Below are 135,338 nucleotides of genomic sequence, written 5' to 3' on the forward strand. Positions count from 1 at the left end.
GCCCACCCGGCCCAGGAGGCCGGCTCCCCTCTGCTCGTGCCCTGCCAGGCCCGCCTGTGTTCCCGCACCAGCCGTCTTCACTCTCCCCCACCTCGGCCAACGGGCCCCTCCTCCTCGACCCTGACTCTCCTCCTGAGCCCCCACAAGCACCTTGCTCTGACCCCCGTTGCGCCTGAGCCCCCACCCCCCCGTCCCCGCCCTGGTCAGCAGCGATGAGGTCCAACCCCATCCCTGACCACTGCCCACGACACCAGACGAGAGGTGACACTCGGAAAGCTGACAGACACCCGGCCCGGTTTGCAAAGCGAAGCTGGAAAGTTCACCCTGACCCTGGAGCCCGCGCCTCCCTGCGCTGTCCGTCCCCTGCCGCAGGGCCTCGAGCAAACTGGGGAGGAGACGGGCGGGGCCCCAACACAGTGCCTGAGCTCTGGGCACCTGAACGCCAGAGGATACCGGGTTGAAGGCCAACCCGTGACACTGGCCCTGCTACAACCACCGTCCCTTGCCCTCTAGCCCCTCCACACCGGCCTCCCACCTCAGGGCCTTTGCACATGCCCCTCTGCTCTAGTGTCACTTCTTCCAGGAAGCCTCCCTGAATCCCCCTCCCGCAGCTTGCCTTTCCTCTGTCGCCCTTATCTGTGCTTTAATCATCTGCTTTTCCATTGAGTTGGTTCAATCTGTTTCGCTGCCGGTGAGCCAGACCGGGTCAGGGACTTTCCCACACTTGACCCAGCCCCAGGTTCATCGCACCCCAAAGCCGAGACCGGCATATGCAATGGGTGCTCAGCGTGGGAGCGTGTGGGCCAGGCGTTTCCGACCGCCACCCGCCCCGGGCCCAACCCTTCTCGGCCCGAAGGCCCCGCTTCTCGGCCGCCCCCGTCCCCCCATGGCAAGGCCTCACGAGGCCTGGCAGCCTTCGGGCAGCCCCGCGGCAGGAGGGGAGCCGGCCTGGGCTCCCACCCACCGAGGCGCGGGGCCCACTCACTCACCCTCCTCCTCGAGGGCCGCGGGGTCCAGCTCCAGGTCATAGAGGCGGAGGCTGGGCCGGGCCGAGCGCCCCACGCCCCCGAGCTGGGGCCGGCTGACCCTGTGCCGAAGCCGCACCGTGCGGTTGTAGTACTGGGAGATGATGGCCCCGCGGCTGCGGCCTGCAGGGGGGCGGCAGGTCAGGGGGCCGCGCCGCTGTGCCTCCCCGCCCCTCACCTCTCCCGGGACCCAGGCACCACCGGCTGGCTTCCCAAGAGCCCATCTTTTAGCCTCTCTTTATCCGTGCGCTCGTTTCTGCGACCCAGCGAGGCCGCACGGGGCTCCGGGCGTGGCCGGGAGGGGGCGGGGCGGGTACTCACGGCGCCACCCGCAGCCCCGGCCGCCCAGGGTCCCACTCACCGATGGTGCGACTAGGCATGCTGGCCAGGATGCGGAGCGTGGCCGTGCTGTGGGCAGCAGCATCCTCGGGCCCCAGGGGGGCCTGGCGGCCACTGCCTGTACACAGAAAAGACTCGTCCGGAGGTCCCGGCCGGCCAGCGGCCTCCGCCACCCGGTCCCCACCTCGGGCCCGCACGCAGCCGGGAGGGGTGTCCTGAGAGGCCGGGAAGGCTCAGCGCCCGGCCCACAGCAGCAGCCGGGCGCCTGGGCCAGGACGGCTCACCCGAGGTCCCCGGGGCTCCGGCCCCCAGCCCCCTCTGCCGTAGCTCCAGTCCCTCCTCAGCCACGCACTGGCTCTGCTCCCGGATGAGCTGGTGGAAGGAGTCATGGACTTCACTCTCGTCGTACGGGCTGGGCTCCCGGCTGCGGGGGCAAGAAGGGGGCAGGCGTCCAGGGCTCAGCTGCCCCGGTCCCGCCCCAGCGGCCGCCCCTTCCCCGGGCCCTGGTCCAGATGGCCTCTCCCTGGCAGGGAGTTTGGGGACGTCCCTGCCCTCCAGCCCGCCGCCCAGCCCCCACCCCCGCCGGGCCCAGACCACTTACTCATGGTCCTCCGGGATCTCAGGGACACTGAGGACAAAGGGCAGCGGCTGGGCCATGTCTAGGGCCCACACCCAGCCAGTCTGCAGCCCTAGGGCAGCTCAGAGCCTGGGTGCAGCCCCCGAAGCCTCCCGCTGCCCATCTGATGAGACAGAATATTGCACCAAGGTCAGCCTTCCATGCCCGGTGGTGCCCGGCCGAACCACCCACTCCCTGGGGACCGCGGGAGGTGGCACTCACAGCCTGGGCCGCCCGAGCCCCTGCCCGCCCCCCATCCACAGCCCAATACGTGGTCAGGCTAGTGACCCCGAATAAAACTCGTGCCAGAAGGGGGCGAGGGGGATCCCGTTCCACTGCCTGAGGGAGAGAGGAAGGAAGGGAGGGGGGTCTGGGCAGTCCCCGTCGGTTTCCTCTATGGCGCCAGTCCCGGAAAGGGAAGGGTGGGTGTCTGTGCACACGGCTGGCCTTCCCGAGGGCTCTGCCCCGGGCACACCCCCACTCTCTTGGTGAAAAGGGTCAGGGCGACTCGGAGCCCTCCTTCCTGGGCCTGCCCATAACCCCAGAGCACTTCCTCTCCCAGGAAACCCCTCCCACAGCTAGCCCCCACCCCCCACCAACATTGCTCTCCCCACTGGGCCAGGCTGGGGCGCTGCAAGGTCACCAGACCTACTCCCCTACATTCATCACCCCAGGGGCCGGCCAGGGCAGCTGCCTGGGAGAAGGGGGGCTGGGCGTTAAACAGACTGCCTTTGTCCAGCCTGTGTCCAGGCAGAGGGCTCTGCGGTCGGCTGGGGCCAACTGGAACCAGCGTGACCTTGTGTGGGCTCTTCACTCTGTGCCCTGCGTCCGCTCGGTGCCCGGTCCTCCCTACACTCACCCCCAGGGAACGCGGCGCTTAGAAAAAGTTGGCTCAACTCAACGGGACTTCTTTGGGCGAGGCCAGGGTGCCCAGACAGTGTCCTCACTTAGGGGCCTCAAGGACTTCCGTTTCTCAGCCCAGGCCCCCCCCCTCCCCACACACACACAGTCCAAGCCCCTTCCCCTCCCTCCAGCAGGAGCTCAGCTGGGAACCAGCAGAGCTGGAGGTGGGGCCAACCATGTGCCCCCCAATCCTGTCCCTAGAGCTAGAATCCCCTCCTCCACAGACAGACCCCTTGCAGGCTCAGACCCACAGGCCTCGCCCACACACCCCTTCTCCCCGGGAGGAGGGGAAGTTGGGGGGAGGGGGTTGGGGAGGGAGTGGGAGGTGCTCAGAGGCCTGGAACCCGGAGGCCTGCCTGGGGTAGAGGCTCACCTGGGCTCCCCGTCACTGCCTAGGACTTCTGCCAGCGACACCCAGCCCCCCGGCACTCCGCCCCAGGCCCAGGCAGGTCCGGCAGAGTTTCCGGGGCACCCCATTCCTGAGCCCTGAGCCAGGTGAGGAGGGGCAGGGGTGGGGCCGGTTTCCAGGAGCCCCACCCCAGCCGGCCGCGAGTCCCCTGGGAGCAGCAGCAGCCCAGCCTGGAGCCCAGGGACAGCAGCAACTCCGGGAACCCCTCGACGCGCCACCACCACCCCCCCCCCCCCCCCCCCCCCCCCCCCCCCGCCCCGCCAGTCTCCCAGCTCCCGCTCCCCCCTCCCCCGCCGCCTGGGGCCAGTGATACCTGCCTGCGCGACCCGGCGCCCTCCCCGCCCCTCCGCTCCCAGTCGCGGGCCACCAACACTGCCCTCTCCCCCGGTGCGGCCCGCGGGTGGGGGTGGGGGGCTGGGGGGCGGGGGGGGGGGGGGGAAGCAACCGGCGTGGAACCCCCTGCCCGGGGACCCCGGGGGCCCCAAGGGACTGGGAGCGGGTCCGCGGCGGGGGAAAGCAGCCGGGCGGGGAGGACCCGGACGCCGCCCCCAAGCCCTGGACCTGCCCCCGGGTCCCCGCCGCTCACCTGGGACGCGCGGGGTGGGGGAGGAGGGGCCCTGCGCGCGCGCCGCTCACCTGTCCCCTGAAAGCGCCGCCGGGAGCTGCTGTCGGGGCTCCGCCAACGGGGGGAGGGAGGGGCACCGCGGGGTCAGGGGGAGGGAGTGACCGCGGGCCCGGGGGGACGACCCGGGGCCGTCGCAGGACCCGCGGGGCCCGAGGGAGCTGCGCCGCCCAGCCCGGCCCACGTGGTGGCGGGCCTCCGGCGTCACGTGACCCGGCCCGCCCGCCGGCGCGCCCCGCGCCCTGCGGCGACCGTGCCCTCGCCCGGCCACCTTCCAACCCCGCCCCCGCCCCACCGCCGGGCCTGAGCAGGGTGCGGGCGGCCGAGCGCCCAGGTCTACTCCGACCTCAGCCTAGGTCCACAGCGTCAGTGGGACTCAGTTTCCCCGAGTTTCGAACAATCGGGGCAGTAATTCCCAGCCGCCCCTTTCCCCCCCGGGCAGTTATCCAACCAGCACGATGCTGCAAAGCCCCACCGAGGCAGCGCCTTTCGACACCAGATTGGGTAACCTTGCCCTCCAGCGCGACCTCCTGCTGACAAACGACTTTCCGAAGCTGGCGTGTGGGGAACCCGGGTTGTCACCCCCCTCTGGTCTGGGCGTGGTTTCTGCCTCGTTTGTCAGCCCACAGTTCTGGGTCACTTCCTGTGTGCTAGGTGGGGAGGAGGGGGTGAGACCCAGGGAAGACGGCCAGGCCACTGTGACTGTCCCCGTCGCTCTTCCCCATAAGCCAGGGAGGTGGGCACCCATGTGCCTTCTTCACAGATGAGGAAACTGAGGCTCAGGGGTTCATCAGTCCCCCCTCCCCCCCATACCATCTGCCAGGGCGCAAGTCTAGTCCACCCCAGAGCCCCACTGAGAAACCTGACTTTGAGAAAGCCTGGCAGGTCAGAGGGCAGGCTCCCAAGGATTGGAGGGAGGATGGGCGGGATTTGGAGAGTGGTGGGGGGACATTCCTGGTCCGGAGAAGCCTTGAGAGTCAGGGAGGGTGGGAGGCAGAAAGGAAGGAGAGGGGAGGGGGGAGAACGGGTGGGCCAAGCCAGGATTCCCGGATGAAAAGTTGCAGTGCAACAGGCAAAGGGGCCCGCAGGCCTGAAGTTGGACAAAGAGGGAGGGGCCAGCGTTGGGGCTTTTTTGCAGCTGCCAGTGTGGACCTCTGGTGGATTACTGCCGGCGGGCTCTTGGCACAAGGCAGGTGGCCATGAAGACCCAGGCCTGCCCAGGCCCCTGCCTCTCCTCCCACTACTACCCACCCCCCACGCACACCCACGCTCCAGCCCCATGTTACTTGCATGACCCTGGCCCAACTTGGAAGTCACCTCTTCAGGGAAGCCTTCCTGGATTGAACCCCTGTTGGAGCACTTGTCACTTCCTGTTGACATGATCTTTTGCCGGTCTGTCACCCCTGCCCCCGCCCTCTGAGCCCACTGCGCCCTGGGAGCCAGCACCCAGCTTGGAGCCTGGCATAGCAGAGGGGCTCAGAAATTGAAGGCGTCTAGGCAGGGGTGCAGAAAAGCCACCAGAGCTCAGCTATGAGATGGACTGGGCCCTAAGGGAGGTGGAGAGGGAGCAAGGAGGAAGGGCATGACCCCAGGGGATCCCGGGAGAGAGAAATGGCCGAGAAGGCTCTTAGACGATTTGCTCGCAGAAGATTCAGCCGCCCCAAAGGTGCCAATTCCTGAGCCTTCACTATAGGCCAGGCTCTAGGTCCCTGCCTTGTCCTCATTGCCGGGAACGCCAAGGGCTTCTGGAAACTGAGCAGCCCTAAGTGATGGGGCCCACCCGTTAGGCCACTATCGCGCTCTCCCGAGAGGACAAACTGGGACCCGCAGATAAGAAGCCACCCGCCCCGCGGGACTGGGCTTGGGCTCTCCCCCCCACCTCCCCGGGTGTAAAGGGAGCGGGTCCGGGCGAGCACCCAGGAGCGCCCTCGCTTCGGGGCAGGGGGCAGGAGGCGAGGAAGGCGGCAACCGCAGGAGTCGCGGGGAGGGGAGGGCGCGACCCCCACCCAGGGCGCAGCCGAGCAGCCCACCCGGAGGCTGCCCCGCTACGCCTCCCACCTGCTTGCCCGCCCCCCCCCTCCCCGCGCCCCGCAGGAAGTGGCGGCCCCAGCGAAAGCGGAGGAAACTGCCGAGGTGGGGGCGAGGAGTGGAGGGGGGAGGAGACGGCGGGAGAGCTGGGGTTCCTGTCATGTGACCCCTCTCCCCTCGGCTCCCTCACAGTCCCGCCTGGCTTGGCGGGACCCGGTCGAAGGAGGGGGCTCCTCCGGGGAGGTGGTCCCTTGTCCCCAGGTGAGCTGGGCCCACACTGGGGGGAAGGAGGCAGAGCGTGAGGGGCTGAAAGAGAAAACCGAGGTCGAGGGCTGCTGAAGGGGTGGGGGTCAGAGCCTGCTTATTAGGGTCTGGTTCCCAAGTCTGAGACCATAGCCACGCCCCCTCGTCTGGGGTCCCTGGGGGCACCCGCAGACTGAGTCCCAGCACATCCCAATCGGTGCTGCCACAGGATGCCGGATCCTTGGACCTGTCAGGGTTGGGGGCCCGTTCCCGATGGGAGAATTAGCGCCCCGAGAACAGGAATGGTCTTGCCAAAGGGTGACCCCACGGGCAGCAGGTGGAACTGGGGTACAGCAGGCCCTGGGCCCCCTCGCACTTATCTGTGGCCACACCTGGCTTTGTCTGTGTCTGTGACAGTCCCATCTTTCTGTGCCCTTTGGACCTTTCTCCCCCATGGCCAGACAGGGAAACGGAGGCCTCTGGCTGCGTGTCGCTTTGAGATGTGGATGGGGACTGAGTCCAGACCTGCTCCGGCTGAGTGCTTTCTCTTCATCTCTGGCGATGCCAGGGCCACGACCCTGAAGCCCGCCCGACAGGCAGCCCCCAGCCCTTCTGGGAGGAGGGGCGGGGCGGCCCGGCGCCCCCAGCCGCGACCCCACCGCGGAGATGCTGCGGAGGCCGGCAGCGCGGTCCGGCCAGGACCCCGGGGAGCCAGCGCCTGAGCCAGGGGTGGAGGAGCTGGGGGAGCAAGAGATTGGGCGGCTGTGGTCCTCCCAGGCACAAGTCCGGGGGCTGCCGTATGCCATGGTGGACAAGCGCTTCATCCGGTGGGTACACGCGGACCCACACGGCTGGAGATCAGACGGTGGGGGAGGGGGAGCCCCGAGAGGAAGCACCTGTTGAACGGGGGAGGGTACGAGTCGCCGGCAGTGGGAAAACTCCTCCGCCCCGTGGCCCTGCTCTGCCTGGCCCGGTGGGCACAGCGGGTGACTCAAGGGCGCCCCCATCGCCACCCCGTCCCAGGCAGCTGCGGGAGCCCCGGGGGGTGAAGACCTCTCGCTGGCAGCGATGGCGGCGCAGGGGGCAGACAGCGGGCCGGCGCCTGGGGGAGGCAGCGCGGAGGCTGGTCCGGGGCTTCGGCCTCTGGGAAGACGCCCTCTACGAGATCGGGGGTAGGACCCGCGCCCTCACCCCCACCTCCCCTCTCTGGAGTCTCCGTGTCCAGTTTAGAAGCCCAAGGAGGGCACCAGCCCGCTTGCCGTGACCCCCTCCCTCCCCCCTCACCGACACCCCCCCCCCCAACAACAACCATCGCCCCCCATCCCATCATCCGCATCAGTTCGGCCCCAAGCGGGGCGCAAAACTTGATAGATGGCAGCACCCCCTGGTGGCCATCAGAGGTACTGCTAGGGCAGCCTCCAGGGCCCTAAACCGAGGTCCCCGCGAGGCTGGCCACCCACAGCCCTCGGATTCTCAGGGGGGCCCCTGGCTCGGTGCGGCCCTGAAGGACCCCCTCCTCTCCTCATAGGCCTCTTTGGCACCGGAATCCAGTCCTACTTCACCTTCCTTCGCTTCCTGCTGCTGCTCAACTTGCTGACCCTGCTCCTGACCGCAGGCTTCGTGCTGCTGCCCCTGGTCTGGCTCCGCCCCCCTGACACAGGCCCCTCCCTTAACTTCAGTGAGTGCCCTACCCGCCGAGGGAATAGTGTCCTGGAGCCCACAGGCACCCCCGGGGACGCTGAGGGGCTGGTCCCGGGCTCAGGGTGTTGGGACAGCCCTACCCTCTGTGTCCCGGTCCCAGGCATCCTCCTGCTTGAGTCCAGCCCTGGGACCCTCCCTGCCGGGCCGTGTTCATGACATACCTCCCGACATATCCTCAGGGCCCTGCTCGGGCCTCCCCAGGACTGGGGGCTATGGAGTAGATATGCCTTGGGGACCCTTCCCTATTGGTTTCCTCTCCCTCCCGACAGCCCTCCAGTGCCCTGGTGGCCTCCAGCCCCAGACTGGTGTTCCCAGATTCCACAATCAACTTTGGAATGTTTTAACCGGCAGGGTGAGTGGATTCTGCCTTCACTATGGGCCAGGGGGGCTGGGGGACCTGGAGAACTGGCCCCAGGGGACCGCAGTCTAAGAGGACCCCAGTCCCTCCAAAGGCATTTTGGCTTCTAGGGAAATGGTTCTACACAAACAGGCTGGCGGGGACAGTGACGGGGTCAGAGAGAGGCTGAGGCCAGGATACACAGCCCAGGCCCCTGGACACTTGCCCATGGCCCTCAGAGCCCAGCTGGGGGAGCGTCCAGGCCTGTGGACTAAGCACCACCCCACCGTCACCCCTGGGTGCCACTGAGGAGTTACCGTATAGACTCCCATGTGCCAATGTCTCTTCCTCGAAGCTGTGTGGCCTTGGGCAAGTTGCCTAACTGCTCTGAGACTGTAACATAGGGAGGCTCTCACTCCCTACTTGATGAGGGTACTGTGAGTGTTAAAGAGCCAAGACCTGGAAAACACTTAGCACACACCTGCACGACCCGACGCGGTCCTTGTCATCTGCGTCCCCAGGCCTTCAACACCACCTACCTCTTCTATGGCGCATACCGGGCAGGCCCGGAGAGCAGCTCGGCCTACAGCATCCGCCTGGCCTACCTCCTGAGCCCGCTGGCCTGCCTGTTCCTCTGCTTCTGTGGGACTCTGCGGCGGTGAGAGCGGAGCCCCGGCCTCTACCTCCTTCCGGGGGGGGGGGGGGGTCTTCCCTGATCGCCCCTCCCCTGGCGTGGCACCCCCAAGTTAGCAGGAGGGCCCCGGCCCCTGTTCCCTAAGGCTCATCTATGGCTCCAGGGCCTGAACTCCGTGTCCCCAGCTGCAGAGCTCAGGGGCAGGGGACACCGCCCCTGTCTCCCCACCCGCAACGATAGCTGAGGCCACAGGCTGCCCCCAGGACTGTCAGGGGCTTCCCACCCCAGACCTGAGCCAGGGCAGAGGCCCCTCCCCCATGAGCCCTGGCCTCCGGCCCCCTCCAGGATGGTAAAGGAGCTGCCACAGAGGCTGTTTCTGGGCCAAGACTACAGGTCACCTGTCAGTGTCAAAGTCTTCTCCTCCTGGGACTTCTGTATCCGGGGACAGGAAGCAGCCACCATCAAGAAGCACGAGATCAGCAACGAGTTCAAGGTGTGTGCAAGCGTGTGGTGCGTGTACGACTGGGTATGTGAGTGGCCGAGGTTTGGAAGTGTGTGTCGGGGGTGGGTGCACACGCGCGCGTGCATAGGGCGTTCCAGCTGGAGGTGGGGCTGTGCCGCTGTTTGGACGTGAGCAGACGGTGCGAGGTGGGGCGGTCGAGATAAGACCGGCCACCAGCCCTCAGCCTGCCCCCGCCCCAGGGTCGCCCCAACCTTGCCTGGATGCTGGCGGCCTGTCTCCCGACCAACAGGGACCTGGGCCTGCGCTGTTTGAGGGCACCCGCCCCTTCCACGCACGCAGCACCCAGCCCCCACCTGTCTGTGTCCCCGCCCCCATGACAGGTGGAGCTGGAGGAAGGGCGTCGATTCCTGCTGATGCAGCAGCAGACCCGGACCCAGAGGGCCTGCCACCTGCTCACCTACCTGTGGGTCAATGTCCTCATCGGGCTCCTGGTGGTCGGGGCCATCAGCGCCATCTTCTGGGCCACCAAGTACTCACAGGACAACAAAGAGGTGCCTGGCAACTGACGTGCATGCATTTAATCCCGGCCAGAATTTGGCGGGGAGACGGGGCGGTCCCACTTTGCAGATGAGCAAGCTGAGGCTCAGAGAGGTTGAAAACAATCCGCCTGAGGTCACCATCAGGCCAGGGCGCCTCTCCCCGCGATATCCTCCAGCCGCGAATAGCCCGCGGGCTTCCAGACGCCAGGCCCACACCAGTTACACCTGAGGGGGTTGTAGGGCCCAAGGGAGCCGCTGGGGACCCCCCCCAGCGCATGCGTACCCCCTTACCTGCTTTTCCCCGCAGGAGTCTCTGTTCGTGCTGCTACAGTACCTGCCCCCGGGGGTCATCGCCCTGGTCAACTTTGTGGGTCCCCTGCTCTTTGTTTTCCTCATCCAGCTGGAGAACTACCCTCCCAACACTGAGGTCAACCTCACCCTTATCTGGTGAGTGCCACCCTTGGGGGTGACAGGGGGGACAGCGTGTGGAGGGGAAGGAACGGAGGGCCCGGGGGCACTTGAGGATGCCGCGTCCTGCTGCCCGTGTTGGTTACCGCCTGGCACCAGTGGTCCCGAGCAAGGGAAGGTATGCAGAAGCTTCCAGAAACGTGATCTCAAGAGCCCCCGTCTAAAGCTTTCCAGTCCCTTCCTTCCAAAGTAAGCCAGCTGCCTGGACCAAGCACCAGCCATTCGGAGGGGCCAGTGACAAAACAGCCAGGAGGGGTTGGGAACCAGCCTCTCGCCCGGGAAAACCAGGAAGGTGGGAGGCGCACAGCACCCACATGCCCCGAGGGTTTCCACCCCTCACCTTGACAACCTTCACCTGTGAAGTCGGGACCATCCTCATTCCCATTTGACAGATGAGGAAACTGAGGCTCGCACGGGTCAAGTGCCTCAGCCAAAGGCAAGCTCACCATGTCTGTTGGGTGCAGGTTCAAATGCAAGCCCCCCCCCCCCGACCCCCATGCTCTGTCTCCCCGCTCAGGACGAGGATCTCGCCTTGGACCCCAAGCCCCTCCTTGAGCCCCCGCAGAGCTCCAGCTCAGCATTTCCGTCTCCCCCTCCACCCCCCTGCTTGGCTCTGCCGGCTTTCTCTCCTGCTTCCCCTGTGCAGAAGCTGTCTGGAGCCCATTCAGCTTTCCTCCAAGGCTGACTGTGGCTTGAAACTTTATTTTTGGAATAGGTAATACCACACGCACGTGGAAAAAAAAAAAAAACAAAAAACTTCAAAATGCTGAGAAAAAGCAAAGATAAAAAATAAGCCCCCACCCGCCCTGCCTCCCAGCCTCCCTCAACAGAACCACTGTTCCCAGCCAAACTCGTGTCACATGTCAGCTGAGAGTCCACACTTAGCTCTAATGCGCATGAGACGGTTTGGGGTTAAGAGCCATCCTGCCTGTGTGATCCAGTCATGCAACATTCAGGAGGGCCCGTGGGCATGTTTGTGCTACATGAGACCATGTAAGCGGGCTAGGGTAGAAACAGAGCTCTCACCTGCTGCGAGAATATTAAACTCTAAACCAAGTGTGGCAGCGGGGGAGGGGGAGGGCAGCTGGGCTACACAGCGTTTCCCACGCTGATTTAAAAACAGAACCCTTGCCTCATGAATCATCTGGAGGCCACGATTCTGGGGAACACAACCTTGGGCAACGTTGCCACCGGACAGAGTAGGCTGGAAGTCGGCCGGGCTCTGGAATCAGAGGGCGCCGGACCCCGGAGAGACATGATCTCCAACGGAGCTCAACCGCACACGTAACCTGGGTGGCTTGTGCCCAGGTACCCGAGCCCCTTCCCCTGACTCGGTCCCAATCCCCCGCCCCCCCCCCCCCCAGGTGCGTGGTGCTGAAGCTGGCCAGCCTGGGAATGTTCTCCTTCTCTCTGGGCCAGACTGTGCTGTGCCTTGGCAGAAACAAGACCAGCTGTGAGTCCTTCGGCTACAACGCCTGTGATTACCAGGTGGCTGGTGGCTCCATCCAGGCCTGTCCCTCCTGTCCTCGTCCCTCTCCAGTCTCACCTTTGGGAGAGAGAGCGCTGCACTCCTCCAGGGGGCACTGTTCACAGCACGCTGGGCAGGGCGGCAGCCCTAGCTGGAGGGGCAGGGGGGGCGGAGGGGGGTCCCTGCTCAGCTCTTCCCCTGGAGGCCCCCGTTCTAACTTAGCAATCCTATCGGGCTCCAGGCAGGGCTCTTGCCTCCAACACAGAGGCCCCCAGTGGGTGGGCGAGGGGCGGCCGGGGACCCTGGGTGACACGTGCCCCTCTGCTCCAGTGCTGGGAGAACGCGGTCGGGGAAGAGCTGTACAAGCTGAGCATCTTCAACTTCCTCCTCACGGTGGCCTTTGCCTTCTTTGTCAGCCTGCCTAGGAGGTGAGCCCCGGGGACACCATGGGGAGACCCGGGGGCGGTGGGGGTGACCCGGGCGTGTCTGGGGGATGGCCGGTGGCCACAGCCAAGGGTGAGCAGTTCTTCCCACCACACGCTCGGCGCGACTGAGTGTGTGACGGTCAGCGGTCACGACTGCTGTGGGTATCTGGACGCTCCCCTCCCCCAGGCTGCTGGTGGAGCGGTTCTCAGGCTCTTTCTGGGTCTGGCTGGACCGGGAAGAGTTCCTGGTGCCCAAGAATGTCCTGGACATTGTGGCCGGCCAGACGATCACCTGGATGGGCCTCTTCTACTGTCCCCTGCTGCCTCTGCTCAACAGTGTCTTCATCTTCCTCACCTTCTACATCAAGAAGGTGAGGGCTCGTGGGCTGGGAGGGGGCCGGAGGGGCACTGCGTGGGCGCCCGAGCCAGCGGCAGCGGAGCCCGGCTCCCGTCCCGCTTCCGCGCAGCCCCCCAGTGGCACTGCCCTGGGCCTCGGGCTCCCCCGGCTCACAGCCTCCCCACCTGCTGCCGCCTCCCCCAGTACACCCTGATGAGGAACTCCAAGGCCTCTCCCCGAAGATTCCGCGCCTCCAGCTCCACCTTCTTCTTCCAGCTGGTGCTCATCCTGGGCCTGCTCCTGGCCGTCGTGCCTCTGGGCTATGTGGTCAGCAGGTGAGGGCAGCAGAGGTGCCCGAGGCTGGGGGGCAGGCAGCCCCTCCTCGCCCGGGGCCCTGACGCCAGCCCCACCCTGGCTGTCTCTCCCCAGCATCCACTCCTCCTGGGACTGCGGCCTCTTCGCCAACTACGCGGCCCCCTGGCAGGTGGTCCCAGAGCTGATGGCCCTCCGGCTCCCGCCCTCTGGCCAGCGCGTCCTCCGCTACCTGGGCTCCCACGCTTTCAGCTTCCCCGTCCTCATCCTGCTCAGGTGCCTCTCAGAGCAGCAGGGGCCAAGAGGGGGCACACCTGGGAGGGCGTCCGCCCTTCGATGAGCACCCCCAGACAGTCTCATGGGATCTGGGAGCAAGACAAGGAGAGGCGGGGAGGCAGGGTCCCAGAGGACAGAGCTTGGGCCCAAAGGCAGGTAGCCCTGGGCAGCCCCCTCGAGCAGGTACCTTGTGTGACCCACGGGGACACACGATCCCTCCTGCAGGCACACTAAAAACCTGCAGTTGAGGTATTCTTGCGGCCCTTTAGAATAGGGAGAGAGGCTGCCAGGGGGAGGAAGGACAGGAGAGAGAAAGGTGTCTGCAGACAGAAGAACCCGGGGAGGCATTAAGACACTGGGGTGGGGAGAGAGGAAGTAGGGGAGGCACCTGCCCTCCAGGGATAGCTGACCTTGGATTCCTGTCTGTCCAAAGCCTTGTCCTGACCGTCTGCGTCTCCCAGTCCCAGGCCAATTCGAGGGCCATCCAGCGGATCCGGAAGCAACTGGTGTGGGTGAGTGTCCGCTGGGCTGGGGAGGGGTCACACCTCGCCCCGGAGCGTGGCCTCAGGCCGGGAGCCAGATGACAGGCCTATGGCCTTAGGCTTGGGAACGCGGGGTTGAGAATGTGGCTCTGGGTTGAGGGAGGGGCGGGGCCCTGGTGGGGGCGTGGCTTCTTTCTGGAGGCGGTACTGTTGGGGCGTGGTCTCTGGCTTCACGGAGGCGTGGGGCGTGGCCTCTGGGTGGGGCGAGGCTTAGGCGGGGCGGGGCAGGGGCGGGGCAGGGGCGGGGCAGGGGCGGGGCAGGGGACCCGGCACGGCGGATTTCGTAGGTGCAGCTGCGGGGCCGGCTACTCTTCCCGGCCGGCTCCGGGGTGAAGGCGCCGCTCGTAACCGGCCGCTCGCTCTCCCCCAACCCCCGCAGCAAGTCCAGGAAAAGTGGCACCTGGTGGAGGACCTGTCGCGGCTGCTGCCAGAACCGGGCTCGAGCGACTCTGTGGGGCCCGAGGCCCTTCACTCCCGAGCTTCGCGCCCGCGATCCTTCTGCCCTGGATTCCCGTGCCCCGGCTCCCCGGGCCCCAGGACCCCCAGGCCCGGACCTTGCCTCGAGGATCCCGCTGGGCTCTTCGGTGACCCGGGCCCCCGCGCGTAGATTCCGCCTTCCCAGCGGCTCAGAGCTGTAGCATCGACCCCTGCCTCGGGCCCGGGGCTCGACCCACCTCCCCCACCAGAGTCCCCCTGGCCCCAAGCTCCTGCCCCCTCCCCGTGCCGGACACCACCGCCCCTCTCAGTGGGCCCTCCAGCAGGACGCAGGAGAGCCCCCGGGCAGCAGGAAGAAAATATGGTGACTTGTATTTCTATTTTTAGCCCGGTCCTGTAAAGTTTCTATTTTTGTTGGATGGTTTATAACGTACATAATAGCATAGTAACCCACGAATGCGATATATAAATACACACCCACCGGAAGTGCTCAGAAAGTGTTTCCTGTGGGGAGCGCCGCTGACATCTACGCGAAGGGCAAGACCCGGCCGCCGCTGAGCACACCTGCACTAGGGGCTTGCTGTGCTCTGAGTGCACATTGCTGCCCCCCGCGCCCCCCACCCCCAACCAGCCTCCTGCTATCCCTTCTCCACCTATGAGAGCACTGAGACCCACAAGTGATGCTGGAGTCACCAAGCAGCAGAGCTGGCCGCAGAGCCACACTACACCAGCATGGTGCATTCCTGCCCCCTGACCGGGGTGGAGGGGCGGGGGGGGGGGGGGGGTGCTTCCAGACCTTACCCGAGTCTGAGTAACAGATGGTCCACGGCCAGCCTCTCCCTGGCAGGATTCCTCATGGTCTTCTATTCTGACCCAGGGCCCCACATCAACGAAGTGGGCCTCCTCAGGAACCCGGAACAAAGGTCCCTTGGCCCTAGCTTCTACAGAACCTGTTCTCTAACTCTCCTCCATGCCCCCCAAGACCCCCGCCCTCACGTTCAGTTGACCTCGAGGAGTGGCGGGGCTGGTGGCGGGGAGGCGCCCCACAAGAGCTGTGAGACAAGCGTAGACCTGCATTGTTGGACACACCCAAGAGTCAGCCTGGGGAGGGGGTGGAGCCAGTGGGCCACGGAGCAGGGATGCAGCCCAGGGCCTCCACCCCCACCCCTGCAGTGACTCTCAGCCTTAGAGAACTGGCCCTGTGCCAGGACTGCTGATGTGCTCGGAGCAGGTGCAGACAGCGGCCAGGCATCGGGACTTTCTAAAGCCGCCGGATGACTCTCCCCCGCAGCCAGGGCTGAGAATGCTGGCCCAAAGAACTTTCGGGAGGGAGGGTCAGGAGAAACCCCATGACGTGCTTGGAAACCCTCTACTTCCTCCGGCAGCCTGGCACCCGGCAGGATTCCCAGGCTGGAGGCGGCTCTGGCCCACTGCCCTCGGGCCCAGGCCCTCACGTGGGCATTGGAGACTGGACCGGTTCACCTCCTCCTGTCGCTGTCCTCTCTCACCCACCCGGTGCCACATGACCCGTCAGTCTGTCAACAACTGCAGGGCCCTGTTCCGGGGAAACACGTGGTGCTGTGTGCTCGGTCAGGGGAGGGCCATTGGCCTGTCTCGGGTGAAAGTGACACATGTTATTAACAAGACAGAGCGTGGCCCTGACCTGCAGCGACAGTATCCCGTGGGAGCTTGGTAGAAATGCATCTTCTCAGGCTCCACGGATCTGGAACAGAAACTCAGGGTGGAGCCCAGCGCCGTCTGGTGATGAGCCTCCGGGGGTGATGCTCTTCTGGCCCAGAGTGGTAGAAGGCTGCACTGAAACACCAGGGGCCTTTCCTTATCACTTTCTCATGCTTCAGCAAACATTTGCTGAGAATCGGGCAAGTGCAACACCAGGGAGAAGACAGTCAAAGTCTGGGCCCGTTTGCTCGGCCGCAACGTGGGGCTCACGGCACCCTCCTCTGAGGGTTAAATGAGCAATTACTTATCAAGTGTCCTGATGTGTGCTTTGAGTAACTGAGGTTGTATTATAGCCCCAGCTCCACACAGTCTAGGTGACCTGGGTCCTGATGAGTCCCGTCCTACATGCAGCCTGTGGAGAGAAGAGACAGAAGAGCTCAGAGGACCAGCCTCCTCTGAAAACACCGACACAGGTGATTGCTGGAGAGGGCTCCTGGCTGGGGCAGGAGAGATGCCCTACCCATCAAAGCCCTGGGGGGAATGTTCCTCGGGCCGCCCACCACCTCTCCTCCGACCTGGATGGAAGGAGGAGGCTTCTCATGAATTGCCTGAGCTCAGACCCCATCCCCGGAGCACAACATGGAGGAAAAGACGCGAGCTTCGGGGCCTCCCCGGGAGACAGGTGGACAGCAACCTAGACCATCCTTCTGTCCTTCTGCAATCATTAATTCCTTCGATTCCTTCCCCCAACCATGTCAGCAGAGTGAGGACAGACTTTGTGAAAGGGAATTTGGCTAGGAAACTGTGTGGGGGGGTACCCTTGCTCCCCAAATGCAGGGAGGTAGGTGAGCCCACGGGGCACATCCTCGGGGAACGAGCCACGATCTGGGGGGCAAGTGACAGATGCTGGTTCTCACCTGCTGGGGAGAAGGGGAGCCACCAAGGCGCTGACCCATCTAGTCCCCAGGGGAGCTCCAAGCCATCTGCCCCCTGGGCTCTGGCTACGGGCCCCTCATCCTTCCTGCTGCTCACAGGTGGCAGGGTCATCTGTTAGACCAGCTTCCCAACGTGCCCAGACCTCACAGGCCCCAGTGGCTTTCCCTGAGCAGGGCCAGGGGTACCCAGAGGCAGCTGTCCCTGCCTTCCTTGGGTCAGGTGCTCACCCCTGGGCTGTATGGGGCATGGGCATGTGGTCAGCCTGTGAAGCTTGGTAGGAGAGAACAGCTCCCACCGGAAGCAAATGGTCCGCTGGGGGCGGGACATCTTCCCTGAGGAAGGCTGTCACAATGGGGCACCCTAATTGAACACCCTAATTGAACGTGGCTATAAAGAGGTCCCGCCGGCCCAGCAGCCCCAGGTTTGGCTCAGGAGGAGCCCGGCTGCCACACCTTACCTGCTCCCTCACTCCAGGCAGCCCTGAACCCCCTGCCCTGAGCACCCCCAGCCCTGGTCTGGCCTTAGTGTTCTCTGTTTTCCTGGCTCACTCCCACCCTTCTCCCCAGGCCCGGTGAGCTCTGTTTCGGACTGCTAAAAAGGCCATGCATGCCACCCGTACATGATGTAGTTTGGCCTCCTTTTAGACTGGCTGGCATCAGTCCTGGGGAATGACCACTGTCCGCAGGTGTGAGAAAGGGCCCCCATGCCACTCTGAGTTCAAGGGCAGTCCTGGAGCACTGTGCCTGCCACACTGCATCACCGTCCAGGGGTGACTAGGGGCCTCATCCAGTCTGAGCTCTAATTTGGGGGCTGAGCCCAGTGTCAGCCACCTAGCAGGTGCCCGACAGGGGGTCACTAACGAACTGGTGTGATGTGAGCAGAGATGGCCTCTCCTGCCTGTGTCTCCAGCGGGTCCATCCCACCAGATACCCTGCGCGTAAGTCAGACTCCCCTGGGGCGGCGGGGGGGGGGGGGGGGGGGTTGGGGAAAGAATAACAGCCCGTCCCCATAATCCAGAATAATGACCCCATCTCAAATCAGAAGATTAGCAACCTCGGGGCACCTGGGTGGCTCAGTCAGTTAAGTATCAGACTCTTGATTTTGGCTCAGGTCATGATCATGCAGTTTGTGGGTTCTGGCCCCGCGTCTTGGGATTCTCTCTCCCTCCCTCTCTCTCTGCCTCTGTCTCTCTCTCTCTCCCAAAATAAATAAATACACTTAAAAATATATACTAACAACCTTAATACCCCTCTGCCAGTAACATACATATTCCAGGGTTTATGACGCCGACATCTACCTACCAAACAGGCCCAGGCCCCTACAGCCCAGCAGTGGCAGCTGAGTGTAAGCCCTGGTTTAGTTCCAAGGCCCAGGGGCCTACTAATTCCCCGGGGGGGGGGGGGGGGGGGGAGCGGTGCGGGGGCCTAGCTGTTCTGGGCCCAGCCCTGGTTGCTGAGCCCATGGGGTGCTGTGGCCCTCCGGGTTATCTCCTTGTTGCAGGAACCCACCCTGGGAGCCTCCTAGGGACCCCAGAGTGGAGGTGACCCTGTTGAGGGAGCTCTTGTGAGCCTGAGCAGAGGGCCCTCTGCCAGCAGAGGCATGAGGCTCCTTCAGCTGCTCTGCTTGGCCCTGCTGGGTGAGCCACTGGGGACATCGCGCGGGGGGTGGGCAGGAGGGAGCCCTGCCAGGGCCTCGGGGAAGCAGGCTCGTGCAGGGGTGCCAGTGAGCACAGGAGGGGGACCTGGAGGCGCAGGAGAGGGGGAGAGACGTGGGCCTGGGTCTCAGACCAGCCCCTTGTGGCCCCGTTACCGATCGCAGCATCATTCTGGGCCCGCTATTTACTCATCCACAAAATGACTGATGACACCAAATGTTGAGGCCTTGAAAGAGCTTTTGTGAGTGAAGACGCTTGCTGAGTCCTAGGCTTCCCTTCTGGCCTCGGCAGGAGGCCCTCCGGGCGGCCTCTGCGTCCTGGGCTCTCTGCTTACTCCCCTATCACCCTTGCCTCTGGAAGCCACCAGCAGCTTCTCTGCGGAGCGGGAGGAGGGCGAGTGGCCCGCGTGAAGGAGATGGCTGGTGGAGGTTGCTGATAGAGAGGGGGTGTTTGTTGGCAGACAGCTGGACGATTCTGGAACTTGGCCTCAACTCCTGCGGGGTCTCGGGGGGGGGGGGTGCGGAGAGGAGCGGGGTGAGCAGGCCCCTGTGGGACCTCCAGGGGCCATGGGGCCAGGAGAGTGCTGGCTTCCACCTGGGCTGTGGTGGGGGAGGGAGAGGGAGCAGCGCGCATGTCCCTGGGCAGGCGTGTCCAGTCTTTTTACCCCAGGGGCCCCATCTGGAACAGGAGCCCTTCCTGGAGCCCCCCAGCTCTGCCCGGTGGGAGTGGCCCCAGAGAGGGCTGGGGGCATTCCAGTGGGGCGTCTCTGCCCCGAGGAAGAGGAAGTCGAGGCTTCCTCAGAGGTCCGGCTGAGGGAGCCTGACTTACTCTCAGAGGCAGCGGGAGGGTGGCAGGGTCCCCGCTCTCCACCAGGGGGTGGTACAGAACCAGGGGGAGGGGATGCTCCTGGGCCCGCCTCCACGCCTGCCTCCCGCCCTGCTCTGCCTCCGCCCCCATTTCTAGCCCTTAAGGTCAAGGTGGTGGGTCACCTCCTCCTCTCCACCAGGCTGGGGGCTGGCGCACCTCCCTGACTTGTCTCAACCGTTACCTTCCCTGGGTCACTGGGTCACAGAATTGGCACCTGCCCCTATTCCACTGAAGGGTGGGCCTCGCGCGAAGGCGGCAGAGGCAGAACTATCATTTCCTCATTCGCTTTAAAAACAAACGCGTCAGTTGTGGTGTTTCTGCTAAAAAGAGACAGCAGCTTGAGGCGGCAGACATTCCTGTCCCCGACCCCTACCTGTCCCCACCACCCCCCCTCCCCCTCCCCCCCCCCCCCCCCCCCGTCTGCCCCCCGCCCCGCCCCGCCCCTGCCTTCTGCTCAGAGTCTTACCCAACAACCCTCGCTAACCCAACTCCTGAGAGACCAGCTGCTAAATCATTCATTCATTCAGCACAGCCTGTTGGAGCGCCTACCTGTTCGGTGCCAGGCACTGTTCTAGGCCCCAAGATGGATACACAGGTGCAGAAACAAAACAGAGGTCTCCTGTCCTCACAAAGCTTACTTTCCAGTGGGGCTGGGAGGGGGGGGACACAGACGACAGTGAAAATAAGCGATTTGCACAGTGTGCTGGGATGTGGTAAGTTCTAGAGAAAAGCAAGCAGGTAAGAGTAGAAGGGAATACGGGGTGGGGCGGGGCGGGGGCAGCAGCATTTACTGGGAGATTGTCACTGAGAAGGAGACACCCAAGCTGGAGCAGGAAATGGCCGGCGAGGCCTGAGCGCAGGAAGCAGTAGGGAGGGGAGAGCTTGATGGGGAGGAGGGTTGAGCAGTTACAGGGGCAGGGTTTGCCCCGAAGACCTGGGCCGCTTACCCCTTCACGGGTTCTGTGTTGAGAAGAGACGGGATGGGAACCGCGTCCCAGGGGCCTTCGGGCTGGTCCCGGGGGGGGGGGGGGGGGGGGGAGGAGAAGTGATCAAGACATTCTGGAGGTCAGGCCAGTGGCACGTGCTGAGGATCCAAGGTGATGCGGTGGGAAAGAGCCGCGGGAGATGATCCCGAGGTTTTTGGCCCGAGCGACTCAGAGGACTGGCTAAGTGAAGCGCAGTCTTGACATAGGATATTGTCCAGCCAAACGCCTCAGTGGGAGCAAGAAGCTGGACATGAGAGATTGGACGTGAAGGAACCGAAGAACCAAGATACTGGAAAGATTATCTCTGTGTGTTTTGAAATCCCCAAGAGGGGGGTGGGAGGGAGGGGAGGGTGGGTGATGGGCATGGAGGAGGGCACCTTTTGGGATGAGCACTGGGTGTTGTATGGAAACCAGTTTGACCATAAACTTCATATACTGAAAAAAAAAAAAAATGAAATCCACAAGAATTAGGGCAAGTACCGTGGGAACCGGGGGCAAGAATCTTCAGGGAGTGATGGGCGTTTCTAGGTTATGGTAGCCCAGGGGAGCAGGGCAGAATACGTCTGAAGATACGAGGTTTCAGGATGGTGTTTAGGGAGGAAGGAGGGAGACTAGTCCGGAAGTGTCGAGGGGAAGCCCACCCCTGTCCTCCCAGGTCAGTGCTGGGGAGGCTGTGGGGGACCCCCAGCACCAGGGACAACAGCTAGGGTAGGCGGAGCTGGGGGTCTGGGGGTCCCCGTGGGGCCGCCATGAACACATGACAATGTTCTCATTCAGCAGGTGGGGGGAGGGGGATCTGGTTGAAGCATGGATCCAAGCTAGATCGTACTCCCTCCCCGAGCGAGAGCAAAGGAACCTCGGATTGTCCCCCATTCATTCCTAAAACCTGTTTGGAATTTTTGAGTGACGTTCTAGACCACTTCATAAGAGCCGCATTGGAGGGGGTGCTGTATTAATTCCTTGCGGCTGCAGCCAATTACCCCCCGGGGGTGGGGGCAGGGTAGGGCTGGAAGGTGTCTTTTGGGAAGACACAATTCAACCCTCAAAGGTGGGCTGGCTGTTCGGCATCAGATCCCTGGGCCCCACCTTAGGTCTAAGAAATTGGATCTTTGGGTTTGAGACTCAAATCTCCAAGCCTCCGGTTATCACACACACACACACACAAGTCTGGAGAGCGGCCTAGCCACGGGGGCGGCGGCAGCTCCGCTCTCCCCGCTTAGGCCCCAAGGGGCTTCCTTCTTCCCTTAGCAACAGAAGGAGGCTCTGCGCGGCCACCCACTCAGCCCAGCGCAGCCTGGCTCCGCTTCGGGTCTGAGCGTGGGCTTGTCTCCACTCCACCGCATCATTCCAGGGCTCTGACGCGGTGATGAATTTTTAAGTGCGTGCCGGAGCACTCACTACCCGTGGGTTAAATGCATCAACTAAACAATCAAAAGACGAAGACCACGCCCGTCCTGAAAAGTGACCCCCCCCCCCCACCCCCCTTACAGAGCTCACGGGACTCTGGTCTGTGAACTTATGTAAATCAAGCTTCTATTAATGGCCATCGAAATGGAAACAAAGGCGGCCAGCTTTTCCTTTGAACTTTTATAGGTCCTCCTTCCGTTGAAGGGAGCAAAAAAAAAAAAAAAAAAAAAAAAAAAATGTCTCCAGACACAAAGGTCCCCTGGAAGCAAGGCCACCTCTGGTGGAGAACCTCTGATCTAGAAAGAACTATGCTTAGGGGTCAGAAACTTCGGGACTCCTGGGAAATGTCTCTGGAGGAAGCACATTCTGGTTGGTTCCAGTTCTCTGCTCCGTGAGCAGTTTTCTGATGGCGGTGTGATTTTCAGAGCCAGTGTGCCCAGCAGGGCAAGGGTAGTGCACAAGGTATATATTTCGATTTGGTAAACTCTTTTCTCTACGCCCCCAAGCACTGCCCCCGCACACTATTTTTTTAATGTTTATTATTTATTTTGAGAGAGAGAGAGTCATATGTCTTCCAGTTTGCTTCTTCCTCCTTTTTACATGCTTATTTTTGAGAGACAGACAGACAGAGCATGAGCGGGGGAGGGGCAGAGAGAGAGGGAGACCCAGAATCCCAAGCAGGCTCCAGGCTCTGAGCTGTCAGCACAGAGCCCAACGGGGGGCTCGAACTCACGAGCCGTGAGGTCATGACCTGAGCCGAAGTCATACACTCAACCGACTGAGCCCCCCAGGCGCCCTTCCCGCCCCCCCCCCCCCCCACTATTCTTCAACAGGCACCATTAACATGAACAATCCGGCCCTCCCCGCGAACCCCCATTCCGAAAGCAGCTCTGTTTCCTCCTGGCCTCTCTGCCTTGGAGAATTCACTATTGGCAGCGAGAGGGCCAGTAGGAAGCTCTTAGAAATGTCTTCTGCATCAGGTCGACTCCAGGATCTGCCTGCCAAACAAAGAAGTTACTTCCAAGTTCCGCGTCTTGATGGACGAGCGCCTTCGGGGCGTGGCCGGGCAATGGGTCTGGTCCTGGGTTTTCCAGGGGCTGGGAGCGTCCCGTCTCCTTCCGGAATCCTGCTTTCCCAAGTGGCATCTTTCTCTCTGGCTCAGCTGGTCCCTGTGGATCTGGGTCATACCCTCTACCCTCGCCTTCCGACGGTCCCTTTAAACCAGACATTGACCCCTCTGGGAGCAGGGGCCGGGCATCCCAGGCACTCTGGTGGGTCTGGCAGAGGAGGCCTCTGATACCAGGGGGCAGACAGGCCTTCCCGGTCTCAGCTCCCCCTCTCCCCCTCCCCCGTCCAGCATCAGGTCCGAGCTCGGGGCCAGCTGATCGGGTGGCTGGTCGACTTGGCACCTAACTTGTCTCTATCTCGGTGAGGAAATCCCCAGCTCGCGCACTTTATCGCATTAGGAGATGCCTGGACCGCGCATGCGCTCCCGGCTGGACATGCGCATTAGGAGCTGCTGTCTCCTGTAGCGGGTGGTTCGGCCAACCAACCCGAGATGGGTGGTGTCACCACGAGGCACACCAACGCCTGTCCTGCGAGTTCCTGTCGACAGACTTGTTGAACCTAGAAGTTGAATCCAGCGTCCGCTCTCCCGACCTCTGTTCAAACCTCTCCGTGCTTCCTACTCACATCCTAGTTTCATTTTGTCTTTGTAGTAAAATATTCTGGACAAAAAGAGTCTAAGTCCCAGAGGTAGACTTTTATCCAGTAGGGTTTCCTTCCTTCCTTCCTTCCTTCCTTCCTTCCTTCCTTCCTTCCTTCCTTCCTTCCTCCTTTCTTCTTCTTTTTCTCTCTTCCTCATTCCCTCTCTCTATCTTTTCCCTCCCCCCTCCCCTCCCCTACTTTCTCCTTTCTAAATTGAGGTGAGGTGAATTTCACTTAGCACAAAATTAACCATTTTAAAGTGACGATTCACAGCATCTGATGCATTCACAATGTTGTGCAACCACACCTCTATCTAGTTCCAGAACATTTCCATCACCCCGAAAGGAAAGCCCCTACACAACTAGCCATCACTTCCCATTTCCCCCTCCGCCGGCCCCTGCCCACTACCAGTCTGCTTTCTGTCTCAGGATTTTCCTATTCTGGACATTTCCCACGAGCGGAATAGAACAGATGTTGCCTTTTGTGTCTGACTTCTTTCTCCGGGCATAATGTTTTTAAGGTTCGTCTGTGCCATAGCATGGATCGGAACGTCACTCCCTTTTTTTTTTTATGTTTTTATTTTTTTAATTTTTATTTTATTTTTGAGAGAGAGAGTGCGAGCAGAGGAGGGGCACAGAGAGAGGGAGACACAGAATCCGAAGCAGGCTCCAGGCTCCGAGCTGTCAGCACAGACCCTGACGCGGGGCTCGAACTCACAAACCGTGAGATCATGACCTGAGCCGAAGTCGGACGCCCAACCGACTAAGCCACCGAGGAGCCCCTAGAATCCAGATTCTTCTAAGTGACAGTTCTTGTTCTGAAGGAACATGTATTCCAGTAAAAGGGTCAATACTGAAAAAATATAAATAGAGGCTGCCAGATAGATTTTGCACAGGACATATTCATACCGAAAAATTATTCATTATTTACCTGAAACTCAAATTTCACTGGGCATCCTGTGTTTTTATTTGGTAAGTCTGGCAACCCAGAATGTACCATAAGAACAAAACCAAATGTGAAATTGTGTGGTACACACTACAAGTAGGGTTGAAACCCAGACATAAGACAGAAGGAGGGGCGCCTGGGTGGCTCAGTCGGTTAAGCGTCCGACTTCAGCTCAGGTCGTGATCTCACAGTCTGTGAGTTCGAGCCCCATGTCGGGCTCTGTGGTGACAGCTCGGAGCCTGGAGCCTGCTTCGGATTCTGTGTCTCCCTCTCTCTCCGCCCCTCCCCTGCACACACTCTGTCTCTCTCTGTCTCAAAAATATAAATAATTAATTAATTAATTAATTTAAAAAAAGACAGATGGAGTAATCCAGAAGGCTGCCTGGAGGAGGCAGCAATGACAGGCCTCCAAGCCCAGTAGACACTTTGAAACGAGGGAATTTGCTGGGGAGAGGGTGTTAAAGTCACGCAGACATGCCTTGCTAACCTCTTCCACCCTATCGGAGCCCATGTCTCAGCTACAGGCTAACTCCACCTTGCTGGATGGAGACACAGGCCCCAGGGTGGAGGTTTCCTGCCAGGTGCCCTCAGGCAGCCCACCCATCGCCTCTAGCCTTGTCGGGAAGGACCCACAGGTCTACGTGCAGAGGGGACCAAACTACGGGCAGTCTGCCAACTTCTTCCCACTTACCCCGATGTCAGCCTGGCATTGGAGCCAGGCTGAAAACGACTTCAGTGGCCACCCCAGCCCGTTCAAGCTGGTGTCCCCAGGTGAGAGGCCCCCTTGGCTTCCAGAGGGGCGGTTGGCACTTCTGGGTGGGTCAGCGGGAGGTAGGAGAGCCCCGCCCTGGCCCTGCCTAAGGGAGGCCAGCTCAGCCACCCCCGCCTCCCTCCCGGGGCAGCTGCCCCTGGTACCCACCTCTGTGCTGGCTGGTTGGTAGCCTCCTCCATTGCCGCTGTTGCCTCTGGGTTGCTGGGCCAAGCTCGCGGATCGCGTAGGGAATGGGTGCAGATGTGGGGGACAGCGAGAAGGAGGCCGGGTAGCGGGTTTGGAGGACAGGGCTGCCTCCAGGGCAAACGAAGGGCCATGTGGCTCATGCATCACCTGCAAGAGTTTATGAAGGGCCTACTGTGTGCCACGTATCTACTGAGGGCTTGCACTTCCGTGGCTTTATCTGACCCCGACCAACACTCCCCTGTGATGGAGTCAGTTGGCCTCCGGGTGGGGCATTCGCCTGTATTCCTGGTGGGTCTGGGGAGGGACACGAGGAGCGGGGTTGAAGCCTCCTGGGGACCAGGCTGGATCAGGGGCTTCTGTTCTCCGTGGGAACCACATAGGTCGGTGCTTCCCAGCTGGTGACAAGAGGCAGGGGCTGGACCTCCTGGGGTCCCCTGTCTAAGGTTCTCAGTTCACTGACTTGTAAAGCGACCGGGCCTTTGTGGTGTCTGTCCCCAAGCCCCACAGGCCTCTGCGTGTTGCACCTGTCTGGCCTTTGGCAGCAACAACCTCTGCCCCGTGAACTTCTCACCTGCCTTGGTCTCTAGACACGGCCATCTCCTGGTTGTCTTCCTCCCTCCCTGGCCAAGCTTTTCAGTGGCCGCTGTCCGGGAGTCTATCCTTGGCACTCTCCTCGTCTCACATCTGTGTCCCTTCCTCCCGTCTCTGTCCTTTCCAGAGGCCAGACTCCTGGGAGAGCCGCATCACCTCTCTGAGCCTCGGTTTTCCCTTTTATAAAGGGGATACAGAGGGGCACCTGGGTGACTCAGTCGGTTGAGCGACCGACTTCGGCTCAGGTCATGATCTCGCAGTCCATGAGTTCAAGCCCCGCGTCGGGCTCTGTGCTGACAGCTTGGAGCCTGGAGCCTGCTTGGGATTCTCTCTGCCCCTCCCCTGCTCATGCTCTGTGTCTCTCTGTCTCTCAATAATAAATAAACGTTAAAAAAATTTTTTTTAATATATAAATGGGATACGGAGACCGGGCTCTCCCTCACCACGTGACCAGGAGCCGACGCTTGCCCTCTTGGTGATTCAGTGCCCCCCTTCATTTAGTGGCATGACTAAGCCTTATACCCCTTCTCCTGCCCAGGGCACTGATGCGCTTGGCCCCATAAAATTCCTGGAGGCCTTGGGAGGGGTGGCTGAAAGGTGTGCTTGCCTAACCTGGAATCTTAACTCCTTTATCATCAAGGCTGTGGCCAGACGATGCCGGCTCGGTAGAGTCCCCTCAGGAGGGCCCCTGCTGTCTGTCCCCTACAGAAGGACTCGCCATTTGAATGAAGGAAATCCCTGCTGGCCCTGATTCTTGAAGGCTGGTGTTCCTCCACGAACACACATGGTGTTAGTGTGACAATTTCAGGACGGGGATGGAATGAAATAGAAGGGCCTGTGATGGCAGGGGAGGTCCACAGGAAGTGGGGGGACCTCTGTGTGGCCCCTGTCCTCACCGTCCCTGCAGGTCTGGGGAGAGGGTGGGGTAGACTGTGAAAAGGCCCAGCTGCAACAACCCACTCAGCGTCCCCTCCTCCTCCCCCACCCCTGCTCCCCTCTTCCCTGGTGTGGCACCCCATCTCCTGGTGGCCTAGTCGCCTGTCGCTGTGCGGCTCACCTGGGAGGATTCTGAGCACCGCCCTCCCCCCCCCCCCCCCCCCACCAGCACCCACTCATTAATCCTTACCCGCAACTAGCAAAAACTGTCTGGAATTTTTCCCTTCCGGTCAGTCCGTGGCCCCTAGGGAGCGCACCCCCACCCCACCCCACCCCATCAGCCTTCTCTGTTCAGATGCTCTAAAGATGTTGGGGTGGGGGAGGGCTGGGTTAAACTCTGCCCTCTGCCTGTCACCCTGGAAACTTTGTTTCTGTCTGCCTACCATCTTGGGCATAGAAGTCTGAAGTCACACAGCCCTGGGGCCTGGCTCAGCCCCGGAAAATTTGCGGAGAGGGTCCTCGGCACCACCCCCAGGCTTAGCTCCAGACGGGAGCAAAGAGCGACAGGCCAGCCGAGGAGGGCGTCCAGGCTGTGGGCTGGGGTTTGGGATGGAATGGGGAGAAAAGAGGGGGTGCTTCTGAGCCTGGGTCCTGGGCGGGTGAGGCCCAGACAGGCATCTTTCTGGTGGGCTTCCTGGAGAAGGCGGGAGGGCAGGGGGCAAAGTGTGGGTGGGGCAGAGGGGCGGGCCCTCCTGGCGTCCCTCTCTTCCTGGGGACTCTCTGGCCCCTTGCTGGGGGCAGGGGGACGCGGCCCCCGCCACGACGTGGGCTGGACGTTTGTCGGCCGCCAGAACGTAGGCAGGCCCAGCCGTCGGAGCGTCCGGGCCGCTCTGCTCGCCGCTGGCTGCGGACCGTATTTTGCCCTCGGTCCCTGGGGCCGCGCTGGCCACGCCCCTGGGGGCGGGGCCGAGCCGGGGCGGGGCGGGGTGGTGGCAGGGTCCTAGGCTGGCGGCGGCGGCTACGGCGGCGGCGGCGGCGGAGGCGACATGGAGAGCGGGGCCTACGGCGCGGCCAAGGCAGGCGGCTCCTTCGACCTGTGGCGCTTCCTGACGCAGCCGCAGGTGGTGGCGCGCGCCGTGTGCCTGGTGAGCGGGTGGGGAGCCGGGCGGGGGTACCGGACTCCGCCGCCGGGGACCGGGCGGGGGAGGGGGTGCCGCGAGCCTGCGAGCGCGACAGGTGGCGGCAGCCGAGGCCCGGGGGAGGGGTGCGGGTGGCGCGCGTGGGGCCGGCGAGGGGGCCCGGGCCCCGCCGCCCTCCATCCTCCGGGCCCCGCCGGCCGCCACTCGCGCGCCGCAGCTTTCCCCGGCTTCCCCTGGTCCCCACTGCCCCCCACCGGCCGGGCCCGGGCGCGGGGTGGCCCGGAGGCGCCGCGGGGGAGCAGGCCTGTCGCCCTGCTGGCGGTGGGAGGAGCTTGGGGCAGCTCCAGGACAGGTGGCCGCCGAGCTGGGACTCTCTGCTGGGGGAATTCATGCGGAAGGGGCTTTCCCAAGCCACGTTAGGTAATGGGGTCTCCCCTCCACTCGGGGAGCAAGTCACGTGTCTGCCTCCCCACCCAAGATCAGGTGACCCCAGGATGTACCCTTCCCAGGAGGGTAGGGGATCCCTCCAGCACCAGATTACTGGGGGTACGGGGGTTGGGGGGGGGGGCGGGGCACAGGATTTTGGACAACCAGCGCCTGGAGCTGGACAAGGTGTTAGTGTGGGCAGGCAGAGGACTAGGACTAAGTGCCCTCACCATGCCTGCCTGGAACTGGAGCCTTCCGAGGTGCCCTGGTGGCACCCATGCCCCCTCCCTGCCTGACCGTGGGGTCTGATCCAAGGAGCAGATGCCCCGTGTGTCGGGACAGCTGTGCCAGGAGTCGGGGCTGGCACACTGCTCCCAGCATCGGGGAGTTCCGGCTTCATCCCCAGCTGGGGGTGGGGCTTGTGACTGCCAGCTCCAGAGTCTATTCAGAGGGCCTTGTCCGGGCAGGGCAAGGGAGAGGCCTGTGCCTGTCCTAGTGGGAGCCAGGTGTCCAGACCGTCCCACATCTGCTGACATGGGGTGGGGATGGGTGGTGGCCTTGACGTCTGGGGGGGCGAGGAGGCCACATGAGGCTGTTGCCGAGGGCCTAGAGCCCCTCCCAGAGTTCTGGCTGGTGAACCCCCTTCCACCCCGGCCCAGGACCTCCAGGGTTCTGAGTGCAGAACTGTATCCACAGGCCTGCCAGTCAGACTAGCCTGGGGGGCCCTCAGAGGGGAGGGTCAGGATGTCAAAGGGGCCAGGAGTCCTTGTAGGAAGAAAGCTGGCCAAACTGGGGTGGGGGGTGGGGGGAGCAGCCTGGAGCAGGAAAGAGTGGGAGGGGGCTCCAAGAAGTGGGAGTCTGGGGGCACGGGTTCCAGCTCAGGGCACACTGGTGCAGCTTTCCTGAGAGGTGGGGGGGGGGTGTCTTTCATCACCAGGTTTTGGGGCAGAGGTTGGGCTCTGCAGAGGTGATTCAAGCAGAAGGTGATCTGGGGGTGACTCCAGGCCTGGGTTTCTGTGACTTTGTGGCCCATCTCCTACGGAACCACGATGGCCCTTCCCGGCAGGCAGCCGGGGTGGGGATCTCCCTCCCAGGAGATCCCCGTCCGTTCCCCACCAGCCCCTGGTCCAAGAGTCTCCCGCCGTGCCCCCGGTGATGGCGACTGTGCTGGCACCTGCAGGTGGCCCGGGAGCACGGAGAAGTGGGGACTGTGCACCAGCCAGAAGCAACTTGCTTATGAGCTCAGTCCCCAAGTTCAGAGGGGGCCCTGGTGCCTGCCGTCCCAAAGGGGAACAGCTGCAGTGGGGGAGCCCAGGGTCCCTCTCACGTGTGCCCGCCGTGGGGCTTGTCTGGCGACCGCTCAGCCCTTCCCCACCTGTCCCCTCAGGTCTTTGCGTTGATCGTGTTCTCGTGCATTTTCGGCGAGGGCTACAGCAATACCCACCAGTCCAAACAGAAATACTGCGTGTTCAACCACAACGAGGACGCGTGCGGCTACGGCAGCGCCATTGGGGTGCTAGCCTTCCTGGCCTCGGCCGCCTTCCTAGTGGTCGATGCCTATTTCCCCCAGATCAGCAACGCCACTGACCGCAAATACCTGGTCATCAGCGACCTGCTCTTCTCAGGTACCTTCCAGCGGGACCCCCAGTTGACTTGGAGGAGGTGAATAGGAGTGTTCCTAAGAGGGTTCTGGGATGGCAGGACCTCGGCAACCCCAGGGGGAACCGAGGGCAGCCCCTACCCAAGCAGACGGGCTTGCACACAGGGATTTCTGTGAGTCTGCTTAAGCCCACCGGCGTTGAGTGCCAATCACGGGACCTTTGAGCCAGGCACCCAGGTCGCCACCCTGGCTTCCGCATCAGTGCCCTTCACACTCCTGGAGGCTTCTGGGAGATCCCTGCCTCAGGGCCTTGCCATCGCCGCCCCCACAGGGGGCCCCTCCTGGGTCCCCAGACCGCCCCTGCCTCCGTGGAAGTGACCTTGCCCTTCCGGCCTCCTTCCCAGCTTTCTGGACCTTCCTGTGGTTCGTTGGTTTCTGCTTCCTCACCAACCAGTGGGTGGCCACCAAGGCGGAAGACGTGCTAGCGGGGGCCGACTCGGCCCGGGCAGCCATCACCTTCAGCTTCTTCTCCATCTTCTCCTGGGTAGGTGGGCCGGGCGGGCAGGGGTGCAGTGTCTTTGGGGAAGGGTGGCGGAAGGCTGAGGAACCCAAACCTCGGGGCTCCCTGCAGGGCGTGCTGGCCTCCCTGGCCTACCAGCGCTACAAGGCCGGCGTGGACGACTTCATCCAGAACTACGTGGACCCCACTCCAGACCCCGGCACCGCCTATGCCTCCTACCCCGGTGCGTCTGTGGACAACTACCAACAACCGCCCTTCACCCAGAACGCCGAGACCACGGAGGGCTACCAGCCGCCCCCTGTGTACTGAGCTGCGGCCGGAACGGTCAGGGGAGCAGAGAGGGCGCTCGGGGGCCTTCACTCTATGCTAGACTCCTCCCGTGAGCTTCGCCTCCTGGAGCTGCGGCCCCCTCACCCTGCCGGGTGCCCGTCGGAGCCGCGCACGGCCTGGAGAGCCCCCGCTTCCCCCGCCCTGGCTGCCGGGCTCCCTCTAGCAAGGGCTTCGCCCACCCACTCCTCAAGGGCATTTTTTAGAAAAGGGTTTTTAGCCAGATGTGTTTTGTCATTGCTTTTAATGATCCCCAACACGCTGTGTTGTGCCCGACACGCCGCTTTGACAAGTGCCTTAGCTTCTCCCCAGCCCAAAGGAGCCGGGCCCAGGTCCAGGACCTGGGCCCCGGTGGCCACAGTTACTCGGGGTTCTGTGCCAAAGAGGAGGCTGTGGGGCCAGGGCCCCCTTTCCTGCTCACTCAGGTTTGTTCCCCACCTCCTGGCGCTGCTGTGTCCCCAGCCCCCTGCCTGCCCCGGGAGCCAGCAGCCCCGTGCTCACTGCTGTAGCATCTGGTTGCTCCTGGATCTAGGGTCATTGCCCCATGCCAGTGCCTCCGGACTGCCTGCCTTTCTGCCTGCCAGCCGTGGCGCTGGATGCCCACCCCAGGAGGCACCGGGAGGCATTCCCTCCGCCTTGCTCCCAGCCTTTGGCAACCGGGAGGGGCTTTGCCTGCCGGAAAACACCCAGCTTTATGTAAATACTCTGCCACTGTGAGGTGTGGGGTGTACCCACAGCCCCTGGGCTGTTCTGAATGTATTAAATAGCCTTGGGGGTAAGATGCAGACCCTTGGTTCTGTTAGACTGATTTGAAGACGGAATAAATGTTTTTCTCGTTCATAATCTCCAGGGTCATCAGTTGGGCCTCAGCCCAGGGGTTGGAGAGAGATTCCACTCTGGGGTGCACCCTGGGAGGGGGGTGCTTTACGAGCCTGCATTTTGAAGTCACGGCAGTGTGCCCCTCCAGCACGCCCAGCGCGCGCACGCACTTGTCTGGGGTCTCATTCCTCACACTGCCGTCCAACGGCATCTTAAAATAGCAACTGTGCTCAGCTTGTAAACAAGACAGTCTTTCTGGACTGCCTTGCCAGGGCCCTGCTGTGCCCTTGCTGGAGTTGGGGTGGGGGCCCCTGGGAGCGGACCCTGCGCGGCAACCCTTTCCTTCCCAACCCTCTTAGCAGAGCGCGGAGCGATCCGGCAGGGCCCAGAGGCCTCCACTTCTAGCAGACCGGGGTCTGGAGCCCGTCCCGGGATGGCCCCCCCTGAGGGAGTGAGCCCATCTCTAGCAGGAAAGGCCAGGGCCCCTGAAGCACCTCACTTCCCTTTTGGAGCAGAGATAGTGAGAACTGTCAAAAGTGGGCCTGTTAGTTTCAAAATCGAGTCGACACTCATAGAGTTCTGCAAATGCCTCACTGTAATTCGGGACCGGTCACTAGCAAGCCGGAATAGAGCAAAGGGGAGAGGCAAGCCAGGGCGAGGAGGCCACCCCAGAACCCCCATCCCATCTCCACTGGTGGGTACACCCAACCCCAGAAGGTTGGCCCATGTTACAAGGTACAGCTGAGCTAGTCTTCTGGGCTCCCGAACTATCAAGTGTCTGTTTCACAAACAAAACCTGACCCCACAGCCCCAGCGGGCAGCCCCGAGTATAGCCTTGTCTTTCCATCCCGGGCCCCAGCCTCCTCTGTCCACCCATTTTGTCCTAAACCTGTCCAGACAGGAGAGCAAGCAAATGTGCCTCTCAGGACGCGCTTCGCGGCGCTTCTCAGTTAAAGTGTTGTGGCTAAGAGACCAGCAAGTAGTTCTAAAAAAGATCTGGAAAGAAATCCCCACCATGGTCCCATCAGAGCTGTCGACAGGGAGACCCAGGGCATCCCAGGCTGTTAAAGACACGTGTGCTCCCACCAACCAGTAAATTTTAATATTAGTTACTAATTTCACACACAACAGAATCAGAGACCCTGTCCCCAGCTACCTCTGCCCCTACCCACCCTACCCCCCCCCCCCCCCCTTTAAAAGATAAGCCCCTGGGATCTGGGCCCCACTAGGGTAAGTGTCCCTCATGTGAGAGAAGCTGTAATTCTGGAGAAAATGACCACCAGAGAGAGGGAAGAGCTTTTAGCCCGAAGGGAAGCCAGAAGGCACAAGTCCAGCCACCCTGAGGGACCAGGAGCCCTTTCCAGGCCAACAGAAATTTTTGCGTGGGATGACACTGTGCTGAGCCAGAGCAACTGGGGAACGGACTTCCCAGCGAGAACAGAAACTCAACAGTGAAAGCCACAAGGGGGAAGAAGCGGCCAGCGGTAGTGTCGCCAGTGTGTGGCTCGGCCCCTCACCCCACGGGAGGAGGGGGCGGGTGTCCGCGGTGGGTGGCCAGACCCTGAGCTCAGGAGTGGATCCGCAGCGGGGAAGGGAACCAAGAAAGCGCCGGCGGGCAGGAAAGGGGAAACGGGACGTGCAGACCACCAGCCCGGGGAAAGCGCACCGCCGCCGAAAGTTCCGTCCCCGCACCCCACCCCCCTCCACTTCCTCTTCTGGAAAGGCTGCGCCGCACGAGGGCGGGGGCAGTCCTGCAAGCGTCCGCCAGGGGGCGGCAGCGGGAAGGGAGCCGGCGCTCCCCAGGCGCCCACGCCTCAGTTGGCCGAGCTGCACTGCAGGACCTGATGCGGAGCAAACAGCTTGCGGGCCCCCGAGGCCTCTCCCGGCTTCCCCAGCAGCGGGCAGTTCTCCTTATTTTCCTTGCCGTCCGGCCCGGCGGGCAGACCCGAGGCCTTCTTGAAGTAGCACAGGCGGCACACGGAGTGGTATTTGTCTGCGCCCCCGATCACCTCGACCTGGCCGCGGGGATGCAAAGAGCCATGGGCTGAATGGGCTGAGGCGGGGCGGGGCGCCTCCGGGCCACCCCCCCCCCACCCCTACCACCCCCCCCCCCGCCAGAAGGCAGGTGGCGGCTACCTCCTTCTCTGCGCCCAGCCTCTTGGTATAGGCGGCTTCGCGGAAGCACTCCATGCACACCGCCGTCAGCTTCACAACACTCTCCGCCAGGGGCACCAGGTTCAGGATGGTCCCGAAGGCCTACGTTCCGGGGGAGAGACAGCCTCTGGGCGCACCCACCTCGCCAGGCGGGTCTTTCCCTGCAACCCCTTGACTCACAAGCACGGACACAGGGGCACTTTGCCTTGACCTTGCTTTCCCCAGAGTGCCGTCCCCTGCAACACCCCCAGCACCCAGACTGGGATGGACTCGCTCCCAGGCGAACCCCGGCGGGGCCTGGGTCCCGCTCACCTGAGTGCCCGGCTCAGCCTGAGCCGCTGAGAGTGTCCCCCAAGGGCTAAGCCCCGGTCATCCAGGTGGCACCGCGCTGAGAGCAAAGGCTAGCTGGGCTGTCCCTGCTCCTCCCCGGGCCCCCTTCTCCCTCCAGACCCCTTCCCAAGACCTGGATCAGATGACTCACCTTCCTCTGGAAGGTCCCATCCAGTGCAGCCACAATCACGGTCTTCCCGGCGTTGGCCATAGTCTCGCTGAACTCCACGATGTCTGGGAACTGGGAGGGGGCGGAGGGGTGACGGCAGTGGGTTTCCACCCCGAGCAGCTTGCAGCAGCCACGGAGAGACACTGCCACCGGTCAGCGTGGAGCATGAGAACAGGGCGACCCCAACGCTCCCGCCAGTGCCCCGACGAGGAGACCGGCGTTCCTGTGCTTGCCCCACTGCACACAGCCATGTGCACCCACAACCACCCAGGCCGCCTCACCGGCCACCAGCCTTCTGGGACAGAATAGGTCGGCTCCAGGCCCCAGCACAGCACCACGGACCTGTCACCGGGTGATGTGGCCCCACTGGAGGCGGTCTAAAACCGCGGTGGCCAAAAGCTCAGGCCAGAGGGCTGCCTGCCTTGAACCCTGCTCTGGTGGGACGCACGTGCTTGGTGACCTTGGCAAGGACTTCACGTTTCTGAACCTTAGAAATGGCAAGGACCGCCCTCGGTGTTGTTTAAGGATCGGAGGCACTCAAATAGGGAATAATGTGCCATCTGCTGCCTCGAGAAGGGGTCGGGGTTCCACTGGCCATTTACGGAGCAGGACGCCACAGCGGGCCCCGCGTGTACTTGGTAAATCGACTGTCATTTTAAGTGGCCCAGGGTGAGGTCACAACTTCTGCAGATGCTCGGGCGAGCTGTCCCTGGTCAATCCCACTGCCTTCGGCTGATTGTGTTAGTCTGTCTGGATTGGTCTTCGGGCTGTGAGAACGCGCACGTGCTTGTCTTTGGGCAGCAGGGTCTCTCTCCAAGCCATCAGGCCTGACCTGGCACATTTATCGAGGTGCGAGGTTACCGAGACCTGGACAGTTGGCAAGACAGGTCCCGTGAAGGTGGCTAGAAAAATCACGAGCAATTCAAGTATGATTCGGCCGAAGAAGCCAGACGTGGCTCCCCTCTGTGGGGCTGGCCAGTCCCGAGCTACAGAAACACCCACGACTCCTGCACCGTCATACACGTGTCCCCACTCCGTCACAGGTGACAGAAATGCAGCTCCCAGCCTGCAAGGAGCTCTCAGCCAGTAAACGCCTCCCTCCCTAAGTTGTGGCAAAGCAAACGGTCTCCATATATTTCCAAGGAGAGAGGCCGGGCACACCCTTCCCCTCAGGGCCCTGAGAGGGAAAGGAGCCTGCCCACACCCTGATGTCGGGTTTTCGGCCTCCAGAATTGGGAAAATCAATTCCTGCTGTTTCAGCTGCCTGGTCTGTGGTACCTGTTAGGGCAGCCCTAGGAAAATATTACAGGTTACACTTAAAGTAGAACCTCGGGGTGCCTGGGGAGCTCAGTCTATGGAGCATCCGACCCTTGGTTTGGCTCAGGTCATGATCTCCCCGTCTCGTGAGTTCGAGCCCCACATCATCGGGCTCCAAGCTGGAAAGGTGGAACATGCTTAGGATCCTCTCTCTCTCTCTGTTCCTCTCCCACCCGTGCTATCTCTCTCTCTCTCAAAATAAACAACCTCAAAAGAAAAATATTTTAAAACAGAACCTCAAAGTACTTAGTAAATTTCAGGTTTTCTTGGTAGACAAAAATAATCACGAGACCCACGTAGGAAAGTACCGGGAGGTTTCTTGCTGGGGACGAGTTTGCCCACCCGAGTCCAGCGGCCCGTTCTACACCTCCGGGCGACCTTCAATGAGCCACTTCCCGAACGAGTTCTCATGAAGGGGAAAGAACCCAAAGAAGAGATTAGGAAGCCTACGAGTGGATTTTCACCACTGCTGTCTTCCTGCCAAGAGCCGGCTGGCTCGAGATGTGCAGCCCAATGACCCCTGGCCCTGCCCCAGCCCAGGCCTCTGCTTCCTGGCAGACAGGCCGGCCTTGAAGGGGCAGAGGCCACAGAAGCCAGGGATAAAGGATGTGACAAAGCAAAACATTTGGCTATGAGTGGTAAAACATGAAACGAAATGCCACAGACAGATCTCCGGGGCAAATAAACAGGGAAGAAAGAAGCAGACCATGTGACAAAGTGGCATTGGCCACTTCAGGTCCACTGGAGAAAGGAGAAACCAAGAGAAAAATGAGTGGAAGCCCTTCAAAGGCCATTGGAAAAAGGAGAAGTAAATACAAGTAACCCATAAACATGGACACAGACATCAGACAGCAGCGATGAGACAAACTTTCACTGGGGTGTGTGTTCGTGTGTGTGTGTGTGTGCACATGCGTGCAAGCTCTGCCACCTGCCCCTTACTCCTCCCCTCTCTCCTGGGGATTTCTGCAAAGGCCCAGTGGTCACACTGTCCTGTCATCCGCTCTCCGTCAGCGGGGCCGCCCTTTGGCGGGCTCTGCCCAGGCTAATTCCCGAGTCTTCTCCGCTAGGCTGCCCAGAGCCACCTGCCTCCATCCTGCCCCTGGACACACCCAGCCGGCCAGCAGCTCACTCCCTGGCTCTCCCTCAGACCCCTTTCTGACCGCCTCACCGTAGCTCTGTCCCCTTCACATTGCCCGTCTGTCCAGTTGTCCCCACCTGACCTAGGACATCGTTCTCTCCCTAGAAAGGAGAGACTAGACTAGGGACTAGAAAGGATGCTCAAGGGGGGGGAGACTCTGGCTGTACCCGCCCCCCAACACCAAGAACACTGCTGGCATGGGGCACAAGCCCAGAAAATACTTAGGAATGAATGAATGAATGAATGAATGAATATTGCACATTTGCTGACATGGGTAAATGGTCAACCATGCGATAGAAGCCCACTCTATTTACTTATTTATTATTTACGCATAATGTATCATCAAGTTAGCTAAATACAGGGTCGTCTTGGCTTCGGGAGATTCCCGCGATCCGTCACGGACATCCAACACCCGATGGAGCTCGCGCTATTTAAAAATATACATCTACAAAGACTAGATGGATGTAGACCAACACGTAATGAGTTTTCGTTTGCTTTTCTGGGCTGCAAAAAGAGAAGAGCAGCCCCCGCAGCAGGAGCTGGCCTGGCGTTGGCAGCTGGGCCCCGGTGTTACCACGGAGAGCGAAATTCATTTCACGGAACATTCGCATCCGGCAAGGCCACTCCTCGACTGGGATGGGTCAAGATGAAACCAAGACCCTCCGTAATCCTGTCTGAGCACAGAGACGGACGTGAACACTGTCCAGGCTACGGAGGACCACACGTTCCCCCTTCCTGCCCAGGAGGAAGGTTGAGGAGGCCGGTCAGTTACTCCCTTCCCGAGGGCACAGAATCGAGAGCCAGGGCAGCCTCTTAGAAGCCTCCCCAAAATGATCCCCCACAAGCCCAAGCCCTCTCCGGCTCCCTCTGTGAGAGGTCCGTGGTTCCCACGCTGTGGGTTCTCCCTGCAGCAATCACTACCCACTCACCAAACACACACACAGAAGAATTTCAGGGCACAGAGGTAGAATAAATAGGCAGTACAGGGGACCCTCCACCTTCGCGCAATTCCTGTGTCAGGACGCCCACCCAGGGAAATTGTAGAAGCCGCGTCGGCAGACCTCCCCATCACTGACTCACGATAACGTTCTATGTTATTCAGCTGCTGAGATTTTTGGGCCTGATTGTTACAGCAGCTCACGTCACCCTCACGAGTGCACTGGGTGGAGACAGACGCACTCAGAACCCTCCGGAGGGCTGAAGTGAGCCCTGTGGGGAGAGAGTTGCAGTTTCATTCATTCCAGAAGAACTCGCGGAAACAAAAACTCCCAAAGCACACGAAAGACGAAAGACGCCAAGACTACGAAAGACAACCTGCAGAGAGTGCACTCCGGAAGAAAGGGAAAGAGTGAGCTGGAAAAGCCTTTCACACAAGATTCTCGGAAAGACAAGGAAAGGGACAGCAGCCGCCACACAAACAAACAAAAAACAGTAAATTCGCAAACAAAAATGAAGATATGTGAATTAGAGCAGGAGCTACACAAAGAGAACTAACCAGAAATCCCAGAAACGAATAGAGTCTTTGAGGGGCACCTGGTGGCTCGGTCAGTTGGGCGTCGGACTTGGGCTCAGGTCGTGATCTCACAGTTTGTGAGCTCGAGCCCTGTGTCGGGCTCGGTGCTGACAGCTCAGAGCCTGGAGTCTGCTTGGGATTCTCTGCCTCCCTCTCTCTCTGCCCTTCCCCCACTCGTGTTCTGTCCCGCTCTCTCTCAAAAATAAGCAAACATTGGGGCGCCTGGGTGGCTCAGTTGGTTGAGCATTGGACTTCAGGTCAGGTCATGATCTCACGGTTCGTGAGTTCGAGCCCCACATCGGGCTCTGTGCTGACAAGCTCAGAGTCTGGAGCCTACTTTGAATTCTGTGTCTCCCTCTCTCTCTCTACCCCTCCCCCGTTCGCACTCTCTCTCTCTGCCTCTCAAAAATAAAGAAACGTAATAAAAAAATGAAAAAAAAAAAAGCAAACATTAAAAAAAAAAAACTGAAAAAGAAAAAAAAAAGATCAGAAATAGAACGAATACCTTCCAAACCAGCAGAGGACAAGGGTGGGGGACAGATAGGGAGTCTGTAGGCAGAATGCCAGGACAAACCAACTTACAAACTGCCCTTCGTCGATGCCTATGACAGCCACGCCTAGGGCCTCCTGGGCCACATCCCGGAGCAGGCAGGCTGGCAGTGCCTCCATGGTGTTTCTGGGGAGAGAAAGCCAGGGCGTGAGCAAGGCAAGGGAGTGGGGGCCTGAACGCAGGGGCCGGGGAACAACTCTTGTGACCGCCCTACCCGCAAATCACGCGGCACTGTCTGGCTGGAGCGTGAAGTTAGTGCCTGTGGGAGGGCATCTGGGGAGAATAAAGGCCCATGCTCGGAAAACGAGTTATTCAACACAAGCTATTTCACTGGATGCTTTGGACTAGAAATTAGCAACGCGCAATACAAAGCTTTACTGAGACTCAAAAGCTCCTCCCCGCTTTGGTTTAGTGGGCCGGGGCAGACGAAAGGCTTTAATTTGTTTTAAAAATGAGAAAAGGAATAAGTAAATATAACTCAGCCTGCATTACAGATGTCTTTAGATCAATGCAGTCACAAACTAGAATTTTCTACTTCTTTCTTTTTATGGCGGAAGGGGCCCATGAAAGGCAAAAGTGCCCAGGGAAGTCCAACGTGGCCCTGGGCCAAACATTAGCACCAGACTCGGAGCCCTGTGTATCCTGGCAGAGATAAGTCCGGAACCCCAACCTTCAGTTCTCTAGAGTTCCCTCCATCTGGCTTTTCTGGCAGATTGAAGGGTTTCTTCAAGCTCACAGAGCTGTTAACCAGCAGAGCCAAGATTTGTATCTAAGGTCCCACGGCTGCCTGGCGTGCCCTGCGGGGACAGTCGTATCCAGAAGGGTTTGCAAGTGAAAGGTCACATGTGGGAATGTTCCAGGGCATTAGACCCCATCCTGCTCCCACACCCAGGGCCCTTTCTGAAGAGAAATGCCTTTCTCTGTCCTCTTAAATAGTGTCTTTGTTTTCCACAGTGTTGTTTTCCTTTGTATTCTCTTTTCCTGCTGGTACTTAACTAAAGCTCAGCAGTTTGTAGGTGTATTTCGAAAAACATAAAACACCACCACTGCTTAGTTATTTGCCGTGCTATAATTCTACTCCAAGATCTGGGAAGAGCATGAAGTGGTATTCCCTGCATTTTAAATTCCCCCTTTCATCCCCAAATAGAGAAGACCAGAGGGCGGGCAAGGGCAGGGTGTATGGAACTGTCACTCCTGCCAGGGGCTCAGTCCCAGCTGCTGCAGCCCGAGTTAGACAGCACCTGTGCTCAGACAGGCAGAGCTCAGATGTGACCCTGATCTGATGGGACTTCTCATCACTGCACAGTACTGCCTCCTGCTTTCACGGACTTCCCTGGATGCTCCCCTGCCCAGTGCATGTTTTAAGGAGGAAGAAGCAGGGGCACCTGGGTGGCTCAGTCCGTTACGCGTCCGACTTCAGCTCCGGTCATGATCTCACAGTTCGTGGGTTCGAGTCCCACATTCGGCTCTGTGCTGACAGCTCGGAGCCCGGAGCCTGCTTCGGATTGTGTGTCCCCCTCTCTCTCTCTGCCCCTCCCCCACTCGTGCCCTGTCTTTCTCTCTCTCTCAAAAATAAATAAACAAAAAAAAAAAAGGCAGGGAGAAAGAAGCAAGCTGGAAGACATACGTGGCCTACATCAGACAGCACGGCCAGGAAGCAATGGTCATGCAAATGCCGGCACTTAACTCCAAACCCCGGGCACTGTCCACCCCACCACCCGCCTGGCTTCCGAAAACCCCACGCTCCCACCCTGAAGCCACACATCAGGCGGTTCTGAGGCTGCAAGCCCCGCCTTCGGCTCAGGTGGCCAAGTCCAAAGGGCAGAGACGATGTCCCAGGCTCAGAAGTGTCAGGGCCCAATCTGCAGCAAGGAACGGGCCCGAGTAAGACTAAATGTAACCCTCCACCCCCCACCTCAGGTTGCAGACTGAAATGATCCCAAGGTGCAGGCAGATAAACAGAGAAGGGGATATGCACAAAAGCCACGAGGCCACAGGGAATCAGCCCCAGGGCAGGGCAACTGAAAAGTTACATAAAAAGCCCCATGCAGGCCCAACAAAACCGGTTTGCAACCGTATAGGTGTAACCTCCAGAGCAGGGTTCCTCAGCCCCGGCACGGCACTGTTGATAATTGGGGCAGGATCAACATTTGGGGGAGGGGGGAGGGGCGGTGCCGCCCTGTGCATTGTGGGATGTCCAGCAGCATCTCTGGCCTCTAGCCACGGACGCCAACAGCCACCCCTAGCCCGCTCCAGTTGTGAAAAATAAATACGTCCCCAGACATCGCCAAATGGACTCTGGGAAGGCGGGGAGGGGGTGCAAAATCTCCCCTGGTGAAGAAACCCGGGGCTAGAATCCGGTGAGAGGCCAAGTCCCGAGATCCCTTGCCATGCAGCCCTCAAAGTCTGCCGAGTTGCACGGTCGGCACGAGCCCCCATTCCTGCTAAAGAGAGCTCTGACAGTATGTTCTATGCCCCCGTGAGTTTCCACCCGGCTTCCAGAGGAGGTGTTAGGAGAGGACAGAAGAGAGCAGACACTGACCGGTCGTGCGTGGAGAAGCTGCTGCTATACCGAGTGTCTTTGGCGTACTTGATGACCAAGCACTTGTACTGGGCGATCTGGAAGCGACGGACCCGTCTCATCAGCTCAGTACTGCAAGAGCAGAGCACAGCGGTTACGAGGGGGCAAAGAAGACTCTATCAGCACAAGCTGGGCTCCCCACCACCGTCTAGGGGTCTGCAGCCTGAGGCCCGCGCCTTTGGACAGAAAGACCAGTGACGACAGAGAGGGCCGGTGCTCTGAGAGTTCAGTCTAGACCCGAGAGGGACATCAAGACTGTAGGTCCCTAGGGAGCCCAGGAATAATAAAGGCATGCCGGGGCAGGACGTGCTCTCCACGTGGGGGGTGGCGAGGGATAACCCCCCAGGTGGCCGGGGGAGGAGGCAGAGAAGTGCAAAGGCCACAGGCAGAGGGGAGGAGTCCAAAGTAACCTCACTCCAGAGGTCTTCACAGAGTCTGAACTGACGTCACAAAATCTTTTTGTGCCAAAGAGGGCGCTTTGCCACTGGATCCCAGAGCCCACCTGAGCGTCACCGCAGCTGTCCCCCAGGGCGGAGGGAGGTACTCAGGGGGCTCACCAGCCCACCAGGTCAGCTAGTGGTCCTGTCACATCAGGGGAGCAAAGGTCCCCTGGCCTGACTCCTTAGTGTTAAATTTTTAGGGGCACCTGGGTGGCACCAATCCTTGGTTTCGGCTCAGGTCATGGTCGCCTGGGTGGTGAGTTGGAGCCCGGCATTGGGACCTGTGATGACAGTCTGGAGCCTGGTTGCGATTCTCTCTCTCTGCCCCTCCCCTGCTGATGCTCACTCTGTCTCTCTCTCTCTCTCTAAATAAATACGTAAATGAAATAAACTTAAACTTAGAATACTTAAAGTCTTACAGGCGCCTCGGTGGCTCAGTCGGTTAAGCCTCCGACTTCGGCTCAGGTCATGATCTCACAGTCTGTGGGTTGGAGCCCCTGTGTGGGGCTCTGTGCTGACAGCTCGGAGCCTGGAGCCTGCTGGAGATTCTATGCCTCCCTCTCTCTATGTTCCTCCCCCACTCACGCTCTTTCTCCCTGTCTCTCAAAAATAAACAAACATTAAAAAATGTTAAATACTGGGGCGCCTGGGTGGCTCAGTCGGTTAAGCATCCGACTTCAGCTCAGGTCACGATCTCATGGTCCGTGAGTTCGAGCCCCGCGTCAGGCTCTGGGTTGTTGGCTCGGAGCCTGGAGCCTGCTTCCGATTCTGTGTCTCCCTCTCTCTCTGCCCCTCCCCTGTTCATGCTCTGTCTCTCTCTGTCCCAAAAATAAATAAACGTTAAAAAAAAATTAAAAAAAAAAAAAATGTTAAATACTTAAAATTAAAAAAAAAATTAGGAGACCTGGCTGCCCCTTTCTGAGAGGGCTCTAGCGAGGGGCCAAACGGTCAGCAGCTGCACCCAGCTGCGCGGGTGGTTATCGGACCCTAATGGGAGGGCCTAAACTGGGCGGGAGAGCCTCCTCCAGGACCGGATCCAAGGGCGGAGCGGCATCCTGGGCGGGAAAGCGCGGTCGGGCGGTGGCGGCTGACCTAGGGGGACTGCACGATGGGGGGCTGTCCGAGAGTGGGGACAGGCCCGCAAGAGGCGCCAGGGGAGGACAGACCCTCGGGAGGGAGGGGTGGAGGAGGAAGTGGTCCCGGCCCGCCCTGGCCCCGCGAGGCCATTACCTTTTTCCCGAGAACATGGGTCCTAGAATCACCTAGGAGAGAAAGCGGGGTCACTTCGGAGTCCACTGCACACGGACCCCCGGCCACGACCCCGCCCCCGCCCCCGCCCCCGCGTGCTGGGACCTGCCCCCCGTACCTGGATCTGCCCCCGGGTCTTGCTGGGGGAGCCGGGCAGCACGGTGGGCAGGTTGATGCAGCTCATGGCGCCCCTAGGAAGCTCGCCACTCAGGGACCCTCAGGTGTCACCGCCCAGCTGCCTGGAGCTGGTTCCCGCGCCGCCCGTCTTTATCCCCGGCGCGCTGGCCAATCGGGAGCCGGCGCCGGCGCCCGAGAGCCAATCAGCGCGCGGCCGCGGACTGGCGGGAGGTTTGACCGCAGCCCGCCCCTAGTGGGCAGCGCCGAGGACCCGGCGGGCTGACGTCACCAGGACGGCAGGCCCCGCCCCGCCCCGCCTCCCCGCGTAGAAAAAGCAGGCGGGGAGCACCGTCTCGCGGTAGCGGCGGGATGGAGGTTCCCGAGCGGGGTCGCCGGGCCGAGGCTCCCTGGAAGAAGCTGTCTAAGGAGGTAGGCGGGTTGCAGGCGGCGGCTGGGGCTGAGCTGGGCAGCGCGGAGATTGGATGCAGTTCCAAGAACGGAGCTTCGGAGCCCGTTGACCCACCACCCCCGAGCGCGCCGGCGAGCGCCGGGCGTGCCTGCTCCGAAAGCTTTGGCGCCCCGGTCTGGTTTGCTTCTGGCCACAGGCAGCCTTTTAAGGGCAGAGAAGACCGAAGCTGTGCCGATAGCCATCCAGGGGGCCACGCTGCCGACCTCAAGCGCAGGGTCTCACCGTGCAGGCAGGTCGCAGGATGCTGGATGCAGGAAGGCAGGAAGGCTGCAGGTGTTTACTGCAGGGTGGTTGTGAGGGCTGGAAACCACACCGGCAAAGCATGTGTTGTGATCATTCAACTGTAACTTCCTAACCAGTTTCCCCCGCATGTCAGGCAGTGGTTGGTTTGTTTTGGGGGTTTTGTTAGTTTTTTTCGGTTTTTTTTTTTTTTTTTATTCTGGCCACTGATACATCTGAGAAGCTGGTTAAGTTATGGACACTAACCCCCCAAGAAATCCCATTCTCTGTCTCTGTGTCTCTGTCCCCCACACACTTGCCTACAATATCAGAGGACTCTCAGAAACCCGTTGCATTATCATTAGCATACTTAAGAACAGTGAAGACGGTGACAGCAGTCACCGTGTGTGCCAGGGATGGCTGTGAACGTCTGACAGGCACAGATTGTACAGATCTAAAGAACCCTGGCCAGCAACCTCGTTCAGCTCGAGGAGGCAGTAACCCGCATTTGAATGGCTGGTTTTACTTCATTTACGTGCCTTATGACCTTTCACCTTGTGAGGCTGCTATTTTGCCCGTTATATAGATGTGGGAACTGAGACTCAGAGACTGTAAGTTGCCCAGGGTAAAAACAGCCTGTAAGTGACAGAGCATGGATGGCCCTCAACCCATCTGACTCCAGAGCCCCAGATCCTTCTGTGAAGCTACCCTGTCTTCCAGTTTCCCATTTGGGGCTTCACTCTTTCTCCTTGCCTTTGAACTTTTTCTCCAAAACCTGGTTCTTGTTACTTTCTACATGAAGTCTGAACATCTTAGCCTGATATGTGAGACCCTCCGTCTTCCGGTCCCAGCTGCCCAGCCTCACCTCTGTGATTCAGCAGTCTGGCCTATCACTATCTCCAGACCGACCTTTGATTCCCCCCTCCTGAGCCCTGTACCTTTGCTCTGGGCCCTCCTGCAGTCAGAACCGTGGCCTCTCAGAGATAAGCTCTGCCACACTTTCTCTGCGGTGACCACCCCAGCAACCTGGCCTCTTGCAGTAGGAGTGGTGCCCATGGTGGCATTAACCAGAACACATTTTATAGGACCTTATCTCCCCTTTAAGGCTGGCCACTAGTTAAAAGCATGGCCATAGCTCTAGACCGTGAATCTGAGAGCCCCTGTGATGTTGTATCTGAAATACCTAATTAATTGGTGTCGGGGGAGAGTGGAAAGTGGGATACCAGGGGCTTGAAGGAAGCTGAGGGCCTCTAAAGAGCCTGAGATATTGGGGAGGGGGCTTCTCAAGGCAGGCATTCGGAGGGGTGGGGGCACGTTGTGTGGAGAACAAAGGTCTTACGGAAACTTCTGTGTTCCATAGGAGCTGGAGAATCAGTACAGCCCCAGCAGATGGGTCATCCGACTGGGAGCCGAGGAGGCCCTGAGGACCTACTCACAGATAGGGGATGAGGGTACTGGGGGCCCTCCCCTTGGATGCTGTGGGTGGACTCTAGCATATGGCAGTGGTTCAGAATGCTGGGGGCAGGAGGAGGCTCTCGGGACAGTTCCCAAAGTCCAGGTACCATGCAAGCCTCTTTGGCTCAGGGCCAGGCATCCAGGAGCCCTCGCCACAGGTCAGCTGGAGGCAGGAAAGGCCCAATAGGCTGTGTTCCACCTCCTCTCCTGCTCGGCTGACAGTGCCCAGACCAGTAAGGCCACATGCTACAGGGGCACCAGGAAGTAGGGTGAGAAAAAGGCAGGCCTCCCACTTGGCTGAACCTGGAATGTTGTTGATATTTATAAAAAGCAAAAAGGGCTCCTGGGTGGCTCAGTCGGTTGGGCGTCCGACTTCGGCTCAGGTCACCATCTCGCGGTTCATGAGTTCGAGCCCCGCGTCGGGCTCTGTGCCGACAGCTCGGAGCTTGAAGCCTACTTCCGATCCTGTGTCTCCCCCTCTCTCTACCCCTCCCCTGCTCAAGCTCTGTGTCTCACTGTCTCTCAATAATAAATAAACGTTAAAAAAATTTTTTTTTAATTTAAAAAGTAGAACAAAATAAAATGTTGACATTTTGTTGGCCATGGACATTTAGCATTAATTATTAATTTTGATTTATATATATATATATATATTGCATTTAAATACTATTTATCTTTATATTGGTCAGCTTGGGCTGCCATTGCAAAATGCCATAGAACGGGTGGCTTAAATGATAGGAATCTGTTTCTCACAGTTCTGGGGGCTAAGAAGGCCCAAGAGCGAGGTGCTGGCCAGTTTGGTTCCCTGATGAGAGTTCTCCCGGCTTGCAGACAGCTGCTTTTTCCATGCTGTCCTCACATGGCAGAGAGACAGTGAGAGCTCTGGTCTGTCTTCCTCTCCTTTTAAAAGTTTTTTAAGTTTATTTATTTTGAGAGAGAGAGAAAGAGCATGCACGCACGAGCAGGGGAGGGGCAGAGAGAGAGAGAGAGAGAGAATCCCCAGCAGGCTCTGCACTGTCAGCACAGACAGAACCCGATGTGGGGCTCGAACCCACGAACCCTGAGATCCTGACCTGAGCCCTTAACCGACTGAGCCACCCAGGTGCCCCCTCTTTCTTCTTATTTTTTTTTAATTTCTTTTTTAATGTTTATTTGTGAGAGAAAGAGAGGGAGAGAGAGAGACAGAGCGTGAGTAGGAGGAATGGCAGAGAGGGAGAGAGAGACAGCATCCGAAGCAGGCTCCAGGCTCTGAGCTGTCAGCACAGAGCCCAACGCCGGGCTTCAACTCACGAACCGCGAGATGGTGACCTGAACCGAAGTCAGATGCTTCACCGACTGAGCCACCCAGGCGTCCCCTTCTTCCTCTTTTTATAAGGCCTCTAATCCTACCATAGCGCTTCACCCCATCGAAACCCAACTACCTTCCAAAGTTACCACCTGTCATACCATCACGTTACGGGGCAGTGCTTCAACATATGAGCGCTGGGGGACACAGACCTTCAGCCCACAACGAACTTCATGACTGAAGTTTTGGTGCTGACGCCCCCATGCTGTGCCCAGAGCAAGGGCCTCACCCCTGCTCGATGAGGTTAAATAACTTAGCCAAGTCACGCAGCTCGTGACGGTAGCCACCTCCCGGAGCCGAGCTTCCAGAAAGGAGCGGGGCAGCCTGATGGGGTGAGGTGGGTCGGGCAGTGTCCGTTGAGTGTGCAATAGTCGGCCTCTCCTGGAGGTGCTCCCCAGACCTCCTCGGTGCTGCCTGCCGTCTCCGGGATTGCCTCCTCCCATGCAAGCTCACGGGGGGCGGCAAAGGCACAGGAAGGGCAAGTGATGAGAAATAGATTCCTGCTGAGCCAGAAAGCCTCTCCACAAAGGACAGAGAGAAAGAAAATGAGTTTTTATTGAATAAGGGTTAAACCGAACTGTGATGTGCACCACAGGCAAGCTGCTAAAGAGACTGTGAAACCAGAAAGAAACCTCACCCTTTTTTTAAAAAAAAAAAAAAAAAAGCTTTTATTTGTTTATGCATTTAAGTCATCTCGACACCCAACGTGGGGCTCGAACTCACGACCCAGAGATGGAGAGTTGCACGCCCTCCCTACTGAGCCAGGCAGGCACCCCAGAAACCTCACCCTTTTATGCAGGCAGGCAGATACACCCCCACTGCATACCTGTTCTCAAGAGAAATGATACCTGTGCTGAAGCAGGTGGCCTCACAGTGCCACTTGTCCTCCTAGATCTTCCTAAGTCCACCTGGTAATGAGGGTGGCCATCTGTGCTTGCCAATTGCCTTTCTCCAGAGGAAAAAGAAGCCTTCCCAACAAAGTACTTTTGTAACTTGGAGCCGGGCACCTGTAGAAGGTAGGCTCCTGTCTGACCGCAGAATCTGGGGGTAGGGGCACTGTATCTTGATGATTACATTTCAAAGTGATGACGCCCCAGGTCCTGGAGGAAAACATTCCGAGGTTGGAAAACTGGCAAGAGACTCATTTAGCTCTTCAAAATATTTACATACACTTCAAAGGGGAGAGGAAAGATTCATAAAGAGTTTCACAAAATAACTGCTCTAAGAAAAGGGAAGGAGGAGGCTCTCTTTTCCTTTTCTGCACCAGGGAGACTTAATTTTTTTTTTCTCTCTCTCTTTCTCTCATACTTTGATTTGTATTCATCCTCATAGCCATCAACCTATTAACTGGCAGGGGGGCGGTGTTCTTTTCTAACAAGTAGACAGACCACCTTTATCTGCCACAAAGACCTGGCCTCCCTCAGGCCAGGGGACTGCTCGGTGAGCAGGGGCAGAAAGCAGAGGCGAGCTGGCAGGACAGGTTTTCAGAACTATTTCCTCTCTCAGTAGTTTTAGACTTGTTTTACCGAGACTCAGTGTCGCAGACTCTGGGTCTAGAGTTCTTTCTTGTCCACCAAGAAAGTGGGACGCAGGATTAAAATCCGAGAGACGGCTAATGCCCAAGAGAAGACAAGAGCCCCGATTCAGGGTCCTTGCTCTGTTTTTATTGGGATCAGAAGGCTTACAAACATGGTGATGGGGGTGCACAAAGAGACAATAAATCTGTGAACATTAACTCATGGGCGTGAGGGAAAGGGGGGTTTGAAGATATACGGTGTTAGGGGTTTCGGCCAATATAAAACAAAATCCTGGCGCCGGGCAGATGGTTGTTAACGGCAGACAGGAGGCGCCATGTCTGTTTGTCTTAGGTAGCCTAGGGGATAAGACGGACCGAGTGTGCTACCTCAGGATCAGCAAGGCACCTTTCTTTTGATAATTAGCTCCTCTCTGGGCCACTTCACCGCACAGAGATCTATGGCCCTATTTACCTGTTTACCTAACTTGGTTCTTCCTTCCTGTGAAAGCAGCTTTCTGCTATAGTACTAAATTGGGGGGTCCGCCCTGAATACCTAATCTTATTTACCGCATATACCTTTGTATTGGGGCCTTTGCCCCACCCTCTCTCTATTTATTTACCTCATCTTGTTTACCCAGACTTGGGTGTGAGCATCCTATGGCTTTGCAATTCTTTATGCCTTGTTAACCCATCAGTGCAGGCTCAGGGAATTCCTAAGCTTATTCCCCACCTCTTAGTACCAATACATTGTACACGAAATGAGGGAGGGATACATGGATGGATAGATGGATGGATGAATAAGGTAGATAGGTGGGTAGGTTGGTAGATAGGCAGATACTGAACTGCCTTCTGGGCACCCTACCTCTGCTAGCTTCCGGCAGGTCCTAGTCCACGCCCCTCTCCAGGAGAACCAATCACCAGTGACGTGGGTGGAGCCTCCTGTCCGCCAGCCTCTACCAGGGATCCCCACCCCACTACCTTCGCAGGCTCCCCGCTTGGGCTTTTCCCTCTCCACCGGAAAAGTGAAAGGAGAAAAACAAAGGCACAAAAGATACAAGCCCCAATTTTGTCGGACTGTGCTACAGTACATATAAAATTGGCCATTCTAACCATTTTAAAGCGTACAATTCGGTAGCGTTTAGAACCTTCAAGATTTGTGCAGCCATCATCAGTACCTTGTTCCAAATATCATTTTCGTTGCCTCAGAAGGAGCCCTACCATCAGTCACTCCCCATTTCCCCCCCTCGCCGTCGCTGTCTATGGATTTACCTATTCTGGACACCCGGTCGGAATGGAATCCTACATGTATGTGTGGCCTTTTGTGGCTGGCTTCTTGGCATAATGTTCTGGAGCTCCATCCACGGTATATAATGCCGATCACTACTTCACGCCTTCATCGTATGGACCTACCACGTCATGTTTATTCACTGACAGACATTTGGGCTGTCCGCCTTTTGACAACTGTGAATAGGGCTGCTGTGAACCATCCGTGTACACGTTTTCGTTTGAAAGCTCTTGATTTCTTATTACTAAGTCCAGTAGACAAAGCCGTTCGACACAATTGCGTACATTCCAAATGCTTACTTTCACTTTGTGTATTCAGCTCAGCATAGACCGGTAGCAAACAGGGTAGGGCTCCCAGTGTCCCCAGATCGCAGACCAAGCAGCCCTGCTCTGTGCCACCTTGGCTATTTTTAGGTAACCGTTGTTTTCTTATTAGGAAAGGAGCATATGCTTACTCGAATAGATTTACAAAATAAAATCATCAATAATTCCACCACCCATCGTTAACCAGAGGATGACTGATGGGACCCTGCCATTTTTTTAAAGTGCTGCCACAGCCTGGTGGAATAAGGTCTTCAGCCTTTCTGGGACCGTGTGGTCCCCCTGCTGTATCTTGCATAAGTCCCTAAGGACTCTGGTCTCCCCTTCCTCTAATTCCCCTGACATGTGCTCTGGATGGGTCCCTGGGCCTGGGGTTTCTGTCTGTAAGAGTTTGGATACTTTCAGTTGCAAATAATAGAAACTCAGTTTCTTCAGTATCAAACAGAGGACGTTTTAATGAGGTCTATTCATTGACGTCCTCCCGTGTTCCTGCCCTGGGGTCCGGAGACTGGAGGGCTGGTGGTGTTCACCCTCGGTGGGGAGGCTGTGAGTCACCTCGTTCTCTGCCCCTGCACCCAGCTGCCCGTCACCAGCCGCGGGGTCCACTCCTGGAGAGAAACAGTTCCTCTCTTTCTCAGGGTCAGCTGAGCTTTTTAATAGCTGAGGGAGACACGTCCATGATAGTGCATATCTACAGCTGTGTGGTTTGAATCACTCTTCAACTCAGAACATAAATTTCATAGTCTTTTCTTAGTTCTGGCACAAAATGAATCTGGCTGGTCCGTGTGTACTTTAAGAACTCTTGAGAAGGGGCGCCTGGGTGGCTCAGTCGGTTAAGCCTCTAACTCTCGGTTTCAGCTCAGGTCATGATTTCACAGTTCATGAGATCGAGCCCCACGTCAGCCTCTGTGCTGACAACGCAGAACTTGCTTGGGATTGTCTCTGCTCCTCCCCTGCTCGCTTGCGTGCTCTCTCAAATAAATAAATAAACTTTTTTAAAAAAATGAGAAATGAATAGACCTCCTAATGCAGAAATTCCACTGCTGAGAGTGCTTCCTTCAGACCCCCACACACAGTGGTGACGTGTGCGTGGGGCTGATCACGGCAGGGTTACTTGTGCTAACCCAGCCCAAATGCCTCCAGCAGAGGACTCCTTCCTCACGTGCCGATCCGTTCAATGAATATTTACTGGGTGCCTGACATGTACTGGTCACTCATTTTGTGCACGGAATACATCAGTGAGCAAAACACACAAACCCCTGCCCGTGCATCAATGTGAATCTTTTTCTCTTTCTTCTTATTTTATTATTTAAAAATAAATTTTTTGGGGGCGCCTGGGTGGCTCGGTCGGTTAAGCGTCCGACTTCGGCTCAGGTCATGATCTCACGGTCTGTGAGTTCGAGCCTCGCGTCGGGCTCTGTGCTGACAGCTCAGAGCCTGGAGCCTGTTTCAGATTCTGTGTCTCCCTCTCTCTCTGCCCCTCCCCTGTTCATGCTCTGTCTCTCTCTGTCTCAAAAATAAATAAACGTTAAAAAAATAAATTAATTAATTAATAATTTTTTTTAACTTTTATTTATTTATTTTGGAAGAGAGAGAAAGCTCGTGCTCGTATGCACAAGCAGGGGAGGGGCAGAGAGGAGAGACAGAATCCCAAACCGGCTCCTGGCCATCAGCGCAGAGCCTGGTGCAGGGCTCACACTCACAAATTGTGAGAGTTGTTTTTTTTGTTTTTTTGTTTTTTTTTTTTGAGCAGCAGGCAAAGGTTTACTAGAGTATAAGATCAGAAAGCAAGAGGAGTATGAAAGCTCTCTTTACAGAGAGGGGGGCATTCAAAAGTGAATGCCCCACAAGTTGTGAGATCATGACCTGAGCTGAGATCAAGAGTCGGAGGCTTAACCGACTGTGCCCCCCTGGTGCCCCCCTTCTTACCGTATTATTGAAATACAGTCGACTTACAAGGTATATTAATTTCAGTTGTATAACGCAATGATTCAACAGTTCTCTACATGACTCTGTGCTCATCATGAGAAGTGGAGTCACCGTCTGTCACTTTCCACGTTATCACAGTGGTGTTGCCTGTATTCTCTGCTGTCTTTCACTGTGATATTTTTTTTTTTTTTTTTGGAGAGACAGAGATGGAGTGCAAGTGGGGGAGGGGCAGAGAGCGAGGGAGACACAGAATCGGAAGGAGGCACCAGGCTCTGAGCCGTCAGCTCTAACTCGTGAATCGAGAGATCATGACCTGGGTCGAAGTGAGACGCTTCACTGACGGAGCCACCCAGGTGCCCTGGTCGTGACTCTTAACGGGGCAGGGGAAGAGGACAAAGTAAATGCCGTAGTCCGTTAGAAGGGACAAGCGCTCTGGCAGTATGGAGCAGGCGAGGCGGGTGCTGGGCGGGGGGTGTTAGGGTGGCCAGGGTCGACCCCTAGAGGAAGGTGTGCTGGGCAGGGTTGATTTTGTAGAGCCCCAGGGCTTTTGGGGGTGGTGTGCCAGATGCTGCGGACTGAATCTTTGTGCCCTCCCCAGATTCACATGCTGAAGCCTTAACCCTTAGGGTGGCTGTATTTGGAGTGATTAGGTAAATTGAGGTCATAAGCGTGGGGTCCTGACCTGGCTGGATTCTTAGAAGAGACACCCGAGGGCTTGCCTCCCTAGAGACGCCAAGAGCCCCACAGCCCCACCCAGAAGAGGCGTGTATGCACCCAGTGAGGAGGTGGCCACCTGCCACCCAAGGGGAGGGCCGTCCCCAGACACAAGCCCCTTTGGCGCCTGGATCTAGGCCTTCCGGGACCCAGAACTGTGAAAAGTAAATGTAGGTTAAGCCTCCGCACCCTGAGGTATTTGGTCACAGCAGTGGGAGGCAACTCGCACAGGAGCCCCGGATGGACTTGAACCTGAGAGGGAAAGGTGCGCCCAGGACTGGCTCACACCTGTGGCCGGAGGGCATTTGGCGGAAGAAGTAGGCAAGCAGTGAGGGCCGCCCGTTGCTTCCAGCGGAGAAGGGGAGGGACATCCAACAAGGTAGTCGCAGGGGAGGCGGGAGGAGACACACGGAGAGGATTTCCTGATGATGGGATGTGGTTTGTTGGGCCTGCGCAACTGGCATGACTGGGTAGCATGCAACCCTCAGATGGAATATAAGAGCGGAGGAAGGTCTATAAAGAAGGGAAGAACAAGGAAGCTGTGTACAGATGGGGAAAACTCTCCAAGAAACACTACGCGAAGTGGGCAGGGCAGACACGTATTTTATATGCTGCCCTTTGGACGAAAGGTTGAGAGGGTCTATATCCGTGTTAGTAACGGAGGTCACCTGGGCAAGGGGCCGGGAAAGCAGGCAGGTGAGAGGCGGTGAGGGAACATCTCACTGGAAAGCCTTTTTTTTTTTTTTTTTTTTAACGTGTATTTATTGGGAGAGGCGGGGGAGGGGCAGAGAGAGAGGGAGAGAAAGAGAATCCCAGACAGACTCTGCGTTGTCAGGGCAGACATGGAGTTCAATCTCAGAACCATGAGATCATGACCTGAGCTGAAATCAAGAGTTGGATGCTTAACTGGCTGAGCCACCCAGGGACCCGTAGGAAGCCCTGTGTGTGTGTGTGTGTGTGTGTGTGTGTGTGTGAACCATACAAACATATTGTGTCTCCATAAGAAAAATTAACGACAGGGGCGCCTGGGTGGCTCAGTCGATTGAGCGTCCAACTTTGCCGCTCAGGTCATGATCTCGCGGTTCGTGAGTTCGAGCCCTGCGTCGGGCTCTGGGCTGACAGCTCGGGGCCTGGAGCCTGCTTCGGATTCTGTGTCTCCCTCTCTGCTCCTCCCCCTGCTCACACACTCTCTCTCCCTCAGAAATAAATAAACATTAAAAAAATTATCTAATTAATAATAGATCCATTCCGTTAAGCAAGTCCTTCAGAGTGAGCTGTGTCCAGTGTGGCCGGCACAGGGGGAGCCTGTTTTGTTCCGTTCGTTAGACACTTGCAGGAGTCACACATCAGGCTCTCTGAGCAGCTGGTCGCTTTGGGAGATGGGAAGTCTCCCCCTGCCGCTGCCCAGCACCAGAGAGGGAGCAGGGACACACAGCAAGCCACATCTCTCTCCTCTAAGAAGCCTTGTCTCGTCCTTTCACTCTCAGGACAGGGGCGTCAGTAGACAAGGTCTAACAGCAAAACTGGTTTTACAGCCACTTGGCCTGTTCTGCAAAGGCAGCCTCGTCTCTGGTTTTGGCATGGGGGGAAACTTGGCATCTCCCATCATTTTTGTTTCTGTTGGCCTTGAGCGGTCTCTCTGAATGGAGACGGCCTATTTTACCAGTGAGTTTAGGCCTAAACATACTTTATACAAACTATCTTTTCCTACTGGGTTTGTCCCTTCTAGAGTTGCAGAATCATCCAGCCAAGAGGTGCCCTGGTTTCCTTTTGGGCCCGCCTCTATGGACCCCAAGGTTGGGGACCTGGGCACCTCCAGGGACACGGATCCCAAGTTCATGTCTCACTGCCCCAATGTTCAGTATCAGAAAGATCACACTGATCAGGCTCTATTGTATTTATGTAAACTGTTTTGCAATTAATCTCCACACCCAACATGGGGCTCAAACTCACAACCCCGAGATCCAGAGTCACATGCTCTACTGACTGAGACAGCCAGGCACCCCTCCTTTTTGATTAGTACATGTTGGGTCCTATTTATGCAATCTTTGTCTATCCCAAGATCATGAAGATCTCCTGTTTTCTTTTCCGAGAGCTTTGTTGCCTTCTCTTTCATGTTTGGATAGTCCTTCAGGAACTGATCTGATGTGGTGTGAGGTAAGGATCAAGAAACTTTTTTTTTTTAACGTTTATTTTTGAGAGAGAGAGAGAGAAAGAGAGAGCACAGCAGGGGAAGGGCAGAGAGAGGGGGGGACAGAGGATCCGAAGCAGGCTCTGTGCTGACAGCAGACAGCCCAATGCAGGGCTTGAGCTCACAAACGTCAAGATTATGACCTGGGCCGAAGTTGGACGCTTAACCGACTGAGACACCCAGGTGCCCTAACAAACTATTTTGTTTTCATTTGGATATTCATTTGACCCAGCACTGCTTATTGAAATATTTATTTATCACACACTTTTCTCTTTCTTTTCCACACAACTTTCTTTGAATTGTTTACTACGTATCAGATCCTGGGTGTCCAGAGGTGGGCAAAGCCAAGCCCTTGACAGTGAGGGCAACAGACAGTAAACAAGGTAAAAAATATATCAAGGATGATGAATGCCGGGCTGCACGATAACGCAGAGAAAGGGGATATACCGTACTGTATTTAAGCAGCCTTCTGTTACAGGCAGTGTTTTGCCGTTACACATAGCATTACTGTGGGCATCTTTAAAACAAGTCCTTGGGAATGTTTCTGATTATTTCCTTATAAAAATTACGTGCATAAGGACTCATGCATCAAGGAGTATGATCTTCTCGGGCTTTGATACGTATCGTTATTTATTTGAAGTGAGTTTATATCTTGCTTCCCTGGAAGATTGATTTTCCAAAGACTTGGAAAAGTTTATACTTCCTGGAGCGTGAAACGGAGTACAACGCACGAAGCGAGCGCGTAAGAAAGTGGTGGTAAAAGGTGACCTTCAGAACCACAGCTCACTTACAGACAGATGTCAGCACATAGTATTGGTCGCACTTGGGTGGGACAGTCTGGTCTCTTTGCAACTACACCCCCAGGGGAGGCTCCAGAACCCGGCACAGTTGATCATGAGGACTTGGGGGGGGGGAGGGGCATCTTTCACGGAGTTCTGAAAAGTGGGGCTGATCGGCCGACCCAAAGGGGCTTTCAGCAGAAAGGTTTCTACCTTCGGTAAAATGGAAAACTGCTGCAGGTCAGCAGGTCGTGCTAATAGTGACCCGTCCACTTCTCGAGACAGCTACTAAGAGGGCCCGAGCCACCAGGAGGAACCTGCTGCATGTCCCCTACGGAGACGGTGAGGGGGAGAACCTGGACATCTACTTTCCCGAGCAAGTGTCTGAAGGTAGGCGAATGGGCGGGTGGTCCCGCAGCAGGGCTCAGCTGGGCACCCGGCTCAGCCCCCCACGCCCTGTGTCTGTCTTACAGCCTCGCCTTTCTGTGTGTTCTTCCATGGCGGGTACTGGCAGAGCGGAAGGTGAGTCGGGAGCTTGGATGAACAGGGAGAAAGGGACATCCGCCCTTCCCTGGTGTAGGAGATCGAGCGAGCTGCTGCTTCAAACTCCGTGTCTGACCACAGCAGTGTGTTCTCTCACAGCTCCGGAGGCCAGAAGTCTGAGATAAAGGTGTGGGCAGGGCCCTGCTCCCTCCAGAGGCGCCGGGGGGGAGAACCCACTCCTGTGTCTTCCAGCGGCTGGGGGCTCTGGGTTTTCGTTGGCTGTGGCCGCATCACCCCCGTCTCTGCGTCCATCCTCACGGGGCCTCCTCTGCGTCCGTGTCTCAGATCATCCCCTGCCCTTCTCTTATAGTGTCACCAGTCATGGGATTTATGCCCACCCTGAATCAGGGATGATCTCACCTCGGGATCCTTAACTACACCTCCGTCTCTCTTTCTGCAGTAAAGATACATCAGCCTTCATGGTCAACCCACTGACCGCACAGGGAGTGGCCGTGGTGATAGTGGCTTATGACATAGCCCCCAAAGGTAAGGACGACGGTCTCACCGGTTTGAAGCCTGGTGGGCTTTGGAGGGGAGAGAGCCCCTGACGGATCCTGCCCCGACTCGTGTTCTCTGTGCAGGTACCCTGGACCAGATGGTACACCAAGCGACCCGGAGCATCGTGTATATCCAGAAGCAGTATCCACGCAACGAGTAGGTATCACTGCAGATTTCCCTTTGGCCAGACGATGTGGGAGGACCGTGGATTCAGCCCCCGGGATGCAGCCCAGCTGCTCCCTCTGGCCTGTGGAGCAGAAGGCAAACCGGGACTCCTCGATACCGACCTGATGCACTCGGGCCACCGAATGCAAATCCAGCTCTCTCTCCTCTGACCCAACCCAGGGGGATTTACCTGTGCGGACACTCAGCTGGGGCCCACCTGGCCGCCATGATGCTCCTGGCCGACTGGACCAAGCATGCAGTCGCACCCAACCTCAGAGGTTTCCCTGGGACTGCGGGCTGGCCGGGCAGCCTTCTCCCTCCCCAGATGGGCCCGAGGGCCGCACCAGCTGCACAAAATCCCAACAGCCATGACGTGCTTGAGCTGGGGGCTTGGAGCCCTGTGACATGGGCTCGTCTTTGCTTCTTCTCTACCCCTACCCTGGTCTCGCCCCTTTGGGCCTGGACGCTGGGCTGGCCCCATATTGCCCCACTGGGTGCCTACAGGAAGCCTGGTATGGGTGGGGTGTTGGCCCCGCCTAGAGCCTGGCCCTCTGACGGCTCTTCACCTTTACAGGCTTTTTCCTGGTAAGTGGGATCTATGACCTAGAGCCCATCGTGTTCACCTCTCAGAACGGCCCTCTCCTCATGACCCTGTGAGTCACTTGCCCCCTCCTTCCCCAGCTGAGCTTGAACCTACCAGGCGGGCCAGGGGTGACGCGCGGGCTTTTCTCCGTCCTGACCCATGCCTGCCCTCCCCCGACCCCCGCATCAGGGAGGATGCTCGGAGGAATGGTCCACAGCAGCTCCTGGAGGCGGCCCTGACGCAGCCCGTGGATCCCGCCTGCCACGTGCTGGTGATCGTGGGCAAACACGACTCCCCCGAATTCTCCCGACAGTCCAGGGAATTTTATCAGGTACCCTCAGCACTCCGCTTCTGGCCAGAGGTTGAGGGTCATGCGCTGTCATTACCTTCCCCTTTATTTCACCCAAAGGGACCCCAAGACCATCAGCCATTTATTCAACAAATACCGAGCGAGCACCTGCTCCGGGTCAGGCAGGGCCCTGCTGCCTCACGCTCCTGCTTGGCCCTTTTCTCTACCCAGACACTGTGCAGAGGAGGATGGAACGCCTCGTTTGAAGAACTCCACGATGTGGATCACTTTGAAATCATCTGGAAGCTAACCCAGGACGACTACGTGCTCACCCAGGTGGGGCACATCCCTTCACTGTGGAGGGCATGGGTCCTGCCTTAGCAGGACATACAGACAGGAGGGTAGGTGGGGAGCACAGAGGAGTCACTTCATTAGTTCCTTGGCCTCTGGGAGGCTGGGGACCCTATGGTAGGACTTGAGTCCCCCCCCCCCCCCCCCCCGGCTTCCTAGACTTCACCTCTCTTTGAAAGAGCCCCAGGGGCGCCTGGGTGGCGCAGTCGGTTAAGCGTCCGACTTCAGCCAGGTCACGATCTCGCGGTCCGTGAGTTCGAGCCCCGCGTCAGGCTCTGGGCTGATGGCTCGGAGCCTGGAGCCTGTTTCCGATTCTGTGTCTCCCTCTCTCTCTGCCCCTCCCCCGTTCATGCTCTGTCTCTCTCTGTCCCAAAAATAAATAAAAAAAAAAAAAAAAAAAAAAAATGAAAGAGCCCCAGACTCTGCCTGGGCACACAGGTGGGAGTTGCACGGGGCTTGGTGCCGAGGCGGAGAGGCATTGATCTGGGCCAAGGAAAGTGTTAGCCTGTGTTAAGCATAAGGCAGAGCCAACTCCATACAGGACAAGATGGGCGGATTTGGTTCAGAAATGTTGATTACAACTTAAACGTGGAGAATCCTTTTGAAAATCAAACATTACAATTTTAACGTGGAGAATTCTTTTACAAGTCAAAGAATAAGCTGGGGAGAGTATTTGCCGCAGGCCTGGCAGATACAGAGTTGCCACTTCTCTTCTCTTCTTTTTCTTTTTCTCCGCGCCCCCCCACCCCCAACGGGAAAGTGGTTCTTCAGAACTTCAATTTTAATCAGCTGCCACCTCAGTAAGGCTTTGATAGCATTCAGTGTTTTTTTTTTTAATTTTTAAAAAATATTTATTTTTGAACGAGAGAGAGAGACACACACACACAGAGCAGGGGCGGGGCAGGGAGAGAGGGAGACACAGAATCCGAAGCAGGTTCCAGGCTCCAAGCTGTCAGCACAGAGCCCGACACGGGGCTCGAACCCACGAACTGTTGAGATCATGACCTGGGCCGAAGTCGGATGCTTAACTGACTGAGCCACCCAGGCACCCCTATAGCATTCAGTTTAATTCTTACATAATTAATATTCTTACTGTATAAAGAGTACTTTCGAATCAATAAGAACTGTTTTAATTTCTATTTAGAAACAGACATAAATAGCAAAAATGGATAAAGAATAAGGGATGGTTTAAGAAAAAATATAAATGGCCAATAAACATGGGGGGAAGATTATACCAGGGATATTAGAAATGTCACTTAAAATGACAGTCCTTTCCCACCTGTCATTGAAAATGTTCTCATAAGGGGCGCCTGGGTACAGTCAGTTAAGCACCCGACTCTTGATTTTGGCTCAGGTCATGATCTCGTGGTTTCATAGGTTCAGCCCCATGTCAGGCTCTGTACTGGCAGCACAGAGCCTGCTTGGGATTCTCTCTCTCTCTCTCTCTCTCTCTCTCTCTCCCTCTCCCTCTCCCTCTCCCTCTCCCTCTCCCTCTCTCTGCCCCCACCCCCAACACACTGTCTCTGTCTCTCTCAAAATAAATAAACAAATGTCTAAAAAATTAAAAAATAGAAAAAAAGGAAGAGAAAATGTTCTAATGATAATTATGCCCAGCACTGCCGGAGAGATGGTGGAGGGGGTCCTCTCCAGTTCTGCCGGGGGGCGCACAGCCTGGCAATATGGATCCAAACCCACTAGCCCAGTAATTCTGCAGCTTGGAATTTCTCTTCCGGATAATCAAAGAAATACACAGAGATAGCCCCTGCAACTGTATGAATATTCAAAACTGGGAAACAACCTAAATGTCCCAGTGAGGTTACATTATGACATAATCAGGTAATGGAACACAGTTTGTGAAAATTAGTGAGGATACATCAAATTGATTCAGATGTGAAAGCAAAAACACAAGAAACTGATCCAGTATATCCCCAATTCAATGATACATAGGCAGCTAGACCCTTGGAGGCATATGTATGCATACGAAAAACTCAATTGTCAGTAGTATCACACAGTGCATTTTAAAAATTCATTTCCAAAAAAAAAAAAAAATTCATTTCCAGGGGCGCCTGGGTGGCTCAGTCGGTGAAGCGTCCGACTTCAGCTCAGGTCATGATCTCATGGTTCATGAGTTCCAGCCCTGTGTCAGGCTCTTTGCTGACGGCTTGGAGCCTGGAACCTGCTTCCGATTCTGTCTCCTTCTCTCTCTGCCCCTCCCCCACTCACACTCTGTCTCTCTCTCAAAAATAAACAGTAAAAAAAAAAAATGCAATTCCACATTTGCTAACATGAGCACGTATTACTTAAAAAAAATGTGTTTTTGATTTTTTTTTTTTTGAGACAGCACCAGTGGGGGAGGGGCAGAGAGATTGGGAGACAGAGAATCCCAAGCGGGCTCCACCCCGTCAGGGTGGAGCCCCATGCGGGGCTCGAACTCATGAACCTCATGAACCGTGAGATCATGACCTGAACTGAAATCAAGAGTCAGGCACTTAACCGACTGAGCCACCCAGGCGCCCCTGTGTTAGGTTTTCAACTGGGGGAAAACAAATGCTCATGAGTGACATGAAAACTTTATTTATGAATGCTGACACTTGAATCTTACATAATTTTTACACGTTGTGAAATAATATTGTTTCGGTCTTTTCTCGACCATTTAAAAGAGTGAAGCCATTCTTAGCTCATGGGTCGTACAAAACCGCATGTCGAGCTGGAGGTAAATCTACGTATGGTCGAGAGCTTCTTTCGAACCCTTCAAAGGAAGGATGGGACTGGGCTGTCATTTTAAGTGGCATTTCTATCATCAGTAATGCAGCCTGTTTCTTTCTTTCATCAGATTCCCCCTGAGAGAGCCTTGCAAGCGCCTCTCCAATCCTGAGGCTTTTGTGTCTTTTCTTATCGCTGCAGATGATTTTGAGAACAATCCTCCAGGAGCCCTGACAGCATTGGACCCCCACCAGCGGGCACCCCGATGGTGAAGCTCCCCCCCCAGACCCCGCGGGCTTCCCCTTCCTGCCAACCTGGCCTCTCCCCACGCCCAGGAGCGCCTCCATTTTCTCTGAACACCACTAAAAATCTCCACGGCCTTTTGCTGGTCTGGATACATCAGATCGATTCAGATGTGAAAGCTGAATGTAGCATGTAATCTGAAACACTAAAATATTCAAAAAGCTTCCACGACGCAGGCACACGAGAATGACATTATAGGAGTGACTTGAACTTATTATTCCAGATCGTCAAAGGAAATGAGTCACAAAGTGTGGGACTTCGTTTAACGTTTGCAACAAATTCCTTGCGGGACACCCCACGGCTGCTGGCAGGAAACCCAGGCTGTCTCCACACCTAGGTCAAGAATTGCGCCCCCTAGGTTATGCCCTGTCAAAGCAAAATGCCTTAAACTAAGCAAAAGACAACAAAAATGTGTCCGCCACCTCTATGATCCTGTTTTCACTTAAGAAGGATGCATAGACCTCTATGTGGGCACGTGACATACGATACACAGATATCTATAGATCTAGAAAAAAAGACCAGTGGGATATACACAGGGTAACAGCAGTAAACAAAGCGAGACCATGGGAAATTTTAATTTCTTCCTCTCATCTAATATAAATGATTGTATTACTATAAACAATTGAATATAAAAGTTATACTAAATAGACTGTGGACTGGATAACTATTTTCATGGCTTGTTAAAAATGGGGTAGGGACGCCTGGGTGGCTCGGTCGGTTAAGCGCCTGACTCCGGCTCAGGTCGTGATCTCATAGGTCGTGAGTTCGAGCCCCGCGTGGGGCTCTGTGCTGACAGCTCAGAGCCTGGAGCCTGCTTCGGATCCTGTGTCTCCCTCTCTCTCTGCCCCTCCCCTGCTCATTCTCTCTCTCTCAAAAATAAACATTTAAAACTAAATAAATTTAAAAACTGGCAGGGCACCTGGGTGCCTCAGTCGGTTGAGCATCTGACTCAATTTCGGCTTAGGTCATGATCTCCTGGTTTGTGATTTCAAGTCCAGAGATGGGCTCTGTGCTGACAGGATGGAGCCTGCTTGGGATTGTGTCTCTCTCCCCTTCTCTCTGACCTTCCCCTGTTCGCTCTCTCTCACACACAATAAATAAATATTTTAAAAAATTTTAAATGATACAGGAGCGCCTGGGTGGCTCAGTCGGTTAGGCGGCCGACTTCGGCTAAGGTCATTATCTCGTGGTTCGTGAGTTCGAGCCCCGCGTCGGGCTCTGTGCCGGCAGCTCAGAGCCTGGAGCCTGTTTCAGATTCTGTGTCTCCCTCTCTCTGCCCCTCCCCCGTTCATGCTCTGTCTCTGTCTCAAAAATAAATAAACATTAAAAAAAAAATTAAAAAAAAAATTTAAATGATACAGTAAAAAGTTTCCCGGGGTACCCGCCTGGCTCAGTCGATAGAGCATGGTAGAATATACGACTCTCGATCTCAGGGTCATGAGTTCAGGCCCCATGTTGGGCTTGGAGCCTACTTAAATTTTTAAAAAAGAAAAAGTTTCCAAGAAGTTGTGACATTAAAAGAATAGAAGCCAGCAGCCTGCATAGAGCTGGAGCACTGAGGAGGTCTCTTATTTCTGGCCTGCGGATGTGAGAGGCGCCACTCAGCCACCCCTGCAGCTCGGGAAGTGACTTCAGAACACCCTGTTCCTGACAGAGGACACACAGATTTTTCCCGTAGGCTGCAGGATTTGCCGTTGCTGGGACACCGCTTTGAGGTGGGAACCAGCCCCACCCACCCTCCCTCTCTTTCCTTGTTCTCTCCCAAGTTTGCCACTGCCCCCGGCCCCTCCTGGATGCTCAGGTCTGGGAGGTCAGTGATGCCTTCAGGGACTTCAGTTCTTTCTCTGTCCCTTTGTCCTTCAAGCTCACTTGAAGCTTTGGGGTGGCAGTGAAGCCCTCTAGAACTCTCCTGACTTTGTGGAGCAGGTGGGGGCCTGTCTTGGCCCTCTTTGGTTGCCTAGCAGCCAGGAGCTGCTCAGAGCTCTGTTCCTGGAGACTGGATTCACTCCCTGTCCTTTCCAGACTCCCACCAGCCACTCTGGGTCTCCGTTTATTCACCTGTAAAAAAATCTAGCTAGAGCAGGAGCAAACAGACCCATGGGCAGAAACAACGCTGCAGAGATGGGCCCCCAGCACATAGTGGACCTAAGCATGTGACTCGGGTGGTGTTTCAAACCTGCCTTTGTTCAAAGCCACTTACTGGACAGTGTGGGGGCAACTGGCCAGATCTTGGAAAACAAATCTGAACCCGTTTCATGCACCTTCCATTGATATACTTCTCAAAGAATCAAAACTTTTTTTTTTTTCAGATCAAGACTTTAACAATAAAAAAGAAAACCAAAAGAAATCTTCAATGAATACCTTTTCTAAATCATCTCAGAGCAGAACAAGCCTTTCTAAGCGTGGCAAAAACAAAACAAAAGAAGCCAGCCAGAAACAAAAAATAAAAGTCAGGGGCACCTGGCTGGCTCAGTCAGAAGAGCCCATGGCTCTTGACTGGGGAGGGGTTGGGGGTGGGTGCTGAGTTCAGGCCCACTTTGGGTGTTGAGATTACAAAATAAATAAAATAAATAAATAAACAAACAAACAAACAAACTAAAAAAAAAAGTCAAAAAGAAAAGGAGTGATAAATATGACGGCATAAAAATTTAAAACTTCTGCAAGAAAAAATATACGACAGAGTGAAAAGACAACAAACTGGGGTCCAGGGCACGGAGGGCAGGACAAATGAGGCTAAGTGCCTTTTGAATAAAAACTCACCCGGCAGTAGGAAAAATGTCATTAACCCAACAGCAAAGCAGACATGAAGAGGCAATTCACAGGAAAGATGAAAGTGACAGGTTTGAGATGATCAGCCTCCCTCGTAATCCCAGCAGTGCAGTTTAAAACAAGCGCGTGTTGCTCGCAATTTTCTTGTGCATTAGGCTAGGAAATAAATGCAAGCTACTAACTTTTTTTTCTCCTTTTTAAGTTTACTTATTTAAATAATCTCTACACCCCACGAGGGGTCTGAATTTACAACTCCAAGATCAAGAGTCACAGGCTCCACCCACTGAGCCCGCCAGGGGCCCGTGCAGGCTACCAGTTTCTGATCCAATTCTTAAAGACTGTTACCCATAGAAATGAACAAAATTAGTCTGACAACGGCCAAAACTGCACATGCTCAGTGTCTTTACTAACGCTGATGAAAGCCTCGAGATTTTTTTCTTTCAGGTACTACATTTAGATGTTAAAATGTTGACTCCAGACAATAGGAACGTGGTACAAATAACCTAGAAGGCTCAAACTGGCAGAAGCTGTTATCGGTAAAATTTGATTTAGCCAAAAGCTTGATCTGTGAATTAAATATTTGTTACAAAAACTTATGAAAAAGGGGAGTGAGTGTTTAGTGGGCACAGGCTTAATTTATATGTGCTCGACAGGGGCCAGTCCCTGAACCCGTCACAGGGACTCCAGCGCCTCCTCAGCCCCTCTTCCCACCAGACTTTGCAATCATTCGGGAAAGAGCTACATGGGGGAAGGGACCAGCGCCGGCGGAGACGGCGCAGGGCGCGGCGGAAGGACTACAACTCCCAGCAGGCACCGCGCCGCCCAGCCTTGCATTCCCAGAAGGCCGCGGGCTGCGCGCTCAGGGACCGTGCGTTCCCGACATGCCCCGCGACGGCCGCCAACCTCCGGATTTGAATCGAGTCAGCGCTCGGCGGTTGCGGTGTCGGGATGGGCGCTTCGTCGTTGCCCCCGGCCTGGCAGCTCTACCTCAAGGACCACCGCATCTCTACGTTCAAGAACTGGCCGTTCTTGGAGGGCTGCGCCTGCACCCCGGAGCGGGTGAGACCCCCACGGCCCCCTGCCGGCCCCAGGCCCGCCCCTCCCCAGGGCCCCGACGCGGCCCCCGGGCGACCCCTGCCTCTGCGGGCTCCCGAATCCCGGGCGACCCCTGCCTCTGCGGGCTTCCCGTCCCAGGCGACCCCTCCCTCTGTGGCCTTCCGGGTCCTGGGCAGACCCTCCCTCTATGGGCTCCCGAATCCCGGGCGACCTCTCCCTCCGTGGACTCCCGGGCCCCCGAGGCATCCTCTCCCTCTGTGGCCTTCCGGTTCCCGGGCGACCTGTCTCTCTGTGGACTCTTGGGCCCCCCGGGGCGACCCCTCCCACTGTGGACTCCGGGGCCCCCGGGGCGACCTCTCCCTCTGTGGCCTTCCGGTCCCAGGCGACCCCTCCCTCTATGGGCTCCTGAATCCCGGGCGACCCCTCCCTCTGTGGCCTTCCGGTCCCAGGCGACCCCTCCCTCTACGGGCTCCTGAATCCCGGGCGACCCCTCCCTCTGTGGGCTCCTGGGCGCCTGGAGCGCCCCCGCCAGCGCCTGAGCCTCAACTCTCCCCTGCAGATGGCCGAGGCCGGCTTCATCCACTGTCCCACTGAGAACGAGCCCGATTTGGCTCAGTGTTTCTTCTGCTTCAAGGAGCTGGAAGGCTGGGAGCCAGACGATGACCCCATGTAAGTCCCCCGGGCCGCCTCGCTGCCGCTTCCAGGGAGCCCCGGCTCCACCCCCGGCTTTTGTTGTGCGAGGGGCCTGCAAAAACTTAGCGATGGGGCCCTGGCTTTGCAATTTCATTTTGTGCCCTAAACAGTTACCGCAGATGGATGAGTCTGTGTGTCGGTGTCCCGGTGGTGCTTTCAACCTAATCAAACCCGATGTGGCCAAACGGCCCTCAGAGTGGATGCCGAAGAAAGGCTCGTTCTTAGGGTTCGGTACTTGATGCCCTTCAGGTTTGACAGAATACAGGAGCGGATCCTGTTGTGACCTGGGGGTGTCCAGGTGCTTCCCTGGTTACAGAGTTTTTTCAAGGTTTATTGAGGGGCACCTGGGTGGCTCAGGTCATGATCTCGGCCGTTCATGGGTTCGAGGACACCCCACCCCCTCCCCATCGGAGCCTGGAGCCTGCTTCGGATGCTTCGGATTCTGCGTCTCCCTTGCTCTCCGCCCCTCCCCCGCTCACATCCTGTCTCTATCAAATATAAATAAACATTACAATTTTTTTAGTTAAATAAAACTTTGTTGAACTGTAATTCACGTACCACAGAAACCACCCTTTTAAATGTTTTCATTTTTTTTGAGACAGAACGACAGAGCATGCGCAAGCAGGGGAGGGTCATAGAGAGAGGGGGACAGAGGGGGCTCTGCTGACAACCGGCCGCCCAACACAGGACTCGAACTCATGACCTGAGCTGAAGTCAGACACTTAACCTACTGAGCCGCCCAGGCGCCCAGAAAGACAGAACACAAGTGGGGGAGGGGCAGAGAGAGAGGGAGACACAGAATCCGAAGCAGGTTCCAGGCTCCGAGCTGTCAGCACAGAGCCCGACGCGGGACTCAAGCTCATGAACCGTGAGATCACGACCTGAGCAGAACTCGGACACTTAACTGACGGAGCCACCCAGGTGCCCCAGCATCTAGTTACTTTTAAAAATTCTGTGTATATGGGGCGCCTGGGTGGCTCCGTCAGTTAAGCGGCCGACTTCGGCTCAGGTCATGATCTCACGGTCTGTGAGTTCAAGCCCCGCGTCGGGCTCTGTGCTGAGCCTGGAGCCTGTTTCAGATTCTGTGTCTCCCTCTCTCTGACCCTCCCCTGTTCATGTTCTGTCTCTCCCTGTCTCAAAAATAAATAAAACGTTAAAGAATGAATGAATGAATGAATAAATAAATAAATAAAATAAAATAAAAATTCCGTGTATATGTTCAGATAGACAGTGACAGCTGACTTTCTGTATGTGATGCTGATGCCACGTTCTTTTCTCACCTTTTTTTCCCTGTCGGGACCGATCGCTTCCATAACTTTAATATTTTCCTCTAGAGAATCACCCGAGTTGTCTCTCCTTGGCCAGAAGAGAGTTGCTGTTTTCACTAATGTGTTTGCTCTCATGACCCATTGTTGACTGGGATGGCGTGGTGATCATACCAGGGATCACTGGCAAAGTACTGGCTGTATTCTTGCCAGTGAAATTTTTTTTTTTAAGTTTATTCATTTATTTTGAGACAGCACTTGAGCGAGTGTGCTTGTGCGAGTGGGGGAGGGGCAGAGAGAGGGTCCCGAGCAGGCTCCAAGGCAGAGCCCAACATGGGGCTTGATCCCACGACCGAGAGATCATGACCTGAGCCAAGGTCCAGAGTCGGCCACTTAACGGACTGAGCCACCCAGGCACCCCGGGAGTGAGTTTCCCAGTGCTAGAATATTTTCAGAGGCTAGTTTCTACGGGCTGTCCTTTGGGTCTTTGTGTGGCTGTGCGTTCATTCCGGTACTGTTGTGGTCACTGCTGTCCACTGTGTAGGGAAAAGTCCCAGCGCAGAGAGTGAAGCCGAGGAGTCCCCTGGAGAAGCCCGGCCGATGGTGCCCTTATTCGGGACCAGCAGATTATGTAGCAATTCCAGGGAAATGACATTACTTCAAACAGTTCCTTCCTTGAGGATTTTAGAGGGATTTGACGTGTGCTACCTCTGCGCTCACACCGTGTCACGCTTCCTATTTGTTGAAATGCGTATTCATTTATGTGGGACTCCGTATAAAACCCATCCGCCCCAAGCGTGGCGGGGAGACGTCCACGGGGGTGGGGGGGTGGTGAGGGGGCAGAGACGGGCTGTGCGGCAGGGTGTACCGGGACCTCCCGCTGGCCCTGTGCACTTCGCACTGCGGTCCGGAAGCCGAGGGAGGCGTGTCCGTGAGGTGGGGTGGCGGGTGTTGGTGACAGACGGTTGCTTTTCTCCCTCTCCCCGACTCTTCTCTCCTGACGTGCTCCTGTATTGATTTTTCTAGAGAGGAACATAAGAAGCATTCATCTGGTTGTGCCTTTCTTTCTGTCAAGAAGCAGTTTGAAGAATTGACCCTCAGTGAATTTTTGAAACTGGACAAAGAGAGAGCCAAGAACAAAATTGTATGTATTATCGGGAATAAGAACCAAGGGCAAGCTGTTGAGCACCTGTACCACTGAGCTCCCCGCCCCTCATTTTGGAGGGGCTCTTCTCAGTTAACATTTGAAGCCCCTCGGATGCACATGTGAGGATACAAAGGACAGGAAAGCATCTGTCCTGGAATGTGGCCTTGGGGTCGTGCAGTCAGATGGGAGAGAAACGTGCTCCCTCCTGTGTTTAGCGTGAGGTGCCTTTGGTGGTGGGACGGCGGTGGTTAGACTGGCGCTCCTGCCTTCGGCGGCGGTCTGTGGGAGGCCGTTCATGTGGCGTGTGAGCGCGGTGGGGACAGAGGGTTTGGGAGCACATAGCGCCATTTCGGGGAAGGAGCATTGTGGGTGTTGGGGGAAAGGACCTTGGGTTTCTGCAAGTGAACTTTCACCTGGGGACAGGCATCCTAGGGTATCCGGAGAGGAGAGGGGTGAACCTGCGGACCCACTAAGGCGTGGGAACCCAGCAGCCCAGACCGTAGAGAAAATCGGGGCTCCCCGTTAAGTCTGAATCTCAGGTACACAGGGAATAGTTTCTTAGTAGAGCTCATGTTTTGTATGGTTGTATACGAAAAAATTACTTGGGTTTTTTTTTTTTTTTTTTTTTTTCCAGAGTTTTATTTGCTAAGTATGGCCATGTTACAGAGCACAGACGTTCGGGGGTTGATACCGTAGGGAAGCACTGAGCTGGCGGTCAGTGTCCTGGTTCTGTCCCTGCCACTCGTGGGCTTTGCGGGTTGAGACCAGCCTTGGCCACAACTTTCCCTGCTGCAAAATGCAAGGCTGATCTGCCCCGCCCTCCCGGTTTCTGAGGTCCTTTTTTGATTGAAAATGACGTTCCCTTTTAGAGATGGTTCCGAAATAGTTCCAGTAGGGTAGGTTTTAAATGCTGAGGACCAGTTATGTTTTGTTAGGAAGGGGGAAGAAATTGGTGGTCAGTATAGCAAGGTGTGGAAGAGGTGTTGACTCGTGGGGGCCTTGGGAGCCGCAGTGTTGGAATCGGGAAGTGGGCTGGGGACAGCCTTCTAGGCTGGGGGCCCGCACACCTGTGAAGTGCCGAGGTATTTTAGCCTTCGCGGGCCTTCGGGGGCCTTCGCGGGCCGCCTGGTTTCTGTTAGGTAGTATTCCTGTTCTGCTTCTCACAACCGTTTAAAAACACGAAAACCATCCTTCGCCTAATGACTGTATGAGAAACAAGCCATGTGTCCCGCAGGCCACAGCCAGCTGACCCCATTCTAGGTGACAGAGCAGCCTGTATGCTTAGGGGACAGTCGTGAGAAAGCCGTCCTCTGGCAAGCAGGAGGGAGACTGATGTGTGACCCGGGGCGGCTGAAACCGAACTGTGGGGCACTGAAACAGACAAAACGATGTCAAGTGGGGGGCTCTTGGGTGAGGGCAGTCAGTCCGTGGGGAGAGGGGGCTCATTGGAGCGGGCAGCCCACCGAGAGACGCTCGGTCACCAGCTCGGTCACCACCAGCGGTGGGGCGGAACCGGACCAGGTGAACGTCCAGGGGACCGAAGTGCAGGGGTGGGAAGAAAATGCTTTGCTTTCCCCCAAGGGCTGCTTTTGTTCTCCTCAAGTCAGGATAAGGAAATACTTTAACATGATGCATTTATTTTTATTACTTTAATTATAAAATAAATGATATAAATTCCTGTAAGGAAGAATCAAAAGCCCTACCTACCTCTATACTTAGGGTGCCCACCGTTAACGGATGTGTTTCCTTCCAGATCATTTTTTTTTTTTTTTTTTTTTTTCAACGTTTATTTATTTTTGGGACAGAGAGAGACAGAGCATGAACGGGGGAGGGACAGAGAGAGAGGGAGACACAGAATTGGAAACAGGCTCCAGGCTCTGAGCCATCAGCCCAGAGCCTGACGCGGGGCTCGAACTCACGGACCGTGAGATCGTGACCTGGCTGAAGTCGGACGCTTAACCGACTGCGCCACCCAGGCGCCCCCCCTTCCAGATCATTTTTAAATTTATGTATTTTATTTTATTTTATTTTATTTTATTTTTTTTTTTTTTTTAATTTTTGGGACAGAGAGAGACAGAGCATGAACGGGGGAGGGGCAGAGAGAGAGGGAGACACAGAATCAGAAACAGGCTCCAGGCTCCGAGCCATCAGCCCAGAGCCTGACGCGGGGCTCGAACTCACGGACCGCGAGATCGTGACCTGGCTGAAGTCGGATGCTTAACCGACTGCGCCACCCAGGCGCCCCATAAATTTATGTATTTTAAAGAAGAATGCAAAGCGTAAGCTTTCAGACTTTCCTTATTTGGTTTATACTACTTCCAAACAGGAGAGTTTCTGTCGGCCCATGGCACTCAACTATAGCACTGTGACGTTCTAGAGCTGTGCTGCCCAGCACTGTGGCCGTCGGCCACCCTTGGCTTTTATGACGAAGATTCTGTAAAATGCAGAATTCGGTGCTCCGGTCATACAAACAGCATCTCACCTGTCCAACGGCTGCATGCGGCCAGTCGCTGCTGCGCTGCGTGGTGTTTTTGTCATTGCGAGAGGTTTTGCTGGACGTGGTGTTGTAGTGTCAGCCAGTTGTGATTTGCTGTGAATAATTTCTAAGTTTATTCGCTTATTTTGAGAGAGAGAGCACACACGCATGCGCGCATGAGCAGGGGAGGGGCAGAGAGGGGGGAGAGAGAATCCCAAGCAGGGCGTGAACCCACAAACCGCAAGACCGTGACCTGAGCCAAAATCAAGAGTTGGAAGCTCAACCAACTGAGCCATCCAGATGCCCCTGCTGCAAATAATTTATCGCTAATATAAAATAAAACTCGGGTCCCCTCGGGTCCCCATGCACGTTTCCATGTGAATGGATGGTCACGTCGAGTCAGAGCCAAGTGCAGGGGACCGGCATCACCAGAGGCCTGTCTGCTTCGCCCTGGAGCACCCAGGTGGGCACTCTAGGGTACCGCCCTCCTGGAGGCGGGCTGGCACGCAAACCTCATGTTTTGTAGGGGTAAATAAGGTTGGAGGCTGAAACTTTGAATGATTTATTAAATCGGTTATGTGATTGCCAGACGTTCTGGCAAAAGAACACGATGGAATAATTGTTTTGGGTTACACGAATACCGAAGGGACAAATGTTTGCTGTGAGGCTGTGGATTTCTGAGGCCCCAGATTTAAATGTGAGACGCCAGGCAGCGTGACGGGATCACCGATGAGCAGCCCATCCGGGTCCCGACGCACAGAACGCGTGCTGCATCGGTAGACGGCCGGGGCTGTCGGGGGGCTAACTTGGGAGCACGCCACATGCCCTGTGACTCGTTTTCTGCTGCTGCATGGCCACCTCTGCATTTAGAGAAAAATGAAATAAAGTGGAACCAATTAGAAAATAAATCTGTTCAGGGGACGAACTTCATATGGGAGCAGCAGAGAAGTGCCAGGCTTGAGTTTGTGGGCACCAACAGTGAGGATAAAGTGAGGCACGAGAGGAAGGAAAAAGGGGTCCTAAGCTCCAGATAGCACATGTGTGCTCAGTGAGTTTTAATATGCTTTTTTTTAACTTACTTATTTTTTTAATAATTTTTTTAATGTTTATTTTTGAGAGAGACAGAGCGCAAGTTGGGGAGGGGCAGAGCGAGAGGGAGACAGAATCCGAAGCAGGCTCCAGGTTCTGAGCTGTCAGCACAGAGTCTGACGAGGGGCTCAAACTCAGGAACCGCGAGATCGTGACCTGAGCCGAAGTTGGACGCTTAACCGACTGAGCCAGCCTGGTGCCCCTTATTGTGTTTTTCATAGTGAGTTTCTGAATTTTGCTTCGATCCACCTTTATTAAGAAAATAGATAAAATGGAGATGTTGACCTCCGTGTTGTCGTGGTTAAATTACAGATTGTGTACATAGGGGCTTAATTAATTTTAGGCTTTTTTGAAAGAGAAGAAGAAAGTAAATAAAAAATATATTTTGCAAGGCCATGGGCCAGGCGCCTGGCTGGCTCAGTCGGGACAGTGTGCAACTCTTGATGTGTGTAGGTCATGAGTTTGAGCCTCATATTGGGTGTAGAGATTACTTTAAAAACAACAAAAAAAAAGCCATTGTCATCTTTCCATTGTCAGTAAAGACGAGGCTCCATTACTAGGCACACTGTTTCTTGTCATGTGCTGTTTTCCCTTTTTCATGTTAAATCTTATTTTTTTAAGTAATTTTTTAATTAGTAATTTTAGCCTTATACATGCAGCAATAGTAAGATATCCAAAAAAGTACATATTGAAAAGTAATTCTTTTTAATTCTTATTTATATTTGAGAGAGAGACAGAGTGTGAGCAGGGGAGGGGCAGAGAGAGAGGAAGACTCAGAATCAGAAGCAGGCTCCAGGCTTGGAGCTGTCAGCACAGAGCCTGACGTGGGGCTTGAACCCATGAACGCAAGATCGTGACCTGAGCCTAAGTCAGAGGCTTAACCGACCGAGCCACCCAGGGGCCCCTTGAAAAGTAATTTTTTTGTTTTAAGTTAGCCTCTAATTAGACAACAATATATATATATATTTTAAGAGGTCATGCGTGCAAGTGGAGGAGAGGGGCAGAAGGGGAGAGAGGGAGAGAGAATCTTAAGCAGGCTCCAGGCTCCACGCAGAGTACTCCCATGGTCGTGGGATCATACCTGAGCTGAAATCAAGAGGCAGCTGCCCCTAGAAAACAAATTCAACCCAATAAAGGTCTGTTCGTTTTTAATGTGTCAGAGAAGCCCAGGAGAACACAGATTAGGGTAGGGGAAAATGTCCCTGGATCTGCTAATGAGGTCGGCATTTGTTCTCCTGGAGAGAACGCTTAGGGGAATGACAAGGTCGGAAGGCAGGTTCCGGGAGCGCCTGGCGGCAAAAGAAGTTCTTCTGTTTTAAGGAGAAAGCTGATGTTCAGCAGTGTCTCTGAGTGGACAAGGAGAGGGCTCTGGACTTCACCTGGGGGAGCTTCGGAAGCCGTGCAGGGTGCTGGTCGAGAGCAGGGCCCTTCCACAGACGGTTGGACACGTCGCTGGCCCTCGGTTTCCTCATCTGTATGATGGAAATAATGATACGCCTGCCTCACGGGGACGCTGAACAATAAAGCAGTTCGTGTGTGTGAAGCAGGTGGCATGGTGCTTGCGCAAATGTCGTCTGTTATAATTATTGGGGTGCAGTTTAAATGACAGGCCCTTGAGTTGAATCAGCACGTTCACCCCGTATGGCTGGGTGTCCCCACCCTGGCACAGCACCCGATTTACTTAGGTGCTCGGTAAATGCTTCCTTATTTTCCCCTTTTGATCTTGCCTGCAGGGTGTGATTGGGAAGCTCAGTTCAGGTTCACGTGGCCTTTTTTTTTTTTTTTTTTTTTTCCAGGCAAAGGAAACCAACCATAAACAGAAAGAATTTGAAGAGACTGCAAAGAGAGTGCGCTGTGCCATTGAGCAGCTGGCGGCCCTGGAGTGACCCCCGGCCACCACGCTGGGCCCGGAGCGGAGCGCGGCTGCCCACGCACGCGCCCCGGAGTGACCGGCTCTTCCGGGGCCCTTTAACCGCGCCTTAGGAAAGGACGTCCACGTTTTGAAATTAGAATATTTAAGCTAAGCTTTTGTTTTTTTCTTGCAAGTGGTGCCGGGGGCTCCTCTTTGGGCAGCCGGTGCTGCTGAGCTCAGTAACTGAGTCTCTCTCTCTCTCTCTTTTTTCTTCGGTAGTTTCTGGGCTGTTGGTTCCTGGACTTCCCAGGGTGACCGGGTGAGAAGAGTGTTCTCGTGGGCAGAGCCCTTTCACAGGGAAACATCTGGGCTTCAGGCTGACTAGCTGTGGAGCCTGAGATTTGATGCCTGAATGCTACTGTGGGTCTGTTGTGACTGGACAAACGGAGAGCGAAGGAGACCATTTTAGATGTTATTTGTGTAATAATCTAAGTTTCTAGCGCGCGTGTCTCGTGTGGTCAGCACTCCGTGTCACCTCACCTGGATGCGACAAGTCGTGCGGCCTTCCTTTTCCCCCGTCAGGTCTGTGGTACTGCACTGGCCTCCCATACTCCAGAGCGGATTATACAAAATCCCACCCCTGCCAAAGCTCTGAAGGTGCCGAGTGTGGGAAGGGGCTCCCTCGCCTGTCTCGTCACTTGGTAATCTTCAAGTTCATACCGGGGGAGCTGGTGGAATTCAACCCCAGACTGCCTCGGGCCTCGAGGTGTGACAGAAGCCCAGACGGCAGGAGTGCGGTGGGGGAGGGCAGAGGTCTTGATTGTGAAGCCATGATATCCCTTCACCTCCAGTGGGCACCATAGGCACACCACAAGGTTGTGACATTTCTCTAAAACGGGTGAGGAAGAGGTCCTTGATGCGAGACAGTGCATTTTCTAGAGGCCTGGCTCCCTGCTCTGGAGGAGCCGTCACACGGCTGGGGACAGGCAGGGTGGGACGAGAAACCCGTGGAAGGAGTTTCCTGGTCTTTGTGTTCCCGGGCCTCTGCAAACAGCTGCTTCCTGTTCATGACGTGGCTCAGGTGGCTGACAGGGCACCTGTGTCTTTCTAATGTGAACCCTCCTCAAGGAAGGCAATGGGATCGATGATCTAAAAGGTGGATCGGGCCTCTCTTTGGGGGGAAACTTGTTTTTATAGGGAACTTGTTTATATTGTTTGCAGTCTTTTACAAGACCGTCAACTGGGTGATGTGATGTACAAGTTGGAGCAGTGGTGATGAGCATGGCAGTCGGGGTGCTCCCTCGGGCCCCGGCCACGGTGCCCTCGCACAGGCCGCCCTCCAGGGGGTCTGGTCCCTGCGCTCGTTGAACCTGAGCTGTGGTGTCTTCATCTAACGTGGGGTCATGAAACCTGTGCTGCCTGGGCTGGCTTTCTCGTGTCATGATGTCTGTGTGAGACGCATTCCTCAGCTTCTGAGGTTCTGCAATGTCCTTTTCTTACTTTGTTTGAATTGTTACTTCACAGAACGTCACAAACTACAATTAAGTGAGCACAAAGCCGTCCCAAGTCATTGGGCAAACAGGGTGAACCTCCGGTCGATCTGGAGACAGAGCAAGGTAGCAGGAGGTGGGTAGCAGAAATTGTCGTTTATGAAATTGCTTCGCCACTAGACAGCCCGACTGAGTCGTCAGCCGCACGCCGGTTCTCCCTCCCCGAGCACCGGGCAGTGGCTCAGGAACTCGCCTCAGACGTGTGGGGACTTGGTGGCCACTGCGGGTGATCCGTCGGCCCTGGTCGGCCGAGTCTCCGTTGCCGCTTCTCGCTCCCGCACACCCATGTCCCGTCCACGTCGTCGTCTCCACACCGGTTCTCCCTGCTGTCCTCCCAGAGGCTCACACAGCAGTTACAGGGACGGATTTCGTTTCTCCCTCTGAAATGGAGCTGCAGGGTGGGTTGTTTCGGCCCAGTTGGAGGTCATCCCGCCATTTCTGAAAAATAAAAACGACTTCATTTCAAACACTTCATTTCAGGGTCTCCTCCTGGGTTTTTAAAGTCTTGTTGGGTTTTTGTTGTGGTTCCCTAGCCTGCCAACTGCTGCTTCCCGCCCACACGGGTGTGGGGAAGGGCTGAGCCTTGGCAGACACAAAGCCGGCCCTGGGCCACAAGGCCCACTTGTGCGTGTCGTCTGGACCCATTCCAGGTGTAAACCAGCTATGCGAGATGCATCTCCGGCTTCTTTTTCTTCTTAAAAATTTGTTTAATGTTTACTTTTTATTCTTGAGAGAGAGAGAGACAGAGCACGAGCAGGGGAGGGGCAGAGAGAGGGAGACACAGAATCCAAAGCAGGCTCCAGGCTCCCAGCTGTCAGCACAGAGCCCAACGTGGGGCTCGAACTCACAAACCATGAGGTCATGAGCTGAGCTGAAGTCGGACGCTCAACCAACCGAGCCCCCCAGGCGCCCCACATCTCAGTGGTTGAGTAAAGTGTGCTTTTCCCTTCAATCTTGGAGAATATTTATTGGCAGTAGTTTTGTTGGGGGAGAAAGCATTCTAGCCTCTATACTCCTCTGAGTTGCTTATTTTTGGTTATTTGTGCCAGTCTGTAAGTGGATACTTCACCTTAATAACTGGTCCTTACAGGTTGGCTTTGTAGAGAAGCTGGCCCTTTGCATGGCGGGCAGCGATGCAGTTCTTGGCTTTGTCGGGCTGTGCTGTGGGCCGGGACCGTGCTGGAGCCTGACCCTCAGTGCCTCCCGCATTTGCACGTCTACAAATGTATTTTCTGTCTTTTGTTTTTGTTTTTAATCTTTCTTTAGAGAGCGCAAGTGGGGAGAGGGACAGAGAGAGAATCTTAGGCAGGCTCCACGCTCAGCGTGGATGGTGGGTTGTCAGGTAGATGGGGTGATTTAGCGGTTAGAGGCCTGCAGTCTGCCTCGGGAATCCGAATCGTCCACCTGCCCCAGCACTGTGAAGAGGACCGGCCTGACCAAAAGTGACCCGCCAAGTACGGAGCCACTTGCCACTGTCTGCAGGTCGGCACCCCTTTGGGGTGCTGACCATTCTTTGCAGATTGCCCTTGAAAATACCTCAAAATCGCCTCTGAAGCCTCCTGTAATCTTACCTGCATTGTGTGTGTGTGTGTGTGTGTGTGTGTGTGTGTGTGTAGACTTGCAAAGAGGCAAAGCTTATCCACGATGGTACAACTAGTAAGTATTAGGGGTAAGGCTTGAACCCAGGCATCCTGGCCCCAGAGGTGGGCCCTCCCTGATTCATGATGCTGCCCGGCCTTTCAGGTGTGGCCGGGGTCAACCGCCTGACTCTGGGGGCTGAGGCCTATCTTGAAATCCATTTTTCAGACTTTGTCGAAAAGGCCTTCGTTCTACGGAACCGAAACCTGCCTCCCCAGGGTTTCCGTTGATCCAGTACAACGTTTTTAAAAATTTGAACGAAGATTCATGGGAGCTTGAAAAGATAGTACGAAGGGGCCCCATGTATACCCTTCACCCACTTTGTCCCGTTGTAACTACAGTAAAATGTCTGTACTTGCTTTCAGCATCTTTACTGTTGGGACGCCTGGGTGGTTCAGTCAAGCTTCCGACTCTTGGTTTCCGGCTCAGGTCGTGACCTCACAGTTCAGGCCCTGCATCGGGCTCCGCACTCACCCACTCGCCATGGGGATCCTGCTTGGGATTCTCTCTCTCTGCCCCTCCCCCCGCTCTCGCGTGTGCTCTCTCTTCCTCTCTCTTGATAAAAATTGGAAAGAAAAGAAGGCTCTGTTGTGCAGCTCAGCTTGCTGTGAACCAGTGTTGCCGGCACAAAGGGTTTTCTTGTCTGGGCCCAGCCAGGGTGAGTCTCGCCCTTAGAGCAGAGCAGCTGAGCCAGAGCTTTCCTCACCCCTGGGCTCAGCCTACAGATTTTGAGCCCGTTTTCAGCTGACCAGCCAAACTGGGGCCTTGACTTCTCTGTGGTTATTTTCCACCTGATCTCACGGTGGTCACGTGTACCCACTCGTTCACTCGGATGCCCGTGCATCTGCTGTGTGCGCCTGCTACGTCCAGGAACTGAACGAAGGCCAGAGAGGACTCGTCTCCTGCAGGGAACTCGGGAAGACCAAGGCCAACAAACGGCCGTATGGTGTGGAGGCTGAGAAGACCATGAACTCTGCATTGGGTGGAGATAAAGAACTGAGCTGTCTGTCCGGGAGCAAGGAGGAGGCTGCCAGGCAGCCTCCCACCAAAGAAGGGAAAGGTGTGCCAGGCAGAGGGAACAGAAGCATACGTTCTGGAGACTGCAGGTGCATCCTGTGATGGGGCACCAGTGGCACCTTCCTGTTTCCCTGTTAGCAAAGCTCCATCAGAGGTGACCAGGCTCACAGATGGACAGATGCTGGCAAGTCCCAGCTGGTTGTGAGGAGCCCTTCATAGGTCTGTCAGTCCCCGGGGATGAGACTGACTAGGTATGTGGCTGGCTGCCTCCCACTTAGGGCCAGGTCCCACCTGTCCCTGATTTTGGTGGCGATGTCCTGGAGAGGGGCGTGGTGCCTGCCAGGTGGCCCGCCGACAGCTCTAATCATGAGTTAAGAGTTGATGGAAGACGGATGAACGGTGAAAACGGCGGGGGGGGGGGGGGGTCACTCTGAAAAGTGGCACTTTTCCAGAGCCAGGCTAGGGTATAATTTGGGTCCATCCCAAGGACAGAGACTGGGGGAATTCATCAAAGTAGCCCCTCGAGGGCCCGTGCTTACTGCCTGGGGGACAATCTAGTCACGTTGGGTTTAAAAACACTGAACTTGAAAGCAGTGAGGCGTAGACTAGCTAGCCTGGCCGTCTGCACTGCGGTGTGGGGGGGGAATACTTGTCTATTCTGCACAGAGCTGCGTGGCCCTGTGGGAGCAGTGGCCTCAAGCAGTGCTGGCCCTGGCCCTGACAGCAGAATCCTGTTTAAGTTTTATGGGGGTGCAAAGAAGACCCTTCGAAACCAGCTCTGGCTGAACAGCGGGCGTCACTGGGAAGGAACGTGTAGAGCACACAGCCAGAGAGGGGCTCCCCGGTTCTCCCCGTCTCTAGATTCGTCCTTCGAGCCCACAGGAGGGCTTTGAGCCAACTGAAGCAATCTTGGTCCTTGTCACCTTATAGGTAAACGTTAGGGTCACTAGTCACCCTTTTGCCCCGCAAGCCCCACCTCCGTGCTCCCAGCCCTTCTCACCTCCTGCTTTGCAGATGCCTGTCTCGCCCAGAACACCTGCTTTGTGTTTGCTGAATTCTTTCACCTGCCAGGCCCAATGCCCCCTGAGAGGGAAGCCCCCCCCCCCCCCAGGTACTCTCCAGCTTCAGAGCAGGGCGGGGGCACCCACACTGCCACAGCTGGGAAGCCCCTAGGCCTGCTCTGTGCCCCAACCCAGCCTTGGAAAGGTGCACAGCCTGCAGGAACCCCAAATGATTCCATGGGCTCTGAATGCTGCTTGAGGTGGTGTCTCAATGACTGCTTCCTGACTGCATTCCTCAAACCTAGTGGAGGAAAAGGGGCTGGAACATTCAGAAACGAGAGCCTGGGTGACCCTGGGTCATGAAGCTGCTTGGTCCGAGAAGGGCCACATTCAGTGACGATGTGGACGTCAGCCTCGGACCCTGTCTCTGCAGGCTCTGCCCGGCCCTGTGGGGCAGCCACCCACCATCCAGGGGCCCAGAGAGGAGGCCCCCCCCCCATCACCCACAATTGCACCCAAGAGAGCCCCCTCCCTACCATGCAAGTCATTGCCTGCTCCTGGGTGGGGGCCCTTTGAGACTCCCCTGCTTCCCACCCACAGCGTCTGACCGTGTCCTAGAAGGTGCCTCTCCATGTTTGCTGAGTGAGGGACAGGCAGAGCTGGGCCCTGCCCCCTGTGACATTTGTAATTAGAAGCTAACTGGAAGCAAGCCTTCACCCTCCTGCGGCCCCCTCGCCAGCCTGCCTAGGCCCTTTGCCCACCCACCCGCTTCACCGGATCCCTCTGGTTAGTCGGAGACCGATTAAGACCAGGACCGCAGGGCCAGCCAGCGGCCAAGTGCCCCAGCCAGGGGCGGCTGCCTCCCACCATTCAGGCTGTCAGCTGCCTGCTGAGCCCCCTCCTGGGACGACGCAGGCCCCACCCTTCCTCCTCCTCGGCCCGGCCGTTTGGAGGCTGAAAACTCAAAGGTTTAGAGCGATTAAGACATTTGTCCCGGGATCCAGTCCAGCGGCCGGCCCCTCGGTTCGCTGGGATTTGAACCCAGGTCTGCAGCGGCGCTACCTGCCGCTCTGAGACTTCGTTCTGTCCCCTGGGGCCCAGCTCTGCGATCGCCATCGCCGAGAGGTGGGACCGATTCTCCTGCGAACCTGGTGGGGGGTGGGGTGGGGGAGGCGTATCGCGAGGCCAGCGCGCAGGCAGAAAAGGGGGCGCCGCGTCCCGAAGAGGCTCAGAGCAGACGCACCGGCGTGCGCGCCCCAGCTCCCCGCGCCCAACCCTGACCCCGGCCCGCTCCCCAAATCGCAGGCGTCCCTCCCCGCCCTGGCTCCCCGCGTCCCCCCAACCCTGCCCCCCTACTCCCCGGCCCGGCTCACCAAATCCTGGGCGCCCCCTGCCCGGCCGGGCTCCCCCACTCCCCATCGCCCCCCGCACTCTCCCACTCCCGCGGCCCTCCCCGCTCCCCGGGACCCTGCACCCCGAGCCCCGCATGGCCCGGCTGGGCGCGCTGCTCAGCTTCGCGCTGCTGGCGGCCGCCGTGGCCAGCGACTACCGGTACGTCCTGGAGGTGGCGGACGCGGGCAACCGCACGGGGCGCGCCGCGCGGCGGTCCTGGCACTCGGGCTCTGGCGCGTCTGCGAAGGTACGACGGGGCGGCGGGCCCGGGGCGCAGAGGGCGCGGCCAGGGTGGCGCCCCCGTAGCCCCCACCTCCGTCCCCTCCCAGAACTGGCTGGGTGGTGACAGTCGGGCTACCAGAGCAGGCGCGGGAAATGAAAGTGTTGGGGGGTGGGGGTGTTGCCAGACCCCTTAAGGACCCAAGAGCCTGGGGAGCAGGAGCCGTGGCCAGTCCCCTGCCGGCCCTGGTGTGTGTGTCCGGGTGGGGGTGGGGTGTCTTGTGTTAGGAGCCGAGGCACATACTTGACAGATGACCGGTCAGCCCCAGGCTCTCAGTGAGCTCTGCTGCTGGCTGATGCCTGACCTTGTCCTTGCTCAGCCTGCAAGTCGTTGCCGTTGCCGGAGGGGCAGAGAATGATGCTTCTCAGGATGCAAGCTGGGTGGGGGGCGGCGGCAGGAAGGAGGGGGCAGAGGCAGGGACGGGGCACCCAGGGACCACTCTGCGGTTCCTCCTCACCAAGGGGTGTGGGGCCCCTGGGAAGGCACCCTGGGAAGGTGACCACCAGCCGTGTCTTGATTGCTGTCCCCAGGGTTGAGCCTGGCACAGCCAGGGCTCTGGGCTGACACCCCCCCCCCCATCTCTCTACACACACACCGCTGCCCCCACCTGATCGTCTGACATGCACACGGGCACAAAACAGGAGAGCCACATGCATTTCAGACCTGTATAGATGCTGCCAGGTCCAGAGAGAGGAGGGCATTCCCACCCCCCCCCCCCCGGGGGGCTTCCCCTGCACAGAACCAGCCCTGGGGGTCAGCAGGATCTGTGAGAGGGTGCGAACGTGTGTGCATATGTCAGTGTGAGTGCAAGCGTGTGTGCACGTAAATGTGTGTGGTGAGCATGTGTCCCTGTGCGTGTGAATCAACGTGTGAGCATCTCTGTGTGTGTGACTGTGTGCGCGTGCGTGTGCCCGTGTGTTTCCAAACGTGGGCGCGTGTGCACGTGTGTGCAGGAGTCAGACACCACATGACCTGCACCTTTTCCTGTCCAGACAAAGCCACATGTGAGCACGCACACGGCCCCGGGCTTAAGGTTGAGGGCGGTGTGAAACTGTAGACAGGCATCCGTGTAGGTATCGTGTGTATGTTGTAGAAACAAAACACAAGGTCTTAAACCCTCCAAACCCATTTGGAGCCACAGCTCTGGGGCCCAGGAGAGAATCTGACGGGGCTCCGGGGCCACTGGTCGGCCCACTGGGTTCTGGCAGGAACCTCGCCGCGTGCCCACGGGCCCACCCATCTCAGAGGAACCCAGGGTGGGTGGTGGCCCGGCAGGTGTCCAGCCCACCAGGTTTCGCGTCCTTTCTGCTTTGCAGGGCAAAACAGCTGCGTCCCCCTGAGCCACCCCTTTGCCGGCGAGAGCCCGGATGCCTCCACCTCGGAGCAGCGCCCCGTCTGTGAGTCCTGGGCCCGAGTCACGCCCGTCCCTTCCCCAGTCTCCAGGTGAGACTGTCCTGTGAAGGCAGACCTCCAGGCCGGCAGGACTCTGAAGCGCTCACCCGGATCTGCCCTGGGGGGGTCGGTCCGCATCCCCGCCCGCACCCTGAGCCCCCGCTCCTGGCAGCCCTCCACCGAGCTGTCATGGTGGTCTTGCCCCTGAGCCTCGTCCTTGTCGTGTGCGGCTGGGTCTGCGGCCTCTTCGGTTCCTTGGCACAGAGCGTCCTTCTGCTGCTCTCCGCCAGCTGCTACTTCTTGCTGGGAGGTGAGTCCTGGGGGCCATGGGTCCTGGGGGGGGCGTGCCCCCCCTCCTGCCACCCTTTCCCTGCTCCCATCGGTTGTGCTGAGCCTCGGCCCACCCTGGGGATCCAGCAGCAGCAGGCAAAGGCACCTTGGGTGGCAGCAGCCTTGATAGGGGCGGGGGCAGGGGGTAGAGGCCTTTATAGTAGGGACAGGGGCAGGGGTTCTGGCTGTGGGCCTAGATCGAGGGACGGAGGAGCCCCGAGGTTGAGCTTCTAGGCATGGGAGGCATGAGACTCCCCGAGGCGACCCCAGGACCTGCCCTACTAGACCCGCAGGAAGGGCAGGGGCTGACCCCTACCTGTTCTCCTTCCCAGACTGGCCTGGTAGGAGGAGGGAGAGTGGGCAGGGCCAGGCATTAAGACAGGTGAAAAGGGGCCTCACAGTCCTTGGCAGTGACCCCAGCCTAGCCCTGACGATGACTGGTGACAGTTCATCAGCTGACATTCATCTAGACTCTGCTGGGCACCGGGCCAGGCACTCCCGCAGGGGTGCAGCCGAGGCCTCTCTGTGGTCCCAGCCTCCAGCTGAGACGGTCAAGGATTCACCAAGGTCGGCAGGAAGCTTCACTGCTTTTTGGTGCCGTCTGCCCCTGGCAGCCAGCCGGTGCCCCCAGAAGCCCAAGGCTGGAGGTCACTGATGGTGGGCTGGGGCTCCTCGGGGTCAGTCCTCAGTGGCCTGTGCTGTCGGGGGTGAGGTCTGAGCCAAGTCTGGCATCCGGGCCAGCTCTACTGTCAGGGCCATGGCACTTGAGACCCAGACCATGTGGGCCTGGGGCTCCCTCTTGGGCAGGCCCCCCTCCTCCCCAGGGGATGCTGTGCCCTGTGGGAGGCCTTGGTCAAGACGGACTAGGCGGGCTTGCCTGGAGCCAAGAGACTGGGGGACCAGGAGCCTGGGCGTGCGTGTGCTTTAGAGAACGAAAGCGGGAGAAATCAGCTGTGGCCTGACCCCAGAGACCGGCTGTGTGGGCCCAGATCCAATCAAGAGGACCTTGGGAAGCCAGTGAGAGGAGTAAGAGAGTGGAACGGTATCCGGGAAACCTTGGCGTTAGGATCTCAGAACCAGGGGCGCTGGCCAGTGGGTGGAGGGAGAACCTGCTTCAAAGAACAACGCCTCATGTGCTCCCCTCGCCCAGGGTCCAGTCTGGCTGCACCACTGCTCTCCTTGCAGGGTTGGGGGGGGGGCTCCTTGGAAACAGGTCAGCTGACATCATTGACAGGAGCCCGTCCACGTGGCAGACACACTAGCTGTAGGGGCTCAGGGACAGGAATGTCACCCCGAGGGGACCTGCCTGAGGCCAGTTTGCCCCACGCCTACCCCCACCATCAGCGCCATAAGAGGAGGAGGGACAGAGGGGTCGGGGGCGAACACCCAGCCGGACGGGGTGCCCCCCCCACCCCCGAGACAGGAGCATGAGTTCTGCCACTGCCCAGCTTGAGGCTCCGTTGCCGGCCAGGGGTGGAGGGAGGTCAGCGGCTCAGAGAGTGGTCTGGCAGGAGCTGGAGCTGCTGTCCCCGTCCCCGGGGCCGGGAGACAGGGTGGGGGGGTTGTTCCAGGCGGGGAGTCAGGCTCCAGAGCTTACACCGCGTCCCCTCCTCTGCCGGGCTGGACGGAGGCAGCCAGTGGGCAGCCTGGGTGGCCTGGTCGGGAGCTCTGAGCGCCACAGGCTGAGACGGACACCTCTGTTTTGGGGACTCCCGCTGCGTGAGAGCTCCCGCGGGAGCCTGAGAGCGGCCGTTCGCCAGCCCTGCTGCGGGGTGGTGAACCCAGTTCCAGGGCCCCCTCCAGGGGGCTTCACGTCCTTCCCCAAATTGAATCCAAAACTTGTGCTGCGGCTCTGCCCAGCCCTAGTCTGGTGGCCGTGAGTCCTGCCTTTCTCCTTCCCATCTTCGGTCAAGCGAGGGATCACAGAGGGCTGGGACAGAGTCAGGCGATATGGGGACCCCAGGACTACGCCCCTTCTCTGAGCCCCAGTGAGATCCAGATCAGCTCCGGTCAGCCTCCTGCCCTTGGCTGGGCAGAGTCCAGAGGGAACCCTGTGCCAGGAAGTGCCTGTGGAGGGCGTCAGGACCCCCCCCCCCCTCCAGCTTTCCCTACAGTTGGCACAAAGGGTAGGCTCAGCCTGCAGCTGTGGGACACGGGGTGCTTCTCTGGGCTGGTCCTTCCGACTCGGGGTGAACAGGAAAATGTCCCAGTGCCCAACTCTTAGCTTGTCCCAGAACCTCTGGGCACAGGGTCACTGCACCCGGCACCCTGTGCAAAGTCGGCGTGTCAGAGGGAGGAGGGTGTTCGCTTCAGGGGAGGACGGGGTGATGGGATCAGGCAGGCAGGGCCTGGATCGGAGACCTTGGGGGCGGGGAGAGGGCCTGCAGAGGCCGGACACTTAGGCTAGGGCCAGAAGGAGAGGAGGGGGTAACCCAATGAAGCGGGGGGATGTGCAAGGAAGAGGGGGCCTGGTCAGAGCTCTGGAGCCCCCGACTCCCAGTAGAGGTCACCAGCTGTGTGTGTGTGTGTGTGTGTGTGTGTGTGTGTGTGTGTGTGTTGGGGACTCCGGGGAATACAGGAGGGTGCTGGGATACAGAGATGGTTTATGTGAGTCGGGACCGTTGCTGGGGTGTAGGTGGTGCTGTTTGTAAGGGGTTTTGTGGGGTGAGTTCGGGGACTGGATAGGAGCCTCCGCTTCCCCCAAAGGCCAGTGGACAGCGGCTCCGAGGCCGTGTCTGCAGGACCGCCTTGGCCAGGACCTGGTTAGGCAGCTGCCCCAGCGGGCAGCCCCGCGGAGTGGTCCCCCTGCCCCCTCCCCCAGGTGCCCTGACCCTGGTGGGGGTCAGCATCTACACCAGCTACTCGCACCTGGCCTTCCCTGAGACTGCCCACAAGTACGGCCCCCGGACGTCCGCATCAGCTTCGGCTGGTCAGCAGCCCCGGTCTGGGGCTGTTGCACCTCGAAGGCACTCAGCGGCCTCCCCCTGCTCACAGCGGCCGGAGCCCTCAGCCTGAGCCGGCAGCCAGGTGTCCCCCACTCCGTGGTCATCTGAGTCTCAGAGGGGCGAGTGGCGGCAGGGAGAGGGGCTCAGTTTCCCTTCGCATGCCTAGGCCTGGCTGGAGCTCTGGCTGGGAGGGCACCCCTGGAGGTGGGGCAGGGGGCTGGGGGCAGAGCCAAGGATCCGGTCTCCTCTTGCTTGGCAAAGCCAGATGTTTGGGGGCCTCCCGTGCGCGGTTTGTGCCCTTTAAGGGCTAGCTGGTTTGGCCTCCTCTCAGGCATGAGTTGAAGGGCTCCCAGCAAGAGACAGCAAGTGGCCCGAGATCGTCAGTGGGGCCGGGGCGGGGGTGCTCAGTGGGCCCCCTGGCGTCTCGCGGGCAGGGCCTGCGCTGGCCCTCCTCCGCCAGTCCTGGTGAGCCATCTGTCCTCATTCCCAGGGCCCTGGCTCAGGCGCAGAAGCTACCATTTGACCTGGGGAGGGGTGAGTTTGAGAGCAAAGCAACTACCCCTTGAACACCCACTGAGTCAGGCTCCATGTGGAGGGCCGCCTGCTCGTCTGCCTGTGAGGTTCTCGGGGTACCCTTCACATGAGTTGCCATTCACCCATTTTACAGAAGGGAAGTCTGAGGCCCCGACCATCCCGGAGCAAATGGCAGAGCCAGATGCCCTTACAGACAGGTGGACCCCTAGGCTAAGTTCTGTCCGCTGGTCTTCAAGGGCAGGCGTTGGTGGGGAGGATACTGAAGAGGGGTGCCTGGGAGCCCCCTGGGATTTGCAGAGGGCTCTGAGTGGGCTGGATGCACCTGTGCCCCCTTGTTCTCGGGCCTGGTGGGGCTGCCGCTTCCGACGGGCTGGTACTCCGGGACCCCACTCCTCCCATCTGCAGCTCCCTGTGGGATGTCTGGGGGTCCCAAACAAGCAGGTGCCGAAGTCCCGTTGGGGGTGGGGGAGCCGTGGCAGGTGGTGAGGTGACCCAGAGCGGCAGAAACCAGGGCCCAGAACTTTCGGCGCCTCCGGCTTCCCGAACGGAGGTGGGTGGGGCTCAGCGCGCAGACCCTGGGTCATCGGGAGACACGAGACACGCTCACTCTCCTGTAGGTAGAGAAGGCGGGAGACCCCGAGGAGAAGGGTCCCTGAAGCCTCAGACAGCCCCATTTGGGGTTCAGGACCTTCCAGAGTCTGGGATGTGTGTGGGGGTGGGGGCGGGGGATGGCGGCCTCTCTGGTCTCTGTCTTCCCCTCCCCCAGCCTCCCTTTATCGCTCCAAAGGTTACAGGAAGCTCCTTGGGGCCTTCGGGGCTGCACCGCTGGGGGCTCCCACTGAGGGCTTCCCTTCCTGTGTGTGCGTTAGCATTTACCGTTCCAGGTAGCAACGGTGTGCCCACTTGTCCTCAAATAAATCAGTTCATGCTACGTGCAGATGAGCCTTGTTTTTCTCTCTGAAAAATTTTTGCAGAATAAATAACACACGCGTGTGGCTCATGAAGAGTGCGAGGGCAATAACCTTGTTACCAGCTGTGTGTTTGTGTGTCTGTGTCTGTCCATCCAGAGATGCCTTCTGCAAACCCAGCAAAGCTCCTTCCCTTCAGGTCAGCACAGGCGGGAGAGGACCCCCGCCTCACGCCAGATCCTGGATGGGGGCGGGGCGGGGTGGGGGGGGGCTTTGCCAGCAGGTCTTCTCAGCTTGTGAGGCTCTAACTTGACCTCTCCTGCGGTTCCCTGGGGAGCGGGGGGTGCAAGGGTTTGCCTCCCTGTCTGTAGCTGGGCCCAAATTACCCCCGGAGTTGCTAAAAAACGAGATCCGATCCCAAATTCTTTACAGTAAAGACATATTCTTTTGTAAGCAGGAGATTTGACTTATTTTATTTTTTTTAATGTTTATTTATTTTTGAGAGAGAGAGAGGGGCAGAGCATGAGCAGGGGAGGGGCACAGAGAGAGACAGAATCGGAAGCAGGCTCCAGGCTCCGAGCCGTAAGCACAGAGCACGACGTGGGGCTCGAACTCACAAACCGTGAGATCGTGACCTGAGCAGAAGTCTGATGCTCAACCGACTGAGGCACCCAGGCGCCCCAGAAGTTTTATTTTTAAAAAAGGAAAATGCATAGAGATGAATACAGGCTAAAGCCCAGCCCCCCGACATGGGAGTTACTGCTCTTTGCCATCTAGCGCCCGGCTGTCCCTTTCTGATTTTCCTATCACCTTTCCCCCCTGGGTCCCCGAGTACGACCACAGGACACGCTCATTTGCTGCGTGACTCTGAGCAGATGGCTTGGGGCCGCTTCCTCTTCTGTGCACGGGGAGCAGAGGCCCTGCCCTGGCTGCTTCCTGGGCTCTGGTGGGGGGCTGGAATGGGGTCCCTCCTATCGGCATCCGTGGCGCCCCATCCCTGTCCCCGTTCCCGACACAGGAGGCGCTCCGGGCTTGCTGAATGAGTGCCAGAGGAAGGTTTCGCCCCGGGCGTGGGAAGTCCAGGGAGACAAGGGGGAAACGGGGTGTCCTTTTACTGCCTCTCCTGCCACCTGCTCCCTCGGGACACCGCCACTCCCCGCCTGGAGCCCGGCTGGGGCCCAGGGGCCGGTCACCCCGTCCTCAGGGCCCCCAGCTGCTTCAGCACGAACCCCCACTTCCTCAGCGCCAGCTCGGTGTCCCGTGCGGAGACGTCGCGGTGCCACACGGCGCGCACTGACCGCCCGGTCCAGGGGAACAGCAGCACGCGCACCGCGCGGCCGGTCTGCGCCACCTCGTCAGCGCTCACGGCCTGCAGATGCCGGCAGAGCTCCTGGGGCGGCAGCCCGTCCACTGTCACCATCACCATGTTCGTCTCCACAGCGGCGAGATCCACGGAGCAGATAGGGGACGCCAGCTCCTGGAGCCCTGGGCCCAGGTCCCGTGGTGAGTGGAGCCCGACCCCAGGACCCCACCACCGTCTCCACCGTCCGGCCCTGTCGCCCCGGGAAAGGCAGAGGGCAGCCCGACGGTAGTGGGGCAAAGAGAGACCCTGAATCCTGACACGGACTTGGCTGCACTACCTTTTTGTAGCTGCGTGACCTTGGACGGATCGGTTAACCTTTCTGGGCCTCAGTTTACTCCTCTTTCAAGTGGGGACACGAAGGGGCTGTTTCGAGGACTCAATTAGGAAACGTAAGGCCCAAGTTAGAGGCTCCACTCTGCCGGATCCAGCAGGAAATGAGAATTCCTGACCCCCGTGGAGGGTTTAGTGGTACAGGCCCCGCATCACCGTGGTCTGGGAAACCACCCTCGGCCCCGGGGCCCGACCCGTCACGGCTCGGTGGCTTAACCCTCGTGTTCTAGAATCAGAAGGATGTGGCCCTGCTGGGGATTTGGGTCCCGCTGCAGGGGACCCCCAGGGCACGCTTCCGGGAGCAAAAGGAAGTGAGGGAGGGGCCATGAGGTCCGGGCACCTTGGGCAAATCTCCGAGCGTTCTGGTGGTCCCTCGGCAGCACCTCCTCCACGTCTGCCAGTCCAACCAGGGCAGCTGCGGCCAGCACCCCCGCCTGGCGCATCCCCCCGCCCAGGGCTTTCCGGAGGCGCCAGGCTCCTTCGATGAAGTCCTTGGGCCCCCCAACCAGGGCTCCCACCGGTGCGCCCAGGCCCTGGGAGGAAGAGAGGAGAGAGTCCTGCGTGCCTGCGCCCCCAGGTGTGCATCTCTGTCCTCTCACCCCGGGGGGAGGGGGATGTGAAGGGGACAGGGAAGGGCAGACACCGTGGCCCCATCTGAGGTTGGGGCTCGAGGGGCCGGGGGCCAGCAGCGGCCCTCATAGGAGCTCAGGCACCCGGCTCCGACTCCTCTTGTGGGCACCCCCATCACCCTGTGTCTGGGAGGCAGCCGGTGGCTTCCCCACCTTGGAGAAACAGAGAGACACAGAGTCACAGTGCTCCACGATGCGGGCGGGGGGCACGTGCAGAGCCACCGCAGCGTTCATCAGCCGGGCCCCGTCCAGGTGGACCCGGACCCCGCAGCTCTGGGCCAGGAGGCGCACCTGGGGGCCAAGTGCAGGCCACAGTCAGAGGGGCTGGGCTTGGGGCAGGAGCCGAGGGAGGATGGGTCTCCAGAAGGTCACGGGGTTTGGTTCCTGGAGGAGCCACGGCGGGGGTGGGGGGTGGGGGGTACAGAGTGAAGAGAGCTGGGTTGGTGACCAGCTTGGCCGCCTGGGACCTGAGCAGGCACATCTTCTGCCTGGATCTGGGTGCCGTCCTCTAGGAAAGGGGGTTGACGGTGAGCGTTTCATCTCACGCCTACGGTGGCTGTGGCCAGAGCGGCAGATGCCCCTCCTACCCAGGCCGCACCCCTGCTCCGTGAAGGAGATGCTCTCAGCCCTTCTCACAGCCCTTCTCAGCCCTTCTCACAGGCAAAGGGCAGGTCTGGAGACTTAGCACTCAGGTTCTCACACTGGGGAGTGGGATGGTCCCTGCACGAGCTGGTGCTACTCTGGGCTCCCTGGGAGGGAGGGGTGGGGGACGGGTCTCTGTTCTGGGGCCTAAAGTGGGGCAATAGTGCCCTTCACATCTGCAGCCTGGGACCACATGTCCTCCCACAACACTTCTGGCTGCGATGGTCACCCACGGCCCATGTCAGAGACCTAATCCCCGGAGAGGGGCCCCATGGAACAGGAAGCCAGGAGCTGGCTGGTGGGGTGGGGGGCACAGAAGTGGGGTAGGGCCTACCTGGCGTAGGTAGTCGATGGGGAGAACCCGGCCCCCCGAGCTGCTGTGGGTGTTTTCCAGGCAGATGAGCTCACAGACCGGGTGGTAGGGGCTCCCGAGGCCCCGTGTGACCATCCTCTCCAGCTCAAGCAGGTCCAGGGTCCCATGGGGCAGGTCTGGGAGGGGGTGGGAGTGCACCCCAGCAACCTGCAGGTATTGGGGTGGGGATTCAGGATCAGGTCCAGGGGCTCAGGGTCACCTCCTACCTCTGTCCTGTCTGCTTGTCCCCAGCTCTGGACCATGGAGCCTTGCCCCTGTGCTGCAGCCTGAGGGTTAGTGTGCTCCCCCCACCCCCCACTCCAGCAATCAAGGGCCGCGTGCTCTGGGTACCCACTAGGGGGCAGCAGGACACCAAGCACAGCCGGTGTCCCCGTGGCGGCCGGAGCCGCGGCTGCCCCCACGTGGTCAGTCTGGGGATGACTCTCCTTCCCGCCTCCTTAGAGACGCCACCACCCGGCCATTTCTTCCCTCTGCAGGTCCCATGGCGGTGCCTGGAAAGCAGGTTCCCACCAGAAATGCTGAGCAGCTCGTGCTGGCCCCAGGTGAGGGGTGACGGGTCCTTACCTGAGCCACCCCGCCCTGCTCATAGACGTGGAGGTGGCTCTCCTGCCCGAGGAGGAGCTGGGAGCCCCTGCGCTGGCAGTGACACATCACTGAGATAGATGGGGGAGGGCAGTGTCGGCTCTGAGTGCCAGGGGGCCCACCGGCAGATCGTCTCCTGCACTGGAAGCCCACCACGGTGCTGCCCCTTGGGGCCAAGCAGCTCCGGGCACGAGCCTCAGTCGGGCGCAGCAGGAAACCGAGGGTGCATGCGCACTGGGGAGCCAGAGAGTTTAACAAAGGGACAACTTATAACAAAGGTGGCAGCATGTAGGGAAGTCAGAAGGGACAGTGCAAGACCCCCAGGCCTTAAGGGGCAAGAGAAGGCTGTGGTTACCAGAACCTGGAGACAGGGCCGTGTGGAGAGGGCTGGCCCAGGGAGAGCCTCTGGGGAGGGAGCTGGGGGAGGAGCGCAGACACGCTGGCCTCACTCTCCTCCCCTCCCTCCCCTCCTGCTAGGGGCCCTCCTGACTGAGCCCAGCAGAAATCCAGATGGCTCAGGACCCCACTGATGTCGTCCCGGCCCCGCCTCCAGCACCAAGGAGAGAAACACGGAGGGAGGGGCTGGAGGGCAGAGTCACCCGACGCCGCTCACCAGAGATAAGGTTGGCCATGGTGTTGGTGGGCACGAACAAGGTCCGATCCACCCCCAGCAGCTTGGCTGCCTTTTCCTGCAGCTCTGAGGAGGAGAGGGATGGGGTGCGAGGAGGATTCATCAACAATGGCAGTCTCCTTGCATCACTCATAACCATGAGCCTATGTCGTGATGAGGTGAGTGGCCAAGCCAGACAAGAGCCCTGGTCTGCCAGCTGCACAGTCTGTGGTCTTGGTGACCGCATGTCTGGGTCCAGAGGCCCCTCACTGAACCCTCTACACCCAGCCTCCTCCTGGGCCATGGTCTCCCCCCCCCCAATTGAAACTGTGGTTTGAACCCCCCTGTCCCATCCAGACCTCACACCTGTCTCACTTCCTTTCCCATCAGCCCCTTGCAGGTGGGGCCCTGCGGTTTCTCTGCTGACTTCCTCTCCCAGAACAGGACAGGAGCTCTCAGAAGGGGGGACTTGGGGAGGGGGTAAGCGGGGCTTCTGGCTCCTGCTTTGAAGCCTGCTGTGGCTCCCCTCTGCCTGTGGCATCAAGTCCAAAGGCTTCAGCATGACATTCAAGGGCAGTGGGATTTGCCTTCTGCCTCTACCTCCAGGGACAGGGGTGGCCCTGGCACCCCACGCTCCAGCCACATTCCCTTATCCATATCCTAAACACCTTTCTCACCTCCCAGTGAGCTGGCTCCCTTCCTTGCCTGGGGGCTCCACTCGCCCTTCAGGAGGCTACTCTGCAAAGTCCCCCTTCCCTGTGAGTTCCACGCCTCCGCTCACCCCCAGTTCTCAAGGCCCTCTCTGTGGACACATGTGAACCCCAGCACCTCCCCCACCCCATGGTGGTATGCCTACTAAGCAGTGGGCTCAGCATTTTTGAAGTTTGAGGCAACAGTAGGTGTCTGCAAAATTCATGATCACCAGACGCCATCTGGCCCCACAGACAGGCCCTGGGAGCTCAAGTGGCAACCTGTAGCTTGTCCCCGGCACCGGAGAGGGTTGTACGCACCCCAGCAATAGCAGTGGTCCGCAACTGTCAACCCAGGGTGGGAGTGCTGTCACTGTGTCACTTGAAAACGCTCCCTAGCTTATTGGAGCCCGCTCCTTGAGAGGTGCAGGCTGCGGAAAACCCCCTTATCTAGAGCGGCTTTCTGTTTATCTTCACGTGGAAAGACAGTGGGTCCAGGACAAGAGCTACAGGTTTTAGAGAAAAGACCTGGGCTCACATACTGCCTAGCCGTTTACTGGGTATGAGACCTTGTGTGCCACACTCGCTGGGATGCTGATCTCAGAGCCCTCCTGTGCAAGGTGAGACCACACCCATCTCTTCCAGCAGTGGCACGACACTTCAGTGTGCACGCGCATCACCTGGGCATCCTGTTAGCGTGCCGATTCTGGCTCAGCAGGTGGAAGGGTGGGACCTGGGGCTCTGCATCCCTAACAGACTGAGCAGCTAGGCCCGCAGAGCTTCACGCCCAGCCTGCCCGCTGAGCCGCCACCCGCGCGCCCGGAGCCGCCTCTCCCGCCAGCACCACGGACAGCGCCCCGGGGTCTCGGCGACGACCCCAGGCCCCGGCCTGCACACCCGGCTCACCGCGGACGGTGGGGTCCTCGCCGTAGTCGTCGTCCCCCACGACCGCCTCGGCCATGGCGCGCCTCATGGCCGGCCCGGGCTTGGTCACCGTGTCGCTGCGCAGGTCCACCACGTGCACCGGGACCCCCGCCCCGCCCCCAGACCCCCGCGTCCGGAGGGCCCCCTGCCGCTGGACCGCGGCCCGAGCCAGTCCACGAAGCATGGCGGGGGCAGCTCCCGACCCCACCCCGACCCTCCCGAGCGAGCGCTACCCGGAGCGGCGAGGGTCGGCACGGCTTCCCCGACCTCGACCTCGGCCGTTGACCAGGGCCTGCGGGAGCGCCCGCGGCATGCTGGAAGTTGTAGTTCGGACTCCGTCCCGGCGGGCACTAGCGCAGGCTCGGGCAGGATGGTGCCGAGGCACGCTGGGAGTTGTAGTTCGGGCTTCGCGGGGTGGACACGGCGCGAGATGGGCCTGGGGGAGAGGGAGTCACAGACGGGGAAACTGAGCCGTGCACCAGCTAATGCCTACAGTCACATGTGGCGGAGGCGGCCCGGCCGGCTGTCCCCGGAGTCCCCAGGGTCCCGTTCTGAACCACTACTTTCCGTCGCCCCTAAAAACTAGCATCCCGCCGTCTGCTTTTTTCGATATGGATTTTTTTGAGGACCTCCTGCGTGTCAGGCATGGCCTAAATGCCAGGCAGAGGGACACGAGGATGGCACAAGCGGTCTGAGCGTCCCACTTCATGGGGTATAATGGGAGGCAGAATTAGAGGGGTGCGCAGGGAGCCCCCTCCTCCATACCCCCTGCCCTGGAGGGGTGGGCTACCTCCAACTGAGGTACAGTGCAGGGTAATAGAGTGAAGGGGACCGACCGACTCAGTCCTCACTTACCAGCTGTGCGGCTTTGGACAAGCCTTTCGGCCTCCCCGTGCCTCAGTCTCCTCCACTGCAGAATGGGCTGCTTTGGGGAGTCCCTGACCTACTGTGTTCAGTGCTGACCCTGGTGCCTGGCTGTGGGTAAGTGCTATGTGTGAATGCTTACTTCTTACTGCTGCTGCTATTATCATTGTTACTGGCCACAGCCCAGGGCCCTGGGGCTTGGTGGTGCTGCTGTGGGGCGCACGGTGACTCAGCCCAGACTGGACCTTCTGCAGCGTGACCCTTCCTCACACGGAAGGACCGGCCTCCCTCTGAGTGCCCAGCCCCACTCGGCTGCTCCCCTTCCTGGAGTGTGGCCACAGATGTGTGTCCCCCATGGGAGGAAGTCGGTCCCGAGGGGCCCAAGTTCACCAGAAGAGGCACCCACGGCTCTGGTCAGGGCACCCCTGATCAAAGAGGACACCGACGCCTTCATCAGAGGTCTGCCATGTGCCTGCTCCAAATTGGGTCTGGGGGTGAGGGAGAGTAAGGCCAGGCTGCCTTCGGAGCTCGGGTCCTCAGGGTGGGGACAGGATGCTGCCCAAGAGAGGAGCACTGGGAAGAGGGGGGATGTCAGCATCACGGGGCGGGGCGGGGGGGGGGGTGCTGCAGCAGGCCTGGCTGAGGCAGCAGGGTGGGCTTCCCGGAGGAAGCAGTGACTGGGCTGACTTTTGAAGACGGAGCAGGTCGCTAACCAGACAAAGGGAGAACTCGAGGCAAAGGCTTGGGGTAGGTCTCAAAGGAAGGCCAGCCTGGCGGGAGAATCGAGCAGGGGTGGAGAGGCAGCTATATCCACGGTCGGGGCAACTTCCCCGGGGCTCTCCCCTTCTCCCCCAAGCCTAGCGCAGGCATCCTGAAGGGGCAGAAATCTCAAGTCCCCGTGGGATCAGTGGCCGCAACGACCCCCGTCTAAAGGAAAGGCTCATCGTGCCCTCCCCCACCCCAGTGCCCCTCTGGCCTTGACCCACAATCTGCACTCAGTTCCGGGCCCTTGGAAAACAAGCCCCTTATCTCGGAGTCTGGCTCCAGCCCTTCTGCTGGGAAGTGGGGTGGGGAGCAGAGGCCTCTGTGGGCAGGAAGGGAGGGGTTGGGGCCTCAATGGTGGCTCTCAGGAGAGCAGGGAGTAAGGGGCAAAGAGCTGGGTCCCCAGACAGGCGGCCTCTTCCTGGGGGAAGCTGGGGCCTAACAGGGCTCATCACCCAGTCCAAGCCTCCCCTCCGCCCCGCTCCCGGGGCCAGTCCCGCCAGTCCCGCCAGTCCCGCCACACCTTGGTGGTGGAGGGGGCCGGAGGGGTGGGGGCCTGGAGCAAAGAGGCCCTGGTTTCTGGGACCGTCATGGGGGGAGGCCCTCTGACCAAGGCTGGGTCTTAGGGGGCCTGTCTACGCTCATGTGTGTCTGTGTGTATCTGTGTGCACACACGTATACAGGTATCGGCGTGTCCGTGCGCACGCGTGTGAGCATGTGTTTGCGGGTACACACGTGCCCGTGTGAATGTGTCGGTGTAGGTGTGTGTACGTGCGTGTACAGATGTGCGGGGTGCCTGTGCACGTGTGTGTATACACGCGTGTCTGTGCGCGTGTGCCTGCGTGTGTCCCTGGCTGCGGCTGATATCGGAGTCATCCTGTTGGTAAGCTGGGAACACTTCACAGCCCCCAGGCTGGAAGGAGAAAGCAGAAGGCCCGTGAGCACCCCCTCCCCTCCACCCCAGGTCACTGAGCAGACCCCTGAAATCTTTCCCCTCAGAGGAGAGCCCAGCCCTCTAACCAGCTGCCGTCCCCGGAGGTCAAAGGCCTAAGGTCGTGGGATAGTCTCCTGCACACATCAGCTGCCTCCTCCCCCAAGGCCACAGCCCTAGGCTAGGCCACCTCCGGGTCCGCCCCGCCCCGCAGCCCTGGCTCTGGGTCCAGCCCCTCCCTCTCACCGCAGGGCAGCCAGATGGCAACACCTCTGTTCCCCGAATGCGCTGTGCACCGGCCTCGCTCTCACCCCCAGGTTTTGCACCTGTGTCCTTTCTACCCGGAAACCATCGGCACGTGTCCTTGGTTATCGCCTTCTGAGTCTTCGGGCCTCAGCTGAGAGGTCCCTTCTTCCAGGAAGCCCCTCTGGCCCCAGCGCCAGCGGGGCAGGGAGAAGGGAGATGGCCTGCCTTCCGGGGTGTCAGTATCGTCTCTTCCCATCGCCCGCAAGTTATGGGAAAGGGCCGAGATGCCCTCGGCCTGTGGAGTGTCCTGTGTGCCCAGGCTGGCCCTGGCCCACAGTAATCCCAGCTGAATGAGAGACAAAAGGGGACATACAGATTGACTGCCCCCAACACCCCTTCCCTGGGGAAGCGTGGAGTCCAGGAGCCGTGTCAGGAGCTCTGACCATGGAGGGCCCTGGGTCCCCGTGCGAGAGGAGGCCAGGAATGGCTGAGGAACAGACATTAGTCCTGCCTTGGTCTGTCCGCGGAGGACTCTCCAGGGAGGCCCCCAAGATAGCCCCTTCCCTGGCCTTCTGGAGACGTCTGCCTGCCACTCCCCTGTGCATTGGGAGGACACTGGGCAGGCTTGCGGGGGGGAGGGGCAAGACATGAGTTCAGAGTGGCTGCTTTCGTGGCACCCCGGGCTCGCTGGCACCCCTCCAGGTGCAGGCTCTGGGGTGTGGGCGCAGCGCACACACACACACACACACACACGCACTAGCCGAGTTCAGCGTGCGTATTCCTGTAACGCTGGGCCGCTGGCAGGAAGTGAGTGGCGGGAGGCCGCTGCTGGGAACCAGGGGCTGGCCCCACGGAGATAAAGGGAGGCAGCAGATTGGAACTGGAGATAGCGGCCTTGGGTCCCGGTAAACAGGTTGGGGGAAACGTCCTTCCCATCCCAGCCTCTTGGCCCTGAGCCCGCAGGATCCATAGGGCGCTGGCCTGCGTCCAGGCCCAGCAGCCTGGGAGTCAAGGGAGAGCTGTTTGCACCATAATCTTCCCAGACTGGGTGGGGGTGGGGGCAAAGGAGAGAGGGCTGGGCACCCCCCCCACCCCCCGTCAAGGCCACACGTGCTGGTGTAGAGAGGGAAGGGGACAGGAGGACCCCTCCGAGCCGCTGCACCTCCCCCACTGCAGAGGGAGATGTCAGAGCACAGCAGAGGGGTCACCTTCAGAGCCCCCTCAGCACATGCTTGGGAGGCCAAGAGAGAATGGAGGCAGTGAGGGGGGCAGGGGCTGCACCCCCACTGCCCAGCGGGCAGGCTCTGCAGCAACAACCCACAGTGGGCTTGATATGCTGGCAGCCAGGAGGCCCCTCGCTGTCCAGGCAGAGGGGAAGCTCACACCTTCACTGGAACTCAATCAGGGGCCGGCTGGGTGGGGTCTGCACGGCCGATGCCCAGGACCTGGCACAGTGGGGGCTCACGTACGCGTGTACTTCTGAAAGAGTTACGATGGGGCACCTGGGTGACTCAGTCACTTAAGCGCCTGACTTCGGTTCAGGTCATGATCTCACGGTTCGTGAGTTCGAGCCCCACATCAGGCTCTGTGCTGACCGCTCAGAGCCCGGAGCCTGCTTTGGATTCTGTGTCTCCCTCTCTCTCTCTCTCTCTCTCTCTCTGCCCCTCCCCCGCTAGCTCTCTCTCTCTCTCAAAAATAAAATAAACATTAAAAATATGAATTAAAAAAAAAAAAAGAAATAGAACATGACCAGGATTCCAGAAGGTTCCTTGTCACTCACAAACCCTCCCTCTGCCAGCAGTTCCGGCTGCTGTCTTTTATGATCATTACCTGCCACTCTTCATGGTTTTGCCACCATGGATGCGTCCCTTAGTAACAGCTGACTGCTGCTAGTTTCTGAACTCGCCGTAATAAGTCGAGTCACAGTGCACGCTGGTAGCCTGGCTGCTTTTGGTCAACATTATGCCCGCAACGTTCATCCGTGTTGGAGCTGCGGTTCATTCTTTGCCATGGCTGTAGTTTTTCCACCGTGTGCCTGCACCACAGTTTGTCTCTCCGTTCTGCCTGTTTCGAGACCGCGTTACGGTCAGGTTTGGGTGCCGCACAGCGCTGCTGCGCGCGCGCGTGCGCATTCGCATTCATGTTTCCTGGGGCGAGCCCCCCCCACCCCCCACCCCCCGCCCCCCCAGCCCGCCAGACCGGCTGGGGCAGCCGCTGCTTCTCTGCGGCTCCAGGGGGCGATGCCGGACCCCCTCCCAGAGTGGCTGAAATGCAGGATCACACTTCCTGACTCGTGCCATTCCGGCCCCGCGGGCAGTGGCGTGTTTTGATTCTTACCTACTCTTTCGCCTGCGTGATGGAGTTGAACGCCTCTTCTCCACGCGTTAGCCGGTTTGGATTCCTCCTCGGTGCGGGGCCTGAGTCTTTTCTCACCGGTTTGGGTTTGGCACTCACTCACATATGCCGTGTACCAACTCTTCTTGGTTGCACGTCGTGCCAAAAAATATTGCCCTTTTCTGCGGCCTGTCTCTGCACTTCTATGGAGTACTTGATGGAGTCCAAGTTCCTCCTTTTATGTCGTTGAATTCATGGCGCACCCCCCCCCCTTTATAATTAGCGTCTTGCTTAAGAGCTCCCTTTCCTCAAGGTCATGATGATAGCCTCCTAATTTTCTTCTAAAATTTGGAAGTTCTGCCTTTCCCGTTGGGCCTACACGTGTTGACTCTTTCCCTGCAACCACTCTCTATGCCCACTGAGGTGGAAAGTGCAAATCCAAGGAAGGACCCCAGACACAGAGGTCATGTTCCCTCCACCAGATCCTCCCTTTGCTGTGCTCCCGGATGGCCGCCACGCCCTGGGCCAGGCCGGCGGGGCTGCTTGCCTCTGTCAGGGTGGCAATCAGGAGGGAGAAGTGGCGGTGGAACTGGGGAAGGTCCTGGTCAGAAGTGCCAGGGAGGCCTCGAGTCAAGTGCCACCATAGTTTGGTCCCGCGAACCTCAGAGTACCCGGTGCCTAATAGGCACTGCCCCATCCCGCCTCCGCCCAGCACAGCCCTCCATCCCTGAGGCCCGGAGTGGGCAGACAGGAAGCCTTTAATGCCTTTCAGGGCCCCTCCCCAGCCTGTGCAAGGCTGGGGGCTCAGCCTTCCAAGATGGGAGGTGTTGGGTCAGGATCCGACCCCTCCCACGGAGGCACCCTCACCTTGGGCCGCAGCGGGCAGGCCCTTGAGGGGCTCCAGGTCCTAAGAGCGTCTCAGGGGGCCCGGAGGGGACAGAGTGAAGACCTGGAAGCTGGGTGGGTGGGGCGGCTGGAATCCTGGGAAATCCTCTGGGACAGTAGCCCCAGGCTCCCTCTGCTCTGCTGGGAAGCAGCCAGCCTTCCAGGAATCAGCTGGGGGGCGGGGGGGCGGGGGCAGGGAGGCCTGTGGGGGGAGCCAAGCAAGCCCAGGGCTGGGTCCCCACTTCAAGGACCTCCCTGGGGGGGGGGTGGGGGCTGGGGGACGCACGGCAGTGGAGTAGGAGGCGTGGGGACGGCGCCCAAGGGACCTTCTGCAGAGTTCTGAGGATCCCTTGCGTTTCAGGCCCTGCCCGGGGACACTGGACACCGAACACTCCATCCCTGCCTTCCAGGGCCCCCAGCTCTGGCTGCAAGCAAAGCACACCTTGCACCTCCTGCCCTCCCCCCTCCCCCCTTCCTGGGGCCCCTGCGCTGCACTCAGGCTGGGCTCCCGTCAGCTAGAGGCAAGTGTTCGGGGTCTGGCCTTATTTATTGCTGCAGCTTCCTCCTCCTTCCAGTAATCTGTCCTCCGACTCCAGGCTGCTTCTGATCAGGCAGCAGACCTCTGATCCCTGAATCTCCGTTGCTTACCGGCATCGGCCTCTGGCTTCCTGTTACCCGGCCTGGGCTGAGGCTCGAGGTCAGCTTCGTGCAGGCTGGGCCCTCGTCTGCTCCCGGGGGCCTCTGCCCTGGCGGCCCGGGGCCCAGCAGGCAGGGAGGACAGAGGGCTCAGACTCCAGGCCTGGGCACAGCGGCCCGTGTGGAGGTGGGTCCAGTTCCACAGATGCTGACCCCCTGCCAGGTGCGGAGGACTCAAGAATGAGGGTCCCCAAGGCTCCGGGTCCTGCCTGGTGGGAAGCCACGGCTCCCACCATTGCCCCCCAGTTTGTTAGGGTGCCCTTCCCCGAGACCCTCCCCTGCCTCCCATCCCCTGCTTCTGCAGCCGGTGGGGGATAGACGCTGTGTGGGAAGGAAGAGCAAAGAAGGTTCTGGAGGGTGGCCATGGACAGAAGGGGTCCGGGCTTTGGGGTCCACTGCCCTAGAGACTCCCTTTGGCCCTTATCCCTAGGAGGCGAGGTTGGGGAAGGGCTTCTGTTGTAGAATTCCAGGCTTGCCCATGTCATCCGCCCTGCCCAGGTGAGCCCCAAATAGCCCAGAGGAGCCGCAGGTCATAAGGGACACGGACGAGAACGGCTGCCCAGCATCTGCCAGGGTCTGGATCCAGGGACAGACGTCCGGCACCCTGGGGGCAGGTCCCGCCTTGTTTATGGGCAACATTCCTGTGTGTTTGACACCTGCCGTGTGCTCCACAGCATCTTGGATTTGCAGCCAGTTATTAGTCACTGAAGAGTGCCCTCTTGTTCCCCAACTGCAGGAGGTTTCTCTGCTTAGGATCCCCAGTCTCTCTGTTATCGCGTTCCTGGTGGGCCTGTTTCTGTCCTCTGTGTCATATACGAGTCGAATTTCCTTCCCCGCTGGCAGCGCTGAGCACCCAAGCTTGGCTCCCCAGCTGCTGACAGAATGGCTGGGATCAGGAAGAGCGTGGTCTTCGTAGTGGCAGAGTGGTTTTTGGGGGGAGGTGGTCTTTGGGAAGAAGAAAGGTTGGAACTTAAAGTTGGAGAATGGATCAAAGTAAGGGAGGCACCAGGGAGACCCCATCACAGCTGGGGATCCAAAGAGCCTCCCCCCGCCCCCACCTTGGTCTCCAAAGTGAGCTGCACAGGATGATCCCCTGGGGTGGGGAGGAGAATTGTATGCTTAAGTGTTTAAATTTGATCCCTTTAAGATATCTACCTTCGGTGGATATTTTATAATGCAAATAATACAGTCATACAGGCATGGACACTGGTAATCTATAAATAACTATACATATACAGCTATGAGCTCCAACATTTTGTATTAGAGGGGGCACGATCCAAACAGAACGAAGGCTTGAAAGTCACTGTCTCTTAGATCTTGGAATTTCTCGTCCTGCACACCTGCCTAGTGAGTTCAAAGTCCAAGATGGGAGAATGAAAAAAGAGCCCGTACTCAGGGGCCTGGAGTGCCGGCTTCAGTGAATAGTCTTGAGCTGCTTGCCGGGAGTCACAGTGGGATCTGACGACCAGGAGATGTCGGGGCGCCTGGCTGGCTCAGTGGGTAGAACACGCGACTCTTGATCTCAGGGGTGTGAGTTCAAGCCCCACGTTGGGCATAGAGATTCCTTAAAAAAAAAAAAAAATGCTAAGACCAAGAGTGTCATGGGCACAGATGGGGCTCAGGCCTCTCTCTGGTTCCCATTGGGTGCAAAGACAAGACTGAGCTCACCCTAGCCCCTGGGTGTGAGAGAGGGGCAGAGGTAGCTGGGTGTTTGATCAGGAACCCCAGAATCCCTTCCTGGGAATAGACGACAACACACAGACTGGCACCTGCATAGGCACAACCCCTGCCCACTTGTCTCTCCAGCCCCGGATCTCTGGGAGGAGCTTCCTTCCACAAACAAATATTTGCCATGCTCCTGCAGGGCCCGGGTCAAGGGCAGGACATAGCTTGCGCCCTCACGTGTCGCTGGTCAGGCGGGTGGTTGACCGTACGAGATGCCGGAGATCCTGAGTGTGAGGTGCGTTCCCAGAGTCCTGGGTGAGTAGAGGTCAGCGCTGTCTGCTGGGATTTGTTGCCACTAAAGAAGGAAGAGCAGGGGAGAGCTCCCAGGTCCTCAATCCATCCACCGGTCAGTAGCTGTGGGCACCTATTAGATTTGCCAACGTGTGCTGGGTGCTGGGGTAGGGGGCTTTGCCTCCTGAGAACAGAGGACCAAGGATGGATGGTCGGGAGCTCTGCACAGCTGGGACCATGACCTCCGTTTTACAGGTGAGGAAACTAAGGTCCAGGAGGTAGGGTAACTTGCTGGTGAGTAGCCCGGTCGGGATTGGAACCCATGGCTGTATCACAGGTGCGTGTAGAGCCAGCAGGGGGCAGCGCTGGGAGAACCGGTGGGGGAGGGGGGCATGGTCAACCCTTCCTTCTTCCCTTCTGTACCTGGAGGAATCCCACTTGGCTCCCAGACTCCGGTCGGCTGGTCTCCCCCTCCAGGATATCTTCCATGACAGCCCCTCGGCCCTCTCCCACAATACACGCCCTTTTCTGTTTCCTCTGCACCTGGCTTGCCTTAGAGCAGAACCTTGTCATCGGTCACTTGCTGTGGAGGGCAAGACCTGTGTCTTTTATTCTCGGGACCCCCAGCACGGGGCTTGGAACACGGGGGACCCAGAGGAAATAAACACCTGAAATGATGTGGATGAGAAAACAGAGTAGGGGGGGAGAGGGGCTTCCTTTGGAAGAGGGGAGATGAACCCAGAGTGATCAACACGATTTACAGGAGTCAGGGGGAGAGGGGCAGGCCACCAGGGGACAGGCCCCGGCAAAGGCCTGCAGCAAGGTGTGTGCAATTGTCCTGCCTGAGCGGGCAGATGGCCTGGTGGGACAGGGGACCTTGAGAGCCAGCCGGAAGGACCAGAGCAGACACTGCTGTGAAGAAGGAACCCTACAGGTCCTAGAGCAGAGGCAGGGCAGGGCCAGCCCAGGGCAATCCATGGTGACCCTCTGGCCGAGGAGGCAGGGGAGAGGGGCGGCTCCACCCGGCCAGGCCTGGGGCCTGACTCCCTCTGAAAGTTCTTCTAGCCTCTTACCTGAGGCTCTCAAGCCGCACCTGGAACTGGAAAAGGTGTCTGCAGGCACCTGGGGTGGGGGTGGGGGGTGGGGAGAGGGGGGAGTGCTGTCTGTCCTCGGCCAGAGCTCAGGACAGACCCTCCGCTGGAACCCAGGAGCCCTCCGTCATTGGCCCATTCATTCATTTATCCAGTAAATGTTTATTGGGTACCAAGCGGGTCCCTAGACCCCACCTGGCCTTGGGGTTGGGGGACCCTGCCTGGAGGCTTGGCCTCTGGGGACGCATGAGGCCACCCCCACGGTGGCGCTAGTCTCCCCCTACCCCACCCCTGGGCCCCCGCGGGGAGACAGCCCCCGCGTCGCGCTGGGGCTGGGGGCGGGGCTTGCCGGAGGAGGAGTCCCGGCTGACCCTCCCCAGAGGAGCGGGTGGGGTGGAGGTGGGCCTCAGCAGCCCCGCCCCGGGCCCCACACAGCAGCTGTTCCCGGAATGGGGGTTTTAAACTTTTTTTTTTTTTTTGTTGGCGAATATGCATGTGGTCTTAATTATTTATACGCAGCACTTATCTCCCCCAAATGTTTTATCGGGATTCGGCAGACCCGAGAGCGCGAGGTGGAAGCCCTGGGCGGCATGGGGGAGGGGAGGGGGGGCTGCAGGGGGAGCAGCGGAAGAGGGGGGGGTGGGGGCGGCGGAGCCGATCTGGGTGGCCCCGAAGTCGGCCCCGGCGGACGGCCCCGCGACTCGGGGGTGAGGGAGGATACGACCCATCCGCGGTCCATTTAACTCTTTCGGGTCACCGAGGGGCGTTGGGAAACCGTAGGTGCGTGGCGGGCCTGCGGGAGACGACACCTGGGGCGGGTTGACCCGGGCTCCGGCCTGCGCGGACCCGGCCGGCAGGGGGCGCTCACAGAGGCCAGTTCGCCGGGGTGCTTCCCCGGTGGTCGCAAACGACGGTGGGCAGCCACAGCCCTCGGCAAAACCCAGGATGCCTCAGGGAGGGGCCCAGCTCTTTTCTGGTGGGGGGTGGGAAGAGGAGAGAACCGGGCGTGATCTAGGAATCCCGCACCTATTAACACTCTGGGGCATTAGTGGTCTCATTCGGGGCTCACCACCCCCTGGAGACCTGAGTGGCCTTATCCTGCCCATTTTGCAGATGAGGAAACTGAGGTTCAGAGGAACCACACGTCTAAGGACCTCCAGCAGATCGGTGTCCACGTGGACTCAGGCGGGTGGTCCTCCCTTTAGCTGGGGGAGGGTAGTGGGTGGGGCACCCCCCCCCCCCCCCCGCCTCATTTGGTCCCCTAGGGCCCCGCCAGCTGCAGATGCCCTCTTCGTGCCCTCTTCCTGGCCGTTTGGGCAGCGCCACTGGAGATTCCTGGAAGCGCCTCCCGGGCACACCCCTCCCCCTCGCACCCGCCCACCCAGTGACTGAAGGATTTGGGGGGGGGGGGAGGGCGGGGGGAGAGGAGGGGGGAACTTAGAGGCCACCCCCTCCCCCCCCCCCCCCCCCCCGCAACCCCTGGTGAGGGGTGGCTAGGAGCCCGAGCCCGGAGGGCCTGGGAGCTCCCGACCCTCCCTCCAGCAGTGCCCATGGCCTGATGTCCTGCGGGGCACCGGGGTCTTGCTGACACCCAGGAGGCCGTCGGGGGCCGGGGGCTCGATCTTTTGCAGGACAGGGCGAAGCAGACGGCTGGACGGGAGGGCAGGCCTGGGGCTCCAGGAATCCCACTGGGACGGGAGCGGCAGGGGTCTTCAGGATTTAGGGGTGCACCTTCTGTGCCTCGGGACTTCCGCCCCCAACCCGGGTCTCAGGCTTGCGGAGTCCCCGTGTCCCTCGCCCGGGGTGGGGGTGGGGGAGGGAGGATTTCCTTGAACTTTAAAGTCGGGACCAGTGGGAGTGGGGGCTCGGTCCCCTGCAATCCTAGGCTCCCTCGGTGGGGCAGGGCCGGTGGGGCAGGGCCTGGGAGAGGAAGCCTCGAGATTCATGGCATTCCCTGAATTTCAGTCCCGGCCACGGAGTCGGCCTCTCCCAACGCAAAGCTTTAAGAGGGAGGTTCCCGCGAGCTCCCCGGCGGCCGCTTGGTAATTGGTTCATCGATTAACAGTTGGGTGTGGGGGGCGCTTCAACAAGGGTGGGGGGTGGGCGGCTGATGAGGGACCAGGCCCTGGGGAGAGGTTGGAGGGAGGCGGGGAAGTCGGTAATTCCAGGTTGGGGAGGGTCTTTGTGCCTCCCCAAGGAGGCGAGGACCCCCGCGGGGCAGCCCTGCCCCCCACCACCACCCTACCCCCGGGTGCCAAGCGCCAGACGGGGGCCCCCTGGGCCCCTGGAAGAATTGGTTCCCAACAGCCAACCTGTTCCCATAGCCAGAAGTTGCCATGGTGACCCCCTCCCACCTTCAGCTACAGCTTTTCCAGTAAAACCACTGCAGAAATCCATACTTCCCGACAGGCACGCCCCCCGGCCCCCCACCCCCCACTCCGCGCGCGGTCTGGGAGCTCCCGGGAGTTAACCCTCAGCTTGCCGGGGATGCTGTTTGGGGGAGTCCGGGGACTGAGGGCCGACCACGAGGGGCCTGGAGAAGGTAGACAGGGGGGATAGGCCCTCTGTCCTCTCCCTCAAGGCCGCCTCCAGCCACTGGAGCAAGTCCGGGCCGCTGGAAGGGAGAAGGGAACCGGGCTCTCAGCTGAAGGCCCCGCCTTGGAGCAGCATTGCTGGGGCACCCGGGCAGCTTTAGCGCCACCAGAGTGCAAGCCGAGCGCCTCGGGGACTCCAGCCCTCCAAGGGTGACTGGGCATCAGATCTACCCAGCCTGGCCTGCAGTCTCTGGCAGCCTCAGCTCGCCCCTCCCTGGCCTCTGCCCCTCCTCCCCCCACAATGCTTTCCTAGAGGCAGAGAGGCTCCGCTCAGGTCCAGCAGGGTCACCTGCTGCCCCTCCGGCCAGGCCGCACGCCCACAGCCTGGCTTGGTGTCCACAAGTCTGCTCTGATGGGCCGTTGGTGTTGGACGAAAGTCACTGACAGCTTAGGGTCTCCGCTTCCTCCCCTGAGGAATGAGGCTAAAGATCCCAGCTCCTTGCCAGTTTGGGGGAGAAGAGGGGTTCCTTTCCCGCTGGGCCCCGGGGACAAGGCCTGCCTGCCTCTGTTGGGGGAGGGGGCCCCTGGGGACGGCCAGGCTGTGCAGCCCAGGGGTTGAGCTCGGTGGCTCAGCCTAGCCTCCACTTCCAGAGCCTTGAGCATGGAGGTGCTCTAATTGTTTTCTGTGCAGCCCTAGATGAATAATTGAGAGGTCTTTGAAGAGAATTAATTAGCCCGTTTATTGACTGTAAATGCTTTGCTGCAGATGATAAAGGGAAGGCTCACCGCCTGTGCGGGCTGCCTGCCGACTAGGGCCCGCAACTAGACATTTAATTTGCACCCAGGGTTCCCTCAGCATGACCAGGGCTCAGCCTTTGCCTGGGAGCTGGCCCCTCCCCCCCCCCCCCCCGAGAAAGGAGCTGGTGGCTGAACCCCGGCTTCCGGGCACCCCTGGCATCCTGCTGCAAGGTTCTGTCCCCCAGCCCTAGCTCTGCTCCGTTTGTCTCCCAAGAGGCAAGGGAGGGCTGCCCTCCCTGCAAGGAGCACGGATGGGGTCTGTCCACTGTTGGGAGTGCTTTCCCTAGCACGTTGGACTCCTGTCCTGGGGCCAGGCTCTGGGCAGGGCCCAGGACCCCCAAGGGGAGAGGCACCCCACCACGGGGGACCTGTCCTGGGGCTGGTTCTGGACTCTGGATCTCTCTCCATGCAGCGATCCTATGGTGCCCGGGCCCCAGGCCGGGGTCAGGTCAGACAGTGGGACCCAGGCAGGGAGAGGTCCACTAGCCTGGACAGGGTTGGCTTGCTAGGTGGGTGCTAGTGATTCATAAGGACAGCAAACATTTCTATCCCTTTCATTCCGGGCCAGGCCCTGGCACGTATATGGATTCACTTGGTCCTCCTGACAAGCCTGTGTAGACCGTGTGAGGGTGGGGGGTGTACTTGTTCTCTGGTGGGCCCACAGGGCCTCAGTGCAGAACCTGATATAGCCAAGGGCTTATGGAAGGAAGGAAGGAAGGAAGGAAGGGAGGAAGGAAAGGAGGGAGGAGGGAGGGAAGGGGGGAGGCCTGCCCAAGGGTCAGCCCCTGCCTGCGTGGCCGCTGGGCACCAGCGGACGCAAAGAGACACCAGGAGAGCTGCCTTAGGAACCCCAGCCCCGCAGCTGTGGGCATGGCCTGGGGATCAGAGACGTCCTGCTGTGCAAGTGGGAGCCATGGCTCTTGGTTCAGCTGAGCCATGACGGGGCCTGGGCTGAACCACAGCAATGGCGGGCGGGGAGACTGTGGCAGCTGCCATAGCTGGAGAGGAGGGGGGGGCGATGGAGCGGAGTGACTCATGGACCTGGGGACAGGGGGCAGAGGAGTGGACAGGACCCCAGACCTGGGTGAGGTTGTTCGGGAAGCACAGCGAGCTGGCTCTCGCCCAGGCAGCTCCCCGGGGGAACTTGGATGGCCCCCTTCCAGATGTCTCATTGTCCTTCTGTGCCGGGACAGGCTGCCCTGTGGGGGCCACGTCAACGGACTCCCTCTTCCTGTGCCTTCGGTTGGGTTTCACAAGCAGGAGGCGCGGGCGGAGGTTGTGGGGGCGGGCGATACAGAGCCCAGTGCCGCTGGCTCTGTGTGCGTCCCTGTGCTCGTACCCGCGAGGGCTCCTACTGGGCAGCCCTCCCCGTCCCTTCAGCTTTCTTTCGAGGGCCGCTGTCCGCATCGCCGTTTGTTTTTCTTGAACATTTACTACGTGCCGTGGACTCTGGTACATCCGGGCAGTCCCAGAAGACGGAACATTTGCACAGCTGACTTACTTAGGCAACTATCCCAAGTCACCAAGTTGGTGAATGTTGGTGCTGAGGCGTGAACCCACATCTACCAGACTCCGCTTTGCGGTGTTGTCTGTAGTGCTGTCTCCTGCCTCCTGCTCCTCCTGGCCTCTGGGGGCTGCCCCTCCCTGCCCTCCACCTGGCGGTTCCGGTGGAAGCCTGGGGCCACCTCATCAAGGGCTTTGGCAGCTGGGGAAGAGAAGCTGGCCTTCCTCGAGGTGCTGAAGCTAGGCGCATAGGGCCCGGGGACAGGCGGCACGTGGCCCAGGAGGAGAGGAGGAACCCTGTCCGGAATGCTCTGGGTCTAAGGGATCTTGGAAGCTTGGAGGCAAGATGCCAAGGGGAAGAGTGGTTTAGGATCGTTCTCCATCCGACAGCGTGTGGGTCAGATAGAAGGCAGTGCTAGACCAGCGGGCTACCCATCGTGTCCCCGGTGTGTGCTTCTTCCGGACCATCTCAGCAGTACGAGGGAGCTCATTGGTTGTACTAGCACGTTTCAGCCTCTACTCAGTGCACATCCCTGGTCAAAGCAAGTCACATGGTGCCATGACCCCAGTGTCTGTGTCTCCCCAAAACCCGATCTTGATGGCACCTCAATCTTGGACTTCCAGCCTCCAAAACCGAGAAACACCGTCCTGCTGTTTATAAGCCACCCAGTCTCTGGTGGGTGTTCAGTGACAGCCGCCTGGACAGACAGCCCAAAATCAAGGCTATGGATGCATAAATCTGTTAGAAGGGAGTGAGGGGGCTGGATGGAGAACTCAATCCCTCTTTTAAATTTGTATTTATTGTTCAATTTTTAAAGTGTATTTATTTGGGGCACCTGGATGGCTCACTCGGTTGAGTGTCTGACTTTGGCCCAGGTCATGACCCTGCGCTTTGTGGGTTCGAGCCCCGCGTCGGGCTCTGTGCCGACAGCTCGGAGCCTGGAGCCTGCTTGGGATTCTGTGTCTCCCTCTCTCTCTCTGCCCCTTCCCCATTCTGTCTCTCTATCTCCAAAAATAAGTAAACATTTTAAAAAATTATAAAAATAAATAAAGTGTGTTTATAAATAAAGTGTGTTTATTTATTTTGAGAGAGAGAAAGGCTCAGAGAGAGACAGAGAGAGAATCCCAAGCAGGCTCCATGCTGTCAGTGCAGACGGACGTGGGGCTCGATCCCATGAACCCTGAGACCTGAGTCGAAATCAAGAGTCAGAAACTTAACTGACTGAGCCACCCAGGCACCCCTAATTTTTAAAATAATCGTCATCATGGGGGGGGGCGCCTGGGGGGCTCACTGGGTGATGCGTCTGACTTCGGCTCAGGTCACGGTCTCACGGTCCGTGAGTTCGAGCCCCGCGTCGGGCTCTGGGCTGACGGCTCAGAGCCTGGAGGCCGCTTCCCATTCTGTGTCTCCCTCTCTCTCTGCCCCTCCCCTGCTCGCGCTCTCCCTCTCTCTCCTCTCTCAGAAATAAACATTAAAAAAATTACAAAAATCATAGTCATCAAGATGAGTGTGATGTGGTTTGTTGTCTCACGGTGGCTTTGATGTGCCTTTCAATCTCCTTTTGACCTAAGCCGGTTTGAGATGGGCTTCTGTTTCTTGTCACCAGTCCTGGTCAGGGCGGGTTCAGGGGCTGAAATGAGGGATCAGCCAGCAGTGCTGTGGCTTGTGGAGAAGTTCACTTCTCTTCTCTCAGGTGACGGCCCAGGTGGGTGCTCCCAGTGGCGGAAAGCGCTCCTCCCTTCGGGGACCCAGGCGGGTGGCGGCCCTGTCAGCTCAAGGTGGAGCTTGTGAGGTGGCTCTGCTGGGAATTGCGTCCCAGAGCCACACCTGCTGCTGGAAGGGCTGGGCCCAGAGGACAGAGTGGACTCCGGAACAGTGCCAGCTGCTGAACGCTCCGCACCCAGCCCCGCTCCGTCCTGCTGGACGAACCAGCCGGACCCCAGGCCGAGACCCTGCTGCTGAGTGTGTGACGGGTGGGCGCACGGTGGAAGGAGCCTGCGGGCACGTGCGTGGAGGGAATCCCAAAAGGCCACCATGGGAACCCCCGAGGGAACGGTGGCCTCCAAAAGATAGGACCGCCTCTTTAAAAAAAAAAGTTTTGTTTTTTTTTTTAATTTTTTTTTTGATGTTTTCATTTATTTTTGAGACAGAGAGAGACAGAGCATGAGCAGGGGAGGGGCAGGGAGAGAGGGAGACACAGAATCTGAAACAGGCTGAGTTGTTGGCACAGAGCCTGATGCGGGGCTCGGACTCACGAGCTGTGAGATCATGACCTGAGCTGAAGTCGGACGCCCAACGGACTGAGCCACCCAGGTGCCCCTAAAAAAAAAGTTTTTTAATGTTTATTTTTGAGATAGACAGAGACAGAGCACGAGCAGGGGAGGGGCAGAGAGAGAGGGAGACACAGAATCCGAAGCGGGCTCCAGGCTCTGAGCCGTCAGCCCAGAGCCCGACGCGGGGCTCGAACCCACGAACCGCGAGATTGTGACCTGAGCTGAAGTTGGACGCTTAACCCACTGAGCCCCCTGCCAGGCGCCCCATGACCGTCTCTTAAACCCCAGAACCTGTGACTGAGGCCTTGTTTGGAAACAGAGTCTTTGCAGGTGTAATTAAGCTAAGGATCTCACGGGAGTCATCCGGGACTCTCCAGTGGTGTCCCCTGTAAGAGAATAGAGGGGGAGATTTGAGGCACAGACCCAGAGGAGGAGCCACGTGAGGGTGGAGACTTTCAGGGACAAGGCCACAAGCGCAGGGACAGACTGGTGCTCCAGGAGCTGGAAGGAGCTGGAAGGGGCAAGGAGGGAGCCCGGCCCCGCCCACACCTTCACTTCGGATCCCTGGCCTCCAGAACCGGGACAGAATAAGTTTCTCTTGTTGTAAGCCCCCCAGCTCGCGGCAGTCTGTTATAGCGACCTCAGCACACCCTTCCGCGGGGACGCCCGGACTCGCTCCAACAGCTGGACAGCCGAGCCCAGAACTGGCCGCCGGGTCCCCGGGTCCCTGCTGGGGTCGGCCTGCCCTCTCCACTAGCCCGACTTCGGGAGCTGGTGTGGGGAGGGGACCCCAAGACCTGGCTGGGGGAGGAGGGGCCTGAGACCCGCTTCTGTCCCAGGAGGAGGTGTTTGGAGGCTGATGGCAACTTGGAAAGGAGAGCTCGTTGCCAAGAGGGGGGCTGTGGCATCTAACGTACGCGCTTCCTTCCCCCCGGGGAAGGAGGGTTGAGAAGGAAGCCTCCGTACCCCTGCTCTCTGCTGAGCTGATTTCCGTTAAAACTCTGCTTCTCAGCCTGGCCCAAGCGCCCGGGGCACGGTATTGAACCTTTCTTGAGGTGCTCAGAGACTTCAGATCTGTGGTCAGATGGAAACAGATTTCCTGCCTGCTCAGTGCCCCGTGCCCCAGCCCCCCTCCCCCAACAGGGGTCTGTGTTTCTCCCCCCCCCCGTGGCCCTTAGCACCGGGGCACGGAGGAGGCCCCCAGAAGAGGGCAGAGCCAGTGGGGCGTGGATGCCCACCCCACCCACCCCTGTGGCACAGAGGCCACCTGTAGCAGGAGCTGGGAATGGGGCCCCGGTGGTGGGCAGGGCACAGCGGGCCTGTGGGAGGTGGAGGGGCCACTGGGGAAGGGACTTACCAGCAGGCAGCGCTGCTGAGACCCCAGGAGGCCCTCCTCCCTTCCCGGAATGACAGAGGTAATGACGGAATGGGGTGGGGTGCCAGCTTCTGCCTCCAGGGCCCAGCCCCTCCCCTCAGCTGTCTCCCACCTGCTCCCCACCCCCACTCCTCTCTGCTGGCCCTCTGCCAACTGAAGAGCTGGGCCAGCACACCTGTCCAGGTACAGCAGGGCCGCTCGCAGGCGGGGGCTCCTGCCCCGGTTGGTTCACCCTGCCGAGGATTTGGGGGACACCCAATGCCCCCCTTCCCTAGCCCGGCCTCCACCCAGACACCTTCCCAGCCAGGCTTGGAGCGAACAGGTGCCTGCCCGCAGCCCCACACCTGCCGGGTGGCTCTGGGGAAAAGTGTTCCCCGCCCGCCTTGGGTGGGGCGGGGGGGGCCCCCAAGGAGGCCTCCCTCCAAGGGCCTGCTAGGCATGAGGGGAGACAGAATTTCCCCGGAGAAGGTGGACAGGATCTCCTCCAAAGCTTTCGCTTTCTGGGACACTGCTCACCTTCACTCTATAGCTGGCACGGCGGGGGGGGGGGGGGGGGGGGGGGGAAGGGGGGGCGCGCAGGGCTGAGGTTGCCGGCTGAGGCTGAACGGACACTTCCTCCCTGCCTCCCTTCCCCTCCCCCAGCTTTCCTGGGATCTGGGGCTCTTTGCCCTTGCCCAGTCACTCAGGTGCAGGGAGGGGGGTGTGGAGGACTTTGGGCAGGTTCCCAGGGCCTACGGGGCGGCCCCCTCTTTTCCCAGAAAGAGGAAGGAAGGCCCGGTATCTGGGGCCTCCATCACCACCCTCTCTGTGGCCAGAAGCTCCACCCTGCGACCTGGCCTCCTGGAGACCGGCCTTGGTGGGGGCGGGGGGGGGGGTGGAGATGGTCCCCCAGGAGCACCCCCCACCCCAGGGCGGACGTCTGCCCTCTGTGCTTCAGGGCCAGCCGTGCGGGGTCTCAGGGGCCAGTCTCCTCTGTGCCCACTCTCCCAGGCCCAGTGTGGCCAGGGACAGGGGCCAGGCTCTCCCGCTTCTCCAGGGGCCCCAGAGTGGCCCCTTTGCCCTCTGGCTGGCCTTGCAAGCCTTGCCCAGCCCCAGGAGCTGCTGTGAGCACCCTCATCTTGGCTGTGGACCCACCCTGCCCCTGCCCAGGTGCGGGGGGCGGGGGGTGATGTAAGAAAGGCCTTCTCTGATTCCCCTGGGTGCCAAGCTCCAGGAGCCAGAAGGGAGGGCAGGGCTGCAAACTGTGGTCTCTGAACTCCCGCTGGGAAAGGCGGTTACACAGAGCATCGCGCAGACACATGTAGATGAGCGCCCCCCCTGCAGGCGGTCACCCCCTCTCCAGGTGAGAAGCCCTGTCCCTGTTGGAGAACCTGTTGTCCTTCAGCAGCGGGAGGGACCCCGGGGCACCCACTGCACGCGAGGTCTCCGGCCCACCGGCTCTGCGAGGAGGATGCTGCTTTCAGAGGACTTAATCCCGATGGGAAGACAGGAACAGGCAAAGGGGGGCACGGGTCAACGATGACGGCCCCGCGCTGCAGAATAAAGGGTGACGTCCAGGCGCCACGTCCAGAGGTCGCTACTGCAAAGCAAATTGGTTCCTTCCCTCCTTCATTCACTGTTTGTTTGTTTTGCAGCAACTCTTTGCTCCGTGCCCATCAAGAGTGGGCGCTGTTCTGGGCCCCCCCCTCCCCGCAGTCCAGCAGGGAAACACCCACACGACAGGACAGGGGGTGTCAGGTTGACGGTGTGTTTGAAGGAATGAGGCGAGCCGGGTTAGGGGGACGAGGCGAGGGGCGGGTGGATCGCAGAATTCAAAAGATGGTCCTCGTGAAGGCAGTGGAGCCAGGCAGCGAGGCGGGAGCCGCGAAGAAAACCTGGGGGACAACGGTCCTGGGTGATGCTCTGGGAACTGCGAGGGGGCCTGAGGCTCCGGCGAGGTGAGAGGCAGGCGGGGAGGGCCTGGTGGGCACCCCGCGGTCGGCTGGGCTCACAGGTCACCCCGGAGCCCATGAGGCGGAGCTGGGGACCACGTGGCCGGGAGATGCAGGGACCCCCCCCCCCGGCCCCCTGAAGCCTGCCGTGAAGCGGCTGCTTCTGCGTGTATTTGGGGAACACAATTACATTTTCACCTTATTTGCATTAAGAAAAAACAAAAAGCAGAAACGAAGACCCGCGTGTCCTGTGGGCACCACCTGACATGGGAAGTGGAAAGGGTGGGAGGTCCCAGGGGACACCGGGCTCTTGGCCCTGCTCAGCAGACCCCAGGGGTCTCCAGGGCGCCTGTGGGCACCCACGGCCGCCGCCCAAACTCTGCCAAAACCCCAGGTCGGGCAGTAGCAGGGAAGAGGGCTGTTTAAACTGTTGCCTGGGGGCTCATCCCGAGAGCCCCCTTGGGGTGGAGGCTACTCCAGGGGTCCCTGGGGCTCCCCTCGGCCAACTTCCTCCTGTTGGAAGGCAGAGGAACAGAGCTGCCTCGGAAGGTGGATGTCTTCACAGCCAAAAAAAAGTCCCTTTGCTACAGGCTCGGGAAGCAAGGCCGATCCGAGAGAACGGTGCAACTTTTTTTTTGTTTCTAAGATTTTATTTTTAAGTCACCTCTACACCCAAGGTGGGGTTCTGATTCACAACCCCGAGATCAGGAGTCGCGTGCTCCGCTGACCCAGCCAGCCAGGCACCCCTCACCCGCCCCCACGATGGTACAGCTTTGGAGCCGAAGCAAGCCCTAGCTCTCAGAGTCCGGGGGCTGATTTTCCCCAGGGGTGCGGGTGGGGGGCTCAGAGGCTGGTTCTAAGCCGGGCTTTCTGCAAAGCTTTTAAGGACTGGAGGTGTAGCCTCCTGAGCTAGTCAACTCTGCAGAGCTAAGAGAAGCACCCTTGCAAGCACTCTGTGACCTTGCCCGCTCTGTGACCTTGCCCCGCAGAGGAAGGGGAAGGACCGGGTTCTGCCCATGGCCCCGATTCCTATTCAGCTGTGTGACTCTGTCCCAGCTACTTCAGTTCCCCCGTTCGTAAAACAGCAATTAGCATACCCCCCACTTCCCTCCAGAGTCCCCGAGGCCTCACCGAAATGCGCACGTAAATCCCCTATCGCCCCCAAAAAACCAAAAACCAAAAAAACACCAAACAAAACAAAGAAGTCACGCCTATTCTCTTCTCCTTCACCTTTGTACCTGAACAGTCAACGCCAAGGCTATGTGAACACTCTCTAAGCACCCCTCACCTCTCCTCACTCCAAGCAGGGGGCGGGGGGGGGGCGTGGTTTAGTATAGTATATAGCATAGTATAGTATGAGTTTATCCATGCTATCCGTTTAGTATAAGTATATCCACGCTACAGGTGGGGTATACTTATCCTGAAAATTATTCCTTATTCATCAGACATTCAAAATAACGGAGCCTCTCGTATCATATCTGACACCCCTAGTCCCATCCATCCCAGAGACTTCTTGCAATTCAAGCTGTATGTTTTTATCAATCCATCTTTCCCGGAGCTGAGACGGTTTCTTCTTTTTGCATTTTATAGGTTTACGGTGGCAAAAAAAAATTCTGGTCAGCCCGCTGATTGAAAATGTAACTACAAAGGGAATCATCTGTTTTATTGGTGTGTTACCAGAAGGGGTAGACTGGATTCCCAATAACCCCACACAGCTTGTGAATATTACCCGAGTGTCATGCTTGAGGATTGCCTCACTCACGAGTATGAGACCCCTTTGCAGCCAGCGTGGAATTGTTGTCTGTGTTTGGGGCCCCACAGTGACATTTATTCCCAATAATCTTGCTGCAGCCGGTTCTTGGTATTTTACAGTCGTGATGGCAGTAAAATTTATATCCTACAGAATTATGGCAATATTCAGCTACTAATGGGCTGATTATTTTTGTTTGTTTGTGTTTGAGAGCCATGAAAATAAAATTTACTCCCAACAATTCAGCTGCAAGTTTATGTCCCTAAAGCTGACCGTAAATAATAAGCATAATAACAGAATGCCTGTAAAACACATCAAACACTCTTCTGGGAAAAAGTGGGCTCTCTGCGCCGCTCCCCTGCTGGGGCGGGGGGGGGGGGCGGGTTGGTGAGGAGCCCAGCCCAGAAGTCAAGGTCACTGGGACTCAGCTGCCTGGGGAGCTAGTTGGTCAGAGCCTACTAGTCTGGGAAATGGGAAGAGAAAATGACCTCTCTCCGGATGGTCCTTGTGTTGTTTTCCTGGGGCCGCGGGGACAAACCACCAACAGAAGTTGATTCTCTCACGGTTTTGGAGGCCAGAAGTCAGAAACCATGGTGTGGGCAGGACCGTGCTCCCTCCGAAGTCTCTAGGGGAGAATCCTTCCTGCCTCTTCCAGCATCTGGTGGCCCACGCACTCCTTGGCTGGGAGCTCTGCTGCTCCAAGCCCTGACTCTGTGGTCTCAGGTCTCTCTCTGTGCCTCCGTGGCAGTCATCTCCCCTGTCCCTCATAAGGACACCGGTCATCGGTCATCGGATTTAGGGCGCATCCTAATCCAGGATAATCTCCTTAACTGAATTGCATCCCCCGTAGACCCTTTTCTCAAACGAGATCACTTTCTTAGGTTGTGGGTGGGCCTGTTTGGGGGGAGGGTCAATTCAACCCACTATAGTAGCATCCCCGTCATTCGTCATTCTTACTACGGTCTGTTGCTGTTGCCAGTTGGGAGTTAAGACGGGAAACCCGAGAGGAACCAGCCCTGAGGACGGAATCAGGTAGCAGGTGCCCCTGGGGCATCATGAGGTCCATGCACACAACGGAGTATCGCTGGGTCTTAAGGAGAATGGAAATCCCGACACGTGTGGATGAATCCCGAGGACCAGGCGCTCAGCGAGAGAAGCCAGTCGAAAGGGCAAATACCAAATACCGCAGGGGTCCACTCACTGAGGTGTCTGGAGGGGTCCCGTTCCGAGAGACAGGGCGCCAGGGGCTGGGGGAAGGGCGAGGGGGCGTGGGTGTCTAATGGCGACAGAGACTGACTTTGGGAAGATGCCGAAGTTCTGGGAACGGGTGACGGTCACGGTTGCACAACAGCATGAATGTGCTTAATGCTACCGAATCGAAACACTCAAAAATGGTTCAAATGGCAAGCGGTACAGTATGTGTGTTCTACCACAGTTAAAAAAAAAAAAAGAAGAAGAAGAAGAAGGAGAAGAGAAGAGAAAGCCACAAGGAACCCGTGGACTTTCTCGGTCCCATTTGGCTGTGGGGAAACCTGGCCTCAGAGAGGCGAAGCGAACCACACGGGACACGTGGCAGTTAAGTGGGTTCCCAGCCCTGGGGGAGGCCTCACTTCTGCGCTTTCCCAGCAGGCTGGGAACAGACTACCTCGTCTCCCAGGGGGGACCAGGAGCCCGGACAGCGCGGGACTCACGGAGGTCGGATAGTTCCCTCCCAACTCCGCTAGCCTCGGGTGCCCCCCGAGGCCCCTGCCCCGCAGTCTGCTGTATCTCGGAGTGCACCAGCACCTCCCGACCCGGAATCCGGGGTGCCTGGCTCACTCCAGACCCCCCCCGCCCCCCACCCAGCTCAGAGTCCCCGGCCTGCAACCTGCCCTGGCAATTAGATGATGCCACAGGGAGCCCGGGAAGGGGCCGGTCGTGATCTCAGAATTAACTGGACTGCTTGTTTTTTTTTTTTTTTCTTTTTTCTTGAAAAAAACATTTTTTTTTAACGTTTACTTATTTTGGGGAGACAGAGAGCCAGCGGGGGAGGGACAGAGAGAGAGGGAGACACAGAATCCGAAGCGGGCTCTGAGCTGGCCGCCCAGAGCCCGACACGGGGCTCGAACCTACAAAGCCCAGGATCGTGACCTGGGCTGGAGTCAGGTGCTTAGCCGGCTGAGCCACCCAGGCGCCCCTGGACTGCGTGTGATCATCCGGGTTCTCTGGCTTCTTTCCCGCCGAGTCCAGAGCCGCAGGCTGGGGAACCGTTCCTTGGAATCGGTCATCGCGGAGGGCCACGGGCACTCTCGTGAGACAACGGGGGCAAAGCCGTCGTCCGTTCATCGCACGCCCACTCCACGTGGTGGTAGCTCACCCCTCCAACGTGCTCTCTTTCTACGCTGCCCCCACGCCCCTACCTTTCAGCAAAGCCCCACCGCCCAGGGTTCCAAACCCTGCTCACAGCTTCCTGCTTCTGGGCCTTTCCTGCACCTTCCTGCCTTTCTCTTCTCCTGCCTGGACATCGAGAGCTGCGGGACCCCTTGCCCGCCGTGCCCACCGCCCCCTCTGCTAGCTCTGTGAGTGGTCCGAGCCCTGGGGCGGCACTCAGCACCTGAGGGGGGGGCTAGTTTTACTCCTCCCAGCCTGGGACCCCGCTGCCTTGAGATCCCCAACCTTGTCATCCTGCCCTGAGATTCGAGCCTCTGGCTTGGGCTGCCGCAGGCAAGAGCTCGGTCCCCGCTGCTCACATGTGAATGAACAGAAGGCAGGTGTCCGGGCCTGGCTGGGAGTGGGGGGCCCCTCAGGATTCTGCTGTCGCTCAGCCCAGGAGCAAGGTCCCCACTGCTTCCTGCGGGGTCAGAAACAGGCTCCTGGCAGCAGCCATTGTTTCTGGGGCCACTAGAGGGAGACCTTCGCAGCCCGGCTTCCCACTTGGCCAAAGCCGCCCCACCGCACGGTGAGAGTGAGCAGAGAAAATTGTGTGTGTGTGTGTGTGTGTGTGTGTGTGTGACCTGGGCCGCAGCGGCCGTGGGCCGTGGAGTCCTGTGCGCGCTGCCTGGTGGCCTGGCTTCCTGCGGGTGGACAAGGTCTGCTTCCTGGGTGGTGGGCAAGACTTAGAACCGGAGGGGCGGGGGCGGGGTGGGGAGGTGGGTGGCACTGGGGCAGGGAGGGCAGCAAGTAAGAGCCAAGATGACGTTGATGGAGGACACGTATCTGGGGCTTTTCCGTGTCCCGTGCCGTTCTCGGCATTCTGTGTATATTGTGAGAAATAATCCTGTAGAGGGTGAAGGCCTATTAACACAATATCCATGTTGCGGAGGAAGAAACCGAAGGCCGGAGAGTAACTGGCCGAAGCTTTAAGTAGGGCCAGAGCTGGGATTTGAACCCATGGAGGGGGAGCCAGGATTTGGGCCCCATAGCAGTGAGAGGGGAGCCACGTCAGGGCACAGCCAGGGTGGTCTGAGATAGCCCTTGGGCCTGGCTTTGGATTCCAATGTCTGCCAGCCGAGTGTCCTTGGGCAGGACGCCCCACTTCTCCGAACCCCACTTCTTTAAGCTGGGGCTGTTGGCATCTATCTCATGGGGTTATTTAGAGGTTTAACTGAGACCCAGGATGTAAAGGGAGGTAGACTCCGGGGCTCTCGCTATAGCCCTTGGCGTGTGGCCACAGGGCCTTTGCATGTACCATGTGTGCACCTAAGATGCCCATTATAACATCCTTGCTCCCCTCACCGCGGACTTTTCTTCGCTTCCTCCCTCTGCCGCAGGGCTGGCTTCAGAGGATATGACCCACGTAGGTGCCCCACGCTCAGAAGCACCCCGCGCTGGGCTTAATGCTCGGCAGTCCTCATCTGAGAAGTCTCAGTACTTTCTGAAGCAGGGACCCAGCATTTTCATTCGGCACCGAGCCCTGCCCTAGTTACGGCCCAGTCAGCTCTCCTGGTCCTCTGCTGTATCCCTGCATCCGCCCTGGGTAGGGGGGAGCCTCCAAGGCCAACATATGGGACCCTCCGCCTGAGTGTGCACGAGCTGGGAAGAGAAGCTCTCACGCTTCGGGGCGAAGCCCCTGTCCCGGCCCCGTGCACTCACCCACCTTCAGGCCCACGTCTCAGAGCACCCACGGCCTCGGGCCTCAGGCAGCCCGAGCGAGCGGAGGCACAAACAGGGCCTTTCCGCTGGCATCTCTCACCCCTCGCCGCTGGCTCCTGGGCTGGGGACCTGCCCCCTGGCCCGGCCTGACCGTCCGGGGTGAACGGCCTTTGGGGCAGGCGGTGTTCTGGGAACAAGTAGTCCCCTGGCCAGCCTAGCCGGAGGCCTCTCCAAGGTCCGCCTGGGCCCGAGGGCTTTCCCCAGGTGCCGTGGGCTCTCCGGGTATAGACCATCCAAAGGTGACCTGAGGTGACTCGGGGACTGGTCTTTCCCACCTGGTCTCCCCCTCACCAAAGCCTGGTCTGGTTTGTCCCTCACACTGGCTTGCTGTCCCTGATTTGGGAATTCACCTCCTGGTCTGCCAAATTTGGCAAGGTGAAGCTTAGAGGAGGCCCATTTCCCCGTGAGATCTGCACCCAGGTGACATGCGGCCCAGAAACCGCTCCGGGGCCCCTGTGCCGAGAGCCTGCTTGAGGGCGCCTCCCGTTGGCTGCTCCTCTGGAAGGATGAGACTTTCCGGAACCCTGGCTAGTCAGTTACCTGAGCTGATCAACGCCCCTCCCCTCTGCACCTCCGCACCCCTGCAGAAGTTGTCTGCATTCCTGAGAGGAGCACCCAGCCACAGGGGCCCAGTACTGGGTGAGGAAGCCCACTCGATTTCTGGAACATTCTGCCACAGGAGAGTACTGATATTGAGCCCACATCCGCCATGTTACTTTTCTGACCTTTCTGCCCTCGGTCTTGGGTCTGTTATTCCCACACCCAGCGTGCACGAAGTGCCGACCCTCGGAATCCTCTGCTGTCCCTGCCCAGGGACACCAGCTCGGAACCCTGGCTGTGGGCCACCCACCCGATCCTGCATCTCTCCAGAACCCTCTTCCAGAGGGTCTCCAAATCACACGGGCTTGTCCCGCGTGACCCTAAGCAGGCCCTCAGGGCCACCTCGTCGGGGCAAGACAACCACAGGTAATGACGTTTCCAGGGAGGACATCAGCGGTCCCCAGGGCGCCCCAAGGGACGAAGGCCTTCCAGGGCTCAGTGAATGACCACCACTGGCGGTCCAGGAGGCAGGCAGGGGCATGAGGTGCAAAGAGGGAAGCAGAGTCCCCCAGACTCTCCAAAGGGAGAGTGTATTTCCCTTCGCCACTCGCTGCTGAGACACAGCTGGGAATGTGGGACATTGGAGCCTCGGAAGCATAAAGGTCCCCTGGGGCACAGGGTCTCCAGGGAGTGAAGTGTGTGTCAATCTAGGCTGCAAGCCTTGGCCCCTGCTGACGTGCCGCACGGTCGCCCACAGGAAGGGGTCCGCTCATTAAATGGGGAGAATGTCCCAGAAATAAGGCCGCTTGTGGATCCTGGCCAGGCTCCCAGCCCAACACCGCCAACACATAATCTTAGGTGTTAGCTCTCCCGGGCGGTGATGCTCACCCTGGGCTGAGTAAATAGCTTGTAAGAAACCCAAGAAAGCACGGCAGTGTGGACCCGTGCCCACACGCCGTACTTTGCCACCATTTACAGAGACAATACTGCTTCCTGACTCTACCCCTGCTGTCATGGTGTTTGAAACGGAGAGGAGAGGGGCGCCTGGGGGACTCAGTCGGTTAAGCGTCCGATTGGGCGCAGGTTGCGATCTCGCGGTTCGTGGGTTCGAGCCCCGCGTCGGGCTCTGTGCCGACAGCTCAGAGCCTGGAGCCTGCTTTGGACTCTGTGTCTCCCTCTCTCTCTGCCCCTCCCCTTCTTGAACTCTCTCTTTCTCTCTCTTTCAAAAATAAATAAGCATTAAAAATGTTTTTTTGGGGCGCCTGGGTGGCTCAGTCGGTTAAGCGTCCGACTTCAGCTCAGGTCACGATCTCGCGGTCCATGAGTTCGAGCCCCGCGTCGGGCTCTGTGCTGACGGCTCAGAGCCTGGAGCCTGCTTCCGATTCTGTGTCTCCCTCTCTCTCTGCCCCTGCCCCGTTCATGCTCTGTCTCTCTCTGTCTCAAAAATAAATAAAACGTTAAAAAAATTTTTTTTAATAAAAAAAATAAAAATTTTTTTTTTTAATGAAATGGAGAGGAGAGGCCCATGTAAAGAAATAGGAAAATATGTGTTGGTCTGTGCCCCTGGTTCCTGCCTCAAAGCCCCCAAAACCTTTGTAATTTCCTAAGCGATCAGAGTTCTAGGAACATATTTTGTTCTAGGGTTTGATCTTTGGTCCCTTGGAATCTCCCGGGTGATAGGAATGTCTTTTGTTCCAGCGGGGTGACTCTGGGTGGGGGGTGGGCTCCAGGATGGGGACCGGCTGCCTGAAAGACCCGAGCCGTGGTAGGGGCTTGGAAACTTCGGTCCCAGCCCCCTTCCTCCCAGGAGAGAGGAGGGGCTGGAAACGGACTGATGACTGATGGTGCCTACGGGAGGAAGCCTCCGTAAAAATCCCCCGAAGTACAGGGTTTGGGTGAACACATCTACATGCCAGGAGAGTGAAAGGGCCCAGCTCCACGGGGACCGAAGCTCTTGAGCTTGGGAGCCTCCCAGACCTCGCCCTCTGTGTCTCCTCACCCGGCCGGCCGTCTGTGTCCTTGAGCGTTTCCTCTATGGTACAATAAACTGCTTCTCCAACAGGTACTCGAATCCGAGGAGGAGGGCATCACGGGAGTCTCTGATGTGTAGCCAAGTCAGACAGAAGCGGTGGGTTCCCTGGGGACCCCCTCCTTGCCGCTGAAGGGAGGGGCAGCCTCGTGGGATGGAGCCCTTCCCCTGTGGGATCCGTCTCCAGGTGGACGGTTGTCAGAGTTAAACTGCAGGGCGCCCCGCTCGTGTCACTGAGGACCGCGCCGTGTGGGGCAAACCCTGGGAGAGCGTGGCCGGGTCTGAGAGGAGGGGTGAGCACGCCGAGACCCCCCCATGAGACCAAGACACAGACCGGGCAGACCACAGGTGGGGCGGTGGGCCTTTGGCTGCGTGAACCGAGGACGGGCTGAGGGGCGCGTCTGAGACGGGAGATGGCCCCGCAGGGGAGAGGGGAGAAGGGGCTGATGCAGGGCAGGCTGCGGAGGGGTCAGCTCAGGGGGAGACGGGTTTGGGTTTTTGTTCTGCTGTGAATGAAGAGAGCAGGGAGGTCTTGATGTTGTGGGTTGGGGGCACGGGCTGAGCTCACGGCAGGAAGAGAGCAGGATCGTGGGGGACGGGGGCTTGCCCGACAGACCCTCAGATCTCTGGCCGTACATCCAGTGGGGTATTTGAGGCAGCCAGGTTGAGCCGCTCAGGTGCAGGGGGAGCGGGAGAGGGGCTGGCCGCTCCCCTCGGTCCAGGAGCAGGTGGGTGCCCTATGGCGCCCCTGAGCCTTGCCATGGCTGCTGGGGCTGGTGGGGCAGACCGTGCCACTGGTTGTCTGTCCAGGAGTGGGGACCATAGGCCGTCCCCGGAGTCACCCCCACATCTCTTCACAAGAGCGAAGCGCACTGGGGACGGGCAGCCGGTCATCTCGGGGCCATCAGCACCCGCCTGTTGGCCAGCGGCGCCCCGTACCCGGTCCAGGCCCCAGCTCCTGGAGGCTGCCGGTCTTTGGCCCGGCTGTGCCTGGCTCCCGCTGCGTCCCGCTGCTTCCTGAAGCGGGCTTCTTCCAGGTTCCGGCTAGGTTCTAGGTTCTATCACTAGTCAGAGCTAGTGACGGTGATAGTTCCAGAATTTCTATAAAGTTTCTACAAAGGGACCCATCCAGCAGCGCCCCAGGGAGGGCCGGGGCTCTGGGACCTGACTTTACCCTGCTGACCTGGTAATGCCCTGGGTTACTCGGATGGAATAACCTTTGGGGAGGCCTGGTGGCCATTTGGGAGCGGTGCTGAGGTCCCCTGTGCCTGAGCTGGAGGAGGACGGAGACCTGAGAGGCCTGCAAACGCAGCAAAGAGTCTGGCAAATTAAATCCTCAGCGTATGGGGCGCCTGGGTGGCTCGGTCGGTTAAGCGGCCGACTTCGGCTCGGGTCATGATCTCACGGTCCGTGAGTTCGAGCCCCGCGTCGGGCTCTGTGCCGACAGCTCAGAGCCTGGAGCCTGTTTCAGATTCTGTGTCTCCCTCTCTCTCTGACCCTCCCCTGCTCATGCTCTGTCTCTGTCTCAAAAATAAAAATAAACATTAAAAAAAAAAAAATTAAAAAAAAAAAAATCCTCAGCGTAAAGGTCCGGGCAGTCTCACGCATCGCTGGTGGGGGCACGCGGGGATGTGGCCACTTTGTACCCACATCAGCGTGTCTGCCCGAGCTGAGCGGACTCCCGGCCCAGGACCCAGCAATGCCACGGGACCCCTTCGTGTGCTCATCGGAGGACGTGGGCTAGGAGGTTCGCTGCTACGCCGTCCGTAACCTCCGAAAGCGGAAAAGGCCCCAACGTCCGGCAGAGCTTCGGAAGGGTTGCTTGAGGCCTTGCGGAGGCTGGGAACGTTCTGTGTCCTGACCCCGGACCCCCAGGATTTCTGCATCTGCCTGGATGGATGTTACATCTCAGCCTAAAAGGTTTGCAACCCCCTCCCCACCCCCCCACCCCCGCCCCTGCAATCTGCTTCTCTCGCTGGGTGTGAGCCCAGGGGGCTGACCCAGATGTGAGGGCGAAAGCAGCCGCACACAGCCCTTTGGTCGGTCCGTCCGTCCGTCCGCATCCAGCCTGATGCCCGGATCTATCCCGCGCCCTCACCCTCCTCCCATAGTCTTCTGGGCTCAGGAACTGGCAAACCAGCTACCCAGGCCCCCAACGGAGCCTTTGTCCTGCCCCCCTCCTTCCTCCTGCACCCCGAGATCGGTCCAGACACAAAGCTCTGCCTTCAGAGCAGATCCAGAAGCGGCCCCTCCTCACGCCTCTGCCTCTCCCCTGCAGGAGGCACCTCCACCTGGGGCTCCTCCCTTCACTCCCCGGGGTCTTGGCCCCACAGAGGCAGAAGCTGGGAAATAACCCAAACGCCTTCCCACGGCTTCCCAGGCCCTGGAGGGACTGAGCCTCTGCCCCTCTTCCCAGCCCCCTCCCTGGGCTCCAGCCTCCCAGGCCTCCCGGGCACACGCTCAGCTCAGGATGCCCCCTGTTTCTTCTGCTGGCATCCTCCCCCTCTTCCAGGCCCCCCACGGCCCTCACTTCCTGCCATCGAGGCCTCACTGAAGCCCCACGCTGGCCCTCAGCTCTAAGGGAACATCTGTGCCCCTGCTTTGCCTGGGGACCCCAGGGTCCCCAGGGGATGAATGGTGGTGGGTCTAAACCAGTCATCCCAGCCCCCTACTCTTTTGCCAGTGATTGGTCTGGGGTGACCATGCGACCCAGGCCTATCAGTGAAACAGGAGGGGAGGGTCTCTGAGGGCTTCTGGGAGGCTCAGAGAGAAATCTGTTTTGTTTGCACCCCGTTTCCTCTTGCTTAGTGCCCTGTCTTGTAAGGGTGTGATGCTTGGAGCTGCGGCAGCCGTTTTGTGCCCACGAGGAGCACCATCTCCAATACCGGGGTGACCACAAGTCTGGATGTGACTCCCGGGATGCAGGATTTCCAGCACTAAAATTGGAAAAGTCCTGGGCAACAGGATAATTAGTCGCCCTAACCTGGTGACATGAAAGGGCAGAAGGAACTGGCCCTTTGCCAACATCCTTGAAGGGCCAACCAGCTCTGGAAACCCCTAACCTCTGGATTTTTCTGTTATATATAAACAATGAATATCGTTATGGTTTAAGTCTCTGTGTCGTTACTTGTTTGTCGTCTTGCCTGCCCTCTCCGCCTTCTCCCCTGACCCAAACCCTGAGCCCCTGGGGGCAGACAGACAGCAGACTTTTCCAGTCTTCCCCTCCCCCCCACCCAGTCTCGGTTGAACAGTCCATGCTGAGTGTCTTCGTGTCCAGGAAACGAGATCAGGCCCGACCTGACTGCTTTCATTCCTGGGTCAGGGGCTCACTGCCCTCTCACCCAGTTCCCAAGGCCCCGGGGCCACCCTGCAGCTTGAGATCCTGCCAGCCCTCTCCTGGCCCGTTGCTGACTCAGTGTCTTATCACCTGTCCTGTCCCCGGCCCTCCTCCTGGGAGAGGCCCCACAGGTGGGTGCTGTTTCTCATCTGGCCTTTTTCTCCCCTCTGGGCACTCAAGCCCCCTCTCCTCCAGCTGCTCCCAGCGGCCCTCCTGCCTTTCAGTTTCCTGGACTCCAGCTTTTCCCAAAACCGTTGCAACGGCTTTGCCCGTCCCTGCACCCAGGAAGTCGTGCGATCGAGCAGTCCCCCACCCGGGTCATTTCATGATTCGCAGCCTGGTGCCGGGAAAACACTCTGGTGTGTCAGGAACAGCCGCGGGTCTTGTCCTGCCCTGGTTGCCACTCTCTCTGGGACCCCATGCCACTGCCCTCTTCTCTCTGGACCTCGGTCTCCTCCTCTGGCAAGGGACTCGCCTTGACGTTATCGAAGGTCCTCTGATTCGAGCGTGGGTGAGGTGTATTTGGGCCAACACCCCCGAGCGAGCAGGGTTCAGGAGGGGACCCAGGAGGCCTGGCTGGGCCGTTCAAGCTGGGCATGGGGTCCTAACCCCGGGGACGGACTGGCCAGGCAGGCCTTTCTCCAGCGGCTGCTCCTCTCCTTGGGAGCTATTGCTGGAGGGGGAGGTGGCCTGGGCTTGGAGGCGAGGCTGCTGGGCCACGTGGGACTGGAGCCAGTGGGCTTCCAGGAAGGGAAACTAAAGATACCCCCTTCCCGGCACGGCTGGAACCCTGAGAGGCCAGGGATCCCGTTCCAGTCGTGCTGTCGCCGGGGGCAAGGGGTGGTGACCAGGAGGGCCCTCCAGCAGCTGTGTTGGGCCTGGCGCTGCTGGGGGCTGGAGCCCAGGACCGGGCATCTATTGGCTGAGTCCCTGAGCCGGTGGGCGAGGTCAGGGCAGGGCCAGCGTGTTACTGGAAGCCCGGTGGCTCCGTCTGTCCCTCTGCCAAGCTGCCCACTGCATTCTTTGGCCTCCTATTTCCAGGCAGGCTCTGCAGAGGTCCCAGCCGTGGCCTGCCTTGAGCCTGGGTGCCGTCATGCCCATGTTTGGGGCACTTGAGCTGTTGTTGGGGACAGCAGTTGAGATGGGTGGCAGGGGGGTGGGGTGGGCAGGATGCTATGAAGGTAGCAGGGCTCTCGGGGAGCAAGGATCACCCTTCCCTGTGCGGTTCTGAGAGGTCAGGTGACCTGGGTGCGGGAACCCGTGTGTGTGTGTGTGTGTGTGTGTGTGTGTGTGTGTGACAGACTGCAGAGACCAGGAGTCATAGACTTGAGCTTGCCCAAGTATCCCAGGATATGCAGGCCAGTGTGAAGGGCCTGGGGCTCACAGAGGGGTGCACCGTGCCGCTGTCCCCCCGGATGTCAACCTACAGATGGGATTTTAGATCTGCAACCCCTGGGTCCAGGGAGTGAAGTGGAAAAGCGGCCCCACCTGTCACTGCTGGTAAGCGAGGAGTGGGAATAAGGCCCCTCACCGGGCCATGGCGAGGACACATAGGTGGCACCCAGGGGGGGCAGCGAGCTTGGCGTAATGGCAGGAGCAGCCCCCCCCCCCCAGGCTTTGCAGGGGATTCCTCAGCTTTTTCTGACCTCTGCACCTCCCCCCATCTGCCCTTCCAGAATCCTCTCGTGGGGCACATTCAGTCCACCTGATCTGCCTGACCCAGGGCTTATCTTGTTCTTCCTGTCGGAGTTCTAGGTCCACAGGCTTTCTTGCCTGCTCAAAGCTGGCCCTGCCATTCCCACCAGACCACAAGGACCTTCTCCAGGACCCAGAGCCCAGGGCCTTTCATCGGACAGAGGAGATCTAAACCCGGCTGGCTTTAGGGGTGCCTCCTTCTCCCATCGTGGGGGCCTCCCGACTGCAGCCAGGTTGGGCTAGCCCCAAAGGAGACAGCAGGATGATTCCAGGAAGCCTGTGCAGCCAGCGACGTGAGCCTGAACTCCCCAGATCAATGGGGGGAGGGCTGGCAGCCAGCGAGCCGGCCGGTGGTGTCAGAGCTGGGGTCTCAGACGGCTTGAGCAGGGTTTCCAGCCCTCTTCCAGGCTCAGCCCCCCTCAGCCACAGCCCTACACCCCCTGCCAGGCACTGACCTCCCGGATCATTTCCTTCCCTCTTTCCTCCCCTGGCTCCCTGCTCAGCCAGGGAAGGAAGCCCTGGGTGCAGGAGCCTTGACGCGACCCCCTGAGGCATCAGAAGGCTTCTTCCCCACTTGCCATGGGACCTCCGAGCCTCAGTTTCCTCATCTGGATGACGTGGGTGGACGGCACCCCGTGCGAGAGTCATTCAAGGTTTCAGTGGGAGAATGCTGTAAAGGGCCTGGTCGACAGCTGCATACAGTCTCTATCTGGCCTCCCCAGGCCTCTAAAATTATTTTAATGTTTATTTTTGAGAGAGAGAGAGAGAGAGAGACACCCAGAGGGTGACTGGGGGAGGGGTAGAGAGAGGGGGAGACACAGAATCCCAAGCAGGCTCCAAGCTCTGAGCTGTCAGCCACAGAGCCTGACACGGGGCTCGAACTCACGAACTTCGAGATCGTGACCTGAGCTGAAGTAGGCGCTTAACCGACTGAGCCGCCCTGCGCCCCAAAGGCCCCCCTGATCTCTAACTTAAAGGAGCAGATAAGCCTCACCTGCATCAAGGCAGAAGCTCAGAGAGGGGAGCAAGCAGCTGGGGCCTGCCCCTTCCTGCAGGTCCCTGGTACCCCTGGGGTCTGGGGCCCGGTTTGGAGAAGCGAGACTCATTTTCTTGTCCCAGCTCATTCCCTGAGCCACGTAAGGAGGGGGGCTGGGGGTAGCCCCACACCCGAGGGCCTTGGGAGTATGCTCAGAGAATTTCCTCGCTTTCCAGCTGTCCCACTCTCCCTTCCGTAGTCCTCTCCAAGCCCCCACCAGCCTCTGTCCTCACTGCCATCCGTGTGTGGCGGCCGGTCTCCAAGATGGCCCCAGCGATCCTACATTGAACCGAGTCAGGGGCGCGTCGTAACTCAGCTGAAGTTACCAACGGGCCCCGGAAAGTGCAACCCAACTCAGTGAGAAGAGGGTCTCGGCCTTTTGTCCCTGCCGGTGCCGCTTCCTTCTGACGCCTCAGACCCCAGCAGGACGCAGCACCTGTTTTCCACGCCGTGTGACCGATTCCCGCACGTTCAGTGGCTTAAACCACGCGCGCGTCTGTTACCGCGCAGGTGCATGAGGTCAGAGGTCTGGGGACCGCTCAGCCGGGTTGCAGTTAGGCGGAGGCTGGGCTGTGTCCTCCTCTGAAGCCTCAGCCGAGGAAGGCCTGCTTCCGCGCTCTTGGCAGTTATTGGCAGAACTCATTTCTTTGCAGCCGTGTGACCGAGGGCCTGGGGGTTTTGCCGGCTGGAGGCTGGAGGCCACCTTCAGGTTTAGAGGCCCCAGTCCCTGACCCTCCCTGGCGCTCCCTTCCTCAAGCCAGCAGGGGGACGTTCTCCTTCCAGTCTGCCAAGAGGGAGCCTTACATGACGTACTATAACCGTGGAGTAACATCCTGTCCCCTTCTCCATGGTCTGTTCCTGAGACCCCAGTCCCAGCTCCGGACTGCACTCACCAAGAGGGAATCACAGAGGGTGGGACACCCTGGGGTCACCTTAGGATGTGTCCACAGATGCTGCTGAGCTGTGCTGGCCCTGGAGAGGGAGAGGGTCTCTGCCCCCCATGACATGGGCGTTCTGGTCTCAGTCCAGCTAAGGCTGGTTGTCAGTCCTTAGGGTTTTCCTGGTGAGTCGGAGCAGTCGAGCCTATTCATGGGGTTAAGGCGACTCCGAGCCACCTGCTACCAAGGTGTTACTTTGTAGCTTCCTGCGCGCTTAACTAGGTACTTCTGTTCAATATCTTGTATAGACAGCAGCAGACACCTGGTAAGCAGGTGGTGTTGCTGCTATTTTCTTTTTTTTTTTTTTAAGGTTATTTATTTATTTTGAGAGAGAGAGAGGGAGCGAGCGGGCCCTGCACCATCAGCACTGAGCCCAATGTGGGGTTCGAACCCACGAACTGGGAGATCATGACCTGAGCCCAAACCGAGCCGGCCGCTTAACCACCTGAGCCCCGTGCGCCCCGTTAACTGAACCCCCAAGGAAAATGGCCCCGTGCCCTCAGCTAATAACTGCTAGTCAGGACCGTGGAAAGCCAAGGTAAGCGGCCCAAGGCCATGGGACAGAGGTTGGCTCATGTGATGAGAACACACAGGAGGAGAGCGAGGCCTCAGGCACAGTTGGATCCAGATTCACAGGCAGCGTCACCTGGAAACGTCTCTGCTTTCTGCTTCCCCTGCTGGCTTCACCCTCCGGCAGGCTCTCCCTAGCCTGCTTGGGTCTTGTCCCCGTGCCCCGGGGCGCTGACTCCCAGGCTGGCAGGAGGCTTCTGTTTTCTGGGTTACCGTTTGGGGAGCATTTGGGGTGTGTTCAGGGCTTGAATCTCGAAGCGGTGCCAGGAGGAAAGGCTGTATCTCACCGTCCCCATCAGACAGGGCGAAGGCTGGGGCTCTGGGCGTTCACCTGGGTGGTTCACAGTCCTGCAGGCCTGGATTCGTGCTGCCTGACTCCCTCAGTGGGAGGAGACACCGAGGCCCAGGGAGGGGTCAGCCCCAGCTTCCTCAGCCCTGTCCCCCTGTCCTGGGCACCCCTGGACTCCTCTCAGCTCGCCTCTGTTTAGGTAACACTGTATCTTTTTTTTTTTTTCAAGTTTTTTTTTTTTTTTTTTTAAATTTATTTTTGGGACAGAGAGAGACAGAGCATGAACGGGGGAGGGGCAGAGAGAGAGGGAGACACAGAATCAGAAACAGGCTCCAGGCTCCGAGCCATCAGCGCAGAGCCTGACGCGGGGCTCGAACTCACGGACCGTGAGATCGTGACCTGGCTGAAGTCGGACGCTTAACCGACTGCGCCACCCAGGCGCCCCAACACTGTATCTTTGAACAGGTAATATGCCCACAGGTTTCAAAATTCAGATGTGAGAAGTATCTGCTGAGAAATGTTACCCTTTTTAAAAGAACTTTTTAACATTTTTATTTATTTTTGGGGTGCCTGGGTGGCTCAGTCGGTTAAGCGTCCAACTTCGGCCCAGGTCATGATCTCGCGGTCCGTGAGTTCGAGCCCCGCGTCGGGCTCTGTGCTGACAGCTCGAGCCTGGAGCCTGTTTCAGATTCTGTCTCCCTCTCTCTGACCCTCCCCCGTTCATGCTTTGTCTCTCTCTGTCTCAAAAAAAAAATAAATAAAAGTTAAAAAAAAAAGTAAAAAAAAAAAAATTTTTATTTATTTTTGAGAGACAGAGAGCACGAGCAGGGGAGGGGCAGAGAGAGGGAGACGCAGAATCCGAAGCGGGCTCCAGGCTCCGAGCTGTCAGCACAGAGCCCGACGCGGGGCTCGAACTGATGAACTGCAAGATCATGACCTGAGCCGAGGTCAGACGCTCAATGGACTGAGCCACCCGGGCGCCCCGGTGATAGAATTATAGAAACCAAATATACAAGCAAGACTCGGAACAAGATTGTACGAAGGCCAGTACGTGGGCTGCGACGGTGTCCTTCAGTTCTGAAAAATGTCACCCTCCCGGGAAGCTGAGGCAAAGCCTACAGGAGATCTTTCTGTATTATTTCTTACAACTCGCGTGAATCTAAAATTAATTCAAATTTCAACTAAAAGAATTGATTTCTGGTGCCAAAGTCCAACTCGAGGGCTTCTCCCCTGTGCTCATGGGTGCCCGGGGCGGGGTGGGGGGGCGCCCCTCCGCCACCCCACAGCCCCTTCAAGGTGTCTCCAGGTTTAGCAGGAGACTGTCCCTGCTGGGGACTCAGCAAAGCCGGTCAGGAGGGTACCTGAGGTCAGGAATGGACACACGGCTGGTGGGGCTGGGGCGTGGAGGGCAGGGGAGCCTCCTGCCGAAGAATCACCCTCCTCGGACCTTGGAGCAGGACAGCCCTTCAGAAAACTAGACCACGCCCCGGGCCTGAGACCCGGGCCTCCCTCAATCCAACGCTGTCCGGCCACCAACAACGTCAAGGGGCTCCCAAGCCCTCTCTGCCCTTTCCAGACACCCTGAGGTGAATTCGTGGTCCGCACCAACATTCACCATCCCATCCCAGACACCCCCAAACTCCCCAGCCCCAGCCTCCCCCCCATGCCTCGCTGCCACCCTGGGGTAGGCTGGACACTGAGCCAGGGAGTCTGAGGCGGCTCTGGGGGAGGGAGCTGGTGGCGGAAGCTCAGACCCGGGTTTCCTCCAGAGCCTTCTCTCTCTTCCGCATCCCGGGAACAGGCCCCCACCCCCGCCCCGCCCCCGGGGAAGGAGAGGGGAGGAGCAGAGGGAAGGAAACCCTGCTTCTGCAAGCAGCCCCCTTAGGGCTCCTATTCTGACGCTGGCGCCCCGCCCCCCCCCATGAGAACCCCTCTTTGCAGCTTCCCTGGAAGAGGCAGAAACTGGGGGCCGACACAGGCCACCTAATGAGACCCAGAGGTCTTTCCGGCGTTAGGTTCCCAGGAAGGGGCTGCGCCCTCCATCAGACCCCTCCCCACGTGGTGGGTGCTATGCCTGCACCCGCCCAAAGGCTCAGTCGCCCTGTCCCAAATCAGGAGCAGGTGGCTGGTGAGCCGAGAGGTCCAGGGGCCTCCTCTCCCCCAGCCCCCTCACTCCCAGCCTGTGCAGGGGGGAGGCACATGGTGGGGGGGCAGCCCTGGGTTTGGGAAAGCCCCTGCTGCGGCTTCTTTCGGGAGTTCCTTCCCAGGAATATCCACTGAACCCCCTTTTTAAAAAGCAGAGGTGGGGCGGGACCAGCAGAGCGCTGGCGAAGCTGGCTGGTCCAACCTCGGGTCGGCGGGCCTGCCGGCTGGGCCTGCGACCCGCTGGCTGCCGAGGGGTCCGCGGGCGGGGTCCCGGGCTCCTGGCACCGGCCAGGGCGCCTCACAGCCCTGGTGGGGGTGGGGGCGGCGGCTGTCGCTCCCAGTCGCAGACAGGCAGGCCGGCCAAGTGACCTGTCCACCAAGGGAGGGAGGAAGGGAGCCCAGGACCCTGTGCGGCCGAGGGGCGGGCACGGTGCCCTGCGCGCCCTGGCGCTGCGCTCGGCGGAGGGGAGCCCGCGCGCATTGATCGCTGGTGTAGACGCAGCCTTGGCGGCGGCCGGGCAGCAGCTCTCCGCGCCCGGCCGGCTGTCGGGAAGTCGGGCCGGCTCGACTCCCCGCTTCCTGGAAACGCGCTGGGGCAGGAGAGGCTGGGGACCCAGCCGGCGGCCTCGCCGCGGGCGGCAGCGCGGAGCTGGCCACCCGCCCCGGGCGCGGCGCGGGGCGCACGGGGCCTCCCGGGGGGACCCGCGGGGAAGTCGTGGGGCGGGATGTCGGCGGCTGCCACGCGAACCCGCCGCCCCTTCCCGGTCCCTCGCGGCCTCCCGCCCCGACACCCCCAGGCCTGGGGCGCCTTCGCTTCGGACACCTGAAGGTTTCCTCGGCACCTGCCCTGCGGGAGTCCCTGCATGCAGCCGACGGGGTGGGGGGCGGTGTCCTCGCGTGTTCCAGAGCCTGGCGGTTTAGTTATTTATAAACCACAGTTGCTTTGTTAATAGGTGTGTATTTTATGTAACCACAAAAGTTGACATTTTAAAAGCATGAGACGGGGCGCCTGGGGGGCTCCGTCGGTTAAGCGTCCGACTTTGGCTCAGTCATAATCTCACGGTCGGTGAGTTCGAGCCCCGTCAGGCTCTGGGCTGACGGCTCAGAGCCTGGAGCCTGCTTGGGATTCTGTGTCTCCCTCTCTCTCTGCCCCTCCCCCACTCGGTGTCCCTCCCTCCCTCTCTCTCTCTCTCTCTGTCGCAAAAATAAAGGAGGAGAATCGCAAAAAGTTTCTTCAATGTGCCGCTGGCTTGTCTTGCACTGGCCCCTCTTTGGAGACCTGGGTTGAGTGGGGGCAACCGGTCTGCGCCTGGAGCTGGGGAAAACACCTCCCCCTTCCCCCTCCCCCTTCCCTTCTGGTCCATCTTCCCTCCCCACCCCCACCAGGCCCACAGCTGCTCTCCCACCCCCCGGGGTTCCCACTTCTCTCTGAGCTTCGGTTCTGGTCTGGAAAATCGAGGAGCTGACATCTCCCTCCTGCCTGGTCGACCGGGTCGAGTGCCTGGTTTGCAGCCCGCTTCCCGACCTGGCTGTGCTCCCGGATGGGCACACGACCCCGAGCCACCCTAATGGCAGCGCGGTGAGTATCACCCCCTCCCCCCCAGGCAGGGTCCCGTGATGGTCATGCAGATTCAGAGAGGTCCATTCATCAGTGGGTCTGGCTTCGGATGTGGTCCTGGTGAAGGTAACTGCTAGGAAAGCATGTGTCACAGAACTGCAGGGCTGTGGGATGGGAAGGGTTCCAGCAGGGGTGAGTGGGAGAGAAGAGGGAGGGACAGTCATCAGTCAGTCGGTCAACGAACGTTCGTTGAGCACTGGCTGGCTGCCAGGCACTGTTCGAGGCAGCGGAGGCTCAGGGAGCTCGCTCGGCAGCCAGGGGTCCCTCAGCTCAGGGAGCCCAGGCTCCCTGAGGAGCATCGGAGCCACCTTGGGGCCAGGGCAGAGGGTGGGGCCCCCAGGAGCTGGAGGGGAGGCCCGGGCCCACAGCTGAGGTGTGGTCCCCCTGGGCGGGGAGAGTGACTCAGGCCCCGCCTAGCCTCCCCACCGCCTGGGTTTGGTTTGTTTAAGAACAAATTAGTCACGGAGCAGGCAGCTTTCCCGAAAATAAAATGAGAATCCCCAGGAAACAGGGAAAATTGAAGGCAGGAGGGTGAGTCAGCACGTGCTGCCCCCAGGGCTCCACTTTCCAAAAGCCTAGATCCTCCTCCTCCTCCCCCCCTTCCCCCTGCTGGGCCTCCCTCCTCCTCCTCCTCCTCCTCCTCCTCCTGGGCCTCCCTCCTCCTCCTCCTCCTCCTCCTCCTGGGCCTCCCTCCTCCTCCTGGGCTTCCCTCCTCCTCCTCTTCTTCCTGAGCCTCCCTCCTCCTCCTCCTCCTGGGCCTCCCTCCTCCTCCTCCTCCTGGGCCTCCCTCCTCCTCCTCTTCTTCCTGAGCCTCCCTCCTCCTCCTCCTCCTCCTGGGCCTCCCTCCTCCTTCTCCTCCTCCTGGGCCTCCCTCCTCCTCCTCCTCCTCCTCCTCCTCCTCCTCCCCCTCCTCCTGGGCCTCCCTCCTCCTCCTCCTTCTCCTCCTCCTCCTCCTCCTCCTCCTCCTCCTCCCCCTCCTGGGCCTCCCTCGTCCTCCTCCTTCTCCTCCTCCTGGGCCTCCCTCCTCCTCCTCCTCCTCCTGAGCCTCCCTCCTCCTTCTCCTCCTCCTGGGCCTCCCTCCTCCTCCTCCTCCTCCTGGGCTTCCCTCCTCCTCCTCCTCCTCCGCCTGGGCCTCCCTCCTCCTCCTCCTCCTCTGCCTGGGCCTTCCTCCTCCTCCTCCTCCTCCTGGGCCTCCCTCCTCCTCCTCCTCCTCTGCCTGGGCCTCCCTCCTCCTCCTCCTCCTCCTCCTGGGCCTCCCTCCTCCTCCTCCTCCTCCGCCTGGGCCTCCCTCCTCCTCCTCCTCCTCCTCCTCCTCCTGGGCCTCCCTCCTCCTCCTCCTCCTCTGCCTGGGCCTCCCTCCTCCTCCTCCTCCTCCTCCTGGGCCTCCCTCCTCCTCCTCCTCCTCCTCCTGGGCCTCCCTCCTCCTCCTCCTCCTCCTCCTCCTGGGCCTCCCTCCTCCTCCTCCTCCTCCTCCTCCTCCTCCTGGGCCTCCCTCCTCCTCCTCCTCCTCCTGGGCCTCCCTCCTCCTCCTCCTCCTCCTGGGCCTCCCTCCTCCTCCTCCTCCTCCTGGGCCTCCCTCCTCCTCCTCCTGGGCCTCCCTCCTCCTCCTCCTCCTCCTGGGCCTCCCTCCTCCTCCTCCTCCTCCTGGGCCTTCCTCCTCCTCCTCCTCCCCCTCGCAAACCTACTTCTCACCCCCATCTCAGCAAGTTCTCTGCCACTAGATGCCCCCCTCAGTTTTACTTCTTCTCTTACTTTTCCTCTGGCCCCTCCTGACTTCTCCCTCCCTCCCTCCTCACTTGTCCTGTCTCAGTCCTCACCCACACTCCAGGTCCCTCCCTCGTTCCCTACCCCTCTTCATTCCCTCCCCCCACCGCCTCTCCCCTCCCCCCCCCCCCCCCCCCGCCATGTCCACCATCCATCCATCCATCATTTGCCTTCCTTCATATCCACGGAGCACCTACCGGGTCCAGGTGCCGTGGGCGGGAGGAAGAGAAAACCTTCCCTCTCCCCCCAGAAGGCTTCCTTGTAGGGCAAGGAGACTCCTGCGTGGGAGATGTTGCCCAACAACCACAACCGGGCACTGGGCTCATCCCCACCTCCCCCTGCTCCTCTGGCCACTCTCTCCCCCGGGACCCACAGAGCTGGAAGGAAGAAAGGACAATGCCTGCCGACTTCATTCTGAGCTCTCTGTCTGGGGCGCCCTCTGGGTCAGAGCACAGGGCCTGGGCTGAGGGGGCTGACCAGGCAGGGCAGGAGAGCCGGGGCGAGATTTCTCACCACACGTCCCTTCCTGTGCCCAGAGTGGAGGTGAAGGGACACGGAGCTGGACTGTGATTTGCATTTGAGGAGTGAGCTCGCATGTCACATGTGCACCTGTTCCCTGCCTCCCCACCCTGAGCCTCCTGGAGGAGCAGGGAGGCCAGGTCTGAACTGCGGATGGGACTCTGGCCAGGCCCCTTCCCACCCCAACCGCCTGAGGTCAGCGGGGAAGGTTCTAGGCTGCAGGAGGGAGACCGCATAGGGGAGCCAGGCACCTTGAACCCTGGTCTTTCAGGGCAGTGCCCGCCTGCTGTGGCCTGGGGTCCACCTGGCTGGAGCAGGTGAGCCCCTGAGGACTCAAGACAAGTCCCTGAAGGCCAGGGACCCCCCCCCCCCTTACTACAGTTCCCTACATGGCCAGAACCCCCTGATGCAGTGCCCCCCCCAGCCAGAATGAGGCTCTTCCAGCTCTGCGGGGACCCCCAGGGCAACTCTCTCCCCAGGCCCCTCTGACCCAGCCTGGCCCCTCAGGAGCAGGGGGAGCCGGTCCCCACGCCTGGGTCACGGACTG

At 58.9% G+C, this 135,338-nt stretch overlaps 8 protein-coding genes across 15 annotated transcripts in view; 5 read left to right on the forward strand and 3 right to left on the reverse strand.

Annotated features, from left to right (window-relative positions):
- LOC145713101 (transmembrane channel-like protein 6) overlaps positions 1-4,951 on the reverse strand; it is a 6,367-nt gene extending 1,416 nt beyond the window's left edge. The window contains exons 1-5 of one of the 5 annotated variants that reach the window (XM_081791124.1): positions 4,390-4,951; positions 1,966-2,104; positions 1,649-1,788; positions 1,387-1,482; positions 990-1,148 (exon numbers count right to left, since the gene is read on the reverse strand). In XM_081791124.1, coding sequence (XP_081647250.1) covers positions 990-1,148; positions 1,387-1,482; positions 1,649-1,788; positions 1,966-2,021 — 451 coding nt within the window. In that variant the 5' untranslated portion in view covers positions 2,022-2,104; positions 4,390-4,951. Of the gene's footprint in view, positions 1-989; positions 1,149-1,386; positions 1,483-1,648; positions 1,789-1,965; positions 2,105-2,286; positions 3,232-3,256; positions 3,513-3,878; positions 4,315-4,389 lie in introns of those variants that run through there. The other 4 variants (XM_081791125.1, XM_081791122.1, XM_081791126.1 and 1 more) reach the window with 4 other exon arrangements.
- Positions 4,952-5,182: 231 nt separating this feature from the next.
- Positions 5,183-15,443, forward strand: TMC8 (transmembrane channel like 8). Its single transcript, XM_060645253.3, is given in 17 exon segments — positions 5,183-6,203; positions 6,651-7,012; positions 7,209-7,357; positions 7,714-7,863; positions 8,156-8,238; positions 8,745-8,881; positions 9,203-9,350; positions 9,701-9,871; positions 10,167-10,306; positions 11,692-11,815; positions 12,126-12,223; positions 12,408-12,591; positions 12,762-12,892; positions 12,987-13,145; positions 13,579-13,657; positions 14,067-14,279; positions 14,281-15,443. Coding segments are annotated over 16 exon segments (2,172 nt in total). The 5' UTR covers positions 5,183-6,203; positions 6,651-6,851; the 3' UTR covers positions 14,326-15,443.
- A 12,260-nt stretch (positions 15,444-27,703) lies between these two features.
- Positions 27,704-31,584, forward strand: SYNGR2 (synaptogyrin 2). Of its 2 annotated transcripts, XM_078438084.2 has the most exons (4): positions 27,710-27,874; positions 29,682-29,919; positions 30,299-30,438; positions 30,526-31,584. In XM_078438084.2, the coding sequence occupies exons 1-4, from the start codon at positions 27,776-27,778 to the stop codon at positions 30,721-30,723; spliced, it is 675 nt and encodes a 224-aa protein (XP_078294210.1). In that variant the 5' UTR covers positions 27,710-27,775; the 3' UTR covers positions 30,724-31,584. The 2 variants fall into 2 exon arrangements, with proteins under 2 accessions (XP_078294211.1, XP_078294210.1); XM_078438085.2 differs by lacking the exon at positions 30,299-30,438 and having other exon boundaries at positions 27,704-27,874.
- Positions 31,585-32,640: 1,056 nt separating this feature from the next.
- On the reverse strand, positions 32,641-43,275 carry TK1 (thymidine kinase 1). Its single transcript, XM_060645252.3, has 7 exons — positions 43,119-43,275; positions 42,983-43,014; positions 41,274-41,384; positions 38,764-38,857; positions 34,196-34,285; positions 33,697-33,816; positions 32,641-33,575 (listed from the first exon to the last, which is right to left on the reverse strand). The coding sequence occupies exons 1-7, from the start codon at positions 43,182-43,184 to the stop codon at positions 33,375-33,377; spliced, it is 714 nt and encodes a 237-aa protein (XP_060501235.1). The 5' UTR covers positions 43,185-43,275; the 3' UTR covers positions 32,641-33,374.
- A 143-nt stretch (positions 43,276-43,418) lies between these two features.
- On the forward strand, positions 43,419-61,642 carry AFMID (arylformamidase). Of its 2 annotated transcripts, XM_060645251.3 has the most exons (11): positions 43,419-43,546; positions 45,166-45,256; positions 55,625-55,729; positions 55,813-55,861; positions 56,283-56,368; positions 56,464-56,536; positions 56,726-56,823; positions 57,120-57,198; positions 57,318-57,459; positions 57,649-57,753; positions 60,673-61,642. In XM_060645251.3, the coding sequence occupies exons 1-11, from the start codon at positions 43,487-43,489 to the stop codon at positions 60,703-60,705; spliced, it is 921 nt and encodes a 306-aa protein (XP_060501234.3). In that variant the 5' UTR covers positions 43,419-43,486; the 3' UTR covers positions 60,706-61,642. The 2 variants fall into 2 exon arrangements, with proteins under 2 accessions (XP_060501234.3, XP_078294208.2); XM_078438082.2 differs by lacking the exon at positions 45,166-45,256 and having other exon boundaries at positions 43,443-43,546; positions 55,621-55,729.
- A 2,769-nt stretch (positions 61,643-64,411) lies between these two features.
- BIRC5 (baculoviral IAP repeat containing 5) lies at positions 64,412-75,145 on the forward strand. 2 transcript variants are annotated; one of them, XM_060645246.3, is made up of 4 exons: positions 64,412-64,602; positions 65,159-65,268; positions 67,584-67,701; positions 73,066-75,145. In XM_060645246.3, the coding sequence occupies exons 1-4, from the start codon at positions 64,492-64,494 to the stop codon at positions 73,153-73,155; spliced, it is 429 nt and encodes a 142-aa protein (XP_060501229.1). In that variant the 5' UTR covers positions 64,412-64,491; the 3' UTR covers positions 73,156-75,145. The 2 variants fall into 2 exon arrangements, with proteins under 2 accessions (XP_060501229.1, XP_060501230.1); XM_060645247.3 differs by lacking the exon at positions 73,066-75,145 and adding an exon at positions 72,590-73,049.
- A 4,668-nt stretch (positions 75,146-79,813) lies between these two features.
- Positions 79,814-84,906, forward strand: TMEM235 (transmembrane protein 235). Its single transcript, XM_060647696.3, is given in 6 exon segments — positions 79,814-79,940; positions 79,943-79,966; positions 81,316-81,396; positions 81,564-81,701; positions 84,543-84,626; positions 84,629-84,906. Coding segments are annotated over 6 exon segments (600 nt in total). The 3' UTR covers positions 84,775-84,906.
- Positions 84,907-86,756: 1,850 nt separating this feature from the next.
- Positions 86,757-93,700, reverse strand: LOC132687254 (uncharacterized). Its single transcript, XM_060645245.3, has 7 exons — positions 92,233-93,700; positions 90,641-90,724; positions 90,010-90,098; positions 89,407-89,592; positions 88,584-88,721; positions 88,142-88,334; positions 86,757-87,593 (listed from the first exon to the last, which is right to left on the reverse strand). The coding sequence occupies exons 1-7, from the start codon at positions 92,432-92,434 to the stop codon at positions 87,298-87,300; spliced, it is 1,188 nt and encodes a 395-aa protein (XP_060501228.3). The 5' UTR covers positions 92,435-93,700; the 3' UTR covers positions 86,757-87,297.
- Between the last annotated feature and the right edge of the window lie 41,638 nt (positions 93,701-135,338).

The sequence above is a fragment of the Panthera onca genome, chromosome E1, assembly GCF_046562875.1.
Source record: "Panthera onca isolate mPanOnc1 chromosome E1, mPanOnc1 haplotype 2, whole genome shotgun sequence".
Classification (NCBI taxonomy): Eukaryota; Metazoa; Chordata; class Mammalia; order Carnivora; family Felidae; genus Panthera; species Panthera onca.

Coding starts and splice junctions, on each gene's coding strand:
- SYNGR2 (XM_078438084.2), top strand. CDS start 27,776: ATGGAGAGCGGGGCCTACGGCGCGGCCAAGGCAGGCGGCTCCTTCGAC. Junction 29,920..30,298: donor CAGCGACCTGCTCTTCTCAG/GTACCTTCCAGC, acceptor CCTCCTTCCCAG/CTTTCTGGACCTTCCTGTGG. Junction 30,439..30,525: donor TCTTCTCCATCTTCTCCTGG/GTAGGTGGGCCG, acceptor GGCTCCCTGCAG/GGCGTGCTGGCCTCCCTGGC.
- TK1 (XM_060645252.3), bottom strand. CDS start 43,184: ATGAGCTGCATCAACCTGCCCACCGTGCTGCCCGGCTCCCCCAGCAAG. Junction 43,015..43,118: donor AGACCCGGGGGCAGATCCAG/GTACGGGGGGCA, acceptor TTTCTCTCCTAG/GTGATTCTAGGACCCATGTT. Junction 34,286..38,763: donor GCATCGACGAAGGGCAGTTT/GTAAGTTGGTTT, acceptor GCCCCCTCCCAG/TTCCCAGACATCGTGGAGTT.
- AFMID (XM_060645251.3), top strand. CDS start 43,487: ATGGAGGTTCCCGAGCGGGGTCGCCGGGCCGAGGCTCCCTGGAAGAAG. Junction 57,460..57,648: donor AGTCCAGGGAATTTTATCAG/GTACCCTCAGCA, acceptor TTCTCTACCCAG/ACACTGTGCAGAGGAGGATG. Junction 57,754..60,672: donor ACGACTACGTGCTCACCCAG/GTGGGGCACATC, acceptor TTATCGCTGCAG/ATGATTTTGAGAACAATCCT.
- BIRC5 (XM_060645246.3), top strand. CDS start 64,492: ATGGGCGCTTCGTCGTTGCCCCCGGCCTGGCAGCTCTACCTCAAGGAC. Junction 64,603..65,158: donor GCGCCTGCACCCCGGAGCGG/GTGAGACCCCCA, acceptor TCTCCCCTGCAG/ATGGCCGAGGCCGGCTTCAT. Junction 65,269..67,583: donor GAGCCAGACGATGACCCCAT/GTAAGTCCCCCG, acceptor TGATTTTTCTAG/AGAGGAACATAAGAAGCATT.
- LOC132687254 (XM_060645245.3), bottom strand. CDS start 92,434: ATGCTTCGTGGACTGGCTCGGGCCGCGGTCCAGCGGCAGGGGGCCCTC. Junction 90,099..90,640: donor CATGGCCAACCTTATCTCTG/GTGAGCGGCGTC, acceptor CATCTATCTCAG/TGATGTGTCACTGCCAGCGC. Junction 89,593..90,009: donor AGCAGGGCGGGGTGGCTCAG/GTAAGGACCCGT, acceptor CAATACCTGCAG/GTTGCTGGGGTGCACTCCCA.